Consider the following 144,179-nt stretch of genomic DNA (forward strand, 5'->3'; position numbering starts at 1 on the left):
GCTTGGAATTTGTGAACAATCATCTTTTTATTCTCACATTCACTACTTTATTTTGTAAATGAGTTTCTGTAATACTGAAAAACAAGGCAGTTGAAGAACAAGACGGAAATTATATTTAAACTTGGTCAAAAAGATGAATGCAGAACACACCCTGAAATCTTTGCTGAAATGACACGTCCTGAGGTATGGTTTCAAATGTATTGCTGTTAAAACAAGTATATCACCTTTGAAATATTAGCATTGAATGCAGCTATAATAAGATAATAACTAATTTATTGTTACATGATTATTATAAAATTCTGATGTAAAAATGATTTTGGTAACAGTTTAATGAAAGAAACAGCGTTAAGAATTATTACCGTTCCTTTAGCACCGTCCACGTGCTGGGGCATTGTACACTGATGTGTAGTCAACCCCTTCCTTTGTATTGCTAAAATAATAACTGATGGGTGATTAGAGAGTGAGATATCTCCCTCTTGCCAGAACATCCAAAGCGGCATCCCCAGACCATTTTCTCCTGTGCCTACAGAGCATACCCACCTGGGTGTCTCATTAGCACTGCAATTCAACACTTTCAATTTTACCCTAATTTTTTTCTCTCCAGATATTTTCTTCTTTGACCAGCTTGGGCCAATGTTCTACTATGGACCAGTTGCTGGAGGGTTTCGACAATTGTTGACCTCGTTTCAATGACTTAACAGAGAGCTGTTCAGTCCGTCTTAGCCCACTTGCATGCTTCAGTGGTAAGGAAGCACTCTTGATGTCAGGCACTTAGAGAAATGAAAATAGGCCCATTTATCAGGATGGTGAACAAAATGAAAAGATAGATGTGACACTGGTTTTTCAGCTTCATCTCAATTTAAGTACATTTAAGAGCTGGGTGTATTCTCCCTTAGGGTAGATGTGGCCTGTGGCAGATGTGATTTCAGTAGCTATTCCCCAAGGATGACTTGGCTGTTTGGTTCCCAGCCTTCCCTCTCTCTAGGAAGGGGCGGAAGCCTGGAGGAGTAGAGTTGGCTCCTATAATATCATCCTAAAGAACCGATGGCACACCAACTGCAGCCACTCTGGTCTGTGTTGAAAGCTCAGGAGCTTTAGAGTGTCCGTATCCTACCACTGTTTTCTGTTTCTGTACATCCCAGTAAAGCTAGTTAAATCAGAATTGAGTTTGTCTCTCATTAATTTACTTACCATCAAGAAAAGTAAATTGATAGCATGGGTGTGATGTTGGTGAAAAATGAGCATAATATATAAATCTCTATAGAAATCACATTTAACTTCAGAAAGCTCAGAAAAACCTCTTTTTAACAAAGATGATATCTACCTCGATACCTCAAGCCCACAAAAGTTCAGTGAGCACAGCCTCTCCAGTCTGCACTAAGCAATATTTGCTGAAGTGGTTAGTGATGATGTTTTTCTGCCCAATCAGGATGAGATCTATGAGGTCACATGTCACCCCATGACTGTGGGCTAAGTCTCTTTATTCCCAATCATGCCCAGCCTGCAAAAATTACTTCATGTACATGCAGAAACTCCCTTAGCAAGTGAGACAAGTGATCTATTATCTGGTTCCTGGTAAAACTTACTTTTGAGCTTCCAGTACTACCTTGTTACATTATCAACAGGTTATGTATTGATTAAGAAACACACAAGCTACTTGCATTGTAATTAGAGAATATAACCAGTAGGTAAGGATACTAATATATTTCCTGTGTTATAAACCCTGGGAAGGATTGAGCCCAAAAAGCCTGTATAGTATCTACTGCAAGGAACCTGGATCTAACAATAATTGGCACAGCTACTTGACCTTGCTTGAGGAGCTTAATAAATGAAAACATTTTTAGATGCATACTGTTGATCAGTCCAGCACACTAGCTGAATCCTAATAATTAATGTCTTTGCTTCTATTTTTAAATGAGAAAAATGGTAAGATCCTGGATAGAAAAATAACCCTCATCTCAGCCACCTATCCCAGGCTGAAAGTATCTTCATTATTTTATTCCACCTCCAAGTCAATCACAAGTGAAACATTGCAGACTCTCCTGCATGCCAATCAAAACCCTGGGAGTTACTCTAGACAATTTCCTTCACTTTGTTTCTAAGTGGTTATTAGCTCCTCATTGTGAATTTGTCCAGGTTCTGTTCATTTCCTGCTGGGAATTTTCATTAAGCAAACCAATCAACAATGAATGAATATCATTCTAAACAGAGATTTTGGTGCTGAGGTTACATCACTGAAAGAGTGTGGTCCCAACATTCAAGGAGCATGTGGTCTACTAGCATAGCCTGACAATTAGGTAATTTCAGGATAACATTATAATATATATATATAACATATATATATAACATATATATAACATGTAAACACACACTGCAGTAGGAGTGCATGAGAGTCTCCATTCCTCTGGGAGGACAGAGACTTGCCTGCTCATCCAGCTACATTATTTTAGACGTGTTTCTTTGTATCAGAGAGATTTTCAATTGAGACATAAATTCAAAGATTTCTATTTTCTGAGGCCTCTGGATTTAGGGCAGTTGTGCCTTTGGAATATCTGTGTACTGCACTCCACAAAGGCTTTAGAATACTCTCCTTCCTTCCGAGTGCCTAGTTCTACTTTAGCCCACTTAACTTTTGAAGGGAAGTCTTCTCTGGCTCCTATCAAGTCCTAAATATCAGCCAAGAAATGGCTCCAATTGGGCCATTTCTTGATCATTTGGAGGAGGGCCTGGGAGAGGGTCTGGCTGTTTATATACTCAGTGAAGAGGATTTTCTCCAGGGGGCCACCTGGCTTGTCATATGACTCTAGTATAATCAGAGGTGGGAAGGACACTCTTTGGTAGCCCTATGAGTGGGATTGTGGATGGCCACCCATCTTTCTATTGCTAGTTCTTCTCTGGATGCAGTAGGATCTCCAGAAAGTGGGGGTGAAAAGGGTTTTGTAATTTAGAAGGTCAGCTGCTGTACAGGGTTCATGAATTCTTTGTGGTGGGGATACAGGGAACCTGCATAATGGGGATTTCATAGGAAGGCTTGAGGCTGGTTGGGCCTGATTGTTGTAGGCCTGATTACAGAGTCCCCGAAAGTAGGTGGAATCAAAAGGGATTGGTAAAATGAGCCTTGCTGTGCATCTCTGGGGCTTCAGCTAGAGCTACTTCTTGGTTGACACTAGTCACATGAATGACTTGACTGCCTCATGTTTTGAGGTCAGTTTTAAAAGCCTCCTATAATTGTTGTAAGGAAAGAGAGGTTAAAGCATGTGTTAGGTGGTCAAGAGATTTTCTGGGGAAGCCAGAGAAGTTTGGGGGATTAAAAGAATTGGTTGAAGAAGTGGGGCTGGGCTTGGAAGCACGTAGATTTGGGACAGGGGTCCAGAGATCTAAAAGATCTTCTGGGGGGTCAGGAACAGGGAACTGGGGCTAAAGGTGAGTATAGGAGGGAGGCAGAGGAGAATTTATGGTGAACTTAAATTTTTGTCCTAAGTCTGACTTCTGCTGTTTTCTTTTGTTAAGGGAATCTTTTAAGCCAGCCGTAATACATTCTTGTGACCTGCTTTCAATTTGATCCTCCCAGAGGTACCAAGAGGGTATTTGTTTAGGATGAGAGCTCTCTATAAATCCCCTTAAATATGAAAGTTTTATAAATCATAGGACCCATTGTCTGGCCACCGACACTTAGGATCTGCATAAGTATACCTGTTCAAATGTAACACAAACCAATAAGTCTCTTTTTGGGAAGACTTGGAGGTAACCTTCCAGGCTTAGCATATGATTTAACTATGTACACAAGAGATGTCCCTGAAGAGGGCACAGAAAATGCAGCCTCCGTAATCCAAAGTCACTCCCAAATATAGCTGGAAAGAAGGAGAACAAGTTGCTACCGGCAGTAAGAATGGTACTCCAGTCTCGCACAAAAGGGAGACACCTCTAATCAGGAACCATCTAATCCATGATTCCGGATGGGTAATACTGAGAAAGGAATCTCAACACTACAAAGGCAGTGAGATAGGAAAGGTTTTAGATTAGACAATTCCCTGAGAGCTGATAATGGTACCTCGTGTCTCAGAACCCTGACCTGACAGTCAGCCTCATGCAGGCACAGACCCTATAATCTGCACCTCCAGCAGGCAGAAAATTAGAGAGAATGCTCTTTCTGGAGCTAGGCCAAGCTCTCAGAACGCAAAATCAAGATGGAAGGAGGGCCTCATCCAGTTTTAGAGATGACTCACAGAAAAGTTTGTCCAAGTGAACAGCAGTCCAGCGAGAATCGCAAACTCACTGGCCTATGAGGCCAGCTCAAACTACAGATTTATAAAACCTATGCCTGTATTCTACCCTATGATTCTCATTCTTATGAAAAACACTTTTAGATGGCACAATGCAAAACAGTAACACACAAGACAACGACAAATGGACACAATGATTATCCCTGGGAAAGACTAATCCAAACCAAGAATCACAATACCCAGAGAACTAGTTCTAGCCAAAAAGTTTTTTTCTTGTAAATCTAAATTATGGATATTTCCCTTTTTAAAAGTCAAGGGAAATTTCTTATTGGCCTCACTTAATTGGACACTTAGCAGAGACCCAAGAGTCTGACTGGTAAGAAAGCTTACTTTCTCTGGCTTGGTTGGAGGTTTCAAAATCTCAACTGCAGGGACTTCCCTGGCGGTCCAGTGGTTCAGACTTTGCCTTCCAATGCAGGGGGTGCGGGTTCGATCCCTGGTCAGGGAGCTAAGATCCCACATACCTCGTGGCCAAAAAACCAAAACATAAAACAGAAGCAATATTGTAACAAATTCAATAAAGATTTAAAAAATGGTCCACATAGAAATGGAGCTAGAGACTGTCATACAGAGTGAAGTTAAGTCAGAAGGAGAAAGACAAATATCGTATATTAACGCATATATGTGGAATCTGGTACAGATGGTACAGATGAACCTGTTTGCAAGGCAGAAATAGAGACACAGACATAGAGGACAAATGTATGGACACCAAGGGGGGAAAGGGGGAGAGGGATAAATGGGGAGATTGGGATTGACACATATACACTAATATGTATAAAACAGATAACTAATGAGAACCTGCTGTACAGCACAGGGAACTCTACATAGTGCTCTGTGCTGACCTAAATGAGAAGGAAATCCAACAAAAAGAGGGGATATATGTATACATATGGCTGATTCATTTCGCTGTAAGTAGAAACTAACACAACATTGTAAAACAGCTATACCCCAATTAAAAAAAAAAAAAAAAAACTCAACTTTAGGCTCCAGAGTGAGTGGGGAGCCTGGAATACCCCATCCTCATTATCAGAACTGTTGGGAGAAAACAGTTCCCCTATCAACTTATGTCCAAGTGGGTGGGGACCTGTGAATTAATTAACAACATACAGATCAACAAGATGTATTGGAGTTTTCTAGAGAAACAGAACCAATAGGATTGGTTGGTTGGTTGATTGATTGATTGTAAGGGATTGTCTCACATGATATGGAGGCTGACAAGATCTGCAGTAGGCAAGCTGGAGGTTCAGCGGAGCCAGTGATGTAGTTCCAGCCCAACTCAATGCCTGAGAGTCAGGAGAGCCAATGGTGTGCTTCCAGTCTGAAGGACATTAAAAAACCAAGGTCCCAGCTTCAAAGCTGCCAGGCAGGAAGAATTCCCGCTTATTCAGGGAGAAGTCAACCTTTTGTTCTACTCAGGACTGTAACAGATTGGATGAGGACAACCTACATTAGGGAGAGCAATCTGCTTTACTCAATCAATTTAAATATTAGACTCATCCAAAAACACCCTCCCAGAAATACCCAGAATAATGTTTGACAAAATATCTGGGCACCCTGTGGCCCAGTCAAGTTGACACATAAAATTAACCATCACATAGGAGGACAGTTTAATCCACATGCATGAGGGAACACTATAAGGAGGGGCTCCCCAAATTGCCAGAGGTCATGGTTTATACACCAGTTTAACAAAAGGGGAGGGGTGTTTTAGAGCTTCAGTGGAAAAGTATAGAAGTTTTTATCAGGCTTGTTTACACAATTTTTCATCCAGGTGCTGGGGCAACCTCCTTCTGAGCTGGAACCTCCCCCTAAGCAGAGTTTATGGCAGTTGAACTCTCACATCCCAGTGCTAAGGAACAGTCTTCTCCCAAACAGGAAACTCCTTCAGAGAGGGGATTATAGCTCTGCTTAAGTCAGTAACGGGAAGTTTAGATAAGGTTTCTTTCTGAGGCTGCTGTTTGTTCAGATGTTTTTAGTTTAAAGTAATCCTTATACCATTCTGGTGGGTGGTTGGTCCCTTTATTAGCAAATTCACTTGTCTGTTTATATTTATGTAAGGAACCTGATACTACATTTTGAAAAAAAAATTAGTCTTTCTTAAGTGGCAAAATTCAGTAACCCTTAAATTCTGTTTATTATGAGCTAAGGTGTTTTGGGCTCAACTAACACATGCCTCTGTATGCATGGCCAGACATTTTTTAATTGTTCAAATGGCTGTACAACACTTGGTCTGAAAAATTGTCATCTTTTTTTAACCAGAGATTCTTAAATAATCATATTGCTTTAAAATTGAATTAAAATCGCCTGGGCTTAAAACATTATCCCTAGGTAGTAGCAAAGCTCAGGGCCATACAACCAGATTTTGGATGGCAGATCAGACCAGTCATTTGCCCCAACTTGCCCTAACTCAGAATATGTGCACAAAGATAGAATCTGATTAAAATAAACATCATACCCAGGAAACAAGATGATAAGAAATTCTAAATGTCAGCCTGTGGGTTGTATGTGAACATAGGAGAGAGGCAGTTACATGCCATTACTTTGATGAAAGTCTCAGATCTGTCTTTATCACAAATTGGTACCACCTCCAGCTTCTGCCCACAGATTATCCAGCTGCCCATGCAGCAGTTTCTTTCCTCCTCATCCCCCATTAAAGTAGGACTAAGACAATCATTCTGGTCCACTGTACCACAGAAGTAATTGGGAACCTTATGAAAGAATTGTGCAGTTTACCATAATGTACTTTTCTGAAGAACACTGAAGATGAATTCACTGAACTGCTTCAAAGAACTAAATCTTAAGGCGATAGCAGAATAGAACATCAGTCAAACTTTGTTTAGTACAGATGTTCATTACTTGGTTTGGGGAGTATGAATGAATGAATGGGTGAATGATTAATGAATGAAGGAATAAGGGACTGAAGCTGTAAGAAGCTAATGATCTGAATAACTATTACTTATTCAGGCTGCTGTGTGCCAGACATTAGTCCTGAGAAAAACACCTGTAAATGAGGAAGCTGAAGTTTAATTGCCCAAAAATGCACATCTTTTTTCAGCAGAGAAAAGCTAGGATATAAGTGTCATGGGACCTGTTCCAGGGCTCTAAATATACTACCACACTATTGGTACTAAAGATTTACTGGCAGATCCAGAATAACTGATTGGTGCTTTATTTTATTTTATTTTATTTTTTGGTACGCGGGCCTCTCACTGTTGCGGCCTCTCCCGTTGCGGAGCACAGGCTCCGGACGCGCAGGCTCAGCGGCCATGGCTCACGGGCCCAGCCGCTCCGCGGCATGTGGGATCTTACCGGACCGGGCACGAACCCATATCTCTTGCATCGGCAGGCGGACTCTCAACCCACCAGGGAAGCCCTGATTGGTGCTTTTAAATGGAAATTTGTTAACAGCTATCATAATTACCTCTTTCTAGAATTGATTTCATTGTCACTTCTCCTAGATACAAACCTGGACCTAATGGTCAGTGTGACTAAAAATGAGGCTCTGTGTAAAGACTCTGCCTTAACTTAGTATAAATTTCAAATCTATTAAGGTTGCTTTGGGTAAATTAAACGGAGGCTTTCCTGCAAATATTCTTTGGAAGAGAATCATTTTATGACAAAACTGCTTTTACATTCTTTGATTCCCTAATTTTCCTATTTTAATCCCATATTTCCTGAAGTTGCAATTCTTTTTTCTCCACATAACATTCACCACTGAGAAAAAACATGAGAAATTTTAAAAGAGCAAGTGGAATGTGTGTGTGTTTGTGTATGTGTGTGTGTGTGTGTGCGTGTGTGTGTGTGTGTGGATGGGTGTCTGTGTTTAAGAGTTATCGGTATCAAAAAAATCAAACAAAAAACAGAAATTAAAAGAATTTTTAAATGCAAGACAACACCTACAAAGATGAATGACGATGAAACGACATACTTCACTTTTAATTTTTGCTTGGTTAGTTTTTATGTCACTTGCTTAAAGAAACCTAAACTTGAGGCATATTGACTGTACCGAAATTTGAAAGAAAGGTACAATATAAAGCAGGATTTTTGTCTGGAGAGAGTAGCCAGCTCCCTGACAAGAGGACTTACAAGGTGGAATTGTTAAATTTAATACAAAGAGCAGTCTATGAAGAGTCTGTTCCTCCATTTCAAAGTTCAGAAACCTGATTATATCTGCACACCTATTGCGAATTGACTCACTTTAAATAATCTCATTGAAATACCAGTTCCTTACCACCATTATCCACACTATAGCAGCCAAAGGACACTGGTTCCTTAGTCATGAATGTTTGAAGCAGCTAAATGTACAAAACCCAAGCCTAGCCAATCAGAGCCTCTTGGTGCCTTCAACTTCTGGCCAAAACGACTTGATCAGAATTGGCACCCAATCCAGGATGGCTCAATCATGGTCTCTTCCTCTGGAAAGGACGAAAGGGAAAGAGAAGGAATGGCTGTATTCAGAAAATGTAAATTCAGGAGATGTCTGTAGCAGTTTTCATCTTGTGTGTAAGGAAAACAGATAAAGTCCTTTACAGAAGAGAATAACATAGATATGCAGAGAAACAAAAGAGAGTAATAAAGGCATTTGGGACCGTGGTTCAAATAATCTACCTGAGAATCTGTAGTTTTACAATAAATTTCCTCTCTTTGCTTAGGTCTTTGATTTAGATTCTAAATAATATACTCCTTAAATCCAAGCATTTATTGTAAAATAAGGATCATAGGTCAAGCTGGTAGTGATCTCTGTGTCAAAATCCAATCTGTTACTTAGGGTAAGTGGCTTAACTCTTCTTATTTTGGTTTTCTTTTTAGAAAGATTATGGTAATCTATGTTTCTATCAGCAGTATTAGTCACTTCTAGTTGCTATGTCAAATTACCATAGACTGGGTGTCTTATAAATAAATAAAATTTATTTCTCATAGTTCTGGAGGATGGACATCCAGGGTGTTCTCTAGTGAGAACTCTCTTCCAGGTTGTAGGCAGTGACCTTCTCATTGTTTCCTCACATGGCAGAGAGCAGAGAGGTGAGGCAAGCTTTCCCATGACTCTTATAAGGGCACTAATCCCATTCAGGAGGGTTCCACCCTCATGACCTCATCTAGTCCTAATTACTTCCCAAAGGTTCCACCTCCTAACACCATGACATTAAGAGATATGGTTTCAACATATGAATTCTAGAGGAACACAAACATTCATCCATGACAATGTAAGGTAGCTCATTTTCCAACAATCTTACCCTCACTAGATATTTAATTTCTTTTATAATTGCCAGTCTCTAATAAGCCAAGTATGTTATCTTGTTGTTGTTGTTACTTTATTATAAATGAAATTTATGAGGAAAAAGAGGGAGAATATTTTATTTTAATTATTGATCACTTCCTGGTCTGTGTAAATGAAGTTCTTTGTCCATTTTGTCTAGTGGGGACTCATATTTTTCTTAATTTTCTTAGTTATTTTAAGTGAGTCCTTTATGAAAGGAATACTAACCATTGCATTCATAGTTGTTACAAATGTACTTTCCCTGTTTGTCAAATCTTGTTTGGGGACCTTTGAACTGAAGAATTTACAATTTGTTCTCAAGTCTGTCATTCTTTTCCTTTGTGGTAGGTACCTTCTTTGGGTGTCATTCTTAGGAAGGCTTTTTCATTATTAAATTATGTGACATTTTCTAGCTTTACCTCTGGCATGTTATTTCATATTTAGCATTCAAATATATAATATAATCTATCTAGAATTAATATTGTTGTGTGGTATAAGTTAAAGATCTAACCTATTTATTCTCCAAATAGTTAGTTAAAAATGACTCCTCTGTTACATAATAAATTCTTACTTGTTCGTGTTTCTGTGCTTTTTACTATATTCCATTGAAGTATTTGGCTTTAAAAAAATACTACATTGTTTTAATTACTCTAGCTTCAGAATATAATCTTCACAGGCTTTTGTATCTCCATAAAACATTAAAATCAGTGCAATTTTATTGCAGTTAAAATTTGTTTTCCTGCTTATTTAATCTTATTGATGTAAGATAGTTTAAATTCAAGATCTATTTACCAGTAATTAAATAAGGAACCTAGCAAAATAATCACCTTGAAGGGTTAATTTTGCTTAGGATTCCTTTTTTCCTTCTTTTCTAATGTGAGTTAAAATATCTACAGAATTTTTTGAAGTCCTGGCAACTTATTTTGAAAATATATATGAGAAGGCTGCCCTCTTGTGTCAATGTAATTTACATTTTATCAGTCATTCCAGTTTTAAGTAGTCTCTATTCAGGGTGAAAAGGATAAAACAAAATCAATATTTTTGAACATTTATATGACTGTGTCATTAGAAATAAATTATAAGGGAAAGTGAGCAATCTAATATTGCTTTATTTTTTCTTCTCTCTTCTTTGTTCAATTGGTAGCTCTTGTAACATGAAACTTTTTTTTCTTCAAGTTCTCTTCCTATTATAAAAATGTGCCAACCCTAGTTCCAGTGGTATTGACACATAATACTTTAAAAGGACTAAACATCCCCAAGTCCTTGAATATTTATATCTATGTAAGACAGGTTTTTCCCCCACAGAGAGACCTTCAATGGTATAGCCTTTTAGCATCCAGAAACCAGGAAAAGGCTAATCTGGAATTCATATAACATGACCTCCAGCTCAAGAGCAGGAAGTACTAGAGTTATAACAGGATGGTGTAGTTATTACAGGTGGACATGCAAATATTCTGTCTTAAATGAACATGTACATGAAAGTTATGGAATTCAGAAGTGGAGGAGAGACTGACAGAGTTATCTGTTCTCTCTGGGCTATTAGGTACATGAACACCAGAAACATCAACAGCAGCTTCAACTGAGAAATCTTCAGAGGAAGTTTTCTCTAGCTGAAACAAATATGAAAGCAGGAAGACTTTGTAGGTCTAAGCAATTCTACAACAAATGGTAGAAGCAACAAGGCTAAAAATACCTTCCCACGTGTGGAGTCCACATTACCTGACAAAGCTCCCCTTTAATACAGCAATAAAGATCAAGGAAGTGAAAATGAAGAGGGTTTTCCAGATTGCAAAGAAAAGCTTCCAACTTTGCAAATGTCCACACTTTCTAAGACATTAGCAATGTTTTGATTGCCACTTTGGAAAAAAAAAAGAGGTATATCTTTGTGGACTTTACCCAGAAATGTGGTAAATGCTTGTACCAAAATAACCCTCCTACAGGAATGAGTTGAGGTTTACAATTTATGTATCTATACAGTGAGCATCGACTATCTGGTATTAAATGGATAGCACTAGCATTCTGTCAGAGCTGAAACCAGGATGCCCTACCCATCGTCCCATCTACCCATCGCTACTCATTTACAGCTAAGTCTCTTGCAATAGACTTTGGCAATGCTAAATATTGAGTTCTATAATAATAGTCCTCATGGCTAGGAATTGGCTTTTTTCTAAATTTGCTGAGGGTTTGGTCAGTGCTGGGATATTTATGAGCTTCCTATTAACTCTTGAACTCTTTCAAAGTTGAGGTACATCAGAGACTTGGTGGGAATGAACTCACCTTGAAGGACTTACACCCATTTTCAGTGAATTTGTCCTGTGTCAATTTAGCTGAACTGGAACTACATTTCCCAGAATTCTTGTCTCTGTAATTCCAGTCAGGTTAGGCATATGGAAAACTGTATCTGGAAGGAAATATGGAAGCAGCAACAATTAGGCTTTGAAGTTGCGTGTGGGACATCAGACACTGTTGCAGCCCACTGCCACACTGTTACTGTTCTGCAGGTTCACATTCAAGCCCACAGCTCCTCAATATCCCAGGGGTCTCCTTGTTCAGTTTTTCTGAGTCCTGGGGCAGGCGTGTGTTTAGTTCTGTGTGAAGCGTCAGCTGCTTCTGCAGTCACTCACATCATCCTGGTTGGAAATTCTAAGAAATAAACATAGGTTCCAGTTTGTCCTTGATCACCCCACTTTCACATCCCCTTTTTTTTTTCTCTACTTCTGGCCGTAATGATCTATAGCAACTTCAGGCTGGCTACTGGATGCAGAGGTAACACTCTTCCAAGACTTCTCCACCAGGTTCAATGATAGTGCAAATTTTAATCCCTAGAATAAATCCCCATTCCTTATCACTCATAGTAGTTCTTCTTCCTTGGTTGCATCCTACAAAATCTTGTGCCTGAAATAGAAATGCTGTCATAACAAAAACCTAAAACAACTGCCCCTGGCTTTGGGACAGCATGGCAGGAAGAGGGCAGCTGGCCGAAGCTGGAAGGGTCTTCCCAGGATGATTCGTTAAAGTTGAAGAGTCTACAGAAGACAGTGAAAATTTGAAAAACAGTAAGAAAATTTTTATTGGAAAGTTTGGTAACATAGCTCCCAGTCATAATGTGGAAAATAAATATTTAATGAACTCGCTGATCTAGCTGGAGAAATTTATAAACAGAACGTGGAAAATTCCAACAGACTTCTTTCTATGATTAAATACAAAATGAAAGGGGGATGGGAAAAGAAAGAGAAACTAAAGAAAGAATTGTACCATTTTCACTTAGACTTTAAGAATTTAGAGGAAATACAAAGAATCCAGGGATTGTCAGGTTTGAAAATAAAATGGTTTGTCATCCCGAGTTATTCCCAAAAAAATTCTCAAAGAAAGAAATAGCCTCAGCAAATATAAAATCCAATGCACTGAAAGAAACTCAGAGTAAAGACTGCAAATGTGTGGCTGCTCTAAATCCCCTTGTTGAGACCCCAAAAAATGTAATCGCATGACTCCTAGGACTCTAAAGGATCTTATAGATGTGGCCCCACAGCAGCCTTACTCGCTGCCTGAGGTAGAAAAGGGCCTGTCTCAGTTAAAAAAAAAAAAAAAAAAAAAAAAAAAAAAAAAAATTTGTGAGTGGTTTATGCTAATGGCATGGATTTTAAAAGTACAATACAAAATACAAAGGAGTCTTTGGACCTCCCCAACCTACTATGGACAAGAAGCAGGCTGAGGAGGTCACTTGGTTACAAAAAAAATTGATCAGTACATATAGATAAGGACCTAAAAAGCAGAACCAAGAGCTAAAAGGCAATGCCAAGAGCAGAGGTGAATCATTCCCAGGGAGCGAAACTGTCCCTGACCCTAGATTTCAGTAACCACTGTGCCTCTCATTCCTTCCTTATTTGAACTGAGTTTCCTACTGCTCTTATTTTATCTCACCATTGTGTGGTGGTAGAAAAACGTGTCTCTTTAGTTCATAGCTCATCATATAGAGAGGAATCAAGCCCCAAGAGCAAGGAGGCTCGTCCACACCTGGCACCTGGCCTAAGCGTGTTGCTGTAGTGCAGTGAGAACTCAGAGGGGTCATGGGAAGGGCTGAATGTATTTTCTGTGTAGTCAAAGGGCAGGCAAGCTACCACGCTGATTGAATCTGAGTGGACTCTTTGACTTCTTTGCAAATAGAATGTGGCTAAAATGATGAGATGCTAGATTCTGGGTCCAACTCTTAACAGACTAACATTTCCATTTCCTGTATCTCGAATATTCACCTTTGGAGTCTTGAGTCTCCATGTAAGAAGTTCAGCTGGAGGAACCATGTGGAGAGGTCCTGAGACTGCATGGAGAGATAGAAGAGCAGAGTTGAACCCAGTCTTCCATCAATCTGTGCTAAGACAGGCATGTGAGTGAATCCATTTTGGACTTCTGTATCAGCCCATCAGCTGAATACCCCCAAATGACCCTGGGGAGCCAGAAGAATTTTATAGCTGAGCCCTGTTTTGATTTCTGACTCACAGAAGCATGAAATATAACAAAATGTTTTGTTTTTAGCCACTTAGTTTTGGGGTAGTTTATTGCTCTGCCATAGATAACTGGAATGACATTCAGTGTGAGACATCTCATTGTACAGCAGCTGGGATATGGAAAAAAAACTCGTATCATTTTAAAATGGAAAAAAAAAGCACTGCTCTTTCCCTTGGTCTCCTTAGTGGTCACTTGGCCTCAAGGTGTAGTAATTCTCTGTTCCTCATACCAGAGATTTTACCAACACAGCCTTTACTACGTTAGTAAACTTTTTGGATTTTAGAGTCCGATTATTGGGACCATTTGGATCTAATTCTCCACTGCATCTTCCCACCAAGCTTTATTAATAAAAAGTGTTATGTTTTGGCCTCCATCTGCCACTCCTTTTTCTTCAGACATCTTCGGAATTCAGGCAGAGATGTAGAGGGATATTTCCTCATTCCTCTCTAAAGTATTTCTGCCAAGCCCAACTTTCAGAATTTTAATGCAATCAGATTGGTTTTATTTGCTTTTAAATACCAGTGAGATGGAAAGGAAAGAACTGATTTTTTGTGTGTGTGTGTCAGCTTCCATTAACCAACGCAAATAACTTTCCATATGCTCGCTGAACAATTTAAATGCATTTCTGCAAGTCAGCCTGCCTTTAATCTTTTTTCAGCATATTTGTTAACGGGGAAGTTTAGATCAGCGTGACACCTCTCCCTCCTTATGGTTAGAGAGTGAGTAAAATTACAGAGCTTTAATCCTGAGAGTAATCTGTAAAATTTTTACTGCTCATTTCATTTTAACCATAAAAAATCCAATTTAATCATATGCTGTATCCATAAACAGATTTTTTTTTTTTTTTTTTTTTTTTTTTTGCAGTAGGCGGGCCTGTCACTGTTGTGGCCTCTCCCGTTGCAGAGCACAGGCTCCAGACGCGCAGGCTCAGCAGCCATGGCTTACGGGCCCAGCCGCTCCGTGGCATGTGGGATCTTCCCGGACCGGGGCACGAACCCGTGTCCCCTGCATTGGCAGGCGGACTCTCAACCACTGCACCACCAGGGAAGCCCCATAAACAGATATTTTAAAACCTGGTCTTAAAAAGTCTTGGGAAAGAACTTGCATTAAAACTATTTTAAGAATTTGCATATTCTGCTTATTTTTGGCTTTTGGTTCCTCTCTGAGCTGGCCATCTGTGTAACTGTCTCTCGGACTTCCTTTGTCACACCTAAACTGTGGCTACCACAAAGCCACATAACCTAGAAAGCTTCAAACCCAGTTTAATCTTCTCAGCTCAAGTAGATTACAAAAGCTCTGTTTATATCACTAAATGCCTTTCGTTTCTTTACATTTCATTCAAGGAGACAAAATAGTCTCTTCCCATCTTCTTTCCAAATCCACCCTGTTTCTTCACAGTGACCAGCCGTGTCATTCTCAGGCTTCACAGCAGATCCAGCCGTGTCATTCTCAGGCTTCCTAACTCTAAACATCTAAGTGGTATTAGGCCCCCCAGTATTTCCTAGAACTATTAAATAAGAATCTACGTATAAGAAAGTATAGAGTATAAGGTATTCTATAAATAAGAATCTGGAATCTATAGTTCTTTCATTGTTAAATCAGAGTTCTAGATCCCTCAGTAGACTGGATTATTGGGGGTTCCATCCAAAGGGACAGCTGTATACTGGCAAGATGGCCCCTCCTCTGGCCTCCTCAGTGAGAATAAAGGAGGGCTCCATATCTGTGATGCTCTGGCGAGAGCCTCATCACTCTCTCTCTCCCTACCACCAACCCTGGTGCTCACAGATCCTCCATCACCATTTCCCCTGAGCCCATTAAGACGATTCTTATTATGGTATCCATCTGGATTTCTTTCAGTTGCTACAAAAAAAACACATCAGGTCATCCCTCCTCTCCCAGACTATAGGGACCATGAGGCATCTGAACATCCCTCCTCTTATTCACATTCCTCTCCTTCTCACTCCCTGAACCTTCCTGCTGTGCTTTTAGAACTCATAGTCATTCGGTAGAAAAAACCCCTGTATCCTTAACCTGTTCCCTTAACTACCTGCTCTAATTGAAACTAAGTTCTCCTCTGAGGACACTGGCTCCCTTGCAGCCCTCTCTGGTGGAGGCATCCACCGAACACTGCTCAGCCTGGAGGAGGGGTGGCTGGCTGTTTGCTCAGCATTGCCACTTCAAGATCACTCTCCCTTCTTCCCTCTATCGCGATACATCACCAGCCATGCCTTCTCATTGCATCATTTGCAGTGCTCTCACTTCTTTTTTTTTTTTTTTAACATCTTTATTGGAGTATAATTGCTTTACAATGGTGTGTTAGTTTCTGCTTTATAACAGAGTGAATCAGCTATATATAAACATATATCCCATATCCCCTCCCTCTTGTGTCTCCCTCCCTCCCACCCTCCCTATCCCACCCCTCTAGGTGGTCACAAAGCACCAAGCTGATCTCCCTGTGCAGTGCAGCTGCTTCCCGCCAGCTATCTATTTTACATTTGGTAGTGTATATATGTAAGTGCTAATCTCTTACTCCGTCCCAGCTTACCCTTCCCCCTCCCCGTGTCCTCAAGTCTATTCTCTACATCTGCGTCTTTATTCCTGTCCAACTTCACTCCTGGCTTACTGTCCATCTCTTCAATGCTGTTCCTGCCAAAATTCTCAGTGATTTCAATGTACACCTAGCTGATCCTTCCAAAGCCCTGGTTCCTTAGTTTCCTGAACTCTCCTCTAAGGATCTCAACTCTTGCCCTACGTCATACACTCACTCCTGTGGTCATATCTTAGATTTTGACTCATTACCAAAAAATGTAACCACTCCATATTTCAACTTCAAGAATTCTGCTCTTCACAGACCAACTCCTGTCTCGCCATTAACAGGTGTGGGCAAGAGCAAGATAGAGACTAGAGCTCATATGATCACATTTTAAACCCTGAGCTAATACAAACTAGAGAAACTCACATTTCATAGTATTGCTTCATTACTTTATTGTTAGGAATTTGAAAAGTTTTTCACTAACATAGGTAATGCTGTACTACACATCTCTGTATAAACTGCTGATTGTTAATGACTTTATTTAATGACATACATTTCTAGGAGTTAATAGATTGAGAAGGATGAGCTCTTTTAGTCCTCCTATTGCATTAGTTGAAAGTGGCCAGATTTGCTCAGAGGAGTTATGATGAAGGTTGAGAGATACAAGAGACTTTTATTTTTTCCTTTATACTTCTACAGTGTTTGAGTTTTACAATAAGAACCAACATTTATGAATCAGTTGTGAAACTAAAATCTTTTAGTTTTAAAAATAGTAAATAATATTAACCAGTGATTCACAAAACAAGAAAAGTAAATTGCCAATGAATATGGGAAAAAAACTTTCCAAAGATGAACTCAGACCGGTAAAAATATTCTTTCATTCTTTGTAAGCAACGTAGTTATCCTGCCTTGATACTTCTAGAATTTTTCTATTTACCATTCTGTTTCTTAAAATATGAAGGTATGTTCAAGGTGTTAATTCCTTTTCGTTCACAGGATATCTTAAAGTGCAAATTTATTATCATTGAGTTTACCTGGAATATGCTGTACTCTTCTTCCAATTTGGCTCTTTTACATTTATGGAATATATTAAGTCCCTCTTTTTCTCACCCATCTCCTTTTTATCATGTCTAACTCACCCTCATGCCAACCTGCTCTTTCTTTGTGGTCTTCTGCCATGCTTAATTAATGTGGAAACACCTTGTGTCCTGAGGAGAATTAACATGCTGATCGTTATATGTCTTAAAGTAAATCATTTTTGGAGTCTCTTCTTTCTCTGAAATTTCACAAAGACTTCCTTTCTGTTGCTTTATCATACATTTTAATTTCCCTCTTTTAAAAATGTACTCAGTCCTAAATAAAGCACAGTGATTACCACATCACAAGGACCGAGGAATGAGTTTATGTCCATTGTGATCCAACTTGGGTGCAAGTCCCATTCTTTTATTGGGACTTTATCCAGAACACTGTTTCAGGAGCATGTGCTGATTTCATATGCTCTTTCATTACTTAGAAGGCTTTTATCTATTTGGATCCTGCAGGAATGAAATGAGCCCTTTCTATACTCACCACCTGGGTTTTTAATGTTCTGAACGAATAATGCACATGGATCTGTAGAACCCTCAGTGTGTACCATGACCGGAGGTCTTCCCGACCCCATCCCTCTTTCTAATACTTATTTGTGTGCATTACATCTTGCAGAAGATAGTAAGCTGCCACCATCAGTCTCAATTTTGGGTGGTCCCTGGTTCTATCCGACTAGTATTACAGAAATTTTGGTCTCTAATTAGATGTAGAAAAAGTTGAGTTGGGTTGTAGACATTGACATCATAAGGTAGCATCTAGGAAGTAGAAGAATAGCTGTCAATTTTTCTATTTGATAAAGATCTTCAGGTTCTGAAACAGGAAGAAAATGGCAGAGGATGCAGAGAGAATGGCTTACTGCTTCCCATCACTGACCTAATTGGTTTCTCATTTCTATCATCCTGGCAGTTTGTAGAAAGTGTTCCCAAATTCAGTTAGGTTTACTACCATGGCTGTTGTGAGTTTTTATTTTCTTCTGTTTCTAGAATCGGTTATCTGAGTTAGAAGTTGAGTGAGGCAAATTAATTATAGCCATTTTCTCAAAAGACAAGAGATCATTAACTAGATGCTTTTTATTCATGAGATGTAAAAAGGAAACCAAAGCAACCGGGTGGGGAAAAATACTGTATAAAAGATTGATTATGTTTTCAAAATTTAAGCTACTGATATTTTCTGCCATTTACTTTATCTTTTACTAAGAAAAGCATTTAAATACTTGCTGGGGCACAATTACTTTAAACGGAAAGAGTAAACATCTTATAAAAAAAATCACATTAGTCTTGATTACTTCTCTTAATGGCAGTCATATCATGAAAGCAAGTTCATCTGTTCCTTCACCATAGCTTCTAAGGGAGATAAATAGTAACTGAATCAAATGGACTGTCTATTCATTGTTCTTACCATTCATCTGAAGATATCATTGTTTACTAATACTTAGGTACTTAAGTCAGGATGCCATGAAAAACAATTTTACTGTAGGAACATATGCAATTAAATTGACTTATATTGTTACTTAGGACATTTTCATAAATTACCATGTACTAGTCATCTTAAATTCCCTATAGAACAGATCATTAATATTTCTTCAAGAAACTGAATATCTGAAATCTATGTCCAGTTCAAATCAAATATAGAAACATGCAGCAATAAAACTTTGTACAATTTCTCTTCTTAGTTTATTTATACACAGAGTGGGAAACAATAATCTTTTCCACATGTTAAGGATAAAGCAACTAAGAATGTCCTAGATAGCTTACAAATGTTTAGTACATATTATTTACCCTCTGGACCACAAAAAAATCTAACATGCCATATTTAATTTAAGAATTTGACATGTAATCATGAGAGGGTGTGTGGAAAAGGACTGATGTTTTCTCAGTTCTTAAAAGCAAAAGCAAAGTTCTGTTGCACGAAAATGAAAAAACATTCAACACAGCGGCACAATTTAATAGCTTTCAATATTAATATGTACAAGGCTATACTATATCTATGTTCAGTTTTCCATATTTCTATGCCTGTGTTTATCTATTGAGACAGATAATTTATACAATTCTCCAATTCAAGTGCAAGGATGAATTTTAATATTTTTCACCCTAGAAAACATAATCAGGAAAAGAGAAATGTATCTCATTTCCTTAAATTGTTTACCCATTATCTAACTAGCATAGTCAGATTGTTACAATGTGACACAGCACAAATAGTAAATTAAAATTCTTTTTAACATAATCTAAGGTAACTATCTGAATATCCCAGAGTGCAGTGATGATGTAGGGACACCTTACTTTATTCTCCAGTTTTCTCTATGCAAAGAAAACATGAATGTTTTGATTCATCACCCCCTTTGCTACCATGGAGATAGCAATACCTAAAATCACTTACAAAATTCATATTTGCAATGAGAAATAGAAAAGAGAAAGATTACACCTTACGTGTCTAAGAGTTGTAGTATTATAATCATAGAACTTTCTGAAAAGATAGATGGCACTCATGAATATAGAATCATTATACAGAATCACTGATCCTACCCAGCAGATGTCAAAGGAAGGCTGAGAAAATCATTCCAGTCCCAAGAACGATAAGGGCAAACTGAAAACTATTTCCAGAGACTAGGACTCCTCATCTTGAGTTCCAACCATTGGCACTTCCCTGGGGTTCTGTAAGTATCATGAAAGACAAAGTTTGGCTATTAATCCCACTAATCCTGTGTGGAGGATTTTTTTTTTTTTTTTGGTCTGAATTACCAAATCCAGTAAAGCGTAATAAGTAGTCAACTAAATATTAAGCAAAATCAAACTTCACTCTGAGAGTCTTAACTCAAGAAATTTTAGACATTGAGCTTCTAGTAAAAGGTGCATAGTCAAGGGCAATCAGTATATCTTAGGACTGATCAATAAATCTCCTTGACCCTTTGCTCTTCTCTCACTGTGCTCTTTGTCAAAAATATCTCATCATGACCTCTGTGAATCATACCTGAGTTCATATTCCATCTCTGAGCTTACTCCTGAATACTGATCTCTTGTTCACAAGTGCCTATAATGTGTCTTAACTGCAGATACTTGACATATTTGATTGTTTTGAAGACCAGCAGGAGAAAAGCCAAGGTTACAGCTCTGCTCCAAGAAATAAGGAGTCCTCTCTACATTCCCTCTCAGGCAGGGAGCCCACCTGAGTTGTATCAAAGGACAATGAACAATGTGACAATGAACAGCTTTCTTTCAAAAGATATTTTTAATCACACAAGTGTCTATAAAGGTATTTGGCTGAGATCTGATCATTGAGACTAAAACATAGTATTCTGGCCCACAGAATTTTATAGATGGGTAGTAAATCCAGTTGCCAGTACCATTAAACAAAACAAAAACAACAAACACGTCAATATGGTTCCTTTAAGCCTTCTAATTTTCATTATTTCTTGTGTTACACAAAATAAGATTAACTACTATGAAATGTGGCCGAGTGAATTACCCTATTGGAAGATATCTTTTTTTGATATCGTTCGTTGACAGATCATTTATTATCAGAGATGCCATATTTTGGCAAATTATGTGGAGAAATAATATCTTCCTAATTATTACTCAATAACTTAAATGAGTTACAAAGTAAAGTTATATAAAGACTATGCTGAATACTGGTTTGGTCTATTGCAAACGAAATGTTTAAAGATGAGTTGATCTGAACAGCTGACACCTGAGTTCTTTTTAGGTGTGAGAAGTCTGTGTTTAGGAAAACACCTTGAGAAGCCACTAGAGGGCAATAGTTAGCAGGAAGTTGGGAAAATAAAATGTGTCAGAACTGTGTTAATGTAAAATAAAATATAAAATACAAAATAAAATGTGTCAGAATAGGATGGTGTGGGAGAGAGCTGATTAAAATGCCGTGAGACTGGACCCTTTGTTGGTGGAAAGCACCATGAGATAATGTTTAATGTTCAATTTCAAATTCTTACTTTGCAGTCTAGGTCAACCTAGGTCATCTGTCCAGAACATCAGTAAAGTCAGATATGACAGATAAGGCCTTCAGTAAAGTGTGTGTGTGTGTGTGTGTGTGTGTAGAAAATAAGGAAAACTCTGAGTTCACTGTTTGAGTTAACACGTCGTGGAGAAGTGGCAATAAATTATTTGTTCTAATTTAGTTAAAGTAGGAGTTTGAAAGTAAAGATGACACTGACTAAGACTATGCTGGGTATTCCCAGAAGTCTTAGGGAGCCCCTTGAATATTTCATAAGATGTGGATTTGGGATTTGAATCAATCTTACAATCTTAAGTAGCAGGATAAGTTTAGTTATCACAGAAGATTTTAGATTAACATGCATACACACACACAGACATGTACACACACCACAGTTATTAAGAAAAAGATTAGCACAGGGCTTTTAAGCGTTATTGGTTCATGGTGGCAGATAAAACAGTCTCAGCAGCCAAGTAGACGCTCCTTATTACTAGAAATTTATTTCTATATCTATCATGTTTATCTCTAAATGTATCTTTATCTATCTGCCAAAAAATCAGGGAGATACATATATATATATATGAGATGTATCATATATATATATCAGGGGTTGGTAAACTATGAACCACAGGCCACATTCAGCTTGCTGCTTATTTGTTAAATAAACTTTTATTGTAATAATACAGCCATACCATTGTCTATGGTTGCTTTCACACTACAATGGCAGAGTTAAGTAGCTGTGTCAGAGCCCTTAGGGACCTCAGGATTTGTGGTTCTGCTAGTTTAGTGGTCTTGGTTCCCAAGGGAGGAATTATTCCACCAGGAGACCCAGTAATATGGTTCCATTAAATTAGGAAGTTTAGCCTGCCACCTGGCCACTTGAAGCGCCTCATCCCAGCGAATCAGTAGGCAAAGAAGGAGGTGAATGTTCTGCCTGGGCAATTAATTCTGAAGAGCTAGTGGAAATGGATTGCTACTACACAGGGGCATAAAGGGAAGTATATTTGGAATTCAAACGTTGCTCTGGTATCTTAGTGTTCCCAAATTGGTTGCTATTTAAAGTGTCCAGAAGATGGTGCTCAAGCAACATATATAGTTGACTTGGGGGACTCCTATTGGCTGACGATTTGCTCCCGACCAGCCATCCTTGGCCAGAGAAAGGTAAAGGCTGAATTTGCAATTGTTAATGCTAGAGCTGGACAGCCCCCGCTTCTATATAGGAGCTGAATGTAATTGCTTATTTTACTTTTGGTGTAGAAAGAATAAAGGTCAAACCAATACCTTACATCTTTTATAGACCTCTACTGATACAATTTTTATAGAATCATAAAATAGTCTTGAAATTAAATCAGAAAGTGTTCTGTGGGCAAAAGGGCAATACTTTATAGTCATATGTCATACTTTTAATTGAAAAGTCATATTTGAAAGCTGTGCTCTATTTTTAATCCATTCTGTATGCTCACTGTTTTGTTCTCTGATTAGCCTTTAATCCTGAACAAGAACACTTATTAAGCCTTGTTTGATCTTTTCTAGGAATCCCTCATCAGCTGAAATAAATAGTCAAAATATTGTAAAGGATTTCAGCTAAAATTTACAAATCTATAGATAATCAAAAGCAATTGCTAGGCAAAGTTGAAGAAAGATAGACTATATAAAGGATTTAACTGTTCTGGGCAAAATGGTTGAAAGCACAGTCTCTGGAGAACAACGCAGGTTCAAACACTCACTCTGTATAATTTGGAGCAATGTTCTTAGATTTTTCTGTGCCTCAGTTTCCTCAATTATAAAATGAGGATCATATAATTTCTTCCTCATAAGTTTACTCTGAGATAACATGAATACAAAGAAAGCACTTAGAACATGCCTGCCATGTAGGAAGCACTAAATGAATGCTAATAATATTAATTATCATTACTATTATTTAACAAATTTAAATTTTGTGAACAGCTGTCTAAAATATTAAAATTGTACTGTATAACTTGGGCCATTCATTTAAGATACGTTTGTCCTTTTTCTTATTTAAATATTTCATGCAAATCAACTTTATAAAATGCCATGTTATTATCTTCCATTTAAATAGCATGACACTGAGGGCATATGTAATTAAATTGAAACGGATTTCAGTTAAATCAGGATTTAATTCATTAGTCAGAATTAATTTCCTCATGCTTTTTTATGAATGCCACATTCTGGTTCAATATACCAATATTTATACTCTTGATAATTAAAATATGATTGCAAATTTTATACTTAACTGGAATAGTTTAGAATGCATATCCTGTATATTTCAAAAAAGGTACCCGATTTAATATATTTCAGTTAATTCTGTAGATACAATCACACATGGGTTTTGTTCTAGTGAAAACATTTATTAAAGCCGACTGATTTTAATAGGAGCATTGGAGGGCCCCTTTCTCCCCAACGGTCTCATTTACAGAGACTGCTGCACCTGTTTACATTGAGCAACTATCCACAAAGCCTTAACAATTTGATTATTTTGAAAAGATATCAGTACTCCTGAAGTTAATGAATGCATTTAACAAAACCCACCCCATACACTTATTTTGAAACTCAAGAAAATAATTCTAAAATTTTCTGGTAAAAATAAATTTTCAAAACCATGAAATAGTGCTTTGAAAAAATGGAACAATAAAAAACGTGAGTTTAGCAAGCAAAGTATAGCCTGCTAAAGAATGAAACATATTTGGATGCAATAATCACTAAAGTATTATTGTGTTGGCATGAAAATATATCAGTGAAAAAGAATAGAAAGTTCATAAACATACAATTGTATATGACAATTTAAATATAAAGAAGTACATATCACTAAATATTGGCAAAGGGATAATATTTAATAAGCAATGTTATGAAAAATTAACAATTTAGAAAAAAAAGTTACACAAATTTTAACATGTTCAGAAATAAATTCCAGTCAGATTAAAGGGTTAAATAAAAAAAAAAAATCAAGTCTTAAGAAAACCAATCCTCTCAAAAATCCTGCAAGATTTTTAATACTATTTGCATAGTATGACTGGGAAAGCTTATCTCAAAGAGGTTAAATAACTTACCCAAGGTCACTGTGCTAATTAGTGAAAGAGTAAGTAATCAAATGCAAGTATATTTAAATACAAAATCTATAATTTTCCATTACAATTCTATATTAAGTGCTTAGAATAGTGCCTGGCATGTTTTGAACTAGATAAATTTATCATTGTTAGTGGTGTTTACACCATTACAATCATTATTATCCATAGAACTAGAGGAGAGTTGCAGAATTGATGAAATAAATAAATCAATTTAGAAATAAATATGACTTGGAAACAATGTTAGTAGTATACTTTTACATAATGTTGCCAAAAGTTACCAAGAGCCAATAAAAATTTTAAACCTCCTGAACTAATGGTTCTTGGTAATTTGTTTCAAGGAAGTAATAAAAAGAAGTGGATAAAAACACTTTCTGCACAAAGAGGTTTATGACTAGGTCCTCTGTGACAGTAAAAATTTGATAATAATCTAAAATTTGAAGAATCGACATTACTTCATTAATTAAATTTGCTGCATTAGCACAATAGAATAGTAGGTTGATTTTTTTAAGTGATAATTATGTAGATAATGTAGCAAAAGGAAATCATTGTAGCAAAAGGAAGAACATAAATGTAATCCTGGTAAAATGCACTTAAATACAATAATGGTGCTTACACAGAAAATCACACATAGGGTGACCATCATGGGGATAAGGAGTTTTGGTGATTTTTTTTCTTCGCTTTTTTAAAAAATATTTTTTATGTTCAAGTCATAAAATTGGGAGATAATACATTTAGGTAATTTGCTTAATATATTCATAATATAATTATTATTTCCAAATATACATAAGTATATTGACATTTAAATTCAAATTAATGTGAGATTTAATTAGATTGTTTCAGCTCATTAAAAAGGGATAAATTTAACATATTAAATAATATATTTTCACTTTCTCCTCCATTTTTTACAAATTTGAATAAAAATAAAATTTTCTCATTAATCCTTAAATTAATTCCCAACTAATCACTGGTGGGGGGGAGAAACCGTGTCTATGTTTTAGTAGGAATTTACTATGATTAAGGATAATCACTTCCATAGTCTGAAGAATCTAAAGCTTTTCTGATTTCTCTCTGTTCATTAATATGCCATTTTTACAGCCTAATTAATAAAACTTTCTTCTATAGCTCACCCTTGTCCCATAAATTCATCTTGTTAATGTTAATGGGAAGATAATGATTACATTCTTGTGTCATAACCACCACCTTTTCTTTAACAGATAAAGGTTAATAGTGATTCTAAGTAGGAGAATGTTGGCCCAGGAGGGGATAGGGAAAGAGGCAGAAATTGTACACAACCTGTTGTGACTTCTTTTTCAAGCTTTTAAATACACACGATTTTTTTTTATTGGAGTATAATTGTTTTACAATGTTGTGTTAGTTTCTGCTGTACAATGAAGTGAATCGGCTATATGTATACATATATCCCCTCCCTCTTGGACCTCCCTCCCACGCCCCCCATCTCACCCATCTAGGTCATCACAGAGCACCGAGCTGAGCTCCCTGTGCTATACAGCAGGTTCCCACTAGCTATCTATTTTACACATGGTAGTGTATTTATGTCAAACCTAATCTCCCTATTCACCATCCCCCAACCGCCCATGTCCACAACTCCGTTCTCTACATCTGCGTTTCTATTGTTTCTACTTCTAGGTACTTAAACGATATTAACCTTATTTTGAAATGATACTTTTTAAACAAACAAAACCAACAAACAAAAAAACTACCAATGAAACTATGAAACAATGTTCTCTTATCTATTAGATGTGTTATTTTATACTTCTTTAGAGAGCTTCTTTAGACTTTAGACAGTGGTTTTATTGTATCGCTATTGTGCCTACATAAAAAAAAAATAGAAGCAAACCAAGTCAACTGATATATTTCTAAAACATCTTCACACTCAGATCCAACTTTAATAAATCTTTCTTTGGATCAGGGTTGTTTGGTCCTCTGTGTCCGCACTATATCGTCCACTGTGCCATCAAGAACCATAGTGAGGTGGATATTCTGAAAAGTGCCCCACAGTTGTCCCAGCTTTTCTCCAAACTGTCGACATCTGTTTTGCAAGTTTTCATGTCAAGGTTTCCTTGAATATTACCAAATACCACATTCCTTGTTCCTCTTTCTACTCAGGTGTTTGCTGAAAGACCCTTTTTCAGGGAGTCTTTTGCTGATCACCATACAACAACATTGTATGCAACAACATCATCCATATTCCTTTTCCTCTTCCCCTCATTCTTCTTCCCAGTAGCATTTATTCCCATCTGACATCAAAACATTTCCTCATTTATCTATTTATTGTCTTCCCCCAGACACACTAGACTGTAAGTGTTATGAGACAGGATTTTACTTCCCCACCCTTTTTTTACCCAGCACCTAGCACAGTACCTATCCCATAATAGATAATCAATGAATAACTGATGAATGACTCAATGACTATTCACCTAAACTATGGAAAATTCAGAAAAGTATTCCTAATTCACAGGCATTGCCCTGCCTTTGAAAGACAGGGTTTACACAGTGAGAAAATGTATTTCTCCTCGAACCCTCCTCTATGGTAACAACCCCACCCCTTTTGACACCATCCTCCCTAGCTGTGTTAATATGAATGTACGTATAAACCACCACAGCTCTTGAGTTTTGAATGCACTGTTTCCCTTCCTTCTGACTACCTTGATGGTAAAACTGCTTCTGGTCAACTCTTGGCTTATCGGCCATAGGACGCTTTACAAGTTATTTGTTTTCTCAAAAATGCATGGGTTTGGTTTTGTAGACTTCATTAGATATTGAATGTAAGTATCTTAGTATATACTTGACATGTAATAAATGCACTATACATATTAGCTATTATTCAGTTTTTAAAGTCCTCCCGGGCTCGGTTCTAGCATCCTACACGAGTTTGAGCAAAAATATTCAAATCTATTTGAAATGCGTTATGTACAGAATGTCCGGAAAGAATCCCATACAGATATGTGGGAGAAGGCTCAATAAATGTTCATTTAAATACAGTAAATGTGGACTTTATCCCATATTTACCTCCTTACAAATCAAATAATGCTTCAGATGATGGGGACGGAAGGTGGAGAAATAAAGAATACAGTCCTGCTGCAGGTATAGCAACACCTAGTCATGGGAAGATTATATTTTTCAAGTAATTTACATCTTAAAATGTATGAAAAAACAAACACAAAGAAGAATTCAGGCTTCCGTCCATAGTATTCCTTTTCCTGAAATAGTTGGCCTCCAGCTATTTTTATGGCTCCCTACAGTGTATTTATCATGTCATAACCTGTGAGCCTTCACCAAACTAGTCTGGAAGGAGGTGCCTGTCTTGGTTCATTATTCTCTGATATTGCATCCTGTTCATTTTCTTCATTGCACTGTACATTTTGTAGTTATTTATTTATTTATTTTTGGTGTACGTGTTTCTTCTTGGTCTCTCCCACTAGTGCATAATTTGACGAGGACAGGAATGATTCATTACATTTCTAGCACCTTCCAGAATGCCTAGCACACAGAGGTACTAAATTAATGCTTGTGAAATATATTAGTTAAGTAAAGAACAGCATTCAGCAAAATGCAGTGGAGATCCGAAGAAATTTTTTGGAAAATATTTGGAAATTCCTTTTTTTGCCAAGTCATGTGGATACAACTTTAGGATCATAACAAAAATAATCATAAATAAACTGTGCTACTCTTTGTTAGTGTAAAAATGAGCAGACTTTGCATCTTCTCTCTTATGTTTGCAAATCAGTAGCTACTTGGGGCAAAATGAAAGGGTATCAGATGGGTAAAGTGGAAAAAAGAAACAAAAAGAATCCTGGATTCAAGGAAATCGGATGTTTTTCCTCAGTTTTCCTTATGACTGTAATGTTGGGAAAGTCATCAAACTTTCTCCTGACTTGGTCACCTCCTCTGTGATGTGGTGGATTTGGAATATATCCTGAGAACCCTGTAATCTTTGTTTTTAATTTTTAGCATTTACGAAAACATGTAATGGGTTTATTATTGTTATCTTTAAATAATTAATAAATATTTTTACACTTAAAATTTTAATTTCTAACATAGATATCAATAGAGCTGCTCCACACACACAAAAGTTACTTGGGTAGTCAATAATTTTCAAGAATGTGAAGAAGTCCTGAGTCCAAAAATTGAGAACCCTTGATCTAAGAAAAATGTAATATCAGTCCTGAAGAGAGTCCTTACAGCACTAACCACGAGGGAAAACAGTTGGAGTTAGCCTACATATTGTTCGCTAAGTGACTAGCTAAGTAATAATCATGATAATAATTTATGCAATATTTACCATGTGCCCTTGCTGTTCTAAATGCTTTACTTATTACATGAATAAATCACACAGTGCTTACAACAAACCTATGAGGAAGGCAGTACTGTTCCATTTTATAAATGGGAAAGTGAGCCCTGAGGTGTTAATGATTTGCTGGTAAATGGTGGTGCCAGACTTGCATCTGCAGTCTTACCTTGGAGCCTGTGTGCTCAATCACATTCTGAGTTCCTGGAAATTGCAGTATTTGCATAGAACAAAACATCACACAGCAGTCAGGAACAATGTGTGAGTAGCCTCACGTGGGTAGATGCTCTACAAATAACGTTAAGTGAAAAAATATGCGGGGAGGGAGGGAGGTGTATTGCAATAACTTTGTAGGAAAATACCATTTGTATATATATTTGAAACAGGTGAAACAGCACCATAGCGTTTTTAAATATAAAGAAGTGTCTCAATAAATGTGTAGAAGTTGAATTGAAAAGATACTTATGTGTTACTCCAGATCAGTTGACTTGTGGTGGGGAAAATGGATAGGAAGGTGGGGAAATATAAGTAAAACAAAATAAAATAAAAATGGTCCTTAACAAAATGATGATAGTATGCCAAGAACCGAAGAGTTGTGAATTCAATTTTAATACCAAGGTTAACAAGAACAAAGAAAATAACGTCTATTCCATCCCTCACCTCCCATGAAGATATAACCTGCAATCACCTTGAAGAAAAGAATTGTCCCCTTTCTGCCACGGTGACAACCATATGCCCAGGTAACAATAGGAAACAGCCAGCTCTTTCTTTCAGCTTTACTTTTAATCAGTCTCAGGGATTCTGACCCTGATCGATGAGGCTCTCCTCAACAAGAAAGGGTGAGGTACAGTGCCTGCAGAACGTGTAAAGTAGAGCAGAATCCCTGGAAAGGTAAGAACCCTACTAAGGAATCTTTCCAGCGGCCTAAAAAATTGAATATTGTGACATAAAATACGTTCCACTCCTTACCTGTCTATGATTTTTGTTTTTTTTTTGCTGCAAAAGGAAATATTTATTTCACAATTCAGCTAGCATGAGAATTCAGTGAATCAGAATGCTAATTTTGTGATAAGGTTTGTTTATGCCAGGGTCATTTTATTTAATATTTTCTGTTCCTCAGACAAATCTGAATAGTTCACTGAGTTTTCCTTAACTAACCACTGAAGCAATAAAAACTGTAATTTCTTTCTTAAAAACAAGCAAACACCCCAAAACTCATGCCCTCCTTTTCATTAGCACAGTCTTATCTTGTATCTCCTTTTTGGAAGCTTGAGATTAAAATGTAATTTTGTGGGGCTGCCAGAGATGTTTCCCTCAATCCCTTTGGGTAGGGGCTCCAGCACTCCAGCTCCAACACACCTATAGGCCTTTCTAACTTCATCTATTCCATTACTTTAGGGATTCCTCTTTCCCCACCAATCAAGGAGCTGGGTCTCTTTAAAGAGCTGAGTATTCATGAAAATCTGTCTGTTTCCAGTTGCTAGAACCGCCCTTTCCTGAGGGGATTAATTCCAATCGGAGGAAGGTAGACATATGTTGAGTTTGGAGCCTGAGCTATTTCCAGGCCTTTTCTTCTTCCTGGCTTCCCCCTCTGGTTCAGGTTCAAGTTCCTTCTTTCCTTATAGCTGAAAAAAGCAGGAACTATCTCTATAACACCTTGCCTTTTCCACAAAGAATCCACAGAGTGAATAGTTTAAAAGTGCAGATGGAGAAAGGGCCCCTCAGGCTGAGGCTGCTGAGTAAAAGATGTCCCCAAATTGGTATGTGAATTTGTGAAAAGTTCTGGAAGACATGAAACAAAATTTCTAAGTCCTGAACTTCGACCTCAATTCTTCACAGACACATTTATTTTAAAGTGAAATCTACAACTTCCTCTTTGCATGGGGCCAGACAAATACCCTCTGAAGGGAGGAAGAAAGCCAAATAAATGTTCTAAATATTCCCCAGGACTTTAATTCCATGAGCTATCGTTTGGTCTAATCCTCATGTAGACATTTTTGGTACCTCAGTTTGACCCATTCTGTGGGCAGGCTAAAACTCCCGGTAAGTAACATCTTTTGAACGCCTTTCTCAAGGATGCTGGCCTTTTCTTTTCCTATATACTCAATTCTTTCCACTTACCTCTAACATTAATTTCAAGAAGCAGACAGAATGTTCCTTGGTCCTGAATCATAATACAAACACAATACCCATCCTTGTAAAATTATCACATGGCCTTATCCTCATTATACAGAATTCTTAAAATTACTCCCTCTTCTGTTATTTCACCTTCTTACTGAACTGAAACAAACTATTTCATTAGACACATCTCATGGAAAGTGATTTGTTGCATACACCAATACTTATTTATACAAGGTTCATGTCCCATCAATATTTATTAAAAGTCAAAATGCTATTCTTCTTAATTTTCATATCCCCATTTATGTCATGTATTTCATTTAGTTCTTTGCTAATCCTATACTACGAAGTTTTCCCATTTATTACATAGCTTTATGATTAATTTGAAAAGTAAAATTTAGATTCCCTATACTGTTATTATTTTGTAATACTAAGGGAAGCATTTCATTAGTTTCTAATTTTAAAGCCCTTGCAGTTTAGTTCACTCTGTAAAATTCTACTGAAACCTGTTGTCCTTAACAATTTTCTGTAGGGGACAGCTGTTAACACTGTTTGCAAACACCTAAATGTCATCCCAAGGAAGAAAGAGCTTTCTGCTTCTATTATAAAGGGACACATTTTCTAACAGAGCAATCCTGGAAATTGAGAATTACCGAGTCAAGTGCAAATTCCCCCAAAGGCAGAGATCTTTGGCCTCTGCAGAAGGTCCCACTTCTTCCCGCTCCGCCCCGCCCTTTCCTCCCTCCGTTCCCCGCCGCCGCCCAGGGCGCTCGCTGGAAGGGCGGGTGGAGGGTAGGGCGACAGCTGACTCCCGGGCCGACTGCTCGCGTCCTCCCACCTTCCAGGCGCCGAATTGACCATCCCCAGCCAAGAGAGGTGACAGCCGCGGACCTCTATACGCTTCCCGTCGCCGGGAGCCCGCGCGGACCATGTTTTCCAGCTTGGGGAGGTGGAGCGCCATTGGCTCCTACCAGCGGCTCGCCCGAGGCCCCGAGGCGCAGGTAAAGATTCCCGGTGGAGGTGCGGGAGGCGGGACGGTTTTCTGGCCAATCTGGCGGCGAGGGGAAGCGGGGAGAGCTGATTGTCCACACCCTGAAACGCGAACTGGTGTCTTAGATCCCTGTTTTTGTCGTAATCACACAGGGACAGCACAGATTCAGACGCGCACGCACACACACAGACACACACACACAGTCGGGAGAGCTGAGATCAGACCCCAGGATGGTGTGAAACTTCAGCCAGCGCGATCTCAGTCAAGGTGGCTGCTGGAAGAGAAAGCAGCATCTTTGAAGGTCTAAGTGACTCCACTGTTTGCAAACAGAAGCAAATATTTGAGAAAGGAATGAATGGACCTGACTTCTGCTGAAGGAGTAGAGGTTGGGATGGGACTCTAAAACCAGTGATAGAGCCTGTTAAAACCACAGGAGAGATCTGGGATAACTAAACTCTGTGTGTCAACTGACATGGTGTTGGGACACTGAGGCCTGGGGCAAATCCAAAAACTGCAGACATTTGACTGTGCCTTGCTACCCTCCCCCCTGGCCCCCATAACACGTGCTCCTTTCACAATAGAAGTCATGTGCTAAGGCAGTGGTACAGGGAAATGAAACCTGCAGTTGTGTATCAGGAGCAATTTCCCTAATAAAAATTCTCTTTGTTTTACTTCTCATCACCTCACAAGACCGGGTCTTAGATCTAGCCCTTAACACATGTAGTTCTGTAGTACTAAAAAGGAAAAAAAAAAAAAGATTTCAGATTCAGATTTCAGAGGACCTTGTTCTAATCCTGGCTTTTGTTATTAACTCCAAGTGTCAAATGAATATGACAGCTATTCTTCTGATTACATATGAAACTATAAATTTCTTTAAAAGTAAAGCAAATTTTATTTAAATCTATAAAATATAGGCGTTGAATAAGTCCCTTAAAAATGTGCAAGCGCTCCACCAGGACAATATACCTATTTTATTTTAGACGTAGAAGGCTTAATCAGGCACACTGGTTTAACTGATCATTAGTCTAACCACAGAGGTGGCCAAAGGCAGTGAATTACAAATAGGTGGGGTGGGAAATTATAAAACTCAAACAATTCCCTCACCCCCAATTCTAGTGGATTCTTCCTCTAAGATTCCAACAATGTTTATTTCCTTGACTATTACTCAACCTCAATAGCTTTATGGACCAAGAATCCATTTGGGCAAGATTGAAAATACTCATTTTCTATTTGTTACTTCTATGATGCCAAGTTAAAAAAAAATTGATGGCTTCAAAGCATGTTGAAAACCTTGTATGATTACATTTCATTGCTGAGACTTTATATTTTTGACATAATAGATCTCAGATAAAAATCCCAACCTGACCTGTAAGCCAAGAACTTGACCTTCTGATTGAATTTCTAGGGCTGGCATAGTGACCCATGAATAGAAAACCTCTAAAAATTTTTATTGGCAGTGATTAACATTCATTCATTCATATATTCATTCATCTAGAACATGTTATGAGCTGGGCCCTGGAAATATAAATGTAGATCAAACATAGCTTCTGTCCTCCAGAGAAACTAAGTCTAGCAGGAGAGAAGTACCTGTAGGCAAATGATTGGATAGTCAGGTAAGAGTGAGGGTAAATTCAGAGAGGGCAGATCTGAAGAGCCTTTAAACTATGTTAACACAGAACAAGAATCTGAGCATTGGAGGTTGGGATGGAGGAGAGGAATCACCAAAGGCAATAAATCCTACAGAGGATTGGACCACAAGTAAGATGTAGCCAGGAGACGTGAAGTACAAGGAAGTGGACAAGAAGAAAGGTGTTTCTAAGCAGCAGCAAACAGCAACAGTGTGTAACAGGTAGAGCTGAGGGTGTAGAATTATGACTGGAAAATAGAATGAATTTACTGGATCCAATCCAGTGTCTTATACTTCTCAGTTGGAGGACTTTGGGCAAGTATTTTTAAACTCTAGGCCTTAGTTTCCTCTTCTATAAAATGGGGATGACAAAAATAGTCCCACCACAAAGACATGTTATATTTAATAATATACTTTTAGTACAGTATCTGGCGCAGAATAAGTGATTAAGAAACATAAGTTCCTTTTGCTTTCTAGATGTTTTCCCTTCTCCGTGAGCCTGTACAGACACTTTCCCATAACTTCCTTCACGATTCCCAGGACCCTCCTTTAATACCCACAAGGAAAGCACCTGAAGTTAGGGATTATGAGGTATTGTTAACTGTAGCAATCACACCACATCCTCAGGAGGCTGCATCTCAAGGTTGAACCCAAAGAAGATTGAGAGCAACACCTTTCACTAAATCCTGGACCCAAGCTATGCTGTGGGCTAAACTTTCTGCTCCTCCATCATAATTCAGAAATAACAGGACCACCATTCAAATGAAAATTGCCCATAAGTCATTAATACTAAGGTGTGTTTATGGGATGCCTACTATATGCCCAGTGGTAGATAAGTACAAAGATAATAAAATAGCTTAGAAAACAAAGGCCTGTAGTGGGCCTGGGGAGATGAAAAAAATGAGAACTCATTTGGTGTCAGTTACATCTGCAGAGGAAGTGCTGTCAGAGTGAGAATAGGTGAGTTAGAAGGATTGCAAAATGGCCAATGGAGAAGATGGGAGTAAATTAGAACATTGGAAGATACTGTCAGAATTGTCATATCCTGGTTTTTAACATAGATGTTGCTTTGCAGCAATATATCAGTAAGAAACTCAGTGAGACCCACGTTATGAATTCAGTAATTATTTATTGAGAAGTCATTTATACATTCCTGGTGCTTGGTAAGGCTTAATTACATTTACCAGATATTTTACCTGCCTGCCATTTCTTCTGGGACGTAAATATGCTTGGAATTCACTGTAATAAATGCAGCATAAGATGCCTGACCCACATTTAAGGAGGCTATTTACCAGAGGACTCAAAGAGCCTCGTATAAGATGCTTTCACATGGAAAATGGGCCTAGAGCAAATATTAAGTCAAATACCCAGTTCTTGACCTGCTAAAGTAACCTTATCTAGTAGCTTTGCAAGACTTTGGCCCTGAAAACGACAACCTTTTTTTATTTAGCTAATGATTCTCTGGACCAGCTAGATCATGTCCTTGTTTGGGTTAGCTTGGCTGATCTCTGCTGAGCTCTCTCAGCATGTGCTATCGTCTGGAGAGTTGGCTGGTGGCTGGATAATGTAGGACCTAGTTCCTCATATGTCTGGCAGTTTTCAAGCTGTTGGCCAGGATGACCAGATGAGAACCTTGGTTCTCCTCCATGTGGTCTGTCATCCTCCAGGAGGTTAGCTGGGTCTCAGTCATGTGGTTCACTCAGGGTTCCAAGCATAGCAAGCCTCTTGAAGCTTAGAGTTGGAGTTCTCTTAATGTCACTCCTGTTGCATTCTCATAATCAAAACAAGAAGCAATGCCAGCCCAGATTCAAGGAGTGGGAAGTAGAGTCTGTCTCTTGATGGGAAAAGCTGCAAAGAATTTGTAGCCGTTTGTAGTCAGACACAGAAATATATGTATTTTGGATGAGAATACAATCTTCACATTGGTGGCCAGTTATCAAATTGGCAACTCCCTGTAAAATAAAATGTGGCTTCCAGGTTAATCAGAGAGTTTTCAGAACATTTTCCCCACTGATATATGTATTGATACTTATTTTCCAAATAATATGTTTGGTAACAAGAGTTATGACAGTTTTATAGTTCACATGTTTGAGTGGTTATTTGGGGCCACCATGTGACAAATGTTTTACGTTTGTCACAGCATTTACTTCTTGAAACAATCATATAAGGATAGATACCAATTTGCTAAATTAGAGTTTACCCTTGAACAACACAGAGGTTAAGGGTGCCAAGCCTCATCAAAGTTGAAAATTCACATGTAACTTAGAGTCGGCTTTCCATATATGCTGTTCCTCCACATCCAAAGTTCCTCATCCACAGATTCAAACAACCCCTGATTGTGTAGTACTTACTATTGAAAGCAATCCAAATGTTCAAATCCATGCAGTTCAAACTCATGTTGTTCAAGGGTCAACTCTATGTGTGTGTGTGTATACACACACACATATATATTTCTTCAAAGATTTAGAGTATACCGTTTGCTATAACTAAGAGAACAGATTTGGAGTGAGTATTATGTTTTCTCCTCTATAGTCGGGACATTTTACTGTACAGGATGAAACACTGTTTCACTTATTACTTCTAGAATCAGAATTTTTAAAAATGTGGTAAACACTTTTTCAATATGAAATCAGAACTGGATTAGAGAGGATCAATGCAAAAATTGTTAAATATGGGACAATTTCTAAGAATGAAATTTAATATTGTGATTAGTTTAACTTTTTAAAAGACACAGATTGATGCTGACCTTAAAAATGTAAAATTATGACTTTTGAGAACTTCCCTTTTAAACCCCTCCTCTTTTGGTTGAACTCACCAGGTCAATGGGAAGAATTTTATGGAAATATTATAACCTCCCCAAATAATATGCAATAGTGATAAATATATAATTGTGTGTATGTTTATACATTTATACAAATTATGTAATTAAACACATACAGAAGTTAGTAAACCAAATGCCTGCTATAGTCTATTATTTTTCTATTTTTCAGAAAAAAGCCAAAACTGTTTTTAATTTAGCAATTAAAATGTTTTAAATTTAGCTTATACGTATATGTAAGCTAAATTATGTGTGTATATATGTATTCATATACATAAGCATATGCATACATATATACACAGTCATATAAATTCAAGGAGCTATGTATATATATATGTGTGTGTGTGTATATATTTATAGAGAGAGAGAGGAAGTAATGGGAATTTTAGAAATAATTTTCCTTTTCTACATGGTTTCTTGCTATGTAAGCAGTTGTAATGTTGGGAGAAATCTTAAAATTTTTCTAGTGCAACCACTGTCCAAGAATATCTTAATTGTATTCCTTAAAGATTATGATATCAACGTAGCTGAAACATAAATGATTTCATGTCTACTCTTCCACTTGCTGACAAAGATATTTCAAATGTAAAATAAAGACATTTTCTTCATACAATAGCTGTTTTATATATATATATATATTTTGTTTTGTTTTGTTTTGTTTTATAGAAATGCAGTCCAGAGAAAAGTGCTTCATTCTTCAGTAAGATGACCTATTCCTGGTTTAGCAGGTAGGAATTTTACTAATTTATCTGTAGTATACCACACTGAGGAAGATTCCAAGCGAAATGACACCTACATGTTATTCCTTTAATCTAAGCATGAATATTTTTACAAAATAACTTTGTAAAGCTTTTCGTCTCATATTATTTATTACAAAAAAAAATCACATATAATAACATACTAAATAGTTCCACAGATAAGACTACTAATACTCCTGTAATAAGGCTGCCCCTTTATAGGATTTGTATCCCTGTTAGCACTAGGGAAGGGCAAAAAAAAAAAAGAGTATATATATATATATCTCCATCAAATATGTTACCCACTTTATACATTTTATTTCATTTAATTCTCCCCTATGTCCTATGAGATAGGCTTTAACAGATGAGAAAATCTGAGGCTCAGGAAGAGGAAGTAACTTGTCCATTGATACCCATGTAGGAGCACACTGACCTGATGTTAGAAGTCAGTTTTTTTGAGTTCATGTTTCACACTTTTGTTTGTTTGTTTGTTTGTTCGTTTCATTATTCTACTCTTTACTGGAAATGCTCTCATATACTTATGTATACTACTATTAAAACACACAATCATTTTTGTAAGACATATAATGTGATTCTTCTCATAAAGTAATTCATCTATAATGTGTGATGAAGGCTTTAACACAAGAATTACATCATATTAAATGAGAAGAGTTGATTTTTTTTCTAATTTTATAAATTCAGAAGCTTTCTTTAGAAATGTATTTATTTTCCCCACAGAAATTTTATGATAATATGAAACTAAGTTTATCATCTTAATGCTTTTTTTTTTTTTTTTTTTTTTTTTTGCGGTACGCAGGCCTGTCACTGTTGCGGCCTCTCCTGCCGCAGAGCACAGGCTCCGGACGCGCAGGCCGGAGGCCCACAGGCCCAGCCGCTCCGCGGCATGCGGGATCCTGCCGGACCGAGGCACGAACCCGCGTCCCCTGCATCGGCACGCGGACTCCCAACCACTGTGCCACCAGGGAAGCCCCATCTTAATGCTTCTTGATCTTTAGTTGGTAGAAACAAAATTGCCCAATTTGATCTACAAATATGTTCTCTAGAGTAGCCGAATAGTGTAAAAGAAAAGTTTGGTTGTATACTAGATACCCTACATTATGCTGACTTTTAAAAATGCAGACATAAATGACCTAGATCCTGTCTTCCAGGAATTCATAGTAGAATTAGAAAGATTAAGAAGTACAGTATCAATTACCCAAAAAGGCAAAAGGTAGTATAAACATGATGGAGAAACAATTTTCAGGAGTGTCATCTAACCAAGTTTGCACAGTTTGGGAATGTTTCACAACTGATTAATGGTTTAACCCAACATTTAAAAGGTGTAGGGGTGAGCCACGTGGCATTCCAAGTTGAGCAGATACCATATGCAAACCACAGAGGCAGAGGAGAACTGACCCTTCCACATTGCAGAGTGTTGGTGTGGCAAGCCATCAAGCTGGAAGGACAGATCAGAAAGAGTTCTCTAGGACATCCTGAAGATAGTGGGAAGCCAGGGAAGGATTTTCAATAGAGAGTGACATACTATTTGCACTTTAGAAAAATCACCTTTGCAATTCTGTGGATATGATATGTAGGAGGTGAAAATGGAGACGGAGAGCAAGGTTAAAAGGCTCTTTGGGTATCCTGGTAGATTTATGGTTACCATCTGAATTGCGGTAATGGTAATGATGAAGAGGAAGGAACAGATTCAAGAGCTATTTAAGAGAGAGAGTTGGCTGGTTGAGGAAATTGAGGAACTGGGAAAAGTCTTGAATAAATCTCAATTTCTGGCTCAGCTAACTGAGAGGATTAGGTGTTGTAAAAAATTTTGTGAATTCGGTTTGGGGAAGTTTCAATTTCCGGTGCCTGACTCATTCCCATAAAAAATATCTACGGAAAAGTAGCTCTCAGACCTATGGATGTGAATTTGAGGGTCAATGACCGTAGATCAGTAGTTGAAGCCATGAGCATGATAGAGATCATCGAGAAGGAGAGCCTATTGAATAGGATGAACAAACAGTACATTGGGAATTCTCAGTATTTAAACAGTGAGAGGAGGGGGAATCTACAAAGGAAGCTAAGTACTCAGAATATGAGAGACAAACCAAAGAAAACATGTGATTGCAAGCTAGGGAAACAGTCAAAAAAGGAGAAATACAAAGTGACCAATAGGGCTAAATACTGAAAAGGAGTAAATTGAAATAAGAGCTGAGTATATTCTCCATTGTAAAGATGATTGGTGATTTTTATGAAAGCTGTTGAAGTAGAGAACTGGTATACTTGATGAGCAAATAATTGGGCAGAAGAGGTTGAATTATGATAAGAATTCCAAGTTATACAAATCTAGGAATCACTTAGAGGATGGCAAAAATTTTACACCAATATGCTACATTAAGTTATGCACTAGAAAAAAATAAAGATTAAATATAAATGTAAATGTGGACTATTTACAGTTAACGATTTTGATTTTTCAAATTTGTGTATGTGTAGATATGTTTTCCAAACCTGAGTTCTGTCTCATCCATGAATTGAGAGAAAGAGTGATGTCTACACTGGCTTTAAAAATTTCAGACTGTCATTTTTTTGGTGGGGGGAGCGCGGATTTTTCTTTCCATTTTATTTTCATGCTTTGCCTTTTAAAAAAAATCACTGAGGGGCTTCCCTGGTGGCGCAGTGGTTGACAGTCCACCTGCCGATGCAGGGGACACGGGTTCGTGCCCCGGTCCGGGAAGATCCCACATGCCGCGGAGCGGCTAGGCCCGTGAGCCATGGCTGCTGAGCCTGCACATCCGGAGCCTGTGCTCCGCAAACGGGAGAGGCCACAACAGTGAGAGGCCCGCGTAACACACACACACACACACACACACACACACACACACAAATCACTGACATTGCCCTTGTCAGATTCCATACACAGTTTTGTATCCTGCTTTTCAAATATACCATTATAATAAATTTTTTCTTTCTTTTTTAAATTATTTTTTATTAGAGTATAGTTGCTTTGCAATGTTGTGTTAGTTTCTAATGTATAGCAAAGTGAATCAGCTATACGTTTACATATATCCCCTCTTTTTTGGATTTCCTTCCCATTTAGGTCACCACAGAGCACTGAGTAGAGTTCCCTGTGCTATACAGTTGGTTCTCATTAGTTACCTGTTTTATACATAGTTATCAGAGTGTCATTTTTAAGTCACAGACTATCACAGAATGTGAAAGACGCAAATAATTTTAAGTAAATGTACTTTAAAACTTTTATATCAAGTTATAAAAACTATGTGCATTTATATTAAACATTACAAACACCATTTTAGGAGGCCTAAAGGAAAAAGCTGAAATTAAATGTAATAAACAAGATAAAACATAGCAAAATTTAAAATATGGCAACCCAATAGCTTGAAGTCCATATCTTAGATCAAATAGGCAATAAGCTATAATTTTTGAATATCACATTTATTTTCTGTTTAAATTTAACATCTCAACACTAGATAGGAGATATTTTCATGGCATGCCATTATCTGAAACTATCATTGGCGTTAATCTAATGTGGTTTCTTATCTGGTGATCAAACAATTGCAGCTGAAACATAGCTATTGTTCAAGAGAACGTCTCTTTGAAGACAGCGGTTAATTGTGTTCTCAGATCTGTTCTTTGAGTTACAGAATGAAGTCAGAAATTATTTCCTAGGCCAAATTCAAGCTCCCATAATTATATGAATAGTTCAATTAAAATGTACTCAGATGATACAAACAATTAGCAAATTATATGCTTATGAGCCTTAATCCCTAAGGCAGTAGCTGTCTAGATCATGTTGATGATCAAGTAATTATGAAGGCTTTATTAGCAAATATAATCTGTCATCAGTGTATAATAATCATGGTCATAGAATAATCCCCCTGACATACATGGAAAAATCTAGTTAAAGTTCTTATAGGTCACAGTTGAATAATAATTTTAACCAGGGATACACTATTCAATCTGTCCTACCTTTTGCTCACATATTAATAAAACTTGTACATTTCCTAACTTTGTCCTATACTACGATTTTTGTACAGACTGTCTTGCCTTTTCCCATTACACAATCACCCCTTTCCAGAAATGTTTAAAAATGTAATTAGCGGACTTCCCTGGTGGCGCAGTGGTTGAGAGTCCGCCTGCGATGCAGGGGACACGGGTTCGTGCCGCGGTCCGGGAAGATCCCACGTGCCGCAGAGTGGCTGGGCCCATAAGCCATGGCCGCTGAGCCTGCGCGTCCGGAGCCGGTGCTCCGCAAAGGGAGAGGCCACAACAGTGAGAGGTCCGCGAACCCCAAAAAAAAAAAAAAAGTAATTAGCAATAATGAAAATGATGATGTTACTGTATTATCTATACTTTCCAAGTATTCAATTATTACTCATCTACAAAATTTACTTTTCGTCTCATCCTCCTACCCAACTGCCACTGGTTTACTACCTTTAACATCAGTTGGATGAGATACTTATGCACACTTGTTAATGTTAAATATGCTCAAAATTCTCTCTAATGTAACAAAATTGAATGCAGAGTAGAAATATTACACTTAATGACACTGTCTGCCTTTGGTTAAGTTAGCACTGATGTATATCACATTTACAAACCTGTGGCCAGTCCCTAGAGTTCCTGCTGTTTAACCACCTGTAAAAATGGAAAATTAATATTGCTCTGCATGCTGTAGAGAGTTGTGAGTATCAAAGTAGTTTAAGTGAATGTCCTTTGAAAAGAAATATCAATCTAAAAAACACAAGGTGAATGTAAGTACCTTTATTATTGCTTTAGGACTAAAGTCCGCAAGTTTGTGGGACCTGGTGCATGCTCCGTTTCACTCATTGGGAGGGTCAACTATTGGTCCTAGTTGCTTCCCCAGAGCTACTTCATCAATTGATTTAAAGAAACACCACTTCCTCTTTTCCTAGATGCTTATGTGTAAAAGTTAGACCAGAAGAGAGCAAAAGAGGTGGAAGAAGCACACACATGGCAAAAGGGAAGTCACAGCCGAACCCAAATACACCACAATCAATTCGGCTTAAGTGTCACTTTTAGATGCTGCATTATTTGGAGACAGCATGAAAGCCAGGGGTCACTTATCCCCATGAACCAAAACCGCTGAGTTTTGCACGGTTCTAACTCAAAATGCTGAAGCAGTAAATGTTATTAAAAATGCTTTTGTGAAAATCAATGCAGTCTTATTTTGAAAATGAATATTTATTTTGTGGAACAGAATAGAAGGACTTAATATGACATAAAAGTAGTTTATTGCTTAATATGTTTTTAAAAGTGCACTGAAGGAAATTGTCCAGCATATTGAACCAACAGAGGCATGATTATGGAAGGTCCTTTCTTAGTACATTTAAGCCTTTTTGTTAATTATGAATTGTAATATGATATTAGACAGTGTAATAAAAGTAAAATTGAATCCAGTGGAGACCGGTTACCACAGGGTTTAAATCCATCCGAGGGTCAATCAATTCAGATTGTTCAGTAACAATGACAATGAAAGCAGTTCCAATTTGGAGTAGTGTAATACTTTGTTATGGTCTCTTGGACTAATATACTTTGTAATGGAAAAAACTGAAGCTATAGAGTCAGAAGGCCTGGGTTTAAATGGTAGTTTAATTTCTTATTGAATCAGTCATGTCATCAAGCTCAAAACTGAGTATATCTGAACTATATTACTTAGCAGTGTGTTTGGCTTCAGGTAACAGAATAGTCAAATAATAATAGCTTAAATAGATATGTATTTATTTTCTTATGTTATTGGGTAGTTCACCAGCAGGGAATAGGCTGGTGAACTACCTCAGAAATGTTATCAAGGACCCAGGCTTTTTCTATCTTTCCACCCTCCATTTCTAGTATTCGGCTTTTCACCCATGGTGGCAAAGATGGCTTCTCCATCTCAGACCATTATGTCTTCAGTACAGGGAGGAAGGAGGAAGGTGCAGGAAAAGGAAGGCAAGCATTTTCTCCTTGTGAAGTTTTGTGTCTTTTTTTTTTTTTGGGGCCATGCGGCCCGGCTTGCGGGATCTCAGTTCCCCCACCAGGGATTGAACCCTGGTCACGGCAGTGAGAGTGTGGACTCCTAACCACTAGGCCACCAGGGAACTCCCTGTTTTGTGTTTTCTTTTGAAAAAGAAAGTTCTCCTCAGTAGACTTTTGTTTAGATTTCCTTAGCCGTAACTGAGTTATATTATTTAATGCTAAGCAAAAAAGTAATGAGATTACCAGGACTGATTTAGGCCAATCATAGATCATAACTCTGTGGCTGGAATAAGCACTTACTCTGAGTTCAAGAGATTTTCAAATGAATAAATATCAAATTCCAGTTTGTAGGAAGAGTTGAGGCAGAACGGATGGGTGTAAGGTAAATACAAATCATTGTCTGCCACAATAACGTTCGTGGTATAACTAGACCATGCACCTTTGTTTGCCTGGGAAAATCTCAGTTTAGACCCATTGTTTTTGCGTAATGACTCACCATGTACTCTGGGGCAAGCTTTTTGAATGGAGGAACGTGGAAGTACTGAGAGGCTGGCAGTATCTTGCCGTACTTCTTAAGGCATTAGCTCCAAAATGGCTCTGTGATATTGACTCATATGCTGTGGATCAAAGTAAGTCATATGGCCAAGGCCTAAGTTTCTGGGGCAGATACAGCTACTCCACTTGGACATTCTGTAAAGTCAAGTGTCAAAGGGTATATATAGTCCCAGCAGAGGATGGATCCATTTCTCTTCTGATACAAGCCTAAAAAGCAAATATGGGTTTTGGCATGAATACCTTACTGTGAAAGTTAGCTATTTAAATTTCAGTAAGGGAGGTAGGGTAGGTGGGTGTCTCCAGTATGAGATGAGTAAATGAAGTTAGTGTTTCACTGAATAATTGGATATCTAAACAGCCCAGTTAAAAGCTACAAAGGATTATTATACATTATTGAACTCCAGGATAGAGTTGTATGATTTTTCAAACACACTCTCTCGTCATTCCAACCTGATCAATAAAATAATTTATAAATCAAGAAGTCAAGCTAATGTGTGCAAAATTAGTTTTAACTTCATTATTGATTTTGCTGAATTGTTTACCTTGCTCTTTCATTTTTAGAATAATTATTTTAGGCTATAAAAAACCTTTGGAAAGAGAGGATCTTTTCGAACTCAATGAAAGTGATTCCTCCTATATTGTGTGTCCCATGTTTGAAAAACAATGGAGGAAGGAAGTTCTAAAGAATCAAGAGAGGCAAAAAGTAAAGGTAATTAATTATTAAATTGTTAGTACTTAATGAAAAAACTAATAAAGCTTGTTCGAAATATGAGGTATCGATATAGAAAATACCTTAAAGATGTGAAATAACAAGCCATTTCTATAAGTATAATTGGTTGTTACTGCAGCTAATTTCTGTCATCAAATTATTAAACATCTCTTCCCTTCAAAGCTCAGGAGCAAATATGTTGATATGTGTATAATTTTTGGCATCTCACCAATATCTTTCCTCATCCATCATGGCAAAGATGGTCTGCATATCTCAGAGAATCATGTCTGTTGGTCAAAGTAAGTCATATAGTGGCCAAGGTCAAAGCTTGTGGGGCAGGGATAGGTTCTCCACATGTAGCATGATGCACACACACACACACACACACACACACACACACACACACACACACGAATATATATATAGTCTTTAGACTTCTCAAAAAGAAAATATAATTTGAAGATAAAAACTGTATTATTTAAACAGTTTCAAAACTCACAAAAGGGATAAAATAAAATATTTTTCCACTTATGCCACGTGGTATAAATAATGCCATGTGGTTTGGAGACATACCATACCAATGATATGGGCCATATTTTCAAGTTTAGCTGAATTTATTTTTTTGTTGTTGCTTTACTATCTTTGGAGTACAATACTAATTTTATGGTTAGTTTATATATATTTTATACATTAGTTCTGTTCCCTTTTTACATTGTTTTTATTTTCTTTACTTATGTAGTCATCTTTTCATAAAGAGGCACATACCAGGAAACCATCTCTGCTCCGTGCATTGTGGAACACCTTTAAGTTTGTCCTGATTCAAGTTGCTTTATTCAAAGTGTTTGCTGATGTTCTGTCCTTCACTAGCCCACTCATAATGAAGTAAGTTGAAGTCTTGTTTTTTCTTCTTCCCACAGGAAAATGATAAGCAAATCATTCACTAAAAAAGAGTGCGATAGGTCCCAATTACAAATTTTATTTAGAATACAGGCAGTCTATTACGTTTGCCTGTGATATGAATGTGAATTATGATACTATAGTGAGTAATTACTGAAACCTACCATGTACTAAGCACTGTTCTGAAAAGCTTTATATTAATTATCTTATTTAATCTTTACAACAATCCTATGATGTAGGAAGTAGTATTGTACCCACTATCACAATGCAGAAACAAAGAATTTCTAGTACTTTGCCTAAGACCATACAGCTAGAAAATGCCAGAGTTACAATTCAAATCTAGGAAATCTGGCTTGAGTATATGTTTAGAAAATGAAAGGACACATACCTCTATTTTTCTTAGCTGTGGACTTTTGGGAATTGAAATTTATCAGCCAAGGTAATAATATATAAATATATATAAATATATATGTATGTGTATATATTTATGTGTACACATAGAAAAAAATTAAAGAATTTCTATAATATTTCTATAGTATCTATATGCAAGGATTCACAGGCAGACATTAAAATTGAGTCCTTGACTATAGGCTACCTTTTTCAAGGGGACATTTCCTTACTTCTGCCTGTCGTATGAAGGAAACACAAGGAAACTTTTTTTTATGAACTAATAATTATACTTTTTGTTTTGAATAAGTTTTCAAGTTGGAGTTTTTAAGAACAATTTAATTCATGAAAATAGAGTTAATCCCGAGTTGCCTGGATCCCAAATAATATTCAGGCACATATTTATCCAATATTTATTAAGCACCTACTACATACCAAACTGTTCTAAGTAGACCATGGGGATAGAGCAAAAATCAAAAAGTCCCTGCTCCGATGACACTTAGAAGGGAGAGATAAATACTAAACAAATGAATAAATATAAATTGTATTAAGAAATAGTCAGTGCTAAGGAAAGCAAAGTGCAGCAAGGCAATAGGGTAGAGAATACCAGTCTGGGGAACTGGAAGTTGTTTTTTTCTGTGAGGTGATTAGGGAGGACATTTGTTATAAGGTGAAATTTGAACAAAGTTCTGAAGGAAGTTAGGGAGGAAGCCGAGACCATATCTATTGCATGGCTAAAGCCTTGAGGCAGCAGTGTGCTTGGTGTCTTTGAGGACCCTTAGAAGGCAAGTGAGGCTGGAGCAGGGAAGCTGAGAGGTCAGAAAAGGAAAGTGATAAGACTGAGGTCAGAAAGATTTGGGGGCTGGAAAAGATTTTGAAGGGCCTTATGGAACGTGATATATTAGAAGGGAAACCTTTGAGAGATTTTGAGCGTAGAATGATATGATTAGACTTCAGTTTTACAGAAATCACTCTAGCTGCTGCACAGAGAATAAAGTAGAGCAAGAGTGGAAGAAGGAACAGCTAAGATAATCCAGGCAAAAGTCAATGATGGCTTCAACTAGGTTGTAGCAATGAAGGTGATAAGTGGTCAGCTTCTGGCTTTATTTTAAAGGTAGAGTCAACATAATGCACTGATAGATTGAACGTAGGTTGAGAGAGGAAGAAAGGAGTCAAGGATGGCTTCCGAGTTTCTGTTAAATCACAAGGTAAATGAGTTACCATTTATGGAAGGTATGGAAGGCTCAGGAAAGAGTCAAGTAGGGAGTGGAATTTGCTAAATTTGAAATATGTATTAGCCATTCTGCAGAAAAGAATTAAAATAGCAGACCTGACTGCTGTCCTTTGGAAGGCCTGTCTATAGGGCTGGCCTTTGGCTGGCAGTTGGAACTTGAACTTCAGGAGGGTTCCCACCACCTTAACTGATAGGAGTGGTTCAGTATCTCCAGACTGTTTATACAGTCAACATGGTCCGTGCTGAATACCTGCTTTCCTTCCGAGAGTCTGGAATTTGGGCGTGTGTTAGGAAGAGGGTGCCCTGGATGCTGAGTCTTTAATGGGCTTCCCTGGTGGACAACATTTCACATATTTGCCACAACTAGCTGCTGGGAGAATTAAGAGAGTTCTCTGCGACTCTACTGAGAGAGGACTTTTTGAAGCTTGTACCTGTTTTCCCCTAGACTTCACCCCATTCACCTTTTCTCTTTGTTAATTTTGTTTTGCATCCTTTCACCATAATAATTAATACTCGTGGATATGACTATATGTTGAGTCCTAAAAGTTGTTCTAATGAATCATTTAACGAGGGAGTGGTCTTGGGGATCCCTGACAGACATTTAGGTAAAAAGTTTGAATGAGCAATCGTCTACATAAGTTTGGAGTTAGGAAAGATATAGGCTACAGTGATAAATGTGGGAACTGTTCCAAATTAGACTAGGTATATCAAGCTACTGTTCTGGATGAGCTCACCTTAGTTACAGTGAAGGGAAGTAAAGATGTCCACACAAAAAAATCACAAGCTTTTTCAGCGTGTAGAGGTGGTGAAGACAGGGAAATCCATCAAAAGATAGTGAGAAGGAGTGGCTGGAACAGAGAGAGGAGAACCGAAAGAGAATGGTGTTAAGGAATCCAAGGGCAGAAGCTGTTTTATTGCTGTCAGAAAACTGTTTCTGTTGTTTTTACCCCAGAGTCTCTATTTGGTTCCCTTGTCTATAGACATATAAGCCAAATGTCTCCTGGATTAACTGTCCCCTCCTCCCACAGACAAGATAACAGATGTCTCATTCCCCCTGCCTCTGCCCCTCACCTCTGAATATTCCAGTTATTTTTAAGTAGTTACCACTGAGTAATTACCATTCACCTATGACCAGAAGTCCATCTATCAGAGATGCATTGGCCAGCATCTTCTCTCCTGCCCTGTTCTGGTGATCTATTGCTGCAAAATTAGCCACTTCAAAACTAAGTGGTATAAAACAACCATGATTTTATTATGTGCATGATTTTGTGGACCAGGGCTTCAGAGAGAGATTGTTTTTCTCTGCTCCACAATGACTGGGGAATTCACTGAGTAGCTTGAAGAGTTGAGATAGTTGTAGCAGCTCCAATAGAGACATACATCTGGGAACTTGGACCTAGCTGTTGGCTGAATGATACCTTGATTCTTTTCTGCATCTGCTGGTACCAGAATGTGAAGATGGCTTCTAACCTTATATGCCTGATGCCTGGGCTAGGATGGCTGGAAATGGTCATCTCTCTTTCCCTCTTTTTCTCTCTCTCCACAGCTTCTCTGAATGGTTAGCTTAAGCATTGAGGTCTCTGGTTAGTTGATCTTCTTACATAGCAGCTGGATGTTCCCAGAGTAAACATTCCAAGAAGTTTAGGCAAGTCGTTTTACGACCTAGACTTGGAAATCCCAGGATGTCACTTGGGCCATATTATTTTAGTCAAGCAATTCCTTAATTCAGCTCAGATCCAAAGGGAGGGGAATTAGGTTCAAATTCAAAATGAGAGGAGTAGGAAGTGATCCCCAGCCATTCTTAGTCATGTTCTGATTTCCATTTGCCAATGACTGACTACTGCTCAAGAAACTCATTAGAGAATCTCACTGTGGTCACTCTTTCTGAAAATAGTTATAGACGATAGCAATTCAGTGTCTCTGTATTCTTCCCAAATCTGCAGTCTGTAGGGTACTAAAGAATTGTTAAGTCCTTGGCTGTGGGGTAGAGAATTGTCTCCCTAATTTTGTCACACACCTTTTATAACATACTAGCTTGATCACACCTGCAGAACAGAAATTTCAGCATTGCATTGAAATGAGTCAGGTGACATGTCTTTCTCCCTGAGTAGACTATACGTTCCTCCAGGAACTTATTCAATTTTTGTGTCCTTAGCTCCTAGCACAGAGCCTGGCACATAGAATGAAATACAATTCCTGAATGGATTACTGAGTAAATGTACTTATCCAAAGCTATGCTTTTCCAAGAAGCACTCATTCTAGAGTAGCTGAATAAGCTTACAATTCCCACACTGGGGAAGAATTGAGTCATCAGAATTTTATGAATTTATATGATCATGTCTCATGTATAATAAATATATCAAAATAATACTTTCATTAATTTACTAGTAGAAGAAATTTGTTTCTTGTTGATCATGGTGCTTACTCTTTTTTCCCATTTATTGGGATTTTATTCTAATGTCAGTCAAACCAAAAAATAAGTATTTATATCTGATATCATGAATATAGATTTACAGTCTTTACCATGCCTTGATCACAGATTATTTACAGTATTTCCTGGAAATATTTTTAGCAGTTCCATATTAATATAGTACCTGGTGATAGTCATTTAGTTGTTTGATTTTATGAAACAGGAAACAGTCTATTGATAGATGTATCTACAGTAAGAAGAATAGTGCTTCTCGTTCAGGAAATTTAATTCTGAGACCAAGAAGTTATTTAGTAAGTTGCTTTTGTAAAAATAATTTGGAGTCCCAATGGATGGCATCTGATAGACATCAACTAAAAATACAGAACCTGCTGTTGTATAATGTTTATGTGGGTTGTGGTCACTTCAAATAGGGATTTTCAGTGACTAGAGGTTTATAATAGGATTTTTAGAGGCACTGGTATTATATTTGATTCTAAGGTACAATTTTAATAAAGATAATTTCTGAAGTACTTGGTTTATAAAGCAATTCGGGCAACATGAATTGCATTTAAGTATACATCTATTAACTGTCCAAGCTGTTAATAAAGTAGATCGAAGCTTAGATAATTAGAACCATCCCTATTGTCTAGGTGTACCCAGCATTGACCTTAATCACGATGACCATGTTGTCACCAAACTTAAGAGGAAATAAGTAAAGGTAGAGGAGAGGGAAATTGGATATGCATAAAAGTAATAAAAGGTGAGCTATAATTCAGGCCTTTAAAGAAAGTGTCTTTTTGCCATGCTAAGAGATTGTCTACTTAAGTTCTAATTGTCATGTTTCCCTATATTTAACAAAATGCATGATTTCAGCAAAAAAAAAAGAACTTTTAAATGTCTCTGTGTCTCAATTTTCATGATGAAGTTAGGCCAGAACATTTAATTATTTGATGAGATTGCCATATGAAAACTAGAAAATATCCTTCTACCCACAAGCCTGCGATAATAATTGTTGATTCTATTTATTATATATGCTTGAGTAAAAATAAAGGGGGAAAGGATGCCAAATTGGGCAAGTAAAAGAACAGGCAAGAGTATGTACGTGTGTGTGTGTGTGTGTGTGTGTGTGTGTGTGTATCATTTTGACAGCACTTAATTCACATAAGCATTTTATTATTTCAGATGTTTAACATTTCTCCTCTTTTCTCAATTTGCGTATGACATTCAGGCAAATGATCATTTTCTGTGAACACCGCCCAGATTTTGGCTGGAGTGGCTATGGTTATGCTTTGGCACTTTTTGTCGTAGTCTTCTTGCAAACCCTGATCCTTCAGCAGTACCAACGTTTTAACATGCTCACTTCAGCAAAAATTAAGACAGCTGTAATTGGACTGATCTACAAGAAGGTAAAAGATTGAAGAAATTCCCAATTTCTAAATAAACCGTATCCTTATGTGCTTTCAAATAAGGGATCTGGAAAAATAGAAGTGTATATTAAAAAGTTCTAGTGTGTCCTTTGAATATACATTTATTTTGCTATGAAAGAACTTTGACTCATCAATATTGGTTGCATTAATTTCTTTATAGGGTCCTCCATCTATAGTCCCTGAAACTTCTAGTCAACTCTAATCCATGAAATTAAATGATATTCTGTGTCCACTGTTACATCACTTAACTCCTCCTCAGAAGATGAATGGAATTGAATGTTTTATGGTTGTCTATATTTATGTATCAATAAAATTCCTTTCCATGATCATGTTCCATCTACATAGTACCTTTTACTTGCTCTGCTCACTCTGTCTTTTCATGCAACAAAGCCATCCTTCTCTCTACAGTCGTTACCTATTTCTCTTTGAGTCCAAGCCCTCTCCCACCCACCCCAAAACCTAGCTGATCCTTATACCTAGCATGACCCTAAAGTTTAATTTGTCCTTTCTTGAAAATACAATTTTAAATACCACCTCTTTACCATTCAGAGCCTTTTATTTACATGATAGTTAATAAACAATTAAAGAGTTTCCTCCCTCCCGTAGTTATCACGGAGTTATTAAATCAACAGGTGTATTTTGCCTTCTTAGTCTGTACTCCTCTATAAATTGTGGGCTCTTCAGATTTGGAATAGGAACTTTTTAACCTGTTGTACCTTTATCATCTAAGAGAGTGGCTTTTACACATTTTTATAAAAGTTGGAAGACTGAGTAAGTGAATAAATGAGCCATTGCCTTCAAGAAATTGGAGAGAACTATTAACATACATAATAAATGTGTGGAACTAAATGCAGATATTATAAGAGATCAGATAAGCAGGAAATCTACAATGTGTGTAGGCAGTTAAGGAAGGTTTCACATAGAAAGGAGACTTGAAATAGTCTTTCAGAAAGCTGTAGGATTTGTGTAAGTGGAAGGAAATATAATTTGGGTTGACCTGGGCATGAAGTGTTACAGACGATTTGGCCATATTAGGCCAAAATGGAGGCATAGAGTGATTTTAGAGACTCTGGAATGACCCAAGCTCAACTGAGCCAGGAAATACTGAACTTGGAGTAGAGCTAGCTCTGTATAACGTAGCCCAGATACAGGGTCAGAGAGGCTGCCCCAGTTGTAATTTTAACGGCTGTAAATTCTGAGAATTTACAGAATCCAAATATGGAGAAAAGATTGATCAAAGAGTCTAGGAATCAGTTTAAATGCTAACATTTGTTTTCGATATATGGTCTATATGGAACAGGACTTCATTCATTGATTTAAGCATTGGAGTTTAGGTATAGGATTGGGGTGCATTTACAAGCATAAAAGAGTAGATTGCGGTAGAAATTGGAGCAAACTGTCCGAAATAAAAAGGAAAATCAAGTGCTATGGGTGAGTCCATTATAAGGGCAAAAAGACCCTGGAGATAATGTAAGAGGGAACAGAGTCTACAGGAGTGAGACTGTATGGGTCCTTAGAGAATGTTTAATAACAAAGGGCACTCAAGGATCAAAGGAATACAGCAATCAAGCTGGTTCAGTGGATCCTGCAGTAGGGATTAAGATTTAATTCTAACTCCATCAGACAAACAGCGGAAGATATTAGTAGTGACCTGTAGTGCTAGGATGCTCTGGGACAGCCCATGCAGGTGGCACAAATATAAGGCAGTCTTTCTTCTGAGTCTCTTATCCTATATCTGCTTTCCAGAGGGACCAACTGGGGTTGCTAAATTTCCCTTCTCCTATACAGATTTTAGGATTCTGATTTTTGTCATATTTAGATAACTTCAAGATCCTAAATGGCTCTCATAGTGGCACCAGATGACCCATGTTCATCTGACATTGGCCCTCCTTCATCAGGGATTTGTCGTTACACTGGGTTAAAGCTGGTCTCACACCTTTTTCTTGGTGAGGAAGGGAGGTGTTTGAAAGCTCTTGTTCTGTATCCATCCACATGACTGCTGCTACTTTGGAGTAAAGTTCAGGGAACATCATTTTTTAAGGTTTGTGGGGAAGAACACAGGCCTCCTTCCACTTGATCACTGCATGAGTCTTTGGGTCTTAAAACTCAGGTTTTGTTACCCCTTAGCTCTCCGTTGCAGGCTCCATGCGAATTCTTTTTTTTTTTTTTTGCGTTAGGCAGGCCTTTCACTGTTGTGGCCTCTCCCGTTGCGGAGCACAGGCTCCGGACGCGCAGGCTCAGCGGCCATGGCTAATGGGCCCAGCCACTCCGTGGCATGTGGGATCCTCCCGGACCGGGACGCGAACCCGTGTCCCCTGCATCGGCAGGCGGACTCTCCACCACTGCGCCACCAGGGAAGCCCTCCATGGGAATTCTTGAGGGCTAAGAAACAAGATATGGTTCAAAAGCAGCATCAGTTAGTCCTGGGCTTAATGTGGGCAGTCTGAGGGCATTCTTCCATCAAATACCATCCAATAGGAGTTTCTGTGATTTTTTAAAATATTCTATATCCACATTGCCCAGTATCGTAGCCACTAGTCATATATGGCTGTTGAACCCTTGAAACTGAAACGTGGCTAGTAAGAGTAAGGAAGTAGATTTTTAATTTCAATTAAATTTAAGTTGAATAACCGTGTCTAGACTGTCTACATTTGTGGCTTAAAGGTTTATTCTTTCCTTAATTGTGGGAAGTATATAATATAAAGAAAACTGATAAAATTCTGTTTCCATTCTTTAAAATAGATATACTTAAGTGTGATCAGAAGGAGGAGAGAGAAAGAAAATCCTGGCATACTTATTTTGCATCCAAAGGAACTGAAAAGAAATGAATTCTCATAGATTTATGAGGATCCACCTTTACGAACACCATGACTCATTAGAAGTATGGCAACCACTGTTTGAGAATCACTGGGATAGAAGTGTTTAGGGCCCAGCAAGTTCTAAATTATATGATGTCTATGACTTACAGCTAGGATGGTCAGGAAAAATAGTTCAGGAAATAAAGATATGAACCAGGGCCATGGCAATGAGTCCAGAAAGGAACAAATACACGAGGGAGAATGTGAAATTGTAAAACAAATTTCATCATCATAAGATGAAATGAACCATTAGTGAATTGAGCTCAGTGATAAAAAGATATTTCCAGTCCATAAAAAGGGTTTTTGAGGTTGGAAGCCATATCTGGTTTATCTGGGTCTTCTTAGAGCATAATTCAGTCAATGAAATGAATGAAGTTTCAAAAAGTGACGAGTCACATAGTTGTGTTACAGATCCTCCTGAGTGGGTCCCCAACAAGGGTCCTTCTGTTCAGTGTCCTTCGAGCCCACCAAGATTGGGTTAGGAGCAAAGGAAAGCTTTATTCTCTGATCAGATAACGGAGAGACGGGAGCTCGCTCTAGAGCAGGGGTCCACAATCCCCCTCCACCCCGGACCCCCAGTCCGTGGAAGAATTTTCTTCCAGGAAACCAGTCCTTGGGGACCGCTGCTCTACAGCACTGGGCTCTCCCCGACAGGCTGGCGGGGAGGGGAGGGGAGGGGGCGGGGTTCTTGCTGGGTGGTTGCAGCTGTGCTGCTCAGGCTCCTGATCAAGGTGCCAGGCCCAACATCTCTGCTCGCGGCCCGCTGCTGCCATCTTGGATTAAGTGTCATGCGTGGCTACTGCACCCCGACACCGAGCATCGGTGTAGGCTCGGCCGTTTCCTTTCTCAGCAGGAACTCTGGTCTGAAGGGCTGGGTGCGAGGCCTCTGCACACTGTCCCCTGGGAGCAAGTGAGACTAGACTAAACACCCAGGGAAAGGGAAAAAAAAAGGTTAGACTTTATTGTATTACCCAGTCCCCTTAGAATTGTTTTTTTTTTACAATGGTGTGTTAGTTTCTGCTTTATAACAAAGTGAATCAGTTATACATATACATATGTCCCCATATCTCTTCCCTCTTGCGTCTCCCTCCCTCCCACTAGAATTGTTAATGGGTTTTGCGGGTGACAGTTGTGCTTTGTGTGTTTTCCAAAAGGAGGGTATTTATTTGGTTCCTTGGATAATTTGATGATTTTGAATTACTCAGTCTTTTAGTATTTTCATAAATACTAAGTGTGGTTTATCTTTTCCTTCTAGAAAAGTGGGAGAAAAGAGTTTATATTTGTTTATAATAGTAAGTTGGGGGTGGGTGCTATTAGAGATCAATGGATCTCTCTTAAAAAATGCTATAGTCTTAATGAAATGAGAATAACTCTTCTTGGATTTCCATTGTTTTACTTGGCCACTTTAAATGGTCAATAACTTATTAAGGGAGTTTACAAAGCTACATTTGGAGGAGGTGTGGATAGAAGCCTAACTATTGTTGTGATTAGTATTTTTTCCTTTTTTCCTCTTATGGGAGCAGTGTTTATTCTGTTTTATCATCAACACCACTGTGCCCCTTAGAAGTCAGTAGCAGAAATATAAAGGATTCAACACTGCAGTAGCCATAGGGCTTAGGGGGATCCTGACACTCTGTGAAACTCCCAGGTTTGTGCATCTCCTCCAGCAGCCCCATGACCTCCCACACGCACTGAGCCCCTCGGCTTTAAGCCAGGGAATGTTAGAAGTGTTCCACTGAAGGCCCTGCCTACTTTTTTTCCAGATGGGCTTTTCCTCTGGCTTTGTATTAGTCATTTATTGAATAAATAGATCTTGAGTGCCTCCTGTATACCATTTACTTTTGTTAGATCCAGCTCTCAATCCTGTCTCTCTTTAAATCAATGTGATGGAAATTCTTTAGAACTTTTGTCATATGAATGGACTTTTGCCTCTTTTCCAGTTTAAATATAAATTTCCACTATTTTTACAGTTATTTATGCTTTTCACTGGGAATTTTAAATGAGTGGGAAATTAAATAAATGAATTTCTAATATCAACCTTAGTAAGAAGATACCAGTAATTAACCTTAAGGATATTGAATTCAATATAATATTAAATAACATACACAGAGGGAAAGTGAGAATTAGGCTTTGGAAGAAAAGAAAACATGTATTTCCAACTTGTCCATGAAGCCTTTTCAATACTCTTATCTCTCTGAATCCCCACGGCCCTTCTTACCTATTGTTATAATCAGCCTGTGTGTAGGACCTTTGTGTAGGAGGGGAGTGGACTGCACAATTAGATTATAATCTCTTCAAGATTTAGGACTGTATCATTGAAAAATGAGCATTCATTAGATATTCATTGATTCACTTGTGTACTTTGTATTGATAAAAGTTAGATGGTTTAGCATTATACGCCAGTAAATAGAGAGGAACTCAGTGCTAGAAATCTAGAATTGATTTCTTTTGCAGTTTTTCAATTCCACAAATTGTAAAGGGTCCTTGGTGAATGTATTTGCTTGGGAATCCAACTGTTACTCTCTACCAATACATAGTAAATTTTAGAACTATGTAATTTGATCAATAATTGTTTTTTCTTCATCTAAAAACATAGCTCTTGATATTATATGATCTGATGCATAAGTAATCATGCATATTTGTCTAAATATATTACAAATTTTTATTTTTAGTTAAAAGTTACCATTGTTTGACTGTAAAGATCCCTCATGATCTACAGAACTCTGAGTATTTTGCTTCTCTTTTTCCAGGCCCTGCTTTTATCTAATGTTTCTAGAAAAAAGTTTTCCACTGGGGAAATTATTAACTTGATGTCAGCAGATGCCCAGCAGCTCATGGACTTGACCGCAAACATCAATCTCCTTTGGTCAGGTCCTTTTCAAATCCTGATGGCCGTATCATTCCTTTGGCAAGAGCTGGGTCCAGCAGTGTTAGCAGGGGTAGCAGTCCTTGTGTTTGTTATCCCAATGAATACTTTAGTTGCAAATAGAATGAAAAAGCTGAAGGTAAGAATATGATTGCCTCAAGTTACATGTGTCCAATAGTACTTATTACTTTAATACATTTAGGTGCTGAAAATTTATGCCTTCTTTTATATTTTTCTGAAGTTTTCAAGTAATTACCAAAAAGATTAGGCTTTAAAGATGAGAAATAGAAAATAACATATGATTATAAAATAATTACGAATTACTAAACACACTAGTATTTAGAATAACAGGTTTTTCAGTGAATTCTTTTAAACTAATTTTTAAAAAATATTCTGATTTTAAATGATTGTAAGTCAAATTTTTAGGAATGGACTTACTTTTTTTTTTTTTTTTTTTTGAGGTACACGGGCCTCTCACTGCTTTGGCCTCTCCCGTTGCGGGGCACAGGCTCCGGACGCGCAGGCTCAGCGGCCATGGCTCACGGGCCCAGCCGCTCCGCGGCACGTGGGATCTTCCCGGACCGGGGCACGAACCCGTGTCCCCTGCATTGGCAGGCGGACTCCCAACCACTGCGCCACCAGGGAAGCCCTGGACTTACATTTTTAGGACCTTAATCTAGAGCCCTAAGACATCCAAAGAGACTCCAATATTATATACAAATATTCCAAACAGAAAATATGCTTTAATCATACAAACAATATTAAGGATATTAACTTGTAAATGTGTACTTTGTTAGATATACAAATACTTATTATTATATATAAAATAATTGTGACAGTATTATTGGAGGAAACCCTTAAGAAGCAATACCTAAACAATAATAAGTATAAAATAATATAAATATTAAGCATTTGAATAAATGTATAATACTTATATAATGTTTGCCAAAAAAACAGTATTTGAAAATATACATTTTAATCACTCTAATTTCCAAAGTACTAATAACACTCAAGATAGTACACTTAAAATATAGAAACCTTTATTTTTATATATATATATAATTGATAGAGTTTGGGGAATTTTATCCCATTTTAATAGACTATGGATATTATTTTATCATTCCACTCTAAATAACTATTATATTTTCTACTCTTTTGGAAAATGTACACCTTGTTTTTATCCTACTGCTGGCTACTTTCAAGTTTATAATGTCTATTTATAACTATTTTCTAACATTATCAATAGAATAATATTGCATGAACATTATAAGATGGTTTTATATAAAATATTATACAAAATAGAGGAAATACATTGTATTTTTAAAAATAGCTATGGTCATGTCAATTAAAGTATTAGCAACTCTCGTCAAATATACTTTCATTTTCTTTTCCTTACCTAGAAAAGCCAAACGAAGAACAAAGACAAACAGATAAAACTGCTCAATGAAATCTTACATGGAATTAAGGTAATATAAAAAGAGCATACCTTTAATTTAACTATTTAGAATATAGCAATGAGTTAAACAATAAATGAATTTTTTAGCATTCTCAATATCAAAGTAATGATATAAGTATAATTTTTGAGGGAGTATTTTAGATTTCAGATGTATAGGAATTCTTATTGTTGAAATAACATTTAAATAAAGCCAAATAAAATGCAGGCTTTTTTTTTTTTTTTTGATTCTCAACCAACAACTAAACACAAACATCCCAAAAGATACAAAATATTACTTGTTTCAAGGGTAGAAGTGATGGGATGAAGCAGGGCAGAGTGACAATATCATTGTCATCAGTGTGAAGGCAGATTTATACAGACAGGGTAAGTGATGAGAAGGCAGATTTATATGGGGTTCTTTTACTCAGAATAGAAATGATCATACAAATGCTATTCTATGAAAGGTGTGTTACAGATTATTTGTTTCCTAGAAAAGCTACCCCCATGCCACACCACTAACATTTTCTCTGTGATAAAATGAGTGAAACCTTTTGAACTTTTGAATAGAGATCTTTCTGAATTTACAATGGAGCTATATCCTGATAAACCCATCATAAGCTGAAAATATCCTTAAGTCGAAAATGCATTTAATACACCTGACATACTGAATATCATAGCTTAGCCTAGCCTAAATATGCTCAGATCACTTACATTAGACTACAGTTGGGCAAAATCATCTAACACAGAGCCTATTTTATAATAAGGTGTTGAAAAGTTCATTAATTTATTGAATACTGTACTGAAAGTGAAAAACAGAATGGTAGTATGGTTACAGAATGGTTGCAAGTGTATTGGTTGTTTACTCTCTGGACTGTGTGGCTGCCCAGCGTCATGACAGAGTAGTATACCACATATTACTAACCCGGGAAAAGATCAAAATCCGAAATTGGAGGTGCAGTTTCCATTGAATGAGCATTGCTTTTGCACCATCCTAGAGCTGAAAAATCCTAAATTGAATCATTGTAAATTGGAGACCTGTATATAATTTCAAATCCTATTGCACTTGGATTATAGCTTACCAGATTTTTCTAAAGCACAAAATTTGCAGAGTTCACGTGGAATTTCCTTCTAACATTTATTTTATTTATTTATTTATTTTGCGGTACGCGGGCCTCTCACCGTTGTGGCCTCTCACCGTTATGGCCTCTCCCGTTGCGGAGCACAGGCTCCACAGGCTCCTGACACACAGGCTCAGCAGCCATGGCTCACAGGCCCAGCTGCTCCGCGGCATGTGGGATCTTCCCGGAACGGGACATGAACCCGTGTCCCCTGCATCGGCAGGCAGACTCTCAACCACTGCGTCACCAGGGAAGCCCTCCTTCTAACATTTAAAGATGCATAGGACATTCCCTCTGTCTGGTGCATCTATCATTATATACACAGAATAAACCCATTATATGTACCCATTGATTCACCTTAGAATCAATAAATGATATACTGTATTGTGCTGTGTAGAATTTTTACAAAAATATAAATTACTGAAGTGAAAGACATTGTTAGATTGAAGATACCTTGAAAGGAGGCTGTTATCCATTTAATCATCTAAACTTTAGAATGGCAGTAACTAACTCTGAAATTTAACTCAGATTATTCAATAAGGTCACACATCCCCAAAGTATATGATCCAGATGCATCTTGCACCTCTTGGTGGGTTAATTGAGAGCTCCTGCATCCATTAGAAAGTAGAGTGATGTATGTTCATAGGTTTTAAGTATTGATATTCATAAAAGGAAATTTGTATTATCAGTAGGACTAGGACAGTGTAGATAAAATAAAAGAAAATTTCCTCAAGATCTAAGCAAAGTTCGAGATTTAAAATAGCAGTCCCAGTAGTAAATACACTAGAATATTGGTAGAGGTCCAAGTGGCAATCAATTAGTATAGTTTAAAGGTGTGAGCAGTTTGCATCCTTGGAGTCTGAAAACAGGTGTCATAGAGCCTCTATTTGAGAATGATAATATATTAGCATTTATTGAACATTTTCTATGTGTCATGCACTGTGCCTATCACTTTATATCTGTTTCCTCTTATAAACCTCAAGAAAAAGATTTCTCATTTTCATTTTACAAATAAGGAAACAAAGTATCTGAGCAGGTAAGGGTCATGTCTAAGTTCACAGATCTGATGAGAGATTATTAGGGATCTCCAGAGAACCAGGAGTAATAGGACAGATAGACATATAGATAGATAGATAGATAGATAGATAGATAGATAGATAGATAGATAGATAGATAGATAGATGATAGATAGATAGATAGATAAAGATTTATTTTAAGGAATTGGCTTATGATTATGGGGGCTGGCAAGTGTGAAATCTGTTGAGCAGCCTGGAAATTCCAGCAGGAGTTGATGTTGCCATCTTGAGTCTGGAGGCAGAATTCCTTCCTTCTCAGGGAGCCTCAGTTTTTTCTCTTAATGTCTTCAACTGATTGGATGAGGCCAACCCATTTAGTGGAGGGTAATCTGCTTTATTTAAAGTCTGATGATTTAAATGGTAATCAGATCTAAAAATTACCTTCACAGCAACATCTAGACTGGTGTTTAATCAAAGAACTGGGCAACATAACGTAGCCAAATTAACACATAAAATTAATCATCACAAAGAGATAGAGCTGGAATTTGAATGTAGGTCTATCTCACTCTAAAACATATGTGGTGAGCCATTGTATGATTCTGCTTCTGCATGTTTTCCATCTCAGAAAATAGTTTACAATCTCAGAACACCAGTAACCTTTCAGAAAATGGCTTGAAGTCCCAAGACATCAGTTTTCAAGAAATTAGGAGACCAAGGAGAGAAGCTTAGATATTTAGAAATGGGAAGAGAACAGAACTGAGAGTTGGACCAGAAGGAAAATTGACAGGATTAAGCTAGATAGAAACTGCTATGGAGCTCATGCCAGGAACTGGGATGTTGCCAAAATCTGGCTCAAGAATAAGCTACTGGTGGGTAAGAGAGACATAAGCCTGGGGAAATGGTGATTTCCTCCCCTGACCCACCCCAAAAAAACACAATTCAAGGAAGTGTTTTGACTCAGTTGAAAACAGGAGAAATTTTCTTTACTTTATAGGTAACATCTGTTTTTTTTACCTACACAATTATGTGAGTGTGTGTATGTGTTATAGTGTGTGTATTTGTATGTGTGCATGCTTTTATTCCTTCTATGATATTGATTGTCAAATAGTCATTGTCTGACTTCTTCACAGATCCTTAAACTTTATGCATGGGAACCCTCCTATAAAAAGAAGATTATTGAAATTCGAGAACAGGAATTGGAAGTTCAAGAATCAGCTGGGTATCTTGCTGTATTTTCTATGCTGACTTTAACTTGCGTTCCATTCTTTGTGAGTGTGTGTATTATTTCTTGTTTTGATTTTCAAATTTGATTTGTGGATTCACCTTCAAATTACCTGGAATTAAGGTGTCCAAAGTGAAATCTTCTTTATCTGAATTTAAATTAAAAAGTATGCGGTCATTAACCTATGGAGATAAGAGAATGAAAGTTTTAAAGAAGGGGAAAAATTTTTTCGTGCATTCTCATTGGTCTGTATTTTTTATATATAATAAGATTTTACATCTTTGTAAATTTCTTATGGATTGAACATATGCCATCCTCATTCTTAAAAAATATAACCTGTATTTCAGAGTTCCATTTCAGCTCTAAAGTTTTTTGATTTTCATGATTAATCCCTTTTAAGCAAGACCCAAAGTCACACTACATAGAGTTGGGAAGGGAAGTTATCTAAACATTTATTGAGTGTTTCTACTGTTTACCAGACAAGTTATATGCATTGCTTTATTTCATTCTTGAAATAATAAGGCATTACTTTTCTCATTTCACAAAAGGAAATGGAAATATTGATAGTTTGGAAACATCCTCAAAGTTATAGAATTAGTATTTGTAGGTGAATTGATAGGAACTGAGGTCATTCTTCTTCTGTCACTTCATACAAATATTGGGAATCTCATGCTATTTAAAGAGTATAAATTGCCTTAAAATATGAAGCAGCAGCTGAAAGCCAAAGGATAAGAAAACTACATATACCTGAAGCATCAATTTTAACCAAAGTTACCACTCTCAGTGGTGATGGGGTCAGGGAACATTCTATATGTCTCCCCTGTTGTTAATTTAAGATATTATTATTTTTTATTCAAACAGACATATGGGTATTATGAAAGTAAAAGCAATATTTACATTTGGAATACTTTAGTAGAAATGTCCAAGAAACATTTGTTTAAGACAGTCCTGTGTACATGATATAGTCAATACATTCTCATGCATAAATGAACTTTTCTGCCTTTTCTAAATGAAACTTAACGCGAGTAAATATAAATCTTATCAGTCGTGATTTATTTATGCCTTCCTTAGTTAATACTAAGACACAGAGAAAGTATAATTATTGAATATGAGACAGAAGGTATGCACACATTACTGGCAAAAATTTACATAAAACTTCTCCACTTTGAAAAAAGATGAACTACTATACGTTTTAAATGGGAATAATTGCTCTAGTGAAAATACGATATGTCAAAGAAGGAAGCTAGACCACATGTTCATAGGATGTCGTTATCTAAGATACACAATTGTATGATCTGTACTAAACATTGATTTCATAACTTTCTGCAGTAATACTGAATTGTACTGAATTTTGGTAAACAGCAACAATAAAGGTTATTAAAATTTTCTTTCCTAATTTTGAGTCTCTAACTCATAATTGAATAATTGAAGATAATAACATATCTCTATTTTTAAGGTGTCCCTGGCAACATTTGGGGTCTGTTTCTTACTGGACGAAGGCAACATTTTAACAGCCACTAAATTGTTCACGTCTATGTCTTTGTTTAATATTTTGAGGCTTCCTTTGTTTGATTTACCAATGGTGATCTCAGCTGTGGTCCAGGTACATCCAAAGTATCCTTAAACTGACAATCATTTCTCTACTGAAATCTATGGTTTTGCATATTTCATTTCTTTGTCTTTTTTTTAAATTTCACTTTTTGTAGTTGCTTTACACTGCTTTCAAAGTTAACCTCCCTGATTTAGTGAGCAATAGAGAACATTATAGAATGGAAGGAATTGTGTCTTCTTTGCCTGTGCTTCTCTTCTATAAAAATGACTTTTACGCGTCTTTTCAATAGAAAGTCAATTGACTTTCTTTTCAAGTCAATTGAAAATGACTTTTCAATATGTGATACTGTTTTCTTTGCTAAGTGTTAGTTTCTTTTATTTAGCTTTTTAAAATTTGGTGTTTGACACTATGCCATTAAAGGGTTCATTTTCTGTTTTCAGCTGAAAAATTTTTAACTAGGTGCTTTGCACAGAGCTGGATCTGAATTTTCCCAGGGTTCAGCAGCATTTCGTCTATACTAAATGAATAAACCAGGGAGAAAAGTGCATTGATAATATCAGTCTGCCAACAAACCTTGTATGAGGTATCTGGTTCAGCCTGCTTTTATTGTAATCTCCAATTGCTAGAGGCTCTTTAGATGCTATAATGAGTAGAAGGTGGCTAAAACCACAAGGAATCCAAAGAACTGAGTTCCTTCATCCCTTTGCCCTGAGATTTTCTCAGTTAAATTTTTTTGATATCAGGTTTGGGCATTCCACCATCAAATCCTTTTCAAGTCTGGGTTCATAAACAAAGTGAATCTTTGCTTATTGGAACCGGCTCTTTGATCTAAGAACTTTGCCTTTTAATTTTTAAATTATTTAAACGAAGAGTAACATACTTCTATAGTAAATACCAATTAAGCTATTTTTGTTACATAATACCATTTTTATGTTATTTTACTAATAATGACCAACAGAGGGCATAGAAGTACTATTGTTGTGATGCTTTTAACACTTGTTTCACAGCACACTTCTCTTAAAGAAAATGTCATTCTTAGAGTAACAGTTTAGTTTTGCTTTTGAAATTAGAATCTAGCTAAAGGTCTGGTATGGCAAAGTGTCTTCCAACTCCTAGTGGTATGCTACTACTGTCACTAAACAAATAAGGAGAGCATTGTTAAAAAAAAAAAAAAAGAAAAGAGAAGAAAAAGAACCAGCTCTGCATACTGATATGACACACTTGGTAAACAAAACCACAGCCCAATTACATCTTATCCATTAACAATAGACATTTCCTAGCATAAAGTGAATAAAAATATACTAGAGGTTTCATGCAAGTCAGTTTCAGGGGGAAAAATGATTCTATTTATCATAATTGTAGCTAAACATTTTACAGATATTTTACTATAACTAAAAGTTACTATTGCCAAAACAATCATTTTATTTATGCTCAGAAGCAGAATTCATTCAATCGTCCTGAAGTTGCTTTTAAAAACTAATTTTTGTCTAATTATTAATGAATCAGTTATTATGTCTTTATTAGAATGTTAAGGAGGAATTTTGCTTTCTTCTTCTCATGCTTTCCTGCATATTGATATTTGTTTTGATCTTTGATCCTTGAAACTGTTCTTTTCTTTATGGATGGACTCATTTATAAACATTAAAACAATGCAAACTATGCTTGCTGAATATTCTTATCAATATCTTCAATTTACATCAAAAAATTTTAATCATACTGTAATTCACAATAAATGCTTTTCAGTTTAACTTGTGTTTGAAACCCAAAAAATTTCATTTGCATTTATTTTGATAGACAAGAATATCATTGGTTCGTTTGGAAGACTTTCTCAATACTGAGGACTTTCATCCTCGAAGTATAGAAACAAAGTACATAGGAGGTCAGCAGTTCCTCTTTGTATTCAATATTTATTTGACTTCTAGGCTGAAGGCAATTGATTCGAAGATACATTTGTATTTATTTTTTCTTCCTAGATCATGCCATTGGTTTTACAAATGCTTCCTTTTCCTGGGATAAAACAGGGATTCCAATATTAAAAGAGTAAGTCATGGTTTGGGGAAAATTAAAAACAAAAAAATTTTAGCATTGAATTCTATAATGTTCCATGTTTTTATTTTTTATAGTTTTTAAGCAGAAGATGAATCTATTGGAATTTACAAGATTTTTTTTAAACCTTTCACTGCACATTTCATTTTTATGGTTGTTTTACTCTCTTTTTTCCCTTTTCATTTCCTCTGCAGCATTTGCTGTTGCATTTTGGAAGTTTGGAATGTAGGACAGTGTGAATAGCAGCAATTTCAGGGATGATACCCAGTGCAGTGATACAGTGACTTGTCTAGGAATATACATTAAAAACAATTATAACATGAACTTCTTATGTCATCTCTCTCCTTTTCTTGTCATGCAGCTTAAACATAAAGATTCCAGAAGGAGCTTTAGTGGCTGTTATAGGGCAAGTTGGGTCTGGAAAATCATCTCTGCTTTCTGCCGTTCTAGGGGAAATGGAGAAACTTAAAGGAGTAGTCCAAAGAAAGGTAAAGTCAACAATGCATTCTTTTCACATCTCCTAGTGTAATAGGCTACAGCCAGCATATCATTAGTGTCAATAAGAATTTATCAAATTGAATTGAAGATGCAAGTATTTAATGAGCATTTCTAGTTTGTAACAATCATTTAAATTTCCACAGAAATTGATTAACTATGGATGGCTTAGTAAGAGCATTGTGTCCTCCAAATACTTCAGCAAATCATTTAGGAATGCTTATGGTAATTGTTTGATGATATTAACTAAATTGCAACCAATTATAGAGAAACGAATGTGATTTATAATGTAGTTTGAGTAGGTTTCTAATTATCATTCACTGCAATGTTTCCTAAGTAATTATGGCCGTTCCATTTCTAAGAAATCTTGTAGTTGCTCATGAGAAGGACCTTTGACCTAGAAAAACCTCAGGAAAATAATAATATTAACAGCTTACATTTAAATTTAAGCCTTTGGACTAAGGAGAGGTCTACTCCACTCCCAGCCATTTGTTTTATTCTTAAAGTTCAGTAGGAATAAGAATTCAAGAAGTTCTTCATCAGCTTTTTCTTCTCTGAAATACTAGACTATCTAATGAGTTTTTCCTTAGACCTAACTAACTGTTAGGTAAAATACTACCTATTCGCTCCTCTTACATCTGACAAGATGGAGAAGCTCTATAGATCTGAAACCAGTGTCTTCACAGTTTTGCTGTCGAGGAAAAAGCAACTCCAAATCTTTTTATTTTTTGTTCATAATATATCTTTCCTCATGTCTTTATATCTTTCCTGATTCCAGTTCTTCAGTGATCATTTATTTCTCTCTCAGCGTTGCTATTTCTTAGTTTGGAATCAAGTATGATTTTTAGGACTTTTTCTGATAAGGTTACACTTAATGAATACCACTATTTAACTTTAAGTACACGATCTTTGTCTCCTTATGTGCTTCCTAATGATTACAATCAGCCATTTGTCTATCGATCAAGATGACTATACCTTTTCCTAGGCCAGTAAGTATCCTTTAAAAATATAATGCTTGTCATGTTGATTTTATTATCGTTCAGTTTCTTTGGTTAATTTCACAAAGCAATTATTGAGCACATACTATGTGCCTAGCACTTAGTACCAGGGAAATAAACATGAATAGGATATGCTACGCTTCTTACAGAGTTCATAGTCTAGTGAGGGAGATACTAAGATCAATTACAACAAGTATTTAAATTAGATTTTTTAAATGAAATGATATAAAAACAACAAATTCTGCTTTAAAGAGAAAAACAATCAGAAAGTAGGTAGCCTTTTATTTAATCTTGAAAAATAATTAGGAGTGTATCAATATAAAAACAATATCAATTCTAGGTTTCACCTCATGCGTAAATGATAATAATAAGCTTGAAAGGTTAAGCAGTAGATTGAATAAGATAATGTGCAAAGACCTAGACTAGTTCTTGGCATAGAGTCAGCTGGCTCCCTATGAATTTTTATGGTTTTGTTATCTTCATTATGATTGTTGAGGTACTCATGGTAAGATTTAAAGATTATTTCTGATACCTTTGAGAATTCGTATTTAAGAAAGTGTTCATGGTGATAATAGAAACCATAACATTGCTATTACTAATCGTAAAGCAGAGAGGACACACTTTGTTTATGTTAAGCTAGGGTTGTCAAAGAGAAACTATATATATATATTTTTTTCAGAGGTATACAACGTGTTTTAATTCTCTTGGAAGAATTTCTCTTTAATGGCTTGTTTTTCTTTTTTTTTTTTTTAAAGATTTGATGAAAGATCATAATAATGCAACTGACAATGAAATTTATTTATTTCTGAGATATACATTTTAAAGTAATAACTAGAATTATGACTTATAACATTATACCAGAACATATAAGATTTTTAGAAATTTCATGTAATGTCTGCAACATTTATATTGACGTATTTCCATACAAATAACCCAAAGAAAGTTTAGTATTAGTTGTTTGTTTGTTTGGTTGTTGGTTTTTTATACTGCAGGTTCTTATTAGTCATCAATTTTATACACATCAGTGTATACATGTCAATCCCAATTGCCCAATTCAGCACACCACCATCCCCACCCACCCCACCACGGTTTTCCCCCCTTGGGGTCCATACGTTTGTTCTCTACATCTGTGTCTCAACTTCTGCCCTGCAAACTGGTTCATCTGTACCATTTTTCTAGGTTCCACATACATGCGTTAATATACGATATTTGTTTTAAAGGGAAACAATATTATCTGTCTGTATAATTGGCCACATTGTTCTTTAGGAAGCTTGTTGGTCTGGATCAGTGGAGGATTTGAGGTACCACACTCTGAATTATTTCTGAAAACATTTTTAATCATAAATATATGTGTCATCCTTATTATATCTAATTTAGTAGTAATATCATAATGATGGCATGGCCAACTTAACATTTAGTATTTATAAGGTGATCTTGTTTACATCTTTCTGTTTCTCAAGGTTTCACATGAGCACTTTTTTGAGGCATATCATTCCAACGTTCAAATTCTAAGATCCCCTATTCTCAGTTTCTAAGGCTTACATCAGACATCATTCATGCAGAGTATCCAATATTCAATGTTCTTTGATAAAACATCAGAGATTTAGGGTCCATTTTTGAATTAGCAAAACTTCTATCGTAGTTTTATTATTAAGAATGAAATGAAACAAAAACATTTTCATTTGTATGTGAGACGCAAATGATAATTATAATGATGATAAAAAGAAAAATTTACATCTCTGTGAAAATTGATTAACTTTTTTTCAGCTGCTGTCATACCAGAACATCAAGTCCACACCTCTCAATGTAGTATTTAGTTCCGGTTTTATATTATATACCACTTTTCCCTGTTCTACAATCTTTTCTCCTGTGTTCTTCACCCTCTGTTCCCCTTATCTTGACTAATGTATATCAAGTATTCAGAACGTCTATCACCCGAGGACAGATTTAATATGCTATTCTAATCAAAAGTTATTCACTAAATGAGGCAATTCAAGAGCAATTACCTTTGTTTTCAAGATCAAGTCAGATCAGAACTATATTGTTTTGGCTCAAAAGCCATTCTATGTCTTACATGCTCAACAAGGAGGAATTAAAAATTAATCTTTGACCTTCAAAGTAGTTGGTAGAAATCGAAAGACTGGTAGTTACACACAGGTCTACGTCAGAAAGTACTTTAAATGTGTGGTATTGTTACAGAGTGCATAATATTCAAAATACTCAAATCAGTGTTTGGATAGAGTCCATGGGGCAGATTAAAATGTGAGTCTCTAGTTCAAATACTGGGAATCCTTTGGAAGACAAGGGCTAGTTCAAAGGATATTTTATGGAGCAGAGTCATATTCAAGAATAATGTCAAGATATAAAATTATCAAAAAATGAATTTAAGAGCAGAGAGTATGTGGAAGAGAGAGATGTGCTGCCCAGAACCCCCCTTCTAGGAAGGGCTTGCCACCCCACCTTGGGAGTACATATAGCACATCAGCACCTTCATGCTGGCCTCCTGGGTTCCCACTCTGAAAGGCCAGGCCAGTTGAGCCTAACAGAGAACAACTGATGGGTGATGCACCTCCATAGCTCTCTGAAGGGTTGACCAAATCTTTGTTGGATCTGAATTGCTGTGCGACTTCCTGCTCTACCCAATCCTCCTTCTTCCTTTTCTTTCCTAAGAATTGATCCCAAATAAACAACTTGCACCCCAAATTCAACATTATGGGCTGAATTGTATTCCCCCCAAATTCATATGTTGAAGTCCTAACCCACAGTACCTGAGAATGTGACTGTATTTGGAGATAAGGTCTTTAAGGAGATAATAAGTTAAAATAAGGTCAGTAGGGTGGGCCCTAATCCAGTATGGCTGATATCTCTATGAGAAGAAGAAATTAGGACACACACACAAAGGGAAGGCCATGTGAATACTCAGGAGAAGAAAGCCATCTACAAGCTAAGGAGATAGGCCTCAGGAGAAGCCAACCCTGCCAACACCCGATCTCACACTTGTGAGAAAAGAAATTTCTGTTGTTTAAGCAACCCAGTTCATGGTACCTTGTTAGGGTAGGTAGAGCTGACTAATACACTCAGTGTCTGCTTCCAGAAAATCCCACCAGACAGGTAACTTTGATAGAAGCTAGAGTGAAAGTAAATAAAAGGCACCAAGTAACTCATTTGAAGGGGCCTCTAATAAAAATACATAAGATTAAAACAGGATATAAGATGAAAATGTAGATAGAATATATTTACATTGAAGAAATCATCTAAATATTTTTAAATTCAATTTAAAGAAAGCAAAACCATGGACTAGATACGTTCCTTTAATGTGGTTCATGCAAGTTCTCCTTTTCCCTTGTTAAGAGTATTTATTTTATTTCTTTCTTTTGTAGGGCTCTGTGGCTTATGTTTCCCAGCAGGCTTGGATTCAGAATTGCATTTTGCAAGAAAACATTCTTTTTGGCTCTGTCATGCAGAAGCAGCTTTATGAGCGAGTTTTGGAAGCCTGTGCACTCCTTCCCGATCTGGAGCAGTTACCAAATGGAGATCAAACTGAGATTGGAGAAAGAGTAAGGAAAATATATTTTATCTTATGCAGGAATAACATTCCATTCAGCTGCACTAATAGAATATTTATAGCCTTTTTACTGAGGTCTTGAAGAGCTATACAACTATAATTTTAAAAAGTCATTGTAGAATTCCTATGAAAGAGATGGCCATATTAAGGACGAATAATTATTTATTATTGACTATTTTGAAAATAGATTAAAAATCAGCAGGAAATTCTGTTGTTAGTGTCCAAATGGGGGAATGAAAGCCCACCAAGTGGATCATCAACGCTTTGCCTTAGTTGCTGGCATAAGGCCGTTCACTATCTAATGAGGGAATAATAGTTTTGTTTCTTCCTGAAGCTCTTGTGCACAAAGTCAAGCCTAGGACAGTAACAACAGAGCCCCAGTCTCCAGTGGTTGCACCAAGGCCAGGTTCCAACGAGGCTCTGAGACGATGCTGTCATGAATGTACCTGTTCCATATTTACACATTCCTGCTTAAGAGGAACTTGTTTCCCAGGTGTCGTATTCTTTGCTCTATTTTATTTTCATCTCATTAATGAATAGTCATTATGCTACCCAGTGTTTTGGAGTTAAAAATAAAACAAAACAAAACAAGATATCATGAGCCAAAGTATGAAGCCCAAGAGATGATCTCCAACCCATGACTAAAATCTCCACTAATTAAACATGAATGCAAAAGCAGCCTCTGCCTACGATTCTTGTGTACTATGAAGATAAGTAAATAATCCTTAGTGCTTTGAATTTCTGAGAAGAGAGTTAGAATAACATTGTTAGGCATTTTTACCCTGGCTTCAAGTTATTTAATTGTCTTGTTATATAAATTGAAAGTTATAGAACAAAACTATAGAAAGGGGAAATATTTAAAATCGAGGGTGTACATTTTGCTGTACATCTGAAATTAACACAACATTGTAAATCAACTATATTTCAATAAAAATTTAAAAAATAAAATCTAGGATGAGGCAAATTTTACCTTTAACTAGACTTTCTTTGGTTTCATTCATAGCCTGTTACTTTGCAGATGTATTTTCTCGAAGTGTTAAATTGATTTAATTTTTTTGCAACCTCTGTGTTTTTTCTGGCATCTTCACTATCCCTTGGTGAAATGGCACCATAGCTAGAATTATGCAGAAATGTGACTTCCTTTTCAAACTTGTTAATACATATCGAACATTATGCTGATAAAGCCAATCTCTAATAAAATGAAATAGCTAAGTATGTAACTAAAAAATTGAAGTGGGAAAAATTCAAAATGTGAAGTATAGATTTAATATAGTCATTAAATGTTATTGCCACTTATAATTTCTGCTTTTTATATTTTTAAATTAAATTTCTCCCAATCTGATGATGTACTTTAAAATAAACATATAATTGAATATTTCAAAAAGAAATCTGTTTACAGCTGTTTATGAGACGACCAAGATAATGAATGTAGAATTTTCCTCACTTTTATTCATCTTTTTCTTTGGCATTCTTCCACTGAACACAAATAGTTATTAATCTATTATATGCCCTTATTCTGCAATGGGGTATATAAGGGTGAGCAAAAGAGCTATCAATCACCCAGTCTTCAAGGGACTGCAATCAACTGGATCTCTGCCAATGATATTATCAATTGTCTTTACCAATATTTATTTGGACACTATGTGCTGGGAATGCAAGGATAAACTAGGCACGAGCTCATAGGAGAGTGAGACACTGACATGGGTATTGTCATTTCTAGCAATGGGTGAGTAAACAGGACACTGAAAGACAAGAAGGGAGGGAATGAATCACTTTACTTGGAACTCTGGGTAGAAGATTGATTTCAAAGAGGACTTAGAGTATCTTTTGAGTTGAAAAGGGAGGATATGGGCACCCAAGCAGAGTATATAGGCTCTGCCCAGATATGAAAAGGCAGGCTAGTCTGCTTGTAGGTCACAGTCACTTGAGAAGGCAGCATTGGGTGAGTGGTTGAAAGATGAGTTAATACCAGAATATAAGTATCTTAGGTTTCTACTAAGGAATTTGCTGATGCTCATGGATGATGGGAAGAGAGAGACACGGGCATACAAGATTTTTAAGCAAGATGATAACATAATTACAAGATTCGTGATGACAAGTCAGAGGATGGATTGGAGAGAGGAGTGATTGGGTGATAATAGCTAATGTTGATTGTGTCTGTATTTGGTATTGGCTTTGTCCTAAATATATATATATATATATATATATATATATATATATATATATATTTTGGCGGTACGTGGGCCTCTCACTGTTGCGACCTCTCTGGTTGCAGAGCACAGGGTCCGGACGCGCAGGCCCAGCGGCCATGGCTCACAGGCCCAGCCGCTCCGCGGCATGTGGGATCTTCCCAGACCGGGGCACGAACCCGCGTCCCCTGCATCAGCAGGCGGACTCTCAACCACTGCACCACCAGGGAAGCCCTGTCCTAAATATTTTACACTCAATAAATGCTCATGACAAGCCCATGAGTTGGGGGCTGTTATAATCACACCACACACACACACACACACACACACACACACACACATATATGTATCATAGTACTTTGTATATATTTTTTTTACTCCTGGCTCCCCTGCTAAAATGTGACCTCCTCATGACAGAGGCTCGGTTTCATTTATCTTTAAATTCCAAGTGCTAGCACAGCACCCAGAGTATAGGAGATATTTGTTGAATAGTAGGAGGACGAGAAAGGCAAAGAAGCAATGACATTTTACAATTATAGGGCACTGGCTGATTTCTGTGCTGCATGGAGAGCTTTTAAACCAGATCTGTAAACACTAAACATAAAATAAATCAAGTAAATTGGGCCTGGCCCCATAATTCTCCATACATGGCTGTACACGTCGACTTTAATTCTCACAGAGTGATGTATATTCCTTATTCTTGCTTCTTAGAGTTGTACTTTTGCCAACAAGACTTGTACTAATCTTTCTACAGAAGAAAATAGGACATGTTGATTGCTGCTTTGGTAATTTAGCTATTATTCTCAGTCTCCTATGTGTCAATTTAAAAATGATCACCAGTGTCAGTACACGGCTGGCAGCCAAAAGTTTTCTTTAATGTTCCACAGGCACAACTTTTCAGAGTTAGGGAACCGGAAATTCTTTTCTCCATAACTGTTAGTATCTACTTTTGAAAGCACGCAATTAAGAGAAAGCAGATATATCTGTTAATGTGCACCAATTAGTGGTACTAGGAAATAGAGGCTTTTGGAATTTTAGGATCAAGAAAGGTTGGAGTGTTAACCCTGAATTATTACCTATCCCTGCTACAGAAGAGAATTTGGACGTAACTCTATGTGCTTTGAGATTTACACATTTTTCCTCTGGTTTTGTTTTTTCTCCTGCTTCATTTTCAGGGTGTAAATATAAGTGGAGGTCAGAGGCATCGAGTCAGTCTGGCCAGAGCTGTCTATAGTGGGGCCGACATCTACCTCCTGGATGATCCCTTGTCTGCAGTTGATGTTCATGTTGGAAAGCAACTTTTTGAAAAAGTGATTGGGTCCTCTGGCATGTTGAAAAACAAGGTAGCCATAGCATCACTTATGCTTTAGTGAGGGAAGGAGAGGATAATCTATGTAGCATTGTGCCCCAAATTCTAATATTTTGTTTATTTGTTGAAGCAGAGTAGTTAAATTTCACATAAAGAATGAGATGTTATATTGCTCTTTTACAGACTCACTTTAATGAATGTCTTAAAATTTTTTACAAGTTTACTCTGACCACAACTTATGTGATTATTACCTCATTGACTAATACCATATTCAAAGGTGGTTTACATGCCAAAATGAGTTGTTTTTAGCTTAGGTGACTTTTTTTGAAAAGTGGTATTTTGGTGCATAGCACTTTTATAAAAAATAGTATTACTTTATTATTTATTACTTAAAATGTGGTATTATTAATCTAGCATTCATAACAATTCAATTGTCTTGTGAAGGAACCAAGAAGAAAGGAATTAATATTTACCAAGTGCATACTATGTTTGACACTAAATTAGTTCATTTAGTTCTTATAGCAAGTCTCTGAGATAGGCATTATCGTTGTTCTTGTTTTATACATGAAGAAACTCAGGGCTTATAATGACTTGTTGTAGCTTGCTTAATTTAAGAGCCACAGAGATTTTTAAAAGCCTGTCTGACCACAAAACCATACTCATCGATTCACAATATGTGTTTACAGATTTATTAATATAGAGAATTCTGGAAAATTTAAATAAATGTATAAATATTTAAAGAATAGACAAATGTCTTTACTTATTGAAATGAAACCAAGATAAATCTTCTCATTCAATTTTATGTATATATATACAATAATATGGAAAGATTTAAAAATAAAGACTTGAATCAAACATGTTTTTGTAATGCTACAGGACCTTAGAAAAAGGAAGCAAGAGTGACAGTTATAAGATTGTTTTTAATTTGCTGTAAATTTGATTCATTTTTAATGAATGAAGAATACCTGAACTAATGGGTTAAAAACATTTGCTGACTTTTTTCTTTTTTCTTTTTTGTCTAGCAGTGTATCATCATTCATTGTGAAATATATTTATATATGCTGCCTTAAACTGGCACCTACCAAGAATTTTACTCTAAAATAGTAAAGACAAAAAATAATGATTGCAGCTCTCTTTAAAATGGCTTATTTTTGCCATCTTTTGTAACCCAGGGAATAAAATACTCTTTTGTAGACTCGAATTTTAGTGACACACAACCTCACACTTCTACCCCTGATGGATCTTATTGTTGTAATGGAAAGTGGCAGAGTAGCACAAATGGGAACATACCAGGAACTTCTGTCTAAAAGCAAAAATCTCACAAATTTGCTTCAGGCCTTCAGTGAACAAGAAAAAGGTGAGGACACAGTGAAAAATAAACCTAAGATACAGTGTGCTTACCCATTTTGAAAGCCCATGAATTGCCTGATTTCTTACTATGCATTTTTCTTCATTCATGCTACTTAAGTCAGGAACTGGATGTCTTCCTTTCTCTAGAAAAGAAACAAATACGTTGGGACACATCAGCTAAAAATCAACCTTGTTTATGATTTTTAAGCAAAATGTTATGCCCCAGGGTCAGTTTGTTCATTTATGAAATAAGAGATTAGATGATTTATAAGCTCTGTTGCAGGTTTAGAATATAATGGGTCTAAACATTCTACTTTCTTTGAAATTAAATCCATGTCAAATAAATAATAAATATTTGAAACATACTATGGCATGTTGTGGGAGAGAAACAAAAGAAAAGAAAATCTGAAGAATGACAAAGGAGAATGATATTTGTCTAACTTTTACAAAATAGCAACTGAGTTTATTTACTACTAATTTTTGTTACTATAGTCCTAGTATTTTAAATTAAGATTCATAGATATTTGTGTAAATGAAGTGGTTTGGTCTTTATCTAATTAGGACATAAGGATGTTTGAAATCTAGTATTAGTTTAATATTCCAGAGATCAGTCATTTTCCAGCTCTGAAAGTTGGATGTACCATTATCTTTTTCCAGCTGTAGACGTTTTCTCATGTGTACCACCATCATGATCCTTGTTCTATACCTTTCCAGAACACCACTGAGAAATGGCTGGAAAACCAGTGAACTATTTCATAATTGCAGGCTAAAAGAAGACATATAGAGTTATTCTTAGTATTTCCTACATGAACTGGTATCTATTCATTCACTTTACACTTTACCTGGATATAAAAGTCTGAAAGATATGAAAGCAGTTTATAACAAGATCAGTGCAATTTAGTATTTTAATGCCATGAAATCAAAAAGCAGAGCCATTTTGCTGATGTGTTTCTCTAAGCTAATACACATTAGGTATGCACTACTATTTTTTTTATTCCTTGTTTATGCCCTTTTCTCAAATTTAAATATTCTATATGTAGATCCATTCAGAAAAACCTGATTCATTGTCAGGTGGCTGTGATCATTCTTAATAAAAGAAGACCTTGTCTTTTCTTAATGGCTAGCAGTTTTGGAAATGAGCCCTTGCCTATTTGGTCAGGCTAAGTAATAATTTATATTTAGTGTGTAGGAAAGATATATCTATGAGTGTCTCTGAGGGCTGCAATGAGGATGTGGTCTGTCATTTTCTCTATCCCCAGCACTTAGGTAGCCTCATGTTAGGCAAATAACAGGTACTCAATAGCTGTTTGTTAAACAGATGAATCTGCCTCCATATTTTCTACCAAAAGTACGTCTCCTCAGAGTGAATGGGATGATTTGTAATGCTACGAGCCAGGATATATTTTTTGCTACTTATTTTAAAGGCAACATGAAATATAAGTTGTATTACTTTGGAAAATATAGCTCTGAAAGCAGGCAGTGTATAAGTTTTAAGTTCAATATTTAATCTACCATAAAATATGGAACACAATTTTGAAAGTTGTGGAATTTGCTCTTGTTTAAGTCTCCAGTTTTGGAAACAAATATCATACCTCCCTCCATTGATATATCTTATGTACACCAGTCCTCTGTGGTAATAAGTGGAAAACAATCTTGAGGTTGAGCTGACATTAATAGATGTTACTATCTCAGCAACAGAAATATGACAGATTTAGGAAAATGTAAATTGAGCTTTCTTCTAGTTACTTCAGTATTGTGTCTTTTCTGTTAAAATTCAGAAAGGTGGTGAGTAGAGATCATTTTTGTACTAGAAATAGAATATGTTTTTTACAATGAATATTTCTGGGATTTTGATTTATTTGGATGGGAGTAAAAAATATATAAAGTCTTTTAAAAAGCAGGCATAAAATTACTCGTGTTAATACTAGATAGATAGATATTTGTAAAAGGTCAGCCATATATATTGTAATTTTATTAGTGACCACACAGAGCAGAACAAAAATAGGTCAACTGATATACAATTGATATAAAACATCCCCCAGACAACAACTTCAAACCTGGTTACATTTAGTCACATTCCTACAGTATTGCCGTTAGACCTGGGCCAATTTGACCCAGTCCTGTACTACGTCTCCGCTCTGCCTTCCCTGGCTGGCTCTCTGGCCAAGGCCTAGGGATTGTGCCCATCGGGGGTCCTCTTCCCATCCCGCCACTCCTTGACCACTCCAGGTACTTGGAGTCCCAGAGTTCTCTGCCCATATGACATAAATTTGCTCCAAGGACCTGGGCTCTCATTCTTTAGTTCTGCCCTCTTAAGGGTCGACTGCTCTACTGGCATTCACTACTCCTTGGATGAAGGATGTTTTTTTTTCTTGGAGGAGGGTTGGCAGAGTCTGGACATGTAGCTGAGGCAGCCACAGACATGATGAGGGGTGGAGCTGGGGTGGGAGAAAACCCAGCAAGCACCTTGACCACATCACCCGGGACTACTGCATTCCCCAGAGGAACTCGCAGGGCTCCAAACACTCTCACCTGGATTTTGCCTTCCAGGTGGTCGGGAAGGTGTATGTGTTAGGGTAAGCGATAGAACTTATTTACCAGTCTGTTAGTTCCATCTATAACTATCAAATACTTAGAAGTATGGTATGCGGGCCTTCATTTATACTCTTGCCCCAGTTACCACAAATGTTAGGCGCAGGCCTGTCCCTGTGGGGAATTTCTTTCTCTTCTTTGCATAAGTAGGGAATAAAAATCAACTTATATCTCAGAACATTTTTACTGGAATTTAGAAGAAAGAGGGCTACATGGACAGAGTGTGATTTGAGAAGTGTGATCCCCACTTCTAAATTCAATCTGTGATCTATCATTTATTTTTTACAATTTATCCTTTTGGCCTTGAGTCTGTTCAGGAATTACTTTAAAAAGCACACAGTATTTCCATTTAAAACTTTTTATTAACTTAATGTGACATGAAAGTGGGAGTAAAAGTCAGCACAACATAGTGGAAAAAACATGGGACCAATTTCAGAGCCCTGGGTTCTGGTTCTAGCACTGAATAATTATATGAATCTTTGTAAAAATGACCTCTTTTCATTCTTCCCATTTATGAAAAATGGGACTTGAACTAGATCTGTTTGTCCTGGTGTCTGATATGGAAATGAACAGTGTACATTTTTATCACTGCCTTGCCCCCAAAACTGCTTATGACCCAGACACTTTTTCTTTTCCTATAATTCTCACCCTCACTACCAGAGTTGATGACAGATAAGTAGAGTTTACAGTATAATTTGGTTTGGATACATCAGATCTCTAAAACTCCATCTAGCTCTGAAAAATCTATAAGTCTCACCTTATGAGAATATTATATAAGAGGTGAGAATCAGAGGAGAGAAAAGAGTTTATGGAAAAAGATATGACTAAAGATAAATTTACATATTTATAGGTTTAGTCTAGGATAATTCTTACCCATACTAATAATACTGATGGTAGCTAAGATGTCTTAGGTATTAATTCTGTCAATATAGTCACAAGTGTTTTACTTAATTCTCCCCCAAACCCCCTGAGGCTACATGGTCTTAATTTTACAAAGAGGATATACATCTTGCCCAAGTTAAGACAGTGTAAGTTTCAGAATTTGAATCCATCACTTCCTCTGTTTCATGCCAGAGGCCAATCAAACTCTTAAACATTATATCAAACCTGTAGGAACAAGTACATTGACTTAGTGTGAAAGACAGGAAGGAGTGTAGGGCTCAGCTCACGCTTGCTCTCTCCATCTCTCTGTCTTTCTCTTTTTCTCTCTCTCTCCTTCTCTGTCTCTTTGACAAATTTGGGTTTCAGGCAAATCACTCATCCTATCTGAGTTTTATTTTTCCCTTCAAAATAGGGGTAAATTTGCCTGTTGTTCTCTTTATCTTACCAGCTCATTTTGGCACTCAAATTGTATAATGTATGTGAACACGTTCTATAAATTATAAATATATAAATTCAAACATTATTATTATCAGCTATAAAGATGAAAATATGCCTTAGGCAGGAGAGGATGAAACATCCCCAAATTGAATTTTAATTCTGTGAGACATGGAATCCCACGTTTCTTAGAGATAGTTGATGTAAATCAGAGGCTTCCTTTAAGGACCAGATGTTTACTTCTAGAAATAAGAAAACATAGAGTTCATATAAGAGACCTTAGAAATCTCCAAGTCCACTTCCTTCTTTTTAAAGATAAAAAGTCTGAAATTCAATGAGGTTAAGTATTACACTGTGGGAAAAGACAAAAATCTGCCTAGCTCTGAGATGTTTCCCATCGAATTCACTAACAGTAACTTGAACCTCAGTCTTGTAGTTCTAGATGTGTGACTTTGATTAATGCTACCTGCTTTACTTCTCTGTGCTTTTTATCTGTAAAATAAGGATAATCATAGCATCTTCCTCACAGGGGTAGTTTTGAAACATAAGAGTTAAAATATGTAAAGTATCTAGAACATTGCCTGTCATGTAGGAAGCTATTATTAGTGACAATAGTAAGAACATGACAGAGATTCGGGGATTACCATTGCATGCTCTTAATACTTTTCACAATAATATTTGTCTATAAGACTTGATGATATTGCTTTTTTTTTTTTAAAGACTGGAGTCATGTTCCTCTTGGGCAAATACTTAAACCTTCTGTGGAAGATCCAAAACAAGTTAGCACTCCTCTCTAATGTCTAAGAAAGAACTTCTCCGTAGGCTTTTTCATTATGGAATCTTAGTTTTATCAAGACATTACAAAACATTTTAGGTGATTAAGAAATAATGAGGAAAATGAAAGGCTCCCAGTATACCTGTGGATCCAGAACACAAAAAAATTCTCTAACTTGTATAATCTTTCATCATATTTCTCTCTATTTTGTGCATTGTTTGCTTTTATGGATATAAAAGCACTCACCGTCTTCTTCCGCAGCTCATGCTTTAAAGCGAGTCAGTGTAATCGACTCCAGAACTGTCCTGAAAGAACAAATCCTGGAGCAAAATGATAGGTGAGTATTAGGGTAATACCAGGCTCATAGGGATTATGGACTAATTAATTACATTTTTTAACATTTAAAATGCATGCTATAAAAATGATCTGTACATTATGATGGATACAAAATGTACTTAGTGGTTTCCAAATTTTATACTATGAGTTACAAGGTTGTATCTAAGTTTTTAAGTGAGATGTATGTGACTTAATTTGGGACACATAGTAACTCTCAGTAATTTCTAGCCAAATTCTACTAGAAGAAATCTACTCAGATTTCTGTGTGAGCTAAAGATATACCCCAAATGAATCTGTTTAGAAAAATAAGAGGAAGGGAAGGAGGGAGGAAAAGAATGATAAGGGAAAGGAAAAGAGAAATAAAAATAATAAAACTGTGACCCTGATTAGATTGTTATATTATACTTCTTTTTCATTTTTGTAAGTAATTAAAATGAACAGTGATTGAAGCAAATTAACCTAATCAGTTATTTGCCCTAATACTCCAACAGTTGCAAAGAGGACACACACACAAAAAAAGGAATAATAGCAAAAAGTGGTTTCAAAAGTAAGTGGCTAGAATTATAGGGAGGTGCTAAAATGCAGGATTGGAATGGATTAGAGAGAAGCAAATACTTCAGGATCCAATAGCTCAGAATTTTGTAGTTTTGACCTCGAGTGAATGAATGGGCCTTGAATTTATTATTTTTTTGGAAAGGATTGGATATTCCTGTGGTTGTGTGATGATGTGGGTGTTGCAGCTTGGAGCTCTGTGTACATACCAGGTTTAGCTGACTGAATAGGTAAATTAAATTATTCCTCTGGATCATAAAGACCTTGGACTGCTTTTCTTCTTTATTGTCTTGGTGTTGTCATCCAGTCTCATGACTTTAATTACCTTTACTCCAAGTTTATATCCCCAGCCCAACCTGTCCTCTGAACCCCAGAATTGGACCCTCCTCTTTGATGTCTAATCTTCTTAGCTAATGGCAGCACTGTTCTTCCCGTTGCTTAGATAAAATATCTTGCAATCACCCTTGACCTCTCTCTTACTCCATATCCAATCCATCATCAGATCCCATTGGCTCTATCTTCAAAATATATCCAAGAATCCAGAATTCAAACACTACTCATCGCTTTCACAGCTTCCCTTTGTCCAAATCACTGTCATTTCTCCCCTGAATTATTATAATTGTCTTCTTACAGGTCTTCCTGCCACCAGCCTTGCCCTGTACAGTCTGTTTGCAGCGTAACATCCAGAGTGGTTTGTTTTACAAATATGAGTCAGATCATGTCATTCTTCTGCCCCAAATCTCCAAAGGATTCACATCTCAGAGTAAAATCCCGAGTCCTCACAATGACCTATAAAGCCTTGGAGGACCTGGACCTGTTTACCTTTCTCAGAACCTCCTAAAGCTCATCTCACTATTCTACTGCAGCAAGACTGACTCTGCTATTCCTGGAAGACTAGGCATGCGCCTCCCCTGGTGCCTTTGCACTTTCCGATCCCACTGCTTAGGGCATATTTCTCCCAGATATCCATATGGCTTGCTCGCCCATCTTCTGCAGGTCTTCTGCTCAAATGTCACCTCATCAGTGAAGACTTAGTTAGCCACCCTATTTTATACCACAATACTTCTTACCCCTTCCATGCTTTTCCCCCCATAATTTTTACTAATTATCAGCGTACTGGAAAATATACTTATTTACTTTTATTTTGTCTTTCTCTTACCTCTAGGTTATAAGCTTTATAAGAGCAGGAATTTTTGTCTTTTTGTTCACTCTTCTTTTGCCATCTACGTAACACATTTCAACTAAACACTGAATAGCATGTGTTCAGTAAGTACTTTGAATGGATGAATAAATAACTAGAGACTGAAAGCACACTCAAGGAACTTTTAATCCATCATTTATTTTATTTTATTTTTCATACCATTATAACAATAAGTTTCATTTAAATGAGTGTCAGTTTTTAAGGATATCCAAGAAAAGCAAAAAAAACACTGAAACAGACTTTGAAATTTCTGGGCTGTTGGATCTTCAAATCTCTAAATTATAAAGAGAGTTTTCATCTGTGTATAGTCTCACCATACACTCAATAAGTAGCTTGCTTTAAGGCTTAAATCTTAAAAATCAATAAGTATTGTTATAAACATAATCATACCCTTTCCTCTGTAATAAATCATTTTTTCTATTTATAAGTCACGGTTAGTCATATCCAAATTGAACCTCTTAAAATTTTTGTGAACCACTTTTACAAAATTTCTCCTTGAAAAAAGAACCCCAATCCCTATAAACGTTTGTTTACAGAACTGGTTTCTAAACATTTCTCAAGTTCTGGCGGCTCAAACAGAAGCCAGCATGCTGAAACTTACTTCTTCAGTAGAGTACATCAAAAGGATCACCTCAATCCTACCACGGCACATTCATGTCAACAGAACCCAGCGTCAAACTTACTTTTTAATGACTGTGATAAAAATGTTATTGGAGGTCCATGAATCCCCACATACCAATCTTTTCTTGTTTTTAGGCATGGCAATTATATCACTTTTATTTTTTGTTTGAGAGGTCAGAGACCTATTTTCATTTCTCCAAAACATGTGCATCTTTGCCTACTTCCATGTATTTCCTAGTTTATTACTTTCTATACTATTCCTAGTCTAGCTTTCATCATTTTTTATCTGCTTTACCATTTGGTAAGGTAACATTACATGGGGAAGATTTTCCTGACTTTCAACCTAATTTTTTTTAACCATACCCAATTATTTCCAATTTATGCAGAATTAAGATACACTAGAGATTGGAAGATACAAACAGACAGGAACTTCACAATGGAGACTCTCTACAGTGGGATGTACTGAGATAGAACAATGAATCTTCCTCATGGAAGGGTTCACAGGGAAACTAACTACCCATCAAGCGGGAGGTGGAAAAGAAGTTGGACCGAATAATGACTGAGAGTCCCTCCCTTTGAAATTTAAGAGTTAGAATTACATTATGATGTTAGTTTTGTTTTCAAATGGGGACTAAAATAAGTTGAACTGTTTCAATATTTTGTTTTTCATTTTTTGGTTTAAATTTATATGGTATATATTATTTTATTTCCTTAAATATTTATTACTATCTTCCCCGACCAAAATAAACTGGAAATGCTATTTTAGTATCTAGACTGCCCCCTTTTGGCTTTCATGTCAGACTCTATTAATCACTTTAATCCTCCCATACATACTCTATACTTTGCAACTGTATGCTCAGTTCAGGGATAACGGTTTCAGTATGTTAATTTTATATATTTTATACAAAAATATGCAGACCGGTATTATGCCGACTTTCCCAAGGGTTTCTGAAGGACAGAGTAAAACTCATTTTTAAAACTTCTCTACCAGCATAAAAAAATTTGCTCTTTTAAAATTCAAATAAAACCTGCTATTCACAACAAAGTGCCCAGGACCAAATGCAGAACTTTTGTGGAAAAAGGATCATTAACATTGTAGTTTGGAAAAACAGTACCCTCCTGTGTAGTGGCCAGTACATTATTGGTCTTTCTTAGTTATGTCTAATTAGGATGCTTTAATTCCCTTTTAACAGTTGGGTTCATAGCATTTTATATCCAGCTACATTAAGAATTAATTTTTTGGCTTGACACCAATGCTAAATTTGCTTATCCAAACAGAAGCCATGCCAAGGGCTTGAAGGATGATGACAGTAATTAACCCAAATCATATACCAGGAGCTATTCCAATGAAAGTGTCTGTTAAATAGTGTATCTTTTCCTGAGGTAAAGCTGATCCTACAAAGGGCATGCATGTACTGCAACCTCCCACAGAATGTTTCTTGACACTAATGCCAGAGACGGAAAGGGAAGAACTACTGGGCTGATCAAATAGCCATTTCTTATTCTGATAAACAAAATGGGAAATGTGGAGAAATGGGGGCATGTACCTCAGTTTAGAATTTCTAGAGGTCAGTTTGATATTAGATATATCAAATGACTTAGAATGTAGCATATCTCATGCTCCTATGTCCCTACAAGGGACCATGAGAGATGTGTAAAGAGAATTATCATTACAGCAATAATTAAAGCAGGAAAAATCTGCAACCAGTATACATTTTGATTTTGTTAAATAAATCTTAATATAGTAAAATGATAAAATATTATGTTGCCATTTGACAAAATATAATGCTGTAATAGAATAGTATTTGAGGTGCATTATATACTGAGTTACAAAGACCACGGGTAAAATTTTTTAAAAATTAAGACTTGTTATAGAGCAACATTTGAATTATGATACCACACATATAGAGAAAAGACTATAGCAATCCTCACCAGCATGTTAGCACCAAATATCTCTGGAATATAGCATTATGAGTATTTTGCTTCTGCTTGTCTTCGTCTGTTTTCTCTCTTCTCTCTCCTCTGTTGTCTTTGCTCCTCTTCGTGCCATTCTGTATTTTCCAAACATTTCTTCAGTAACACAATTCCAGAGGAATTGACAGCTACTTGGTGATTGGTTGGAAATGTGTCAATGTTGAGACCGAGGAAGCGTCGTGGCCAGAGAAAGCTTTTGAGGAGGTAGGAAGTAACTGGTTTCGTGTAGGGCGTGTTTGAGGTAATCAAGCAGAGACGAAGTAGGTGGCAAGTAGGTTTTTTACCGTATGGATCTGGAGCTCAAGGAAGAGGTATGGACTTGAGAAATCCATGTGAGAGTCACCCACAAAGACGAAGGTTGTTGAAACTGGGAATGGATGAGAGTGCTCAGGAAAGAGTGTGGAGCATAGAAAGGAAATAATGACTAGAACTGAGCCTCAGGAAATACAAACGTTAAAGGAAGACAGAAACTAATGGAGGCCCAGAGAGGTGGGAGAAAACACAAATGTGTGATGGTAGGGAAGTAAGAGGAAATGTCTCTTCAACAAGGGAACGGTCAATGATGTTAAATGCCATGGAGAGTTTAAGTGAAATAATTTTTAAAGTATCCCATGAATATAGCAATAAGTATTGTACCTACTTTATCAAGGCCCCGTTGATGGAAACCGTTTCAACCAGGTGCCAGAAAGTTCGAGGAGAAAAAGGTGGTTTGGCAGAAAAATGTTTGGCTACAGAAAGAAGGCAAGAAGTAGGATAGTAACTGAACATAGAGTTGAGGGTGGAATCATTTCTGTGGTGATGGTATTAATTATAGATGAGAAAAATGTGGAGTTCTCTGTGGGCTGAAGGGAAGGAGTCGCTAGAAAGGAAGAATATGAAGATTAGAAAAGAGAGGACACAATTCGGGGTCTCCTAGATTTGCCTTAAGCTAAGAATCCCTTGCATCATTTGTTTAAAAGACAGATTTCTAGAGGGGAAATCTTATAATCTGCATTTTAAAAAGACACTGTCAAGTGTGTCATTGACAGGAAAGTGTGGAAACGCTATATTTAATAAATGTATTTTGAGAAAATGGGGCAGAATGGGATTCAGCTCATAAGGTTATCCTTAGATCTGTGGAGAAAACTACCTTTGTTTTTTACAGGAGAGAATTAGAAAAGGCTGGGTGGAGATGCAGATAAAAGTAGAAGTGTGGTGACTGACTTCCCTATCTGCTTTGACTTTCTCCATCAAGTAGGACACGGGGGCGCCTTCTGAGAGAGATGCAAGAATTTCTAGGCACTATAAAAACCCGGGTGGAAGGAAGATATTACTTTATGGTGGAGCCAGTTTGCTGGGCTCTATGATCTTTTGAAGCAGCACTCCGCAGATGGGCAACAAGTGTGACAAAGGCTAACTTGTCAGTTTTAACGTTGAAATTTAATTGAAAGAAAGCTATTAAAGTTCAGAATGTCACCACAGTTTGGATGACATGGTAATCATGGAGTACAGGTTGGATAATAAAAGGAATCGAGACAGGGCCTAGGTTTGCCTGGGGCTGAGAGTTTCCCGGATGTGGGACAGTCAATGCTAAAACCAGGAATATCCCAGGTAAACCAGGATCGTTAATCATTTTAGGGGGCAAGGATGATAGAAAGTTACATTTGGGAACTGGGGGTCTAGGTAGAATAAAAACCAAATATAGTGAGAGTAACTGAATGTACAATCTAGAAATAGAAAAGGTTATGTTATGGCCAGGGACTGAAACAATTGGAGTCAAGTTTTCAAAGGTGGATTAGTTCCAGGTAATAAGATTCATGGTTTGCGGTCATGAAAGTTGATGGCCAATGTAGAATGCAGATGCAGGACTCTGGAAGTATGAAGGTCATGAAGGTGAAAAGAGATTGAGTTTAATACATTTGTCCTTGTCAGCTGTGACGTCACCCAGAATAGTGGCAGAACGAAGTGGGACGAATTAGCCCGATGCTAGTCTTCTGATAGGACAGGAGGTGAGTAGATGCGGAGGCACAGATTGTGGTACAGCCAGATGGCATTGTCTTACACAATCTAGGGATTTGGCTCAAGTTTGAAGGATAATTATCTAGAAGAAGCAGTGAAAAAAATCATACAATATGCCCTGGCCCTAAAATATATGGGGTAAAAAAGAATAAACGATCTCCCTTCCAGAAGATTAAAGGAACATTATTATTATCACGGCAAGTCAGGTCTCTGTTAATGAAGCAGAAGAGTGTGCAATAAAGTGGTTGAGAGTGTTTAACTTTTTAAAAAATGTTTAGTTGATCTAAAAACCTAAAAAAAATGTACATCGTCTTGCTTTATCAGGCCCTTATTGGATCAAGGAAAACAGTTCTCAGTGAGAAAAGAAAAGGTCCCTGTTGGTGGGGTAAGCACCAGAATAACTAGTGTTATTTGTTACTAACCACTCAAATATAAATGTTATTAATAAATACCATATGTTTTTCATTGAATTTGAGGAAGGTTGCTATATGATAGTTTGAAGAAATTGAATTAAATGGAACAGTTGGACATTATAGTGGTGTTTAATTAGGATTACATGTTATTTAGCTATGTATATTCTGGTTTACTAATAATAGTAACTAACATGATTTCAACTTTTATTTTTAAGTGCTCAGGACTGTGCAGGCACCTTGCTTGTATTTATAAGGTGGCTACTAGCATTACTCCAATTTATAGATAAGTAATCTGAGGACTAGAGTAGTTAGTAACTTAGACCAAAATCATAAAGCTTAGGATATGTCAGAGCAGGATTTAAATCTAGCTTGTGTGACTTTAAGTACAGTAACTTTATTTTTAAAAACAATTTTGCTTTTAGGTGAAGTTCTCAATCATTCTGAAGTACCTCCAAGCCTTCGGCTGGCTCTGGGTATGGCTGAATGTGGCCACTTACCTGGGGCAGAATTTGGTGGGAATTGGACAGAATCTATGGCTTAGTGCCTGGGCAAAAGAAGCAAAGCACATGAACGATTTCACAGAATGGAAGCGAATAAGAAGCAATAAACTTAACATCTATGGATTATTGGGATTAATGCAAGGTTAAACAAAAAGTCTAGCTGCTTTTCTTTTCTCTTTCTAACCTAATTGATTCAGATGCAAACGTAGGGCATTGTTTTACTTTTTAAAAATCTATGTCATAATATTCAAATACTTTGGGAGAATTCAAATGCCTGTGTTTTTAGTTCACCATATTTGCAAGAGTAAACAAAAACTTGTATGTGTCAACTACATGGCCCACACTGAATATTATCAATTTGTCTCATTTAATCTTGACAATAAGTATTTAGCAAGGTGTCATTATCCCCATTTTACAGCTGAGGAAACTGAGTCTCATATGTTAAGTCAGTCAGGACTCAGAAGTCTTGAATACGTGGCTGTCCACTGTATGTGTGAGGCTTGTGACTGATGTGAAGATCAGTAAGTGCGTCTTAAAAACTGCATTGTAAGTAAAGCTTAAAACTACATCGCAAGCAATATGCGTGTAAAAGTAGTAAAAGAAAACACTGTAAGGATTTAGAGCAGGGGAAAGCCGTATTTGGTTGAGAGATTAAGGTAATTTCTAAGGCATAGTTGGCATTTGAGGTGACACTAAAAAGATGGAGGGAATTTTGTCAGGGATCACAGAGGACAAAAGCTGATAGATGCAGAGAAAGATGTGAATAAAGACGGATGGGGAAGGTGAGGGGGATATAGGCATAGGTGAGGGTGCCAGTCTGAGTAGTCTTTAGTTTTTTTGTTTTTTTTTTTTGCGATACGCGGGCCTCTCACCATTGTGGCCTCTCCGATTGCGGAGCACAGGCTCCGGACGCGCAGGCTCAGCGGCCATGGCTCACGGGCCCAGCCGCTCCGTGGCATGTGGGATCTTCCCAGACCGGGGCACGAACCCGTGTCCCCTGCATTGGCAGGCGGACTCTCAACCACTGCGCCACCAGGGAAGCCCCCAGTCTTTAGGTTATTGATAGGGCAGTAGGGGAACTAGAGGTGGAAAGGTAGTTTGGAGATGATAGTTAGAAAGGCAAGTAGAAAACTTTGAGAATTGAGGGAAAAAGAAGTGACAGAATTTGGAGTCATTTTTCAGAATAAGAATAAATTTTCAGTGATGAAAAAAGATGGATTTTTATTGATGGGACTAAAGTCGGAGACCAGGGAGAAGTTGAGGTTGGTAGGGAAAAAATAATCAATTATCTTCAGGAGTCTAGATGGGAGATCATCTAGTACAAAAAGATCTCTTATCTGATGCATCTCCTTGTCACCCAAAGCATCTAGACTAGTGCTAACCAATGGGTAGGGAATGAAATAAGATTTGAATAAAGTATGAATGGAGGAAGGGTCAGAGAGCTGCAGTGGGACTGGAGAAAAGGGATGGATAGGAAAGACACTGCAGTGAAAACATATGTAAGAATTGCTGATTTGTGGGTAGGAAGAGAACATCACTCATGATTTTGAAGTTTGGGTAATTGAGAGAACAATGAAGACAAAAATAAAGAAACCAAGGATGAGGGAAGTCAGTTGGTAGAGCAGAGAAATGATTAATTCAATTTGGAGCATGTTTAATGGGAAGTGTGGATACATATTTTTCTGCTGTTTTTTTTTCTCCCCAGTAGCAGAATAGATACACATTGTCCTTCAAAGAAGTTAGGTGATTTGAAAGAGTAAGAAGAAAGACACTCAAAAGTATAGTACTCAAAAGTGTAGAACAATTAAAGGGAAGATATTTTTAATTAATTAATTAACTTTTGGCTGCGTTGGGTCTTCATTGCTGCGCACAGGCTTTCTCTAGTTGCAGCGAGCAGGGGCTACTCTTTGTTGCGGTGCGCAGGCTTCTCATTGCGGTGGCCTCTCTTATCGTGGGGCACGGCCTTTAGGCATGAGGGCTTCAGTAGCTGTGGCTCGTGGGCTCAGCAGTCGTGGCTCTAGAACGCAGGCTCAGTAGTTGCGGCACACGGGCTCAGCCGCTCTGCGGCATGTGGGATCCTCCCGGACCAGGGCTCGAATCCGTGTCCCCTGCGTTGGCAGGCAGATTTTTAACCACTGCACCACCAGGGAAACCCAAGGGAAGATTTTTTAAATAGACAATTTTTGATGTGTTTATAAGAAGAAAGGAAGACAGAGTGAAGGAGAGTGATAAATTCAAATAAGAAATAACAAAGCCATCTACGTGGAAGTCTTGCTGTCTAGGGATATGCATAAGGGAAAACAGAGATGCATGCTTTTGGTAACAGAAAATGAAGATAACATTTAAAAATTTGTGATTTAGGGCCTTGCTTCTGTTTTCTGCTCTCCTATCTTATTTTTATTGTGTGACCATAGTACTTCTTATAAGTATCTCCATCAGAAAGTAAGCAAATATTGTGAGACAAATTTATGTTTTTGTCATTCTGTTAACAACATTCATTGAGGAAAGAGTTGTTATGTTAACAACTAAAATGAGACACCAGGACTTAGAATGTGTTTGGTTTTGAGTCAGTGAATCAAGTTTTTTGGCTTGTGGTTTGCAACTTGAGGAAAAAGTAGGTATAGACATCTAGAATGCTGAGCAGCAAAAGAAATGTCCCATATACATCTCTATATCTATGTCTGTCACACATATATAGGAGGGTTAAACTCTTACCAATCCAGTGAGCTCATGTTACAGTTTTAAGGGAGACTCAGTATCCTTCGGAGAATATTTTAAGTGAGCAAATACTGTTTTTCCTATACTAGACAAGGTATGCAAGTTTAGTGTTCAAAATTTTACTTGTGTAAAGTCTGACTTTTAATTAACTATCAGTAGGTATAGAAAGTATTTTGTAGTAAAGGTAACAGATTATGCAGAGTTTAATCAAAAAGATTTTTTCCTGATTGGATTTTTGTTTTTTACATTTAAAAACATTTAAATTTTTGACTTATTATTAAATACAATTATAAATTATTTCTTAAGAAATGAAAATATATAATTTCTGATTTTTTTAGTAGTCTGCAGCTGTGTCCTATGGAACCTGGTTCAATCAAGAGCAGGCTGTATTCACTGATATCATCAAAGCTCACATTATTTTTTGAGCTTTAAAACATAAATAGCACTTTCACGTGTTAATGCCGGAGGCTATGAATAATATAGAAGGCTAACATTCAAAGAAAACTGGCGTACTGAAGCAGAAAACATTGCATCTATATTTTATAACAATAATAAAGATCTTACCTTATCTTCTGAAAAAGAAATAGCCCTGAACATTTTATTCCTGGTTCCCAGCTATTTCCTTTAGAATCTCTAGGGCACTCTGAACATCCTTAATCTATTGTGTTTTATGCCCCCTTGTTAGGAACTTCCTTTTCCAACCCAATGTGTAAAATGTAGACACCTTATTTTCAAAGTGCAATGTTTAAGGAGTACACACCAGTCTAAGATGAGTGAGTTGATCATTTACTTTACTTACCTCACAAAATTCCACTGAAATGACAGTGGATAAATATAAAAGTAAAGGGTTCAGGGGATTTCAGAGTGATAAATGTCTACATAAGCGATTATACTGATAATCAAGGGTAGAAGAACCTGTAACCAGGAACAGATACTAGATGAAACTGTCAAAGAATAGGGAGCGGTTCAGTCTAGCTGTGGAGGAACTCAGGTACAGAGAGTAGGATTGAGTAGCGTCGAAATAATCAAAGTGATTCACTAGAACATTGTTCTCCTGTTACCAACTGGCACAGCAGTAGTACAGTGAAAACTAGGAAGCTGATGTTTAAAAAGGAAATTAGGGTTACTAGTGTGTGTGACCTACATAGAAGAAAGCCTCCTTATGTGGCTTTTGGAGAAGTTCCAGCCTATGTCTAGATCACCATATGAGACTTCCAGTTTCACACCCACTTAAGTGGAATTTCCATTCAGAGGAGATTGGGGAAAATTAATGTGCACACAGGCAGAAGAAAGCCACACCAGGTACCTCTTAATTCACCATGGTTTTTTTTTTTTTTTTTTTAATCACCATGTCTTTATCTTGCATGTTTTAACTGGTAATGATGGATGGTCATGCATTTTAGTCAAGTGAGCAGTATAGATATGAGCCAGCAAATAGAGCAGTGGAGCCCAGAAGTAAAATAGTCATATTTGATATGTAAGAGAAGCTTAAAATTAGTATCTTCAGATATTCAAAAGCAGAGGCAAAGCAAGAGCAGAATGTGCTTAAATAAGTTCAGTCTAAGAACAAGAAAGTTCTTAAAAAATTTAAAGAATTTTAAAAAGATTGTACAAGTGTGAGAAGATAAATCGGTAGAAATTGTCCCAGATGTACAATATCAAAAACATAGATGGCAAATGATAAATAAGGAAAAATCAGAGGAATAATCCAAGATGTTCAACATCCATACAATAAGACACAGTAAATACAGATGGAAATTGTCAAATGCATAATATTTAACAACATTTTCTGTAACTGAAGAATACTAAAGCCTGTTCCCACAAAAATTTCCAGTTTAGAGCAGAAATACAGAGGGTTCCAAGAGAGTAGTTTATGTTGCAGGATGAGGGGGTGAAATAGGATGAAAGACATAATAGACTCTCTGCTGAGTTTAAACATATTCCAAAGAGATTTGCTGACTATTGAATTGTTTGGGAATAGATTAGTGCTTGTTGCATAGAAAAATAGTGGTACAAGCATTATACATTTAGTGAACTTCATGAATATTATGTTTAGTAGTAATGTAAACACTGAATATTTGAGAACAAAAGGGCAACAACCTATTTTTGGAAGGACTAGAAGCAAGTATGGGGAGTGAGGTAGGAAAATAATAGAAAGTATTTAAGAGTAAGAAATTATTAAAGAGGAGTGTGTGATGTTATTTAAAATATAAAGGAACTAGCTAAAAGAATTTGAGGTTGGAACAAGAATCCTGTTGGCAACACACTTTTACTAACAATTTTGTATAGTAGAGATCAGCGGTGCAATTGTGTATCCCAGAAGACTCAAGAGCAAATGGCTTAAATAACATGGAAATTTATTGATGCCTCAAATGGAAAAGTCCAGGCACAAGTTTTTAAACACACTTGATCCAGGGGCTCAAACGAAGTGTCCACCATGCTTCCTCAGTTCTGCTCGTTTTCCTCTTTTCCTGAGCCATTCTCAGGCTTCACATGGTGATGAAAATGTTCTCTTTCAAAGAACCTCTTTCCATAGAAATCCATGAAATTACTCTCCTTGAAACAATTTGAGTCACATATCCACCCTTGAACCAATCACTGTAACCAAGCATTTCTTCCTCCACCCCTACAAGTTCCCCAGTTTGGGGATTCTTTGTCCTTTCATTTCTTCTTACACACCTGGATAGTTCTTTTCTGAGCTTGTCTCTTTCTTGTTATATTTTTGTCAAACACAGTTACCAATAGTCAATAGAGGCTAATAACTGTGTTTTAACCTGTTCCACTGAAGCTACATGTTTATTATTTATATTTTCTAACTTTTTAGTTTTTTCAAGAACCTTCTCACCAACCAAACTGTAATAGCTTGACAGACCAAAAATAGTTTATTCATGACTCATACCACTTGTCCACTGTAGGTCAGGAAAGGGACTCTTCTGATTCTAGGGCCCAAGATGAAGAAGCAATCCAACCACTATTTTAAATGTTGGCAGGCACTGTGCAAAGGGAATAGGAGCTTTAGCAAGTCTGACACCTGGAAGTGTCATGTGAAATATCTCAACTTACTGTTCAGAACTATTCATTTGATCCCATCAATCACAAGGAGGTCAGAAAGTGCAATTCTACCATGGACCTAGAAGCTAGGAGAACTGAAATGATTTGTCTAGCAACATCAGTCACTACCACATTGTCTTTCAGGACATCATAAAGTTAATAGGTTGCCAAAATTCTGTCAACCCGGTTGATCTCTTATCTTTAGAGCATTTCTCTAGAACCTATGCTCATGAATAAGGAGAGCCCTGCTCTTATAGCGCACCAGAGTGTCCGTATTTATTTTCCATGCACCATATGCATTTATACTTAGTTTGGTCCACAGTGATACACTTTTAAGTTTGATATTTGAGTTTTCCATTAAAAATAAATGCTATTACAAGCAATCTTTTGAGAGTTAAAATTCCGAATTTAAGCTGTTAACGTGTCATTGATAACAATTTGTGTTTAGGTCTCTTTGTTTGCTCGGGAGCTTATGTACTCACCAGAGGGTCCTTGGCTGCCTCTCGAGCTTTGCATGCTCAACTGTTGGATAATGTGCTGCATCTCCCACTCCAGTTCTTTGAAACCAATCCCATAGGCCAGATCGTCAATCGGTTCACCAAGGTAAGTAAGCCATACCTTATTAAATAGCATACGTATAAATGATCCACATTTAGTACCTTATTATCTCATTTGTAAAAAATATCATTCTAAAAAGATGGGATTACGTTTAGGGTAGATTTCATTGTTATTTTATTTCTAATTATTGGGACATTTATGATTGATGTATAGCAGAGTCACATCTTACACACATATTTAAAATAACCCTTAAAAATAGCTGAAAGAATCCAAGAAGTGCACGTGCTCTGGTGTCTACAACTCCAATTCTTATACACATTTAGTTTGAGAATCAGTGGTTCAGGCTGAGGAGGGGGAGAAATGTAAGTCTGTATCGACATATCCAGATTTTAAGCATTCTGCCTTTAAAAGAACTATCAACTCATTAATGGCAAATGGGGGATGGGTAGAGGTTCCCAGAGTGTCTCTGCTAACCTATAGGGTTTTGCCCATTGTGTTTACTACTAAGTACTTGTAATTGTACTGTCCAATAAAATGTAATGCAAGCCACAGCGGTAATTTAAAATTTTCTAGTAGCCACAATATAAAAGTAAAAAGAAACAGTTGAAGTAATTATTTATAATAATATATTTTAACAGAAAATATCTGAAACATTACTTTAAAGTATAATCAATGTAAAATTATTGATTGAATATTTTATTTTTCTCCTACAAAGTCTTCAAAATCTGGTTTGTGTAATAGACTTCTGTTAGATCTCAGTTTGCAGCAGCCATGTGGCTTCTGTATTAGTGCATAGCCATGATCTTAAAATATGGCAATATATTTTTGTGTATATGAAAAACATTTGGTGTGGTATGGGGAAAAATGAGGATAAAACATCAAAATATAAATGAGAATACCTAGCGTAATCAATTTTTGATGGAGTATTAAATCTTGCTTAATCATACCAGTGTCACACTGTTCTTTGAAAGTTTATAGAAGAACTTGATCACCAGTGTTCTTTGTCTCCCAGTGGACATATCTCTATGACCCTCCTAAACAACTCGCATTATTATGCAGTAACATGACAAATGATTGGGTCTTGAACAGATGAGAATATGAGAAGGTGTATTTTAAAGACAGGAAGGAAGTTACTTATGAATATGATGCTCTTACACTATTTGGTATGTGAGATAATCAGGGAAGTCCCAAAGCAAGGCTGAGAAGAAATAAAATTCTATCTCCATTCTTTGTCAGTTTTGTCCTAAACTGAATACTCCATCCCTTCAAGGTTGAGTGCCTTCCTATTCCCTGGGATCTCTAACGTCATACCTTATACCACAAACATAGCTTTAAGTTACATGTGAACTGATGCATGACCTTCCCATGTCCATTTCTCAGTCCCATTGTCCACCTCTATCTTTCGGTTTTTAATTTTGTAAGTGAAGATTATTTTGTTTTCCTGTTTCTTCTGATATTGGCAGGATCCAGCTATCCAAGAAGGTCACTGGACATGTTCTCAGTGGATAAGAATGGCCCAGGAGTGTTTTACAGTTTTTAGGGAGTGAATAATGGTAGACCAATGTCCCTGAATACCCAACTACCGGGGTTTGGACTCTTTTTTTTTTTAACAGAGTCTGATTTCAGTCATATAAATTAAGTGCCATGTAGTTGTCATTGGGAAGTACAAATTGCTTGATCATAGACATATTGGTACTAGAACACCCTCTTAATTGTTACAGCTGAAAAATACATGGGGGTGGGCTGGGGAGGGCAGAGATCATATATTGAATAGTTAGATATTTAATAATCAGATTGTCACATCTGGGTAAATGTTTTTATTTTTACAACGAATGATATATGTCTTCTTCCCCTCATTTTAAACCAATGAAAAGTTAAAAATAAAGTGACTCGATATCAAATTTTTCAGGACATGTTTATAATTGATATGCGTTTCCATTACTACTTACGGACCTGGCTGAATTGTACACTGGATGTTATTGGAACAGTTTTGGTCATTGTGGGAGCTTTACCACTCTTCATTCTGGGGATTATTCCTTTGGTTTTCCTCTATTTCACCATACAAGTAAGTACACAGATTTTTATGTGTATTAATAACTTATAAGTTCACAGTCAAATATAGTTTCAGACCCACTTAGACTGCCTGTTAGTTAAGGTTCTCTAAGGAGCAGACATCAAGAAAGGATTAGATGTACTAGAGAATTGCTGGGGGAAATGCCTGTAAAAGATAAAGGAGAGGGAGCAAGAGAAGGCTGGGTGAGCCCTTCGACAGTGAGGCAGGTCTGCTCCCTTCGAGGGAGAAGGAAGAGGATTGGGTAGGAAGAGTCTTGGACTGCAGAACGGTTCCATAAGAGGTTTGGTTGAATGAATGGGAAGTCCACAACCAACACTGCCCAGTGGATGCTCCCATGTGACCCCTGAATGGGCTTGTTTTAGCACCCCTGCCATGCTCAGTCTTTGCCTGGGAGTCATCTGTGGGAAAAATGGCCTTCCTTCTACTATAGTAGTGGATTTGGAGGGGCAGCGGCTGGGCTGTCAGTCAGCTATGGGCCCTGCAACAGGAGAACTGAGTTGTGCATTTTCATGGCCACCATAAAACCTAGGTGTTGTTTACATTTTAGCAGAAAGTTAATTTGCCTGAAGAGCCAAGAGAGAGGCACATATTGCCTTTTGCCCTGTTATCTCTGCTATCAACAAACTATTGCTGGAAGAACTACAACAGATCTCTCATGATATGTATATATCCTTATATTCCAATTAAAATGTGGTCAACCGGGGGCTTCCCTGGTGGCGCAGTGGTTGAGAGTCCGCCTGCCGATGCAGGGGGCACGGGTTCGTGCCCCGGTACGGGAAGATCCCACATGCCGCGGAGCAGCTGGACCCATGAGCCATGGCCACTGAGCCTGTAAAATGTGGTCAACCAGTTTGAATTCCAAAATTATGTCACTGTGAGGCTGTAGTGTAAAAACAAAATTTCTTAACACATATTTAAATTAAATATAAAAGTTTTTTGAGGCTCTTTATACAAAAGGATGCAGTTCTTGTAGTTTAATGTTTTCTCAACCTAAGTTTTCAAATTCATATTGGAGTTTAATTTGTCCAACCAGGATGTTAATCATTTGCTCATTTCTGCACCTGTACTATCATTATTCCTCCTACTTCCTATGTTGTCCCTCTTCTCTCTGCCTGTCTGGATCTTACTTACCCTTCATGCCTAGGTTATATTCTACTTTCTGTGAGAAGCATTCTCTACCAAAGTAGGGCAAAGAGATATGACTCATGTAGGTATTATGGATTTATTATGCTGCTAGTATTATAGGCTGTTTTTTTGTTGTTGTTCTTGTTGTCATTTTATTTATTTATTTATTCATTTATTTATTTACTAGACCAAAAATTGTCTCCTCAATGTGATTGTAAGTCCTCTGGGGCAGACACTATGTCTTATAGTTAGAAAAAAAAAAAAAGTCAAGAAATTGAGGAATGGTGTTGAGGATCAATTGTGTCTGCTTAAAAAAACAAAAACAACAAAACATATCACAAGCGATAGTCTTGTGGTTGGTGCACTATAACAGGGTGTCTGGGAGTGGAAAAGAGTCTAGAAACCATGTCTTGTTAGGCGGAACTTTATAGGGTGAGCCCTGAATGAAGATTCAGGAACCTCAGATTACTTTCCTGACTCCTGTGTTTGGTATATCACTTTCTTTTCCAGGCTTCATTTCTTTTCCCTGTAAAATAAGAGGTTTGCTTTAGGTCAGTACTACTCAAAGTGTGGTCCCTGGACCCATGGGCCTATAGAATCAGAATCTCTTTTTTAAAAAATCACATTTTACAACCAAAATATACACAATTTTTATTTGCTAATCATACCCTAATAGATCAGAGGGAAATAAAGAATTTCTCACAGAAGTCTGTGTTTTTAAAATCCTTCTGGTAATTTTTACTAAAGTATGAGAAGCACTGATCTAAATCAAATGTTCTTAAGCTCAATGCTCTGGTCAGTTTCATGGAAGGACCCCCCCAGGGCTTCTATAATTCATTGAACTTTTATGAAACTACCTTTGAGACAATCTCTTAAGTCCTCTTGCAGGCTCAGAATGCCGTAATCGTTTGTATTCTCTAGAGCACTTAGCATAGAGCAGAGCTTGTAAACTGTAAGCTGACAGGCCACATGTAGTGTCAGGTATGTTTTAGCGTAGCTTGCTTAATGTTTTTACCAAAATGAAGACATTTTTAAAATTAGGAATTTTACATAAAATTCCAGATCTGAAGATTTTCATGAAAAAAGATTGCAAGATGTAACAAACTCTTTATTTTCATTTCCAGTCTGTAGCAATTACGTGGGGCTGATGAAGGATCCACCCATCCCAGCTGTCCTCAGCCCAAGTCAGAGGGGAAGTAGTCAATTATAATTGTGGCCACATTGGTTTTTTTGGCAGAAAAAAATAAAGAAAATTTTTTCCATAACTATATTTAGGTACAAAAATATTATTGTTTGTACATTTGGTTGGCTTCCTTCATTTAATGGGTTAACCACCTGGCCACACTTCCAACATGTAACATAGAGCTTTTTCCACAGTAGGTACTCAATAATGGGTGTTTGAGAGCATTATCAAAGTGAAATTTTGCCCAATTATGTTCTAGTTGTGCTATCCAGAATTTGGGCTTTTTACTGTTACAAAGGTGCATTCGTTTCCTGGGGCTCCTGTAACAAACTTGGTGGCTTAAAACAAGAGAAATTTTATTCTCTCACAGTTCTGGAGGCCAAAAGTCCAAAATCCAGGAGTAGGCAGGGTTGGCTTCTGCTGGAGGCTCTGAGGGAGCATCTGTTGCATGCTTCTCTCCTAGCTTCTGGTGGCTGTCAGAGACCCCTGGAATTTTCCTTGACTCCTAGGTCCATCACTCCAGTCTCGTCTTCACATGGCTTTCTCCCTGTGTCTGTGTCTTCTCCTTTTCTACTTTTTATAATGACACTCAGATTGTATTTAGGGCCCACCCGAAATCCAGGATGATCTCATCTCAAGAACCTTAATGACATCTGCAAAGATCCTATTTCCAAATAAGGTCACATTCACAGGTACTGGAGGTTAGAACTTGAACTTAACTTTTGGGGGCTGCTCTTTAGTTACACAAGTACCCACTACACAAGTATCTTGCCATTTTCAAACTATTGAAGCAATTTTGCCTACATCTTCCCAACCGCCTCTTTCTGTTTTCCTGTTAGAGATACTACGTGGCAAGCTCTCGGCAGATTCGGAGGCTGGCAGGAGCATCTCGCTCTCCTGTCCTTTCCCACTTTAGCGAGACTCTCCTTGGGGTGTCCACTATCAGGGCATTTGGACATGAACAGAGGTTCATCCAGCAAAACAAAGACGTGGTGAATGAGAATTTGGTCTGTTTCTACAACAATGTGATTTCGAACAGGTAAGTCATATTCACATATCCAGTTCAGGACTAGTCTCTTCTTGGATATTTTGTTCACTAACTTCTAAACAAAAAGTGTTTTTTGTTTTTTGGTTTTTTTTGCGGTACGTGGGCCTCTCTCTGTTGTGGCCTCTCCAGTTGCGGAGCACAGGCTCTGGACGCGCAGGCTCAGCGGCCATGGCTCACGGGCCCAGCTGCTCCGCGGCATGTGGGATCTTCCCGGACCGGGGCACAAACCCGTGTCCCCTGCATCGGCAGGCAGACTCTCAACCACTGCGCCACCAGGGAAGCCCCAGAAAGTGTTTTTAATGATATTTCATCAAAAATATTAAAGCCTTAAATATTTCTAGTATTTAATATACACTTAAGTTAAAGTGTGTCTATTTATGTCCGTATGAATAGTACATGCTACTTTACGTGAAAATAAGGTCCCACGTTTTTTGAAGGTTATACAGGATGCTATTAGAATTAGTAAAGATGTGACTCTTTGTTGTATTTTATATTTGTAGAATGGATTTTCTTTGCAAACAATAATCTATAATATTTTGAATTTGAAGCTATACATTTCACATAGAGGAGAAAAAAAAACATTAAATAGTTGGGCACATGTTAACTTTTAGTGACTAATTTTATCATATAAAAAACGTGTATGTAATCAGAAAGGTAAGTGATTTTCCAATGGGATTTTAAGATAAATGCATCATTTCAGCTGATGTTCTTTTGTTTTGATTTTTAATTCTGATTAAGTTTTAAAGCAAAGTTCTGCAAAAGTAAAGTGTATTTTTATGCAGAGAAATCCTTTACTCTATCATCACTGCAAAAATCCTGTTTGATTGAGTTCTAAGTAAGTGTGAAAAAAGAGAATGCAGCTATTGATGTTTACTTCTTCAGTTTTCAGAGGAGAGTTCATACTAAGTGCACCAAAACTTTTGCATCTCAGTTCAGGAATATTTTCCATTATTACAGGTGGCTGTCTGTTAGACTTGAATTTCTTGGCAATTTAATGGTGTTCTTCGCTTCACTGCTTGCTGTGCAGGCTGGCAATTCTATGGATTCAGCAATAGTTGGTTTGTCCATATCCTATGCCTTAAATGTAAGTAATAGTGATTTTGTGGTATATAATATGTTTATAATCCAATTAATTAAGCTCTCTTCTCCTTTTCCTGTCTGAATTATAGACTGTATTAACTAACTAATGAGAGACAAATCTGGATTACCCTGGAGGCTCATTTCTTTCTTTTGCTACTAGCAAAAGAGCTAGCTCAGTATTTCTAAGTTAGCTCACAGAGAAAACAGGCTGATACCCAAGGCTCAGTGCTAGAGGATCCAGGAAACTCCTGCTGTTGCATCATTACCCAGAAGTTTCCTGTTCTCCTATCCTTATAGAGTTATAAAGTATAACAGGGATAGGACCCCTCTCTACCGTGGCCTGTCCATCTGGTTTGCCCAAACTAAGCAGAGAGATAATGCAAGCTCTGGGGAGAATATATGCTCTGCTTGTAATTTTTTCTCCTAATAAGCCCTATTTTATATGATACTGCAAAGTGCTAGTGTTATGACTGTGTGCAAGTCCCCTTAGTAAAATAGAAAATGTATCAAACTGCTTAATATAATTCCATATTATTTAAAAGATGGGTCTACATGATTTGGGTACATGCCCTTAGTCCCTTATCTAAAAGCCTCAAGTCAGTTGCATTTCAGAATTCAGAACTTAGGCTTCTAGAAAGGAATTATAATACATTTAACATATATATATACACACACACACACACACGCACACACACACACACACACACACACAAATAAACATATCCATATGTATGTATGTATATATGCAGGGCCTGGGGCAGAACTCTGTAATCAAACTCTTTGTTCTGCAGTGAAATATGTGAATGTACATCCTAAGTGGGTTAAATCAACACTTTAAGGAGACCCACATCAGTTCAGTCAGGTTGGCCATCAAATGGTTTAGCACCAAACTCAAGAAAAATCTGAATTGTGAGAGTTTTGTGACTTTCAGAACTAGATTTGAAGTTACAAACTTGGGGAACTTATATTTAGGGATAAGTTGCGTGAGAAGAAAGTAGAGTTTGGGAGAAAAAAAGGAGACAAGAGTAGTCAGAAAATTCCTTCAAATGGAAGCTGGTAAAGAATGCCAAAGGTAACATTGTGTACAAATTTTTTCCTCACTTAGGATGTACATTTCTTAAGGCATATCCCATCAATCTTGGTATTCATCATTTCTTATACCAAGTATGGTCTCCTTTAATATATGTTGAACTATATTCATTCCTTCTTCTGACAAATAACCATTGTTTATGATATTAATGAATTTAACAAACTTAAAGAAGCACATGTGTGTCTAAGAATAAATATGCTCACTTCTAAAGCTGTTAAATAATTCTAAGAAATAAAATATATGAAAATTCTGAAAAATGAAGCTTTATAAAGTATTATTAATAGTATATAAAAGACTGATACTCATTCATTAAGCTCTTGGTTTCTCACCTCCAGATTACTCAATCTCTCAATTTTTGGGTAAGGAAAGCATGTGAAATTGAAACCAATGCAGTTTCCATTGAAAGAGTTTGTGAATATGAAAATATGGATAAAGAGGTAAGCACTCCTAAATAACTAATAAATGGATGCAGAATTAAGATATTGTGATACACCTTGAACTGACATCTTAAAAATCGATTTTGAACAAAACCTGCATTTCCAAATTTATGCTGTAATATTTTGCATTTCGACGAAATTAAAATTCAATCTATTGTAAAATACACCATTATTTTATATAATCACTAAAGTAGACAAAAAGCACTGCTAATTAAATTAGGACTGTTCTTAAATTATAAGATATCCCATTTCAGTATTGTTATAAAAATGAAATATAAGTACCTGTTTTTAAGGGGCACAGTGATCTGTCCCCTACCAATGTAAAGTCAAATATGCAACCTATGATTATAACTTTGTAAAGATTTTACATTGAGAAAAGTGTCTTAATGCAGTCACCTCACAATTATTTACAGTCTGATTGTCCAATTTCAAAATTAACTACGCCTTTACTGCTTATACCTTCTGTCCCATTTACTCACCATTAGCATCTCTGTGGACGGGAAGGAGAAGGAGAAAAAATCAGTCTGCTTTGTTCCCTTTAATTAACTATAATTTGGGAGAGAGAAGAATTAGACTATAGACAGAGTATAATGTTAGCATTATCTTCATATTTTACTAATCTAGGGTACTTCTGTCTCCCAGTTCCATGAATTAACAGGGCAGATGATAAAGGGTATATGTTGAATTTCTGCATCTTCTTCAATCCATTTATAAAGGTGTCTAAATCTTCATGAAACTTTCCTCTTTTGCTCGCTCATAACTCTGAGGAAGAAGTGTTCCTCCTCCAAATAAAAACCTACAAATTTCCAGTTGTATTTTGGAAACATCTCTTCATATCTTTTCTCAGACCTTATTCCATTAACCACCTTCTCTAATTCCTCATTTCAGCCCCCCAACCCCTTTACTCCTTTCAGCCTATAAATATACTAAAATATTTTCTGCATACTCCAACTCCTACCTGAACTTTGAATCTTCCTCTAGATTCTTCCCTGGGTCTTACCTTCCTTTTTCATACACATTTCACGAAAGATTAGTCTACCTTCACGATCACAATCACAGTTACCAATATCTAGTTTGTTCAGCTTATTGCCATGTAATGACTAATATAAAAATTGTATCATTTTCTATATTTTCTAAATCTTTTGCTATTAATATATGTTTTCTTTTCATTTTTAAAAAAGTTCAGTAAAATGTGTGTGTGCACACACAAGCACACACACATTTAAAAAAAAATCTTTATGTAATTTGATGCAAGTTGTAACAGACACCATTGCAAAAACCCTTGATGTGGAAAGAAGTAAATGTGTCCAAATGACCCCTATTTACTCCTCTATAGCCCCGTTTCTCTGCTCCTCTTTACAACAGAATTCTTGGGAATAGTTCCTGTACTTGCTCTCTCTAATTCCTCTTTTCTCATTCTTTTCTGGACCCTCTTTCACACAGGCTTTAAATCCTACCACTTCACTGAGCCTGCCCTAGTCAAGATCACCAATGGTAGCCTCTTAGTCTTTACTTTACCTGACCTATCATTTGACACTTGTGATCGCTCCCTCTCATGAAAACACTTCACCTCCCTGGCGGGGCACCACAGTCTTCTGCGTGTTCTTCTACCTCCTGCTTTTCCTCCAGTGTTCCAGAGCCAGGCCTCAGTCTCAGGTCCTCAGCATATGTAGTTAGTCTCCTTTACCTGGAAAGGGTTTCCTCTGATATCCACATGATTTGTTTCCTGACCATGTCCAGTTAAGCCTTTTCTAACCTCCCTGTTTAAAATTACACCAACCCTGCCTATTTTCTGATTTCCAAAGTTTTATCATCAACTAACATTCTGCATAGGCTATATGGTGATTTTTGTCTTTCCTCACCAGCATGCATGCTCCGTAAGGGCAAGAATTGTTTTTCTCACTGCTAAATCACCAACAACCAAAGCATTAACTGGCACAGTAAACACTCAGTATTTGGGAAATGAATAAATGACAAACTGTCCTCCTCTCAGCTAAAAATGTCAGGTTACCTTCAGCTCCTTTATAAGGTTTTAGATTTTTCTTAATAACTTAATAGAAGATGGGAAGCCTCTTTATGTGTAAAAATTTATTTCTAAGATTTTGGTATTTTTTAAAAGCGTTTTCAGAACACTCATAATGTTTACAAACGTCATTCATCATTTTTGTTTTATCACTTTTGTTTATATGCATGAGAATTATTTTTATTGGGGGGAGATATTTTTATTGTAATTATAGTTTAAAAAATATTTCTTTGTTTTAAGGCACCCTGGATAATGTCTAAAAGGCCTCCGTCACAATGGCCCAATAAAGGGATAGTGGAATTTGTTAATTATCAGGCTCGATACCGAGATGATCTTGGTTTAGCATTACAAGATATCACTTTCCAGACTCATGGGGAAGAGAAGGTACCATATATATTTCATAAGTCTCACTTTACCTTTCATCTGAATATATTTATTGTTAAGGCCAAAGTATACTGTGATATTGAATATAAGATGGTCATTTGTTCAAATTTCATATAAAAGTAATAAAGACGTGGTTGGTTTGTACAAAATAAGCTTTTCCTCTATCAACAAAAATATATATTTTAGGCTGTTCATAATCTATTGTGAAACATGACTTTACTATTTTTTAGCTTTATTGAGGTAAAATTAACAAATAAAAATTGTATTTTTTAGCGTGTACAGTGTGATAGTTTGATATACATATATTGTGAAATGATTATCATAACCTTAAGAACACTTAAGATCTACTCTCCTAGCAAATTTCAGTATTATTAATTATAGTCACCATGCTGTGCATTAGATACCTAGAATTTATTTGCCTTATAACTGAAAGTTTGTACCCTTTGACCAACATCTTCCCATTTTCCCCACCCTTCAATCCCTGGTAACCTTTTGTTTGACGTTTTGATGTTTTTAGATTCCACATTTAAGTGAGATCATACAATGTTTTTCTCTGTCTGGCTTCTTTTACTTAGCATAATGTCCTCGAGGTTCACCATGTTACCACAAATCATAGGATTTTCTTCATTTTTATGCAGGATTATATATATGTTTATATACATATTTTTTTTCTTTATCCATTCATGCATGGCATACACTCTTCAACACACATATTAGCCCAAGCCTTTCCAGTGAGTAAGGAGTGTCTGGATAAAGACTCATCCTTGCATGTCACGTTAAGTCTTCCATGACAGTCAATGTTATTCTGGTTGGCAAAATTAGATTCTACTGACCTGACATGTAATGTATTTGTTGTCAGTACCAAGGTCCCCTTCCCTTACAAAAAGTACAATGTAAACTGTTTATGATAATTTCATTATAGATTGGAATTGTGGGACGAACTGGAGCAGGCAAATCAACACTATCAAATTGCTTATTTAGAATTGTAGAAGGATCAGGAGGCAAAATTGTTATTGATGGAATTGACATATCTACAATTGGGCTTCATGACCTTCGTGGCAAACTTAATATTATTCCACAGGTAAAGACTGTTTTGTCGTTAGTCTTTCTTAACTCCCTCTAGGGAAACTTCATCTTTTGTTCTATTTTATTTTGTTTTTGTTTTAATTTTTTTTTAATATATTCCTTTCAAGCATACACATTCATTTTGGGGAGCCAAATTATTTTAAATGTATTATGAAAAATAACTATGTAATTAAATCCTATTAAACACTCTAAATCTGAAGTGTTCTCCCTACGTGCATTTATCTATTTGAAAAACTATGTTGCTTTGCAAGTTTCCTTCATAATAGTAAATACAAATAAAATTCAAATGTAGAGATCAGGCTGAAACACATTGGTAGTTTTTGGAAGAAAAAAACAATTACTGAGGCTTTTGCTTAGTTGGTAATTTGAATGTAGGATTTTGATTCTTTTGACTTGAGGTTTAGAAATATTGAAAAAATGAAAAGAACAATAATGCAGTTAGATCTTTTTTCAAGTCCTTTGATTTTTCCATCTGTGGCATCAGAGGAACTTGATCATTAACAAATATGCAAATTGGCTCAATAATATGCCTCTGCAGTCCAAGATGACTTTATTCAGTTGTGTTTGAGAGATTTAAGCTGAGCATTTATGAAATATCTTTATATTATTCTTTAAAAATATCTTAAAATACTATCATCTCTTTGTCATACTGTTTAAACACATACTTACATTCATGAATTTACTTCAGAACAAATTTGAGTAAAATCTGAAATTCTGACAGGGATAAAATTGACTGGAGAAAAGAAACAGTCATTCCTCTCTTATAAATCAAAACAGGAGTAGTAAAATACAGTTTCACTAGACATGTCAGTGTATTGGAAAGAGCGTGGACTTGTCGTCTTTGAATTCTACCTGAGCACTTACCTTCTGTGTGTCCTTGGATGAGAGCTTTTTAAAACCTCCAGTTCACTGTCTGTCAAATGAGGATATTTACTTCTATCTTTCTGGATTGGTGGGCTGATAGATAATATTATATACATAGTATAGATTACATTTATTCAGTTCTTTTCTGTATTATATTATATCCCTGACTGAAGGGCAGCTACCATCATTATTATCGTGGTTGTGATCGAGACATTATTAATAAGAGGACGAGAAAGAATCAGGAAGCTTATAATGATTTAATCTAACTTGCAACTTATTCTGATTTTCTTCTGCTTTTGGGTTCAATATAAAATGAATTTGATAACTATTTAGTTTTGATCATTTTGTTTTTTCCTTATTTAATGTACGCATGCCTCACGTGACAGTAAGATTACTGGTGACTATTTTATTCTCTAGGACCCTGTTTTATTTTCTGGAACCCTTCAAATGAACCTGGACCCCCTAGACAAGTATTCTGATGGCGAGCTATGGGAGGTGCTGGAACTATGTCACTTAAAAGAGTTTGTGCTGTCCCTTCCCAAGAAGCTGCTGCATGAAATTTCAGAGGGTGGTGAAAACCTCAGGTAAGCTGCTAAGAACAGAGCTTGGTCAGGTTATTCATTCAGGGCTTTTTAGAAACGAGTTGGCCTCAAAAGGAAGTCACTCCTGAGCTACCACGGATCTTGTCTGGCCTGTTCAAAGCACACCATTGCTGATTTCTCCTAGGGAAGACAGACAAGGAATAAATAAAATGATAGCCACTGGCTGGGAAACTGCTGGTGAAGGGAAACAAAGGGGAATAAGAGGAACAATGCAGTATGAAAAGTCACTATTTAATTGAATCTTCTTTTGCAAAGACTCCTACTCTAATAGCTCTCTTCCTAAAAAAAATTGTTGTAAAGGCTACTTTGATGTTTGATGTCTTAGGATGGTCCCTTTATGTGATCAGAGACCTAAGGGAAATCAGACCCTCTCTGCACTGGAGAGACACAGCCTGTATGACTCAGCCTCTTCTTTGTTTACTCTCTCCTCCCTCTCTGTTTCTGCCACCTTGGCCTCCTTGGTTCCTTGCTGTTTCGTGAAGATGCCAGGCCGGTTCCTGCCTGCGTCAGGAATTTTACATCTGCCAATCACTTTGCCAGGAACAGGTTCCCATTGGAAATCTTCAGGACTCACTTTCCACTTCCTTCAGGCCTTGAATTTAAAGGCATCTTCTCAGAGAGGATTATTTTGGCATGCCCATCTAAAATGCCCACCCCGTACCCACATTTTACACCCTCCCTTTCTGTACGTTCGAATTCTTCTCATTACTATGCATTTTGCTCATTTATTTTTTTGTTTCCCTATGTAAACACACAGACAGAGCCTTTTGTCTGTTTAATTCATTGTTCTATTTGCAGAACTTGGACCAGAGTCTGGCATATAGTAATCACTCAGTGAATATTTCTTAAAGAAAAGAATGAATGAATGTGTGGGTTAGGAAGAGAATAACAGTATAATTAGAATTTTAGAACAGGAAGTGTGTGACCATAAAATCCATTGTGGAAATCATTTTACCATTTTTTATAACAGTGTTGGACAGAGACAGCTTGTCTGTCTTGCTCGTGCTTTGCTGAGAAAAACAAAAATTCTCATCTTGGATGAGGCAACAGCTTCCATCGATTTTGAGACTGATAACTTGGTGCAGACCGCAATCAGGAAGGAGTTTTCTGATTGTACCATCCTGATGATTGCTCACAGACTGCATTCTATCATTGATTCAGACAGGTATGCTTTATTTGTTTTCAGAAATAAACCAGTTTCTACAGAGATACCTACTGAACATATGAAACACATTAATTACTTGCCACTAGTAAAGGATTTTATCTGTGCTGAGAGATACAAAATGTCCCCTAATAGTATGGAAGATACTTTCCAAAATAATTAGAGGAATTTGTTAATGCTCAAAGAATATTAGAAAACTTGATATATTTCCTTAGTTAAATAGTACCTTTATTTTGTACTGACATAACTCATACAGTAATTTAAACCTTACGGTAGCAAGAACAAGAAGGGTGAACTGAAACACTGATTATAGGTTACCTGACTGGATTCTTTTCACATTGCAGGGTGCTTGTTCTAGACTCTGGAAGGATTACACAATTTGAAACACCACAGAATTTGATACACCAGAAAGGACTTTTCTTTGACATGCTAACAGAAGCAGGAATAACACAAGACTCAGGGACAAAAAGTAAATACTTTTAGTTGTATATTGATTATACCAAATAAAAAAAAATAGTATTTGAAAAAATAAAGACAGGGGAGAAATGCAAAACAGCGGGCCCCTAGCTACATGTTAACACAAACAAGAGATAAGCACCATAGCTCTAACCATAACGGGCTGTACCCAACCTTCTTTCTTCCATTCATTCCCTCCAGAATATCTGCCTTTTCCTCATTGCCCAAAGTACTAAATGCCATTTATCCCTTAAGTCTCTGACTTTGTTCAGGAGTCATCTTCTGCACAAAGCATCTCTTGATTTTTCCCTTCGCTCCCCTGTCTGATCCACATGACCTTTTTCTGTCCTCTGAGTAGCCCTATGTGCATACCTTTATCATGGCAGGGACCATACTCTATTTAAATCCTTTTAGTCTGCCTCTCCTTAAAGCTACTTGAAGGCAAGTGCCCAGTTTATTGTTTTTGTGTGTTAGGTTCCTAACATAGTACCTTTCAGATTGTTGATACGCCACAAACATTTGTAGAATGAATGATTAGGCATTTTAGAGTAATATTATACAGGCACCTATAATAACTTTTGAGTTATTTTACAGTATATAAAATTATGGAGGGGCTTCCGTGGTGGCGCAGTGGTTGAGAGTCTGCCTGCCGATGCGGGGGACACGGGTTCATGCCCCGGTCTGGGAGGATCCCACATGCCGCGGAGCGGCTGGGCCCGTGAGCCATGGCCACTGGGCCTGCGCGTCCGGAGCCTGTGTTCCGCAATGGGAGAGGCCGCGGCGGTGAGAGGCCCGCGTACCGCAAAAAAAAAAAAATTATGGAGGAATCACAGAAAAACATATTGAGTTATTCAGCTGCTTTTTGGAAAGAGTAATTATATGTTAACTGAATTTTATAAAATAAAATTTTGCTTTATTTAAAAATAATATTTTATAATATTTTTACTATTTACTTTGAGTAAAAAACATATTTTCTATGGAACGTCATTTTCTGGCTTGATTAACCTCAGTGAGTTATATATCAGATGGTATACATTCACAAGTAATTGTTGATTTGTAGTACTAATTATATTTTGAAGGGCTTTTTCATTTGGTAGTTTTATGTAATAGAAGCCACATTATTTCTCTGAATTGCCATTCAAATTTGAAGTTTTCAAACTTCAATGGTATTTTCCTTTCAAGATGATTTTAATAAAATATTTTAACATGTTAAGACTCAACAGCCATTTCTTTTATCCTCTTTTTCTCCTTCCTCTGCAACAACTTTGTACAACCTTGCTTCATCCCCTAAGTGTATTTATGAAAAGTTACTGTAAATTATAAAACCCTATATTATCTAAAGCTTCATTCCTTAAAATGTAAGCTACTGAAAGTGTTGTCCTGTCTTTACAATTCCTGTAGTACCTACCACTATGTTTTGTACTCAGTAGGCATTGAATAAATATCTATTGAAATCCATTAAGAAAGGGAACTGGATATTTCATTAATATCAGTTAAAATTTATGTTTTGGCCTCTTTACACATGTAGTAAAATCAATAAGAGACACTGCATAATTTAGAAATCTAATGGGAAATCAACAGTCACCTGGATAAATTGTGGTATCTTCATACAGTGGAATTCTATACAGCTATGAGAATGAATGAACAAATGCTACAGGCAACAACACCAATGAATCTCACAAACATAATGTGGAGTGAAAGAAAACACAGGGGACTTCCCTGGTGGCACAGTGGATAAGACTCCATGCTCCCAATGCCAGAGGCCCGGGTTTGGTTCCTGGTCAGGGAACTGGATCCCACATGCATGCCGCAACTAAGAGTTCATGTGCAACAACTAAGGAGCTGTGTGCTGCAACTAAGGAGACCACAAGCTACAACAAAGAGGCTGCCTGACACAACTAAAACCCCATGCAACCAAATAAATAAAATTTAAAAAAAAACTATAAAAAAGAGAAGTCAACCACAAAAGCATATTCTTATATGATTCCATGATTCTATTGATACAAAAGGTTTTTTTTTTAAAAAAAGAAATAAAGAAGAGAAACTATACTCCTAGAAGTCGGGATATTGGCTACTCTTGGTGGTGATGGGTAATGATTGAAAGGGTGAACAAGGTGGGCTTCTGGGAAATGATTATGTTCTGTTTCTTGATCTGGGTCTGAGTATTGGTTCAATTTGTAAAAATCATCAATCTGTATACTTAGGATTTGTGAAAATATAGATAGATAGTTATAGCTATATATATACATGATATCTCATGTATAATATAGTTAAATAAAGAGGAAAAAGAAAAAGTAAAATAAATTAGTCATTTAAAATGACTAAGCCAAAATTACTCAATATAATATTATTGTGTTTTAAAAAATCAATATTTCATTCTCATTTTTATTATGTACATCAAGTTTGTTCAATCACTGAAGTACTCTTTGAAACAAAGTGCAGGATACTTAAAATGACTGGATTATAGAGAAGTAGTAAATTTGAATTAAAAAAACCTTTTAATTCAATGATTTATTTCAAAATTTTAACTTCAAAATATATTAAGAAAATAATTATTATCATTTGGATATGCAGAAATATTTACCTTAGCTGATAGAATGAAAATCCTAAGAAGCATTAGGTTGAATTATTTTAGGATGAGAATATTTATTACTGAAAGCCCACTATATGCCAAGTAATGTGCAAGGCACTGGAATAATTTATTACTTTCAATTCTCAATAAAGAATATAAGAAAGTTATTACCGCTCATCCTATTTTACCAAATATGATAAGATACCAAGAGGATCTTGGCCAATAAAATGTAGAATCCAGGCCCAGATGACTACAAAACTGATGATGATGTTTTCAGTTCTCTAATAAGATGTCTCATTCCTAGAAGAGCCACTTAAAGAGTCCATAGTTCAAGAATGGGGCGGAGAAGAATTTAAACCAATAGCTGTGTAGACAAATGGAATTAAACCTTAGGGGTAGGGTGCTTCTTCAAATATAGTATTAGTTTGAGCCATATGAAATAGTCATTTTTGTAGGTAAAAAAATAGTTGAATAAGGGCAATTTCATATACTTTTAAATATAGCTTTGATATCAAAGTTAGTGTTAAGAAGATGTAATGCAGTATTTTAATACACGTGAAAATAATAAATAGTTCTAACTGGTCTAGAGGGCTTTTATTCTAGGAAAAAAATCAAGAAAATTAAAATAAAATATTATAGTAGTTAAAAGAGTTCAGGATCTAGTGACAAAGTGCTTATGCTAAATCTCAACTCCACCACTTTCTAATTGTGTAAACTTGGGCAAGTTAACTTATTTCTCTGGACTTATTTGGGTGTAAGAATTTTATCTACCTCCTAAGGGTTTTGATTTTTTTTTTTTTTGAAAATTAAATGAGATAACACAACATTTAGGACAGATAAAACTCTTTCTGGAATATAGAAAACATTCAGTAACATGTTAGCAATCACTTCAGTACCAACAGTCCTATCTCCTCTCCTTATAGTTGCAGTTTTGTGTTTACAAACAAAATCACATCATAGGACATAGTATTAAGTAAACAAAAAGGGTAAAACTGAGCCAATGTTTATGAAAGGCTATTCTATACGCAGCAAAAACTTGGGGATAATTGGAGATTAAAATAAGACACGGTCCTCAGTGGTGTGCAGTGTGATTGATCTCAGTGAGATTAAGCAAAGCTGAGAAGGCAGAAACGGGGCAGATCTCTTTCTAGTTCCTTCCTGTTCTCCTAGTTCCCACTTTTCTAGCTGTCATTTTCCAAGCAAGTAGACCATCTGTGGAATACAGAAATCAGGACTTCTGGCTACATTATAAGCCACATTTCTCTAAATTTTTTTATGAAAATTAATACTATTTTGGTAGTTTGTATGGTGGCTGCTATTGGGTTAATGGGGCCAAGGTAACTGGTGTGAACCCAGTAAAGGCTGACTGGCTTCTCTTGATGACCGCTGACTAGGTAACCAGGTTATTTACAGATCAACCAGATTTTGCACATGCTCAAGTTATCATAGTTGATCAAAGATAGCAACATTTTCTCTCTTGAGGGCAGCACAAAGAGAAAAATAAAACTGAATAGGGGGCTTCCCTGGTGGCGCAGTGGTTGAGAGTCCGCCTGCCGATGCAGAGGACACGGATTCGTGCCACGGTCCGGGAAGATCCCACATGCCGCGGAGCGGCTGGGCCCGTGAGCCATGGCCGCTGAGCCTGCGCGTCCGGAGCCTGTGCTCCGCAACGGGAGAGGCCACAACAGTGAGAGGCCCACGTACCTTATAAAAAAAAAAATGAATAGGCATATGAGTAAAATGTTAAAATATATCATAAACTGAAAAATGTTTGTGATAGTTGTGAAAAATATTTGTGAAAAATTTGAAAAATATTTTTCCAAAACACTTACAAGGAAAATGATACATGTGCATTTTTGTGTGTCAAGGGAAGAGATACAAGATTGATTTTTGAGTTCATGTTTATAAGACTCAGCTTATCATTAATACACTTGCGAATGATTATTGGTTTACTGCTATTTTTCAACTCTTGATAGAAAATGTAATGTGGTTATCAGAGAATAAGACTAAATGAATGATTTAGAATACGTGACAGTGGAGTACCACAGGAGCTAGGCATAAATGTTAACCCAGCTTTAGTCAACACTAACTCTGTCTGAACATCTGCTTCTGGCTTTCTGTTCTGAGCATTTGTGCAACAATTTCCAGGTATTACAGAACAGCCTCTGCTTTCCCCGTATTGCTATAGCTATGACTTTACAGAGGTAATAGACAAGAATTAATGTTGGCCATGATGCGTAAGGTCTTGAAAACTGTTGTTTCATGTATTTTCTTCCACTTTTTAGTTGAATCAGTTCCTTTTTATTCCGTCTTGGCCAGAAGCAGAAGTCCAACAAATGGCAATTTGACCAAATGTTTAACCACAAGGTAACGGTCAAAAGTTTAAAAACACAAGGAAGGAAAGAAGGAAAACAAAGAAAGAAGTGTAAACAACTAAGGGGCTTGTTTTTCTTAGGTAGAAAGAAGTCCCAAGGTAGAAAGGACAAAGCTGGCCAGAGCAGTTCCATAACACCACTGGCCACTTCTACCTTTAGCTCAACCATCTATTACATGTCCATTGATTGGTAGTTGCAAACCCATTGCTTTATCTCCAGCATCATGTCTGCATTTCAAGAAGGTAGAGCAGAATTATGTCACATACCCATCCCTAGCTGCAAAATAATTTTTAAAGTAGGGGATGTCGCCACTCCAAAAAAACTGGGTTCTGAAAGTAAGAATGAATAGAAAAGATAATTGCAGTAGCATTTAGCAAGGTCTGCCACCACTACTTTTTGTCACAAAGTATTTTTCGACTATGACAAAATATTCTTAATTTAGTTACTTGGGAGACAAAAGAAGGGTAGTGGTTACAACTAATAAGATCCAATTTCCAGTTTCCAATACTATATAGGCTATGTTAAGCAATTTAAGGTGATTGGATGAACTCTTAACAGAATTGTGTGTTTGTGTGTGTGTATTTATGTATTTACGTTGTGTACGTAGATACACACACACACACACACACACACACACATATATAGCTATAGTTATAAAGTTGTGTTATGCCATTTAAGACATTTCAGGAGGTCTTTTAGGTAAGCCAAAAAATAGTTAATTCAATGAGGTGTAAGACAGACTGTATTTGTTAGTTTTTTAACATCCAAAAAACTTAATGTGAGGCAAGCTATTAATTCTTCCCAAAACTAAATAAATGCTTTACCACAGCAAATTTATTTTCTCTCATATTTCTGCAGAATTCTGCAGAAGTTTTTGACTCATAGTTTCAGGGTCTTGAGGATATTAGGGAAAATAACCTATTTTCTTGTGGCATTTTCTTATAATCCCTCATAAAATTAGCAAGTCACTGAACTTCGTTCATTCTCCTTCTATCATCTCCATTCATAATACTTAGCACTTTCTTGCCAGGCACTCACAAAACCCCAATGAATTAGGTACTATTATCTTCATTTCGCATCTTAAAAAATCTGTAAATTCAAATTTGCTTCTCAGAAATGTAAAGAATTAAATAGCACTGTCTAAACCTGTAACATTATCTGGTAAACAAGAGGTCTTTCATGGATACTATCCAGTTTAGTACTGAACAAAAATGGTGCTATAGGATTGCATTATGGGATGGATAAGGCAGCACAGCATTGGGGCTGAACATGGACTGGATTTGAATAACTCTGCTACGTATTAGTTGTATAATCCTGGGAAAATTACCTAACACATCTGTGCCTTAATTTCCCTATCTGAAAATGGGGTAAGAGGAACTACCCCTAAGTTTGTTAGAACAAAATTAATTAGTATTGTTAAAACATTTAGAACACTCCTGTACATAGTAAGCACTATTATCTATTGCTGAATAAGAAATAAATAAAAATTTAGTAAGCTTAAAACAACAAAAAATATATTATCTCAGTTTCTGTGAATCGTGACTCTGGAACTGCTTAGCTCAGTGATTCGGGCTTAGGGTCTCTCATAAGATTACATTCAAATTTGAAGTATGGCTACATCATTTGAAGCCTTGAATACCAGGTGGAAGCATTTGAAGTCACATAAGAAGCTGCCTACCTCAATAGGGCACTGTGTATTTGTTAGTCAAGTGAAATAAATGTGGATGTATCACTATTATTTCCTCATATATTTTGAATCTCCGAGCAGCAGTAGTTAAAATAACTATGAAGGAATCACAGGAACTAGTGATTGGAGAGTCAAATCTACTGTTTTTATTTAAGGGCTCATTTGAAAAGACATTTATCAAATGAACTTAAAAAAAAATTGTATTGAGTTTCTTGCCCAAAGAATAAACTTTATTAGAGAATTATAAAGTATTAATCACCAACCAAAGGATTACAGTAGTCTATTATGCAGGATTATTAACTATCTAGATTAGTTTTGGCTCTGTTATAGTCGGAAGCCATGAACTGGTATTCAGAATTTTGAGTATACTGTTCATGATACAAGAAATGTCTCTTCTAAATTAGTCAAAGAAGAGACATTTCCTGTATCATGAACAGTATACTCAAAATTCTGAATACCAATTCATGGCTTCCGACTATAACAGAGCCAAAACTAATCTAGAAAAACAAATATCATATATCGCTTATATGTGGAACCCAGAAAAATGATACAGATGAACGTATTTGCAGAGCAGAAATAGAGACACAGACGTAGAGAACAAACATATGGACACCAAGGCAGGAAGGAGCGGTGGATGAACTGGGAAATTGGGATTGACACATATACACTACTATGTATAAAACAGATAACTAATGAGAACCTACTGTACAGCACAGGGAACTCTACTTAATCCTCTGTGGTGACCTAAGTGGGAAGGAAATCCAAGTAAGAGGGGATATATGTATATGTATAGCTGATTCACTTCGCTGTACAGCAGAAACTAACAAAACATTGTAAAGCAACTGTACTCCAATAAAAATTAATTTAAAAAAAGAAAAGTAAGTAGAAAAGTAAGCAATTCCAGGGACATTCAGGATGTAGGGAATTAGGTAATAGCTGCTGAGGTCACGTGCCGTGAGCATCAGATCAGCTCTATTCCCGTTTCCTTTCTTATTTACATACCTCAAATATGTACTCTGGGCATAGTCCAGAATAGAAAATGAAGGACACAATTTAAAAAACAAACTGCAAAGTGGTATTTATTTACATTAAAATGTGAAATACCTGTATACACACAAATCTAAGAGGCACAATCTGTTATGCACAATAACTATGATCTTCAGAACATGTTATACACAACAGTATCTGCTGATACATAAGTGGTTCCAGTGAAAACAGTAAATACCAAAACATTCCTGACAAAATAAATTATTCATTCACATATTCTAATCATACAAGACAGTTAATATTTTAAAAGTTATGTACTTCAAAAAACACTAGCAAGATGTACAACCAAAATGTATTTTATGAAAAATGTCTTCAGATTATTATGCATAAATGATCCCTTTCAGAATGCATTTTTACCTTTTAAATAAACTACATTCATTTCAAGACTATTTATATATAGCCCCCTAATATGATTGAAGACATTTTTTTTAAAGGTATAACTATACTAGAGAATAGTTATGCTTTTCTAATATGCTAAACTAATGTCCCCCAATTCCAACACTGCCTATTTTTCAGAAACAATCAAATTATTTAAATTCCAATTTTAGAGTATGAGATTAGCTGCCCTGTTTTGCAAATTGTTTCCTCTAAGGACTGTTAACAGATTGTCCTGAACTATCTCATATACTGGAAAAATTCAAGCTTTTTAAAAAAAAGTCTTAAAATGCTTTAGGTTAAAGCTGGTTACTATCTATGGAGATTTTGATAAATTGAACACTTTTCTCTTAAAGACCTTTGCAAAAAGATATTTTTCAATTTTAAAATCTAGTAAAGATTTTCATAAAGTCCAAAAGAACACTTGAATATTTTCAGAACGCAGTGAAGGATTCCTCTTTGGCATTTCTCCATTTAGTTCTAAAATAAAACATGTCAACATTTTATATTTTTCTATTTACCTACTACAGACATTTTCTGTACACAAAAGTATTTGATTGAAATTGTTTTAACAGCAATTTCATTGCTAAGAAATTTTTTTTTTTTAGGATCTGCAAAAAACACTCAGATTTTTACTATGAGAAGCAGAAATGTCTTGATGTTGCTGAAATGAGCTTGCTTATTTCTCTTTTTCAGTGGTTGGAACTTCAACATCCTTTCAAATTCAACAATGGATAAAGCAGACATATTTTATATTAGCAAAACTGCTGACCAGAGTTTAATTTTTGAATATCGATAGGAAGTAGCCTCTATTAAAGAAAAAGAAAATCTTCAAATAATATGGGCATCACATAAATAAAACTACTATATTTTCTTTCTTGGTTCCTGCATCTTTTCTAAAAGGAAACAAACCAAAACTACTACAAATACGGATTTGTGGACATTTTTTTCACATTGTCTTCCACATTAGATTTCCACATTATTTCCAGTATTCGCAGACTTTTTGCTCTCATCACACACTAACCTTAAGGCTAAAAACAGTCCAAGTCTGATTAGTTTTAAATGATGGTAGGAAACAATAACAAGGTTTTTACAAATGAGTACAATTTTCCTCATTCAAAACTAAATACGGGTAAAAATCTCAGTAAAACTGAATCAAATGCAAGCTAAATTCTCCAGGGCTTACTGAAAATAAACAATGAAACAAAAACAAAAACATAAAATAAATACTGTACCTAATTACTGCTGTTTATCAATGTCTACAAAGGTCTTAAATAACAAAACAAATTTATAGTAATGACGGCTTTATTGTGACATTAACACATTTTTAAAATGTAATTAATAATTCTCTATTGTTTTCAAACCATGCAGAATCATGGAAATCCAAGCAGAGAATGACACATAGCAGATGAAGGAACTAAAATATAAATTGGTAATGAGACATTTGAATAAATCTGTAGCTATTTTAGAAAGAGAATAAATTGATCCAATAAATATATTTTGAAAGTCTGGAGAAAGCAGGTTATAGGAATAGGACACAAAACGGGATACTGAGTTTGTGAAAGTAATTTTGTTATATATGGCAGTTACTGAATATTATATATGCAGCTTATATTAATAACACTATCTCCCAGCCACTCTAAGTACCTGACATCAACACTGTCCTTCAAGTATAGTTCAAATTTAAGAGTTACATGTGATAACCAAGTAAATAAATTACCAGCTCCTGCTAATACAATTTAGTAAGAACTGGGAATCCTATAATTGGCACTAGGCAATGTTTATAGAAGACAGTTTTAAGTGCACATGGATATCTACTTCCAGAACGCAGAAAATACAGTCACCTATGCTCCTATAAGAGTTTTACCTCAATTCTTTCACTTTAGAAGTATTTGTTGAAATGGGATCTCTCCAAAATCAAGGATCAATCTGGCCACATTCAATTCTAAAACAAAATGTTCTGTAAAATTTCATATATATAAATGTTACCTTTTAGGTAAATGTGTGAGATATTTTAGAGACTTGATTTAGTGGACAGAGGTGGTCTGATAAATAGGAAGAGATCAGCAGACAAGATCTCAAATGACCATCCCTCCATAATTCAGTTGAAGTTGGTCTTTTGTAAATGCTTACTGGGAATTTCTAACGCACTGACTTGGAGAGGCCAAGAGCCTCCATCAATCCCTGCTTGGATTGCCACTCCTGTCACCACTGCCAAGTCAGGGTCTACAGACGTGTTGGGATCCTTTCCAAAGAACTCTTGAATGACTTGGCGGATTCGAGGAATTCGAGTTGAGCCCCCAACCAAAACCACCTCATCAATCTCAGTTTTTTCCAGGTGGCCTTCTTCTAACACTTGCTGAATGGGTACTAGTATTTTCTGGAAAAGATCTTCATTAAGGGAGTCGAAGAGCTTCCGTGATATTTCTGTTTCAAATAAAACCTGACTTTCTCCATTTTTCTTTTCAGGAAGGCTAGCTCCAAACATGCTGTTCACATGGGGGCTGTCTGCTGGGGAAAGTTCGTCCTTTGGCAGTTCAGTGTCACTACTCTGAGGTTCCTTCCCGTCCTTTTTCTCCACCGTTAGGAATACCGACATCTGGGCAGTCTGATGAAGAGTCAGGTTTAATTTGACCATTTCTACAGCTTGTCTTAATCTGTGGATTTCCTCTTTCCTAGAGGGTAGGAAGCCATATGTTTGATAGATCTGTTTATATAAGTACTGAAGCAATCTTTGATTGAAGTCTTGTCCTCCAAGTTTATTGTTTCCTAAGTTAAAAATTAAAAAAGTTTATATTATATTTATGAATATATGTGTATGTGTGTACATACATACGTGTGTCTGTGTAGTATGTATGTATAAATGATATTCTGGGAATAATAAGTCCTTATTTAATGTATTAAGATTTTATTCATACAAAGACTGATTAAAAATAACTGGATTAAAATGATTTTAATTCAAATGTGTACTATTAAAATACAGTGCACATCCGGGTTTAAATGATGTAATAGGAAGTATCTCAGTGATATCAAATACTTTTGCAGAAAGTAAGAAATTGAGAACACTGACCGGCTTTTAAGTAGCAATTTAAAAACACTAAATGTCATTATTTTCAACAGAAGGAAGTCCTTCTTTTAATTAAAAAGTACCAGTAAGCATTTTCTTTTTTAAAAAATCCTTTTGTTTAAATGATTAAGGGCTGAAAAGTAGAAAAAATAATTTAATTAGGAAAAGAATAATGCAATATAAATGCTCACCACTGAACTTTGTTCTAAATGGAGTCCAGTTAGGCCACCTGTAACTTAAGCTCCACAGGCTTAATTCCTGAAACTAAATTAACCTTAAAAAAAAAATTTAGAATGCAAAATACTATTATTAGATTTCCTAAAGATATCTATTTTGTGAAAAAGATTATTAAATGAAATAAACTGATCGTCCTTCATTTTAAAATAATTTCTTTCCTTCTGTTCCCTTTACCATGGAGGTGAAAACTACTGGCTCAGTTAGCTACAAATGGCAGTATATTTATTTGACTTACAGGATGTCCAGTTATTTTTTGAGACTTAACTTTTTGCTATAAATACAATAAGTGGTGGCATAAGATTACATGTACAGAAGATTACCAAAATGAACGCAAAGAATATGGAAAAATTTATAAATGAACACTTTACACATTAGATATGTTAACGTGCCTCAATCTCTTTAACGCTCCCTCTATTTTTCTTACCAGACATCGCTCGGGTTAAAAACATTCCTCCTTGTTTATTCAGCAATGACACATCTAGAGTTCCTCCGCCCAAATCTATCACCAAGACGTGAAAGACATCAGCTTTGTGGAGACCATAGGCCATAGCTGCTGCTGTGGGTTCATTTATTACTCTTAAGATCTTCAGTCCTATAAAATTGGTTGGAGGGAAGAACAATCATGAGAGGACACTATTAAGAAATTTCTTCTCACTTAATCTTACAACACATTAGTATCTTCTCTGATGTGAACTCCACTGAGTACACAGTCACAAACCCAATAAAAATAATGACATGGGATGGGTAAATATACGTTCTTCTAAATGGATGTCATTAAAATTATTCTAAAAGAAGATTATAGTATAAAGAAATAAAGGCCCAGATTCACGGAATACATCATTCTATTATTTATTAATACTTAATTTTTAAAAATCTCTCAGCCTCTTCTAATTTTCCTATTTTACTTGGGAATAAACTTAATAAGTTTATTATTATACTTAATAATAAACTTAAATAAGCAAATAAACTTTGGTCATTATGCACTGTAACAAACTGCTATAGAAATGAGGTAAGCTTAGTGTGCTCTTCTTTTAAAAATGACTTTTTGATAAAAAGAACACATGAATAAACAGAGAAGAAATGATAATAAAATGAAAAATCCAGATGATAGGCTCCAATAGCTACAATGACACTTTTAAAAAGTACTTAAGATGCAAGACCCTTGAATGCAAATCTGAAATATACAGCAAAATCTGACTTCAAGGTAAAGTTAAACAGTAAACATGCAAGCAAAAGATCAGATTTCCTTGAGCAAAACTCCTGCTTTAAACTAACTGCCACACATAACGAGCGGCCGTGAAAGTAGTATGGCTTTATGTATCACGAGCCATAGAAACTAGTCAAACTCTGAAGAATTTATTCAAAGACCATAATACCTTCCCCTTAGCTCTCTGACTTCATCACTCACTCTGCTCTGGCCACACTGGCCAACTTCCTATCTTCTTATGTACCAGCAAATTCTCATTTTATGGCTGCTACACTGGCACTCTCTCTCCTACAACACAGTTCCTCCATATATCTGCTTGGTTCACAACCTTGCTTCCTTCAAATCTGCTTAAATGTCACTTTCTCAATGAGGTCTACCTGACCGCTCTCTTTAAAACCTGCAAATCCCCCTATTCTCTGATCACCCACCCTCTCCTCTTATCCTGTCTTTTTTTCTACGGCAAGGTACTTTCTGACATACATTGTATCAAGGCTCTCAACCAGAGGTCATTTTGTTCCTCTGGGGACAATTGGCATTATCTGGAGACATAAAATTATCACTACTTGGTGGGGAGAGTGCCACTACCTTCGAGTGTGTACAGGCTAGGGGTGCTTCAAAATGCCCTATAATACACAGGACAGTTCCCCACAGCAAAGAATAATCCAGCCCCAAATGTTAATAATGCTAAGTAAGAAATGCCATAATATACTTATCTTCAAGGCTGATTTTCTGTTCCCTCCAACAGAATACAAGCTCCATGAGAAAATGGATTTATCTGTTTTGTTTACCTAGGCACTTAATACTTGCTGAATGGTGTTGAATGAATTTTCTCCCACCTCAGATTTTTAAAAAACATTATATTATATTCATCTTAACATTAAAAGAATTTTAGAAGAAAAAATTCCTCATTGCTAATGTGTGTCCATGTTCTTTCTTAGCCTTTCTCATATGCCTGATAGGCTGCTGTCATAATATACACATTTTACATTGCACCATGGGGCTTTCTAAATTGTTTGTAAACTTGTATAAAAATCCATCTGACTTATCTACCATATAGTTTGTCTAGGTGCCTAGTTAGGTGGTTTGCAAATGACACACATTACTATAGATTTTCAGCCTAACAAAATTTTGAGCAAAATGTAACTCAGGCAAGTGATATTACCTGCAAGGTTAGCAGCTTGAATTGTCGAATTTCTCTGTTTTAGATCAAATTCTGCTGGTACAGAAATAACAGCATTGGCAACTGGCATTCCAAGATATTCCTCTGCCATTTCCTTTAATTTCAACAACAGTCTAGAGCCAACATATTCTGGGGAAACGGTGATCGTCTCATTACTTGTCACAGAAAACTCAACCATTCCATTTTTGTTTAAAACCTGTGAATAAGATTTGCAAAGATAAAAAAATATATATATAAAACTGTGTGTGTATATATCTACATATACATACATACACATACACTAACACACATACATATGGAATGTATTCAATCAAAACTTACCTTTAAAGGGTCATAAAATTCATTTGTTATCTAGCAAGTGCATTTACTAAGATTAGAAGTTATTAAAAGTCATACTTTAAAAGTTATAAAATGAATCCACTCCACAGTTCTCAATAAGAGCAGAAAAATAAAATTCATTACTAAGCATATAATTGAAACATAGAAGATTCTCCATATATATCTGTTAAATGAAAGAAAAGATGAATGATAAAATAGAAGGAATAACAGTGGCTAAGTCATGTTTGTGACTCAAGATCTTCTTTTTTAAAAAATTAATTTATTTCCAAAAGTAATAAATAATTGAAAGAATGTTCTGGTACATATTAACAAGAATAATTTTAGTACTTCGATATGTTCTTATCTAAGAATTAATATAACTCACATTCTTGTTTCCATGGAAACATGTATTAGCATCTTTTTCCTGCTAATGTAGTTGTACATTTGTACATTTAAAAAATTAGACTAATTCTAAAACATACTAGTTTCACCAATAGTTTGTATTAACATCAATAGTAAAAGAGAATTAGTCTGTTCTAAGAAATTATAAGAAGTTTACCCCAATCATTCAAGACTACATAATTAGTTTTCAATTAAGAAAATCTGACCTTCCAAAAAGTATTTTACCTGCCTGGGGAAAATAAAAACAAGCTATGAACACTTAAAATAAGGTCCTTAAAATAAGACCCAAATATACCAGTACCTTCAGAGTGATCATGAAACAGAAACAACAAAAAAACATGATCACTTAGAAACTTAAAACAAACAAAAAAAACCTTTAAAATAACTCTTGCATCAATAAGTAATGTACCCAAAGCTGTAATTTAGAGGAAACTGTATAGCTTTATATGATTTTATCATTACATAAGAAAAATTACAAATTAGTAAAGGGTCTTAAGAAAGAAGCTAAAAGAGAACAAAGAAGTAAACCTAAGAAATGCCTGGAGAGATTGTTTTTTTGCTCCTTTGAAAATGAATAAAAATTTGAGAATTTTTATGATGCGTTAATCAATAAGCAGCACTGATACCACTATTTTAAAATCTATTTATTTAGAATCTCACTTCATAATTAACCAAAAGGGTGGGGGGAACCCTACATGGAATAAACATTTAAATGTTTAAAAGAAAAAAAACTCAGCAAAACCTAAACCTACAAATACTTATATAAAAGCATTAGAAAAAAAGTACAAGTGGATAGGATGGGAAAGGCCACTGTAAGCATGGTAAGAGTCCAAAAACATTTTTAAAAAATTATTAAGAGATGATTTTACCACATAAAAATTTAACAGTCTTGACAGTTCAAAAATAAAATTATACGTCAGTTTTATTAAAAAAAAGGAAAAAATACTGAAAACACATCACAAAGGTATTTTATAGTCATTAAGGGAATGATAAACACCCCAAAAGAAAACAGGACAAAGGGTAAGAAGTGGATCACTAAAGAAAATGAAAATGCCAATAAACACATTTTTAAAAGTCTGACCTCAACAGAAATCACAGGAATGCAAATTAATACAAGATACCATTTTTTATTTATCTATTGGCAAAGATTGAAAAACAATAACTAGTGAAGATACAGGCAGTCTAAAAAATAGGTAAGGGCACATAAACTTTTCGGTGCACAATCTGGCAATACAAATCAAAACACTTAAAAACATGCAATCATTTGGCCTATCAATTCCAGTTCTTGAATTCAAATTTAGGAAATTATCAGAGAAGTGTAAAAACACACATGTACAAGGATATTCACTGAAGCTCCAATAATAGTGGAAAACCAGGGAAAAAATAAAACTTACACTGACAGAGACTGGACAATTAATTGGCGGAACAGTCGTTTCACAAAACCATGAAAGATAATGATGTGAGCCCACTGACTAACTGTCCATGATATATTGATGAGTTTCAAACAAGTCATTACACAGCATGCCTAGTATGATCTCTTTTTATGAATATAAATATGTATACACACAAACACAGGAAGAATATCTATTTATCCATCCACTCATCTATAGGTACTGGGGCTTCATTAGCCTCCGGCTACAATGAAAGAGCTGTGCAGACATTCTGAGGATAGCAGAGTGAGGAGATGGTAATGTCCTAAGTCCTCAGTAATACTGCGGGACCACTGAATTAGCTAACCCTGGAGCTGCTGTGGGATTGTTTGTTATATGAGATAATATAACTTCCAGGCAAACTGAGTCTGTTGAAATAGAATGTTTTGTAACTTGAAGCCAAAGCAGTAATTGAAACAGTATGCTGAACTTAAGTTAAAATAGATTTTGGCTTCACTTACCTTAAATGGGTATCTGCCAATTTCAGCTTCTAGCTCTTCTGGGGTAAAAATCTTGCCTATGAATCTTTTAGCGTCATATATTGTGTTCTGAGGATTTGAGTCCGCCAGCTCTAAGCTTTCATACCCCACATAAACATCGTTGTCAGTAAAGGACACCATGCTGGGTAGGCTGACGTGCCCATTTTCATCTGGAATGACCTTTACTTTTCCTGTTCCAGGAAAAAACACCCCAACTGAACAGTAGGTAGTGCCAAGGTCAATTCCAATCACCTTAGGAGTAGGCAGTGGTAAATACTGTTGCGCGAAATAGCCAGCCAACAGGAGAGTCAGAACAGCTGATCCTGAAATACAGGCAAATTACAAGTTGCGTCTTATCAAACTAGTACAATGTGCAAAATTACAACAGTAAAATCCCTTTACTATCACGCTTCCATACTAGACTAAAAATACTGTCCAAATATTTTCTTTTATAGTACTCACGATAACATTTCTCAAACATCAAGTTTTTCATAATGCAAACTGACTATAATACAATTAAAATGAAGTAACAACAAAAACAAACAAACAAAAAACCCCCTGTATGTTTGTGTGCTTCACTTATGGGTGAGTAAAGGAATAAAAAATAAAAACATTTCGATAATAATTGTGCTAATGCTGACAGGAGAAGTCATTCATCTGGAGCAAAAGCTAGAATATAATCCAATTCTTGATCAAATGATATTTAGATTTTATAGTTTTATAATTAGCTTTAGATATCATTATTAAAAAGAAACTAGCATTAAAATTTCCACAGCAAAAGCTCTGTTATTGTAAACGTGAAACTCTTTATATCCCCTCTCTTTTTTCCTTTCAAAAGGATGAAATGGATAAACTGGATTAAAATAATTTTGGAAATTGCTTAGATATTTTTAAACGGTCACTTCATAACAGAACATAGTTAACTTTTTCTGTATTAAATACGAGTTGAGGACATCTTGCAGAGGTGATATTTCGGAGAAGAATTAAAAGTGTGTAACCCTGATGATAACATAAATGGAAGCTCTTAGAAGTCAGGTTTTAGTCACGCTGTATTCCCTGCACCAATGGTTCCCAGCCAGTAGAAGACTGTTCAATAAATATTAATTGCTGAAAAAGCCAAATACGAACAAACGCCACGCAGACTGTAAACATAAGTGATGGAGAAAGAAGTCAATTCGTATTTACAGCTAACCTGTTATTTGGTTTCAGGAGGCTGTGCTATACACCTGTGTCCATCCACGTTACATACAACTCAAAACACCAATTTGTAGGAGTCGGCTTTACTAATTATTAGGTCATCCTCATCAACACATAATGAAATGACATCAGGTGCCAATCCCACCTTCCTCTTGCCCCTACGTACACATTTTCGGAAGCATTTCATCACCTTCTCCTCCGGAGAGGGTAATTCCTACCCGGATTGGTGGAAAGAACACTGGACTATACATCAAAGAGGTATCTGACTCTCTCAAAATCCAGCATCCCATGAGTCTACAGCTCGGGATGCTGCTGCTGTTCCTCTCCCTTCCTCCACAAAGGGGTCTAGGGATCTAGGAGATGCACATTCTGGCAGCGTCTCAAAGGCCCCAATTCAACCAACGATTCAAAAATCGACGTTGCGTAGGAAAGAACCCTTCCCGAGGCCCAACGTCCCTGGGATGTATGCAGAGGTCGCCGCCGGCCTTACCCGGGCCTACTGCGGCTCGGGCCTTCCTAGAGGCGACCCCCAACCCGGCGTCGCGAACAGCCCCAAACCGCCTCTGAGTCACCTTTCTGGCGCCCTACCCGCTGCGCCAGCGGGATCCAGCAGATGCAACAACGACCCCAACACCCCGGCCTCCCTCAACCGCTCAGGTGCCCGCAACAGCGCAAAGGACCCTCCTGATCACTGACCTAAGATCGTCATCTCTCCGGCCATCACAGTCCCGCCGAAGAGGCTTAGGATGACTGTACCGGACGTGAGGCACCGCCCCCACGCCGCCCGGCCGCCCCGTGCTCCTCTGGGAAATGTAGTCCTGTTGCTCTGACGCGGCCCGAGAAGCTACATCTCGAACCAGAGAAAGGACTTCCTTTACCGTGAGGACGCGGGCATGAGGGCCCCCATTCAACCGCTGCCAGGGGCGCCCGAGCCGCCCTCCCACGCAACGGACTACAGAGCCAATTAGGCTGGGGTGGAGGAGCGCTAACAAGAGGGACTGGAGTTTCTAACCAAACCTGTAGCGCCTGGAGCCAACTTGAGGTAAAAACAGTGTTTTTAGCACCGCCTCGCCGCTTTGCCTTCTGGGAAGTGTAGTTACGGCCTGACCCATTCGCCTGAGGGACAGTGAGCACCATTAGGTTATTGCGTTTTAGGGTGATGTCCCTAACAAGGCCCAGGATCCAGCGTTTGTTATTTCGTTCTTTCTACCTTTTAAAGCGTTCTCGTTTGCCTGCGATCTGGATTCCAGATTGCGGGGGAGGGGGGGGGGGTTGTCCCAAACATTCCCCCCGCCCCCGCCCCTCGCTCCAGCATCCCTAGAAGAGCCCCTGCCACAGTGCGGGCGTAGAGGGAGGCAGGGGCTGGCGACCCTGGAACTTGGATACGATCCTCACTCCTGTGCTTTCGTTTTGGAAAAAAGGAATTCGAGGAATCCTCAGTTAATGCAATTTATCCAAAGGAGCAGGGACACATTTTCCTCTATTGCTAACACTGAAGAGTGCCGTTGAAAAGAAAAAAGTAAACGAAATACCTTAAGTTTCTCTTGAATTAAGTTATAAGTGGCAGGAATTGTTTTCATGCACAAATCACTTAACATGCAATGGCCATTTAGGACACTTGTGAACTGTTTTTCTGGTTCTAGTCTTAAATAGACCCGAGTTTTCTCGCTTCTTGGTCCCTAGTGTACTTTATGTGTGCTCTCCACTTTCGTGTATATTTTAAATGTGTCATAATGTAAAGAATAAAAAGCATGTGTGCCTATAGTGAGTAGTGTTCACTACCATTTCCTTATGAAGAATGCATAATTCAAACACTCAGTTCCTGAATATTACTGGGTATAATGATCATGTTAACATTTATTGAGCACAGTGTTAGCCACTAGTAACAACCAGAAGGAGAGACAGAAGATAAACACATAAATGTAATTTATTATGGTGTGTAACATAATTGCAATATGGCCATAGGGCAGAAACAGGATTGAATAAAGGCTGTATAATTTTACCTTGAAGAGACGACTTGGTGGAAGATAATACGTCTAAGCAGTACTTTGAAGAGTAAAAGGGAGCCACGAGATGGGTTGATGGGATAATAAGAAGCAGTTGGCTGGAGGTGTTCTAGGAAGAGGGAACTGAATTACCAAGAGTGTGGAAGCAGAAGGCAATCTCATAGAAGGCTGCTGGATCATAAAGCATGAGGTGGAAGTTTCAGAGATAGAACTAGAGGTGTAAACCAAATCAGGAGGATTAGTCATTTGTGGCAGGCACTGGTCATTGCCATTCTCCTTGCCACCCACCCCTTCCTCCTTGCTAATAGGAACAAAAATTACTGGTAAGACTATCCCAGTTGTTTGTCAGGGGTATAGTAATGTTATTAAGAACAGAAAACACCAGAGTTGGGAAATAAGGATGAGGGCAGGGATATGGAAAGAAATGTGGATATACTGATTTCTTCATTTTTCCTAGCAGGGAGTTAATAGGTATTATGTAGAATGGCGAATTTCAGAAATAGAAACATAAGTAGATCATTTAAGTTTATGAAGGCAACTTCCTGAAGGACCAAAAACTGATAAAACTTATAGAAAAATGAATAGGTTATTAAGAATAAGTGGGATAAAATTAAAATGTACATTTTTTCAGTTTTTCACGGAGGAATGTCAGTATATATAATTTAAAGTTAAACTTTTAAAATCTATATAGCAAAATATATCAACAAAGGAAGCAGTAAAACCAAAAAATATATCAGATGACAGATTTAAGATCAATTTTTATTATATTTATAAATATAAATGGGCTAGACTAAAAACTGGCACATTGTCAGATTTTCTTTTTTTTTTTTTAATGCAGTTGTAGCTATTTATGAGAGAATTTTTGAGTGGATAACTAAATGAAGTTCATAGCTTGAAAATATCCTAGAGGGCAAGGTGGACCTACCCCTTATTTACAGAGAGAAAAATAAAAGGCCAAGAGAAGTCAAGAAAATTATGCTCTCAATTAGCATTCATTCTCTTAATAAATTAAACCTTACCTTCAATTTAGTGATTAGAGGTAGGTAATCTTTAAAAATAGTAGGCAGAGTGAAAATTGTCTAATTATATATCCCAGTAATTCACATTATTATTTCAGAAATGTGCTCCATTAGGAAACTCATTGCCAAATAATTAAAATCTTACAACATATCAATGTAATTCAGAGGACAAATTGCCCTTGTTGTTGTTTAAGAAAAATTCATTCAATGGAAAATTGATCCAGTTCTCTGCACATTCATTAAAAGAGTAAGCGTATTGAAATTACAACTTACTGTGCATTACATTTTTAGACTGTATGAAACACTATAATATTTGAACATAAAAAATTATTCCTTTGTTAAAATTATGCCATAACAGGACAAATCTCATTTAATGAACCGGAATATGTGTACTTTTTTTTCTTTTACTAGAGTGTTATGGCTTCATATATTTCTATCTTCTGGGGACTGAACATTTATTACATGAAGATTTTTCATGTAGAGGTATAGTTAGTAATAAATTTGGTTTGTAACTAAAAAGCTGATGCCAGTGTTGTTTTTTCAAAGAATCTATTACACTTCAGAATCTTTGATAAATGTATTTGCTATTTAGTTTGAAAATATCTTTTATTTTGGATATTGCCTGTACGTTTCCAATGAATTTACATGGAAATATATATTACATATGTCCCCAATAAGTAACATATTGTCTTTTAAAAATATATTTCTGATCAAAGCAAAACATAATAAAAACTTAAAGGCATAAGAAGGCATTAATACTTCTTACATGATCAACAATATATATCCCAAACAATAAACCAGACAAAACTTAGAATTATTACCAGTAAAACTGAGAATGAAATAAGTATACCCGTTTACAACTATTATAGAGCATTGCTCTGGAGTTAACAGCCAGTGCAAGAGAATAAAATAGAAGTATAAATTTGGAGAAAGAATAAAGAAGAAAATGTATGATTCTTTTCTAATTATATAATTATTGTCTTAATTCAGACAACTGTAACAAAATGCCACAGACTGGGTAGCTCATAAACAACAGAAATTTACTTCTCACAGTTCTGGAGTCCAAGTTCTGTGAAGTCCAAGATCAAGGCACTGGCAGATTTGATGTCCGGGAAGAACCTGCTTTCTGGTTCATAGAAAGCTATCTTGTCTTTGTGTCTTCACAGAGTGGAAGGGACAAGGTAACTCTCTGGAGTCTCTTTGATAAGGGTACTAACCCCATTCAGGAGTGTTCCACCCTCAAGATCCAGTCACCTCCTAAGGTCCCACCTTATAACACCATCACATTGGGGATTAAGTTTTAATATATGTATGGTAGGGGCACAAACACAAACATTCAGTCTATAGCAATTATATACATGGCAAAATTAGCACACCAAAAATATCTGAGAAACAATAAGAATTGAATAAGGGGCTCCTTTAATAATATTGTGCACAAATAATTTTCCTATATGCAAACAATAACCAGTTAGAAAAATATGGCAGGAAAGATCCTGTTTAATGTAGAAACAAAAAGGTAAAACCCATAGAATTAAATTTAAAAATAAAAGGAGAAACTTTCAAACTCCCCTAAGACTAGAACAATATATTTAAGTAAATGAAAGATAAAACCTTCTTGGATAGGAAAACTCAATAAATTTATTATAGAAAATTTTAAACATACGTAAAATAAATTAATTACATGTACTTTATCCAGATTCAATAATTATCAACTAGTGACTAATCATGTTTCGTATCTATTTCCACCCATTCCCCATTCCATATTAGTTTGAAACTAGTAGAAAATAGATATATTTTTTATCTTTAAATTTTCAATAAATATATTTAAAAATTAATAATTTGCAAATACACATTGTCAAACCCAAATATTAAAAATAATTCTCTACTATTAAGAATCTAGTTAGTACTCAAATTTCCAATTGCTTCATAAATATTATATCGTTTTCCAGTTTGGTCCATTGACTTAGAATTCAAATAAAGTCTACAACTTGCAGTTTTAAAAAAATTGTCCTCCAAGGTTTTGTATAGTCTGAATTTTGCTGATTACATCTCTATGGTATAAACATGTTTGTTCCTTTTGTGTATCTAGTAAAGATTGTTAGTTGGATATGGTAGTTTGATCGAATTTAGGCTCTTTTTTGTTTTATTCTTGCAAGACTATTTTGTCTTTGGTCATGTGTTTTTCTATTGGAAGGTAAATAATACTTGGTTGTCTCCCTTTTAGTTGATGATTAATGCCCAAGCTCATTAATTTATTAAGCATTGCAAAACAATGATATTCTATTTTTCCTTCTTTGTTAGGTGGAATATATTTGTAAGCAAGAACTTCTCTCATTTACTATTTGATTACCTAGTGGCATAGTTTATGTAAAAAGGCAAGATTAACGCTTGATTTGTTCTCTTTACTTTCTACTTTTAAAAATAATCAGCTTACTTGCATCCTCCAGTGGTGACCAGTTAATTTGTTGTTATTGTTATTGTTGTGTGGTGATATATGTTCCAATCTATTTTAATTATTATCCTTTTAATACTTAGATTTTCTTAACTTTGGCCAGTGGCAGCCTCTTCAAAATTCACTGTTGAGTGCTTTTACCACAACCCCAGTAGGCTTTACTTATTTCCTTGCTACTTGCTCTGAAAAGATGCCTCAGGATCCCCTTATTCTTTTATTTTGCCTCATATTTATTATTAGCCATACCTCCAAGGATCCCTGCTTGGATTTGGTATTTAGAGACCATAATTTGTGAGATAGGGAGTTACTGTTTTAAAGATGCAATTCTCCTTATATTTTTAATTTCAATGAAATATCAAATACAATGCCAGAAGGATATTTTATAACTTGACAAAATGACAATAAAACTCATTTGGAATATTTAGGAATAAGAATTTAATGAGAAAGCCCTTTCACATGTTAAAATAAATGACAAAGCTACAAAAATCAAAACAACTTTATACTATAGAGGAAATAGAAAATAGACCAAAGAAGAAAGTGGCATTTCCTTTAAAATGAGGAGAAAGGGAGAGATGGGGTATCCAATAAGTTTTATTGGAACAGTTGGTTATGTCCTTAACCATAGAGATATTTTACTTTAACATCAAAATAAATTCCAGATGGATGAAAGATTTAATTCAAAAAGTATAGGTGGTTTCATTCATTCACTTGGGATTTGAAGAAGTATTTCAAATTAAAACTTAAAACCCAGAAATTGTGAAGCAAAACTATACAAAAAAAGAGAAATTTCATTATATAGAATTTTAAATTATTCATATATAAATATATATGAAGTCAAAAGACAAATGACAAGCTGAGGAAATATTAAACATACATGAGATACAAGAGAGATTAACTTCCTTACTTTACAGAGAGCTCCTCTAAATATAAATATTTACAACCTAATTAAAATATCATAAAAGTTATTAATAACCAATTAATAGAAAGAAAATAAAAATGCAAGTGCAGAGTCCGCACCAGAGAATCAGTGTCTCTTAAATTTTGCACTCTGGTTATGGCCCTGTGACAAAGTAGACTCCGAAGCAAGAAGTATTATTAGATGTAAAAAGGAATATTTCATGATAATAAAGGATAACAGCAATCTTAAATTTGCATATGCCTAAAAAAAGAGCTTTGAAATATATAAAGCTAAAATTGACATAGCTTTAAAAACACATACAGGAAAAAGTAAAACCCAGAACCATAGATGGACATTTTAGCATACCACTCTCAGTAACAGAACATGACATTATCATCATATGACATTTCTCTGTGTGTCTCAGTGTATCTTTAGTTGGCCATTTTCTTATAAGGACATCAGTAATATTGGATTGAGAAACCACTCTACTCCATTGTAGAGTTTTACCTAATTACATGTGCAACAATCCTAACTTTCAAATAAGGTCACACTCTGAGGTACTGAAGGTTAGGACTTCAGCATATCTTTTTTTGGGAGGGGGACACAATTCAACTTATAACAGACAGCAAAAAGTCATGTTACTCTTTTGATTTACATTTATTTAAATGTGATTAGTGTTTCTTTCCATTTACCACTCCTATCCTTGAACTATTGCTATGTTATATTTTGTACATAGAGTATGTTATTAACCCCACAAGGCGTACTTATTATTACTTTTAAATCATAAATATGCATTTGATTTAACTTTAACTTTTATAGTGTTCATTTCTTTCATCTTTGACTATTTTCTTTCAACTTGAAAATATTCCTTTCATGGGCTTCCCTGGTGGCACAGTGGTTGAGAGTCCGCCTGCCGATGCAGGGGACACAGGTTCGTGCCCCGGTCCAGAAGGATCCCACATGCCGCGGCTGGGCCTGTGGGCCATGGCCGCTGGGCCCGCGTGTCCAGAGCCTGTGCTCCACAATGGGAGAGGCCACAACGGTGAGAGGCCTGCGTACCACCAAAAAAAAAAAAAAAAGAAAAAGAAAATATTCCTTTCATGTTTCTTATAGTGCTGGTTCACTGGTAACACATTCTTTCAGGTTTTTTAAGGAGGGGCTGAAAACACTTTAATTCACCTTCATTTTTGAAGAATATTTTCATTGGATATAGGATTTAGTTGGCAGTTTTAATTTTTTCTTTCGATGCTTTAAAGATGTCATTCCATTACTTTTGTCTTTTATTATTTATTTTGGAAAGTCAGTCATAAATCTCATTCTTACTTTTGGAAGGTGATGTGTCTTTTTTTCTCTGCCTGATTAAAAATGTTCTTTTTCTCTATAATTTGAGCATTTTAACTGTGTTTTTCGATATACAGTTTCTTTGTATTTATCCTTCTTGGGGTTGGCAGAGATTCTTGGATCTCTGGTTGATGCCTGCCATCAGGTTTGGAAAAATTAGCAATCATATCTTTTCAAATATTGTCTTCATCCCTTTTCTCTTCTTCTGAGATTCCAATTACACATATATTCATGTCCTGCATTATTTATTGTCCTATAGTCTAATATGCAGTTCCATTTTTTCCAAGTTGTTTCTCTGTGTACTTCTGTTTGAATATTCTATTTTTATGCTCACTAATAATGTCTTTATTGTGTCAGTCTGCTATTTACTGTGTCTAGTCTGCTATTAAACACATTCCATGAGTCCTTAAACTCATATATGTATTTTTTTTCAGTTTTAGAATGTCTCATTTAATTTTTATGTTGATTCTAATTATATACTGAAAATCTTTTATTCTTTCCAATTTACTTTATTTACAATTATTCTTGTTATTTATTTTAAAGGTCTCATCTGTTAATTCCAATGACATGATGGAGGGTGGAGAATCTCCTTATATCATCTTGTTTCTTTTTCTTTTCAGTTACATTCTCCTGCTTCTTCAGATATCTCATATTTATTTTAGCATGCCAAAAACCATAGAGAGAGAGGTTGATCTTATTTTCCCTCAGTCAGTATTTGCTCTTCTCTGTTACACACATAGACTGAGGGCAAATCACTTCCGTTCAATTGGAAATTTAGCGTGATGGGTGCTGAATTGTAGGTTAAGATAAATTTAGTACTTCTTGGGTTTCATATATTTCAAGTAGAGACATTTCTTCTGTTTTCACAGGCCCCTCCCTGTAGAAGGGCTTTGTCTCCTAAGCATTGCAAGAAAGCAAGAGTTTTTTGCACCACCCCAACACTCATATTCCATTTCCAGTGACTACCCAAAGCTCTGCTAGTTTCTCTTTCTCCTAGTAGAGTTCCTCTACGTAAGTTTTAACTAGATCTTCAAATCACAGATTTGACAAATGCTCCTAATGAAGCTAATCACTGCTAATCTCATCTTGCCTAAGAAGAGATATTCCATCTCTGGAGATAGTTTGTCCATTCCTTTTTGCTTCCTCACTGCTCTGGTGTCTTTATAAATTTGACTTATGGATGCATGCATTTTTCCCTTGTTTGTTAGCATGGTGGGGGGGTAGTTATAGCTTGCACCTATATTCTGCATTCTACTCAGTGGTTTAAATAGATATTTTAGCTTTTTTGTTAAGTCTAATTGATTAGTCATGGCTGGTATGAATACTGTGATGAAAAGGATTTTGACATCACATTCAGACTCTTGGGGAATGAGGGCCATAATTAATTAACAATTTCTACCATGGGTTTGGATATGGGAGTGTGGCACATATGCTAGTCCTGTGTCTAACTGCACTATTACTGTGTGCTACAAACTTTGGTGGGTGGTGGATGTGCCCAAGACAAAGAAAGATAAAGACGGAAAGAGGCATGTACATTATAGACTATGAATGGAGCCTCCATGGGAGAAGGGGCTTTGTTGTCGTGTTCTCCATTGTATTCCCAGTTTCTGAAACAGTGAGTGCTAAATACATTGGGGCTGCTTAAAATATATTAAGTGAGTGAATAAGTAAGAGAAGTAAATATGGAGTGGATATAATTGGATGTAGGTGAGACCCTTTCCTGAATTTTGGGGACCCAGCTGCTTACAGACTATGATCATGTCTGGCTCATCTTAGTATTTCCACAGCATGCCATACATGGTGATTAGATGCTTTTGAATGAGTGATTGAATGTGTATTGGAGCAGGTTATCATATATATTTTTAGTGTTGCTAAAATAATTGGATTTATCTATTCATTACATGAACTTTTACTGATTGCCTATCTGTTGTCAAATTCTACATATACTGAGGACAGCTTTTACTTAAAGTAATAACAATATGAAAATTTATACAAACAATAAGATAATATCTTAAATTTCTTTTTCACTAAATGCTACATAAACAGTGTATTCAACAACCTGTTAAAATAATTTTAGTCTTTTATCTTGTTTAATGAGCATTAGTGTCTTCTGCCACAAAGCTAGTCGTTCAAAGATTATACTACCTTGAACTTGAAGATCAAAACAAATGACACTACTCATGAGAGATAAATCACTTCTTTCTGAAAAGCCATTTATTAATGATGAATTTGTATATAAATATGTATTATTTAAGTTCTCTTTAAGTTATAACAGTCTATGATTTGCTAAACAATTTATTTAAATGATGAATAAAGCAAAATAATAATATTTATCATTTATTTAATTCTATAATAACTGCTTTATATGTATTATAAGTTGTATTTCTAAAAATGGATTTTGGGATAGGTTAATAATTTTTTACAGACAGGTAGCGAAGATTTAGAGAGTTAGCTAAGGCAGAATTTGAAACCAAGTCTGTCTTATTAAAAGCAAACAAAGAAACTATCTTCTTGTCTTAGTCAGCTTGGGCTGCCATTACAGAATAGACTGGGTGGCTTAAACAACAGAAATTTATTTTCCCATAGTGGTCCTGGAGGCTGTAATATCCATGATCAAGATGCCAGCCAATTCAGTTCCTGATGAGAGTTCTCTTCCTGGCTTGCAGATGGTTGCCTTCTCACTGTATCCTCACATGGTTGAGAGAGAGGGAGAGAGAGAGAGAGAGAGAGAGAGAGAGAGAGAGAGAGAGAGAAAGATCTTTTTTCTTCCCTTTAAGACCACGGTCCTTTCAGATTAGGGCCCCATCCTTCTAACCTCGTTTAATCTTACTTACTTCCTAAGTACCCTATCTCTAGATACAGTCACATTGGGGGTTAGGGCTTCAACATAAGATTTTAATGGGAGTTCTTCACCACTATAATAGGCAATTTTGTAATTAGTACTATTTATAATTTTTAAATAAGGATGAAATGATTTAATATCTTGAGCTTTTTTCAGTTATTTTATTCGTCTTCTGGGTGTAATTTGCTTTGTGACCTACAATTAATAACTCCGTGAATAACTCTCTGGCAAATAGTAATATTTGTTGAATGAATGAATGAATTCTATCTCTTAAGAACAAGTTTATGGTCATGCAGATTTGTGTTCTTGTATGATTTTCAATTTTTTCTCTCCAAAGTATAAGTTATACATTATTTTTAATGCAAATGACACTCTGTAATTATTCTTCCTAGTAGCTCTAGAATTCAGGGAATGGTTATAAACCTAAACTATCTTTGGTTTCCTAAATTTAATTATGCCTTATGATATGGCACTTCAACAGTCTAATCCTCTTTGCCACCTTCATTGTTCCTCAGCCCATCAAAAGTGTATGTAGCCACAGCAAGATCATTATATTTTAGATATGGTTTTGGAGCACATGAATAAAACTGTCCCAATGGTTAAAAATTATTTTATATAGCTGGAACATTCCGTGGGGAGTTAATATGGATTCTAGAATATGGCAGCATGTATCAATTTTCAGGTGGTTTTCTCTTTTTCAACAAAGAAAGCCTTAAGAAACGTGGTGTTTTTCAAAGTATTTGTTTTCCATAACAAAAAGTTTTGGCCTTAAATTTTTATCTGACATAAAGAAGAAGTTCAAGAGTAGTGCAAAATAAAATAGCTTTCTAGCCTTAACTACATACAGGCTGAAGATAGAGGAGAGAAGGGGAGGGATGTAAAATGTTCAGAATCTCTAGGTCCTATTCAAATGGTCTGACTTAAATATTTTAACAACAACCTATCTGAGATTTTAGTGATAAGTGTTGAAAGGTTTGGCTAATTTTTACCAGATTGTCTGTACTAAGTATATCAAGATACTCTTTTGGTTGAGATTGGGATGAAATCTATAAACTTGAAACAGAATAGCATATGTTGCCTGGTAGAACAGGAATAACTCTGGGCCAGCTATTAGAAGAGAGTTCCAGGGCCAGCTCTGTGACACTGATTACATCTCTTCAACAGAGATGACCTTGGAGATTCATTTTTCTTCTAAAATGTTGTAACTGATTTCTCTCCCTCCCTTTTCCCACCTTTCTTCCCTCCCTTCTTTCTTTCCTTCCTTCCTTCCTTCCTTCCTTCCTTCCTTCCTTCCTTCCCTCCTTCCTTCCTTCCATAAATATTTATTTTACACCTACCATTTCTTACAGTAAGGAACCAGAATGAAAGAATTTCTGAGCTCAAGGAGCTTATAACTTAGTTGGAGAAGCCCACATATTTAACAACTACTTGCTAAAATAGTCATACAATTTTAAGTGTGATAACTGCTTCAGAGAAAGATTTACCTTAATGGAGAGGGGACTTTTTGGATAATATTTTATGTCTTTATTTCCCAACAGTTATTTCCATGTATTAAAGGGAAGCATTCAACCTTTTTTTTTCTTTTTTACTGTAATGAAATAGAGATTTAATTGCTAATGGGCCAAAATTTCTATAAAGAAGATAATACTGATAATGCAGTCTACTTAGGACTCTTTTAGACTAACTTTAGGACTATTTTAAATATATTTTTGAACAAAATTAGCTGTACTTTCCTAAAATTTTTCTTTTGCAGTATTCTAGGAAATAGGTTTAAACTTATTTCAGTGCCATTTCAAATGTTGGCAATGAGTTGTTTTATTCATGAAGATGATGAGCTCAGAGGATTAGGTGAAATATACTGTTGCTCTAGATTTCTCATTTTTTATGTGAAATTTTTTTCTGTAAATTTTAGGCCAGCTGAAAACATTTTCTTTATATAGCTTGTTGTAAAAAATTTAAACAATGCAGTAGTATGTAAAATTAGAAAACTTTTCCCCTTTGAAAAATCCAACTTTCCCATATGGTGTGTTTCCTTGAATTTTTTTTTTTCTGCAGACATACATAACATAACTATACATTTTTTAAAACAGAAATGTGCTCATATGATATATATTATTCTGTAATTTTGCATATTTTCCTTAATAATATATAATAAATATCTTTCCACGTTGTTACGCAAAATTCTGTTCCAATCTAATAGCTATGTAATTCTCCACTACACTAATGTACTGTAATTTATTTAAGCAATCAGATATGTACTTGGGTACTATTGGACACTTGTGTTATATCTAGCTTTTTGCTCTTATAATTCTGCACTGAAATCTTTCTGCATCTGTCTTTCCTTCTTCTATAATTATTTCTATGTATCACTTATTAGGAGTTAAAAACTTTAATTTTGAATAGGTATTTTGATAAGTATTGCTAATTTGTCCTCCAAAAATCTGTACAAATTTATACTCCTGTATATAAATGTGTATGTGTAGCTGCCCCTCCCTTCCTTCTGGCCAGTGCTGCATATTATCAATACTTGCTAATCTCATAGGATTTGCTAATCTCATTACAGTAACTGTAATCTTACAGTTACTTTATTTTTGCGTTTATATGTTTATTAGTGATGTTAAAAAATCTTTGTTAATGTTTATAGTTCATTTATATTTTATTTTGTTCATATCCTTCATTCATTAGTTGGTCATTTTTATTTATTATTTTGTGGATACTTCTTATTAATATTCATATCAAAATTCTCATTTATATGCTGTAGTAGTTTTTCCCAGTATGTTGTTTGTTTTTTATTCTGTTTATGCCATCTTTTGTCATGTTGAAGTTTTAAATTTTTATATAGTCAAGTGTTTTCTTTTATGGCTTCTAAGGTTGGTGTCATTCATTGAAAGAACTTCCCAAATTAAGATTTGAATAATGTTCCCACATTTTATTCTTATATATTTTTGTTTTATATTCAAATCTTAAAGTTAACAGAAATTTATTATAACATATGTTGTGAGATTGATTTCCAATTCTATTCCTAAATATACAGGCAATTGTTTAAATAATAGTTACCAAGTAGGCTGTTCTGTTCCTCACTGGTTTGAAATGATTCATTTATAATGTTCAAAACTTCCATATGCTCATGGGTCTTTGCTTGACTATTGTGTTTCATTAATCCAATTATCGGGGTCAGTAACATACTGTTTTAATCACTGAAGCTTTATCATAAATATTTGTATTTGATTGGATAAGTGTATATTTATTACTCACTTTTGACAATTTCTTGCCCCTTTTCATTGACTTACTTTTCCACATGGATTGAAGAATCAACTTAGTTCTTTTTTCTCTAAAAAATTCTAATAGGATTTTGATTAAAACGTTAATCTTTTGTATTGGTTTGAGGAGAATTGACATCTTTCCAGCAATGAGATTTTCTATCTAGGAATAAGATGTATTTCCGTATTTAATGAGGACTTCTATGTCCAGTGGTACAGTTTTAATTTCCTCAAATAGGTTTTACACATTCCCTGTTAAGTTTATTCAAAGGTAATCTGTAGCCTTTGTTGGTATTATTATGCAATCTTTGTTAGAATTACACTGTCAATTAAAACTCTTATACTGATTTTTTGATACATTTAATCAGTTTAATTCTCATTTGATTTATTTCTGATTTTCTAAGTAGCTATCATCTTTAAATAATGATAATTCATTACTGTTGTGGAGTGAGAAAATAGTGAAGGAGTTCCCTGCAAGTGTGGGGAAGCATTTTTCTTTTTATTTATACTGTATGGAGCAGTGCTATATGGGGATACTATTCCACTTTTTCTTTGGCTTTGAGAACCGTGTTAGGAACCTGTTTAACTTTGTCCAAAATGGAGTCCTCACTGGTTGTAGCCTTCATTCATTAGACAGACAAGCTAGTACCTCCAGAGTATTATAAAGGCATGTTTTACTCCTAAATTTTTCCAATTACCCTGGGAGTTGCTTACTCCCAGGCCTGCTCTTGTTTCCAACCTCTGCTGATGGGTTTCTTCCTAGCACTGGTTCAGAAAGTTGGTGCAGCTTCGCTCTGGATACTACATTCTTTTCCTGTTGAATTTTTGAATTTTTCTCTTTCTTTTCATGCCCTTCTTATCTCAGTGCTTTATTTTTTATGATTCTTGTATAATATTTGGTACACAAAATTATGTATATAATCTATGTGTAAATTGTGAAGCAAAATAATAAAATGTACACTGATGAATCCCCCTCCTATCTTAAGAACTTTACCCATGCCTTTCCAAATACCACTGAATCTACCAATGTGTTTCTTTCCTATCTTTTCCTATTCCTGCCTTCCTCTTAGAAATAAATTTTGTGTTACCCATTTCCTTTCTTTAAAAATTATCAATATGATGCATACCAAAACAGTACATTATTTAGTTTTAGTTTTGAACTGTGTAAAACATTTGGCCACATGTTGGCATCAGTTAGGGTTTGCTCGGGGAAGCAGAACCCATATGAGTGATATAGAATTAGGTATTTATCGTAGGAATTAGAATTTAGGCAATTATAGAACCAAATACGCAGTCTCCATAGGTCTTTTTTTTTTTTTTTTTTTTTTGCTCCCCTCAGTTTGAAGTCAACTAGGACTGGGCCTGTAAGTGAAGCTGTACATGAAGTGGGAGAGACCAAGGACAAACTGGAAACATATTTGCCTCCCATGGCCTCCAGTCTTGATGAGGCAGATGACCTGCAGGATAAGATGACTCTCTTGACCCTGGAGCTGAACCACAGCCAGAATCAGAGAAGCTGAACAAGACCTGGAGGTATCTGGGGGGGGAGCTGTTGGCCTGGCTGCTGTCCTTTGCCAAGATCAGTCACAATGTTTGTGAACTGCAACTGCACATGAATGATACTGATATTCTGGGAGTTAAAAATTTCACCTTCCAAATCTCAGATAAATTTCTCTTGTAGCAACCTAACTAAAAAGCACAGAGACAGGGGGACTCTAGGGCACATAGTTTCAAATTAGTTGAATCGACCTAATGAAAAGTTATCCACTCTTTATAGATTTCTGTAACTTTTTTCTCTCAATATTTACTTTCTGAGCTATTTTTTGTAGTTATATATCCTTAATTTTATTGGTATATAATAGCTCATTATGTGAAGAAACCTCACAACTTATCCATTCTGCTGTTTTATGGACATTTCATTTGTTTCCAGTTATAATTGTCATTATGAAGAATGCTGCTGTAGACATTCTCCTGATGTAATTATAAAAGCATTTCCCAATGGTTTAGAAATAGGAGAATGTAGAATACATGCATATTTGGCTTTATAAAATAAATCCAAATTGTTTGTTAGAGTGGTTTTACCAAATTTATACTCATAGCCATGCCATACAGAGTTTTAATTGAACCACATGGTTGCCAACACTTGGCTTTATCATACTGGTTAATATTTTCTACTCTGATGAAAGTAGAGTGATATCTCTTTGTGATATTTATTTGCATTTTCCTGATTGTTAATGAGATTGAGTTCTTTACATGTTTTTAACACTATATTTTGCAGTTTTTAGTACTAATATATGTTGCAAATATTTCTATGGCCTATCTTTAGCTTACCTCTATAATGTTTTTTAGTGACATAAACTTTAACTATATAATGTGGTCAATTTTATCAGTCTTTTATGATTAATACTGTTTATATCTTGTTTAAAAACACCTAACCTACTCTGAGGTCATTAATATATCCTCCTATACTCTGTTAGCTTTGAGATTGGGTCTTTAATCAAATTGGAATTGATTTGTGTGTGGTTTGTGGTAAGGATCCCATACTCTTTTTTTTTTCAGATTTATAACTATTAGCTGAATATTATTTATTGAAGAGTCCATAATTTCTATGTTTTGCATGGCCATCTCTATTATACATCAGATTTCAATATTTATAGGTCTGTTTCTGAGCTATTTTATTTTACCAGTCAATTGATCTAATATCATTTTTATTATTATAGTTTTATAATAGATCATGCTATTTATCAGGGCAAATACCGTTGCTTTATTCCTTTTCTTCAAGAGTGTGTTGGCTGTTTTTCTTCCATTTATTTTTTATACAAATATTAGAAAAAAAGTCTAGTTTCCATTTCTGTATTCAAGGAACTTAGAAGCCTCCATTCTGTCCTACAACAAGTAAAAAGCTGAACAGACTGAAAAATCAACTCTTCTAGGATCCATAAGAGAGGTGGGTAAATGGTTGGAGAAAAATATACCACGCTAACACTAGTCAAAAGAAAGCAAGACTAGCTATATTAATTTCGTGCAGAGCAAACTTTAAAGTAAGGAACGTTAGGGATGCCCTCTTTAGAGGGCATTGCCTATTGATAAAGGAGTCAATCCTTGTAGAAGAAATAACAATCCTTAACATATATGTTCCTAACAACAGAGTATCAAAATACATGAGGCAAAAACTGCCTTTATCAGAAATAGATCCAGTAGGTAGAAAGATCAGTAGGGACATAGTTGAACTCAATAATCCATCAATCCATTGGATATAACTGACATCTACAGACCACTTCATCAAAAAATAGTAGATTACACATTCTTTGCAAGCACATATGGAACATTCACTGAGACAGACCACATTCTGGGCTATATTTGTTAACATGACTTAACAAATTTAAAAGAATAGAAATCATACAATATCTGCTCTCAGACCACAATGGAAGTCATAATAATAGAAAGATGACTGGAAAATTCCAAAATATGTACAGAATCAAACAATGTACTTTTAAATAACACATGAATCAGAGAAGAAATCTCAAGAGAAATTTAAAATATTTTGAACTAGATGAAAATAAAAACACAATTTATCAAAATTTGTGAGATGCAACAAAAGTAGTGCTTTGAATGAAATTTATAGCACTGAACGCATACATTAGAAAGAAGAAAGATGGAAAATAAAAAGTCTAAGTTTTTACTGTAAGAAACTAGAAAAAGGTCAAATTAAATTCAAAGTATGCAAATAAAAGAAATAACAAGAATTAGAGCAGAAATCAATGAAATTGAAAACAAGAAATCAACAGTGAGAAAAAATGAAACCAAAAGCTGGCTCTTTGAAAATCAACAAAATCAATAAGCCTCTAGCCAGGCTAATTAAGAAAAAAAAGTGAAAGAGAGGATACAGATTACTAATATCAGAAATCAAAAAGAAGACATTACTGTACTCCCAATGAACATTAAAAGGTTAATAAAGGAATACTATGAACAGTTCAATGCCCATAAATTTTATAACCTACATGAAATAGGCCAACTTATTGAAAGATACAATCTGCCAAAACTCACACAAGAAGAAATAGTCTGGACAGATGTATATTTATTGAAATAATTGAATCAATAATTAATAACTTTCCAAAATTGGAAACAACAGGCCCAGATGGGTTCACTGGTGAATTCTGTCAAACATTTAAGGAAGAAATTATGCCAGTTCTCTACAATCTCTTTCAGAGTATACAACAGAGGAAATACTTCTAACCCATTCTATGAGGCCAACATTACTGTAATACCAAAACCAGACAAAGACATTACAAGAAAAGAAAAATACAAACCAATATCTCTCATGAACATAGATGCAAAAATTCTCAGTAAAATATTAGCAAATCAAATCCATGGCCAATTGGGATTTATCCCAGGTATGCAAGGCTAATTCAACATTCAAAAATCAATTAGTGTAATTCATCACATCAACAGGCTAAAAGCAAAAACAAAAACACATGATCATATCAATAGATACAGAAAAAGCATTTGACAGAAGCCAAAAACCATTCATAATAAAAACTCTCAGTAAACTAGGAATGGAAGGAAACTTGCTCAACTTGATTAAAAAATATCTGTAAAAAACCTTTAGCTAACACCATACTTAATAGTGAGAAACTCGAATCTTTCCT

At 36.2% G+C, this 144,179-nt stretch overlaps 2 protein-coding genes across 2 annotated transcripts; one reads left to right on the plus strand and one right to left on the minus strand.

Annotated features, from left to right (window-relative positions):
• Positions 1 to 31,981: 31,981 nt before the first annotated feature.
• Positions 31,982 to 108,744, plus strand: LOC309822800 (multidrug resistance-associated protein 1-like). Its single transcript, XM_082654821.1, has 28 exons — positions 31,982 to 32,118; positions 37,220 to 37,281; positions 44,398 to 44,545; positions 45,285 to 45,427; positions 50,702 to 50,879; positions 56,509 to 56,763; positions 58,025 to 58,090; positions 61,324 to 61,461; positions 62,872 to 63,018; positions 64,762 to 64,846; positions 64,941 to 65,007; positions 65,375 to 65,501; positions 69,887 to 70,063; positions 73,436 to 73,603; positions 74,764 to 74,926; positions 79,865 to 79,940; positions 86,610 to 86,670; positions 87,121 to 87,340; positions 93,416 to 93,570; positions 95,435 to 95,590; positions 98,747 to 98,946; positions 99,913 to 100,039; positions 101,461 to 101,562; positions 103,826 to 103,969; positions 104,892 to 105,050; positions 106,337 to 106,503; positions 107,492 to 107,686; positions 108,028 to 108,744. The coding sequence occupies exons 1-28, from the start codon at positions 32,047 to 32,049 to the stop codon at positions 108,164 to 108,166; spliced, it is 3,897 nt and encodes a 1,298-aa protein (XP_082510947.1). The 5' UTR covers positions 31,982 to 32,046; the 3' UTR covers positions 108,167 to 108,744.
• A 7,081-nt stretch (positions 108,745 to 115,825) lies between these two features.
• Positions 115,826 to 126,452, minus strand: HSPA13 (heat shock protein family A (Hsp70) member 13). The gene is made up of 5 exons (XM_082655092.1): positions 126,409 to 126,452; positions 124,498 to 124,838; positions 121,869 to 122,082; positions 119,924 to 120,091; positions 115,826 to 118,964 (listed from the first exon to the last, which is right to left on the minus strand). Exons 1-5 carry the CDS (start codon positions 126,431 to 126,433, stop codon positions 118,297 to 118,299), a joined length of 1,416 nt encoding a protein of 471 aa, XP_082511218.1. The 5' UTR covers positions 126,434 to 126,452; the 3' UTR covers positions 115,826 to 118,296.
• Between the last annotated feature and the right edge of the window lie 17,727 nt (positions 126,453 to 144,179).

The sequence above is a fragment of the Grampus griseus genome (assembly GCF_964374135.1).
Source record: "Grampus griseus genome assembly, chromosome: 5".
Taxonomy (NCBI): domain Eukaryota; kingdom Metazoa; phylum Chordata; class Mammalia; order Artiodactyla; family Delphinidae; genus Grampus; species Grampus griseus.

Coding starts and splice junctions, on each gene's coding strand:
- HSPA13 (XM_082655092.1), bottom strand. CDS start 126,433: ATGGCCGGAGAGATGACGATCTTAG. Junction 124,839..126,408: donor CGGAGAGATGACGATCTTAG/GTCAGTGATCAG, acceptor CCTGTATTTCAG/GATCAGCTGTTCTGACTCTC. Junction 120,092..121,868: donor TCAAGCTGCTAACCTTGCAG/GTAATATCACTT, acceptor CCAATTTTATAG/GACTGAAGATCTTAAGAGTA.
- LOC309822800 (XM_082654821.1), top strand. CDS start 32,047: ATGTTTTCCAGCTTGGGGAGGTGGAGCGCCATTGGCTCCTACCAGCGG. Junction 45,428..50,701: donor ACTAGCCCACTCATAATGAA/GTAAGTTGAAGT, acceptor TATGACATTCAG/GCAAATGATCATTTTCTGTG. Junction 87,341..93,415: donor ATTATTGGGATTAATGCAAG/GTTAAACAAAAA, acceptor ATTTGTGTTTAG/GTCTCTTTGTTTGCTCGGGA.